The 121,896-nt window shown below is 36.7% G+C and overlaps 1 protein-coding gene and 1 pseudogene across 1 annotated transcript; both read right to left on the bottom strand.

Annotated features, from left to right (window-relative positions):
• Positions 1-2,668: 2,668 nt before the first annotated feature.
• On the bottom strand, positions 2,669-117,152 carry ZNF292 (zinc finger protein 292). Its single transcript, XM_058307128.2, has 9 exons — positions 116,841-117,152; positions 116,419-116,615; positions 47,087-47,241; positions 46,854-46,932; positions 44,432-44,567; positions 25,185-25,387; positions 20,161-20,297; positions 17,761-17,902; positions 2,669-12,204 (listed from the first exon to the last, which is right to left on the bottom strand). The coding sequence occupies exons 2-9, from the start codon at positions 116,584-116,586 to the stop codon at positions 5,053-5,055; spliced, it is 8,172 nt and encodes a 2,723-aa protein (XP_058163111.1). The 5' UTR covers positions 116,587-116,615; positions 116,841-117,152; the 3' UTR covers positions 2,669-5,052.
• LOC139440059 (survival motor neuron protein pseudogene) lies at positions 49,827-50,698 on the bottom strand (annotated as a pseudogene).
• Positions 117,153-121,896: the final 4,744 nt, after the last annotated feature.

The raw sequence follows: 121,896 nt of genomic DNA, 5'->3' as shown, positions 1-121,896 counted from the left end.
TCTCATTTAAGCTTGGGGAAGTTACAAGAGTAAAGAAATATTTCCAGGCAGTAGTGAAAGTCTAACTTGAGATTATAAACCTTCCCAATGGAATTATTTTCTTTCATTCACTTGCTCAAAAGAAAACTGGTCTGGAGATTTTTCCAGGAAAGCATGACAGAGAATATTGCAATGTAATACAACAATAGGATCTAGTTTTTAAACTAGACAAATGGGAACGTGGAGGAAGCTGATGAACAGTGAGCAAGTAGTAGTTTTAACTGATTAGTAGTTGTGATGAACTAGATTTCTTTAATGAGGATACCTTGAGCAGGTGAACTGGAAGTTTGTCATTGCAGAGGGGGAATCTGAATTCAAGATCTAGTGTACTTGGTTAAGGTGTAGGGATCTCATTTATGGAGGAACAGATCACTGAAATAAGCTCCTCTAATGAGCAAGGCCACTGGGAAACAGCTCATACCACTCTGGAGAGATACAGCATTTGAAGAGACAGCAAGTATCAACAAAAATAAAAATTAAAAATGCTGTTATACAGAAGCCTAATTTGTATATTATACAGAGGTCTGCAAATGTCTCTGGTGAGGTGATAGTTAAGCTGAATATTGATAGATAAGGATTTAGTCATATAAATAGTAGAGTAAGTGCTCCAGCAGAGAGGGGCGGTATGTGTAAAAGATTTGGGGAATCCTTAGGTATGTGTTTAAGGAAATGGAAACAGTGGGAAAATGGAAGTAGAGTGTTTGGAAAGGTTGGCAGGGGAGTAAGAACACTGAATTTTAATCAAAGCACCTTTAGCTGATATTCAGTAGATACTGAGTGTAGACTGAGTCAAACATTAACAACATCAAATGGAAAGGATGAATTAGCCAATCAGAATCATCATCAATTGTAACAGCTGATACAGCTTCATTGGTACATATCGCAGCTGAAGCTGAGAATACCATTTTAGATCAGTGTTTCCCAAAGTGTGTTCAGTAAGATATACCTAAGTAATAACATAAAAAAAGGAAAGATAAAATGTCTTCATGGTTAATTAAGCCTCAGTTAACAGTTTATGTGTTTCTTTACAATAGGATTCCTCAGTCTTTAATATGCTAACATGCACTGGATTCTTTAAAAGGGAGCTTTAATATACAGTTCAGGAAACTTTGATCGCAGAACTCAACTTTCACCCCAATGGTATCTCATTGCAGTACACATTTTGAAAAAGGTTCCCTTGACTACTCTACTTTTTAGGAGCTCTCATATGCATTAACACTATATTTATTTTTTGGCTCCCATTCTCTCTTGCCTGGACTATCTCAAGTCTCCCTGCTTCTAATTTCCAAGTCACCCAATCTATCCTCCACAAAGTGCCAATTTTCTTTCTAAAATTGCTAAGTGATCCATTTACATGCATTCTCTTTTTTTTTTTTTTTTTTTCCTTTTAACGGTATAGACTAAATTCTTAAATAAACGAGACAAGAACTTTCATGGTCTGGCCCATTTACTTCTTCAGCTTCTCCAACTCTCTATTTTACCACACAGACTACTTAGCAATAATGAAAATGCACCAGACTGCTTCATGCCTCCATGCCCAGAATTCCCTTTTACCCTCCAGCCATCTGATGGACACCCATTAACCTTTCAAGACTTCTCTTCTCTACAAAGACTCACAACTACCCTTTCTCTGAAATACAGAGCATTCTTTGATATTTCTAGCTGTAGTATCTATCAACTTTTATCTTAATACTTATAACAATAATATTTGTTTACCTGGTGATCAAATTTTGCCTTGTTAAAAATCTACTTCTATCTAGCCCTTTAAAATAACAATTTAACACTGCTGAAAATTTCCACAACTGTTATATTTCACTCAGGACAATAATGCATTCCCCCCTGCCCTGCTCTCTCACTGCTTCCCCATCATTTTCCTGCCTAGTTATTTTCTCCAAGTTGTCTGCTAAGTGGGCAGTTTTATTTGGCTTTTTAAAAAAATTAAGCAAAATATATGGATGGCACTATTACTTCATAAGTATCTGGACTGAAACATACAATCAAGAGAGATAAAACAATATAAAGTCATTAGTTAATTAGTAACACAAATGGATGTTTACTAATACTTAGTATTGGCATAGGAATCATTTTAGGAAAGTATCATCAACCCTATAGGCATCCAGGGCTCCACCCACCCCCCCCCTTTCTAAAAAATGGACTCAGAGAAGATTAAAGCCTTAATTAAACACATACACTATTTCTGTGTTTAGTTTTCACAAACGACATCCTTTTAATGTGAAACTGACATTCTGGCATTGCTTACATGCCCAGAAGAGTCAGATAATCAACAAGTTTATAATAACATTGTGCAAGAGTAATTAATAAAGTCTGAAGTTCGAAGAAAAGAAATCATGTTCCCCTATAACACAATGAAGAGATATTTGTTTCCATGTGTGATATTTAGAAGATAGTAAGCTTTAAAAATTAGAGAAAGGAAGGATTTAAAAATTAGAGAAAGGAATGTTTAAATAATGCATTTTGAATAACATGGTTCTAATATGTAATATTCAAATTCTTTTAGGTTTAGAAGAGGGAAAGATCTTTTTAATGATGAAATTTAGATAAATCTAAACTGTAGGAAGAAAAGATCTCAAGACAACAGATGGAGGAAAAGTATACCATGGAAAATATATACTTTGTGAAGATTCTTTTTTAATACTTAGGCATTACATTCCATATCAAATTTTACTAACATGCTGTTCTATAAACTTATATTAATTTTATACCATAATTTCATTTTTCTGTCTCATGCTGAAAAGCCTGCTCTGCCAAAATTACTTTTAGTATACAGTACTTGGAATAAAAAAATTTTTAACTCAAAATCTTCTGGTATGTAGGAGGAAAACAATTACTGAAATACTGAGTGGTCAATTTTCTTGAGCTAATGAGTAAAGGAAAAGCCCCAATACATTGGCATTTTCACTTAACAGAGGCTCATCACTACATTCATTAGGAATAAACCTATTTACTACTGCACTATATAGGACAGTTTTGCTAAATGCCTACTTTTATGGGCTAGGTCAAATTCTAAGAAAATTGTACAAAAACATTCAGTTGTTAACAAAAATTTAATATTAAAATTATTCAAAGTTATTTACGTTACTGTTAAGTTAGGAAAAAAAACAGGTATTAACCACCCATAAAAACAACTTTTATTTTAATAAATAACAGTGGGCTTATCAAAGGGTAGGAATTTTAATGTGTCAAGTTTTATGCATATTGGTAATAAACCTTAAGGAGGTGAAACCAACTATTCAATATAACCCATTAGGCCCTAAAAATAAAACTATAATACTTTAATAATAAAACTTAAAAAATATTTTCCAAAAGAAAATACACTCCTTGACCATGCTTATTTATTCAGAGTACCAGCGATTTCAGTTAATGTTAAGTGCTTCATTTTTCCTGCAAATCTGATGTTGCACAGGGAATATACACGTATTCATATCATCACAATATCTTCAATTTCTCAGGCTAATAATATTGTGAACACAACTATTTTATAACAAACACAAAGTCAAAAATCAATGCTACTATTTATGGCAAACAGAAACAAAAGTAAATATTGAAAGAATGTTTTCTTTTGCTTCCAGTACTGATTCTAGTTGGGACTTTAACTGAAGGTTAAAGAAGTTACTCTTCTAAAGTAACCTCTACCTCTGGCTGTGCATCCATAGTATAAATATGGTAAATAAAGCTAAATTAAAAGAGCTAACTATATACTGAATAACCAAAATAATTATAACAACTAATACTGCTCTTAAAGACCAATCTAATGAATAAAGTATCATTAGATATGGTGGGAAAATACAGACAAATCTGTACAATCTAACATCTATAAACAGTAAAATCAAAACATCCAACTTCCTTATAGAAAGTGTTTCATCTATGTAATTATAAATGTTAAGAACTCTTGCATTTTATAAACACAAGATGGGCTCACTTTGATGATACCAATTTTAAGATTTATAAAAATGTTTAAAAAAATTTTTCCACAAAAGTTTATACAGTTTAAAGCTATACACCAATCTATAAATTTCAGAAAATGGAAAAAACAAAACAAAACTTTTATAAGATCACATGTATAAAACAAGAAATGAAATGTGATTTTATTTAAGGCAATACTGGGCTACTTCACAAATCACCACCTCAAATATTTACACTGCTCCACACTACTATTTTCTATCACATTCACAAAGGATTTTTTTAATACCAAATGTTTAAAATTTTCAATGTAATAAATTCTTTATTCACATTTCCATAATATTTCATGGAATCATAATAACTATATCCAATTCGAAGAAATGAAAAAAAAAAAACTGCTAACGAAACTGTATGAATTCCACATGAAAACCATCCAAAAATCTTGGACGGTAAATTTACAAAGGAGAGCAATGTGTAAATGTAATGTGCCTACTCTGTGAAAAGTAATCTTGAGAACATCTTGTAAATAAATGCTTTAAGTAAAAATCAATGGACTATGGCAGAATTTCTACTTTTAGTCCAAAAAGTTCTTAATTCAACACAATAAAATAAGTTTTAAAAACTTGATCACTTAGTTAAAAATTAAAATTCAAATATAAACATATCATTTAATAGTTTAGACTTACAGACTGCTAGTGGCAGCAAATGATTTACAATAATAAATATATACAAAAAAAGGTATCTACAAAGAAAGAGTACTGTTATACATGAGCAGTGACCTGGTGAAACATCAATCACACAGATAATTCAGAATTTAGTTCATGGAAAGGGCAATTGTTGATAGAAATTTGAGGTTTAGCTCAACTATTTACAAAAACTGAAGTATTGATTCTGTTCCTCAAGTCCCATAGGGATAAAAACAAAAAGTGTACATGACAAACGCCATGTTTTTTTTTTTTTTTCCTTTTTTCTGGTCAATTCATGTCAACAAAAAAAAAAAAAGAAAAAGAAAAAAGTTCACAATTCTAGCATGCTTGATGGCTTCCTATTTAAAACAAATCTGTAAATGATATATTTATGGTACATTAGTAATCAGTACTGCCCTCTCCCTGTGGCTTTACCTATACTGATTTCTTTCATAACAGACACATCCAGATCATTTGAAAGTACTTCAAGTTTTTTCAGACTGACTGTAGGTTTCATTTCCTGTAGCTGCTTTAAGACAAGTTCAGTGCAATCTTTAAGAGTCTTGTCTAAAACAATTTTTACATTATCACTGCACTGAAGCTGTGATGGATTGGCAAACTGTATAAAGGTTTCACTTTCTTTACAAGAACATAAGTGATTTCCACTAGTTACACCAGTCTTATCAATATTTTTTCTTGAATTTGCATGGGATCCTTTTTTAGTTACACTATTTAGATGGTCTTTGTCAGTACTTTTCTTCTGCTTCACTGCAGACTCCTCAAGAAACTTGAGAAATGATACTTCAAATCCCATTGGTTTAAAAGAGCTCCAGTCAAAAGATGCAGGATGTTCCTCAGTGGTTTGAATTGCAACAGCAGTTTCTTCTTCTTTATGAATGTCACTTAATTCAACTGCCAATGCTGCTTCAGCTTTTTCAGTTTTCTTCTTCTTGTTTTGTGAGACATTTTTGTCTTTATTAACTCTCTTCAAATTACTTGATTTTTGTTTTTCTGACGGGGGGGGGTTATTTTCCTGAAAATCATTACTTATATTTGACGAGGTATTAGCTTGGATTTCCAAGTTTGTGCTGTCTTCATTTATTAGCTTTGTAATAAATAATTCTGTTAGCTCATCCATTTCATCCTTTTCATTTTTCTCAACTCCCTCCTGTGGAACTGTGGCTGTTCTTGAGTTGTCACTGCTCTCTAATACACATGTGTCAGACTCATTCACACCACTTTTTTCACCTTCTTGCTCAGGAGTTGTTTCCTTTACTTGTGAGTTGCAACACTGTTTAAAGACAATCAGAAGATTTCGGTGTTGTGATGTAAATGCCTTAGATAATTTATGGCACTTATAATGTCTAATTATATTGCTTTCACTTGTAACAACTGATGTACAACCCTTTATCATACATGGATACTGGGTTACAAATCTGCTCGTACACTCAGATAAGGCATCATTTCTAGCCTTAATTGAGTATACATGCTTTCCACGTTTCAGAGAGTAAGGCTTATTTTCTTCAATCTGCACAATCTTGGTGTTCTTATTTTCTGAATTGTTTTTTTTCTTTCGCTTGGTCTTAGGCATTTTGATTCCTTCCTTTCCAGATCTGCTATGTTTTGTCCCCCGATGTTTGGATTTTGTTTTTTCTTGGTTTGCCTTGCTTGATATATTTTCCTGACCAGGGGTTAGTCTTCTTGGCCGAATCAAGTGAGCTTTATGTTTGTCATTATGCTTATTAAAAATGTGTCGGAGGAGATTAGAACGAGTTGCATATATACGGTCGCAACCTTCACAATCACACTTGTATATACCATCTTCTTCTGCTTTACCTGCCTTTAACCCGATTCCATGGTCTGCCTCAAGATGAACAACATAGTTCAAATACGTAGTAAATGAAGATTTACACTCTAATTGATCACATGGAAATTTCCCAACATCAACAGAAGCAGTCATACTTTCAATTTCCTCAGGAGTCATTTCATGAAGTTTCATGTAGTGTTGTATTAGGCCAGTAATTGCTTGGAAAATTCTAGAACAATCACTCACCTGACATCGAAATTCTTTCACAGTTTGTTTAGTTTCAATTTCGTCACTTTCTTTACCAGCCTCACTTTCCTCTTCAATCTCTGCAGAAAATGCAGGTAGATCAGATTTGTGTACAGCCTGGTAATGAAGAATCAAGTTTTGCTGTATTGTAAAGGCGGCAAAGCAACCCTGGTGAACGCATCGATAAGGCCTGTAGGGACTGTATCTTGTTGGAAACTCAAGAGACTGGGAAACTGGCTTCTTGCGTTTTTTCTCCTCCTTTTCTTTTTTATACCTCCTAATTTTCCGTCCTTTGGTTGGTATATTTGTGAAAGTATTTGCATTACATTGCTCTGAAGTAACTGTAGTCACTTGTGAAGAACTTTCTATTTTTTCAGGGCTTTTTTTTTCTATAAGCTGTTTTTCTGGGTTCACCGCTACATTACTGACAGCATTTTCCTTCTTTGCTCCCAAGTCTAATGCAGGCTGGAATTCCCTTTTATTTTCCTCTGTCATAGCCAGCTGCTTTTTCACTTGTGTAATTCGTGGGGCTGATATATTTTCATTCTGAGATTTTCTTCCATAAGGCCTTTTTATTTTTAATTTTACCATTTCTTCTGTTGTAAAATGATGTACCAACTGACAGTGAGCCCGAAGATTGGAATTTCTTGTAAATGTTTTTGTACATGTAGGTACTACACATTTAAATGGTGCAAATTTCAACTGATTCTTCTTAATTTCAAGAATCATCTCTGGAGTGTACTGGTGAATTTTACCATAGTGCTTAAATAGTGCATCCTTTGTCATAGCACTGTAGTTACAGCCTTGGTTTTGACACACAAACGGTTTATTAACTTTGTCACTAAACTGAATGTTATTTACCATTTCAGAAATCGGCTGAACTGTGGCATTTGGAGTTGATTTAGTAGGAGTGGGAGTCAGTGTCACTGATGTATTTATTAGTACACACTGGGATGCTGGAGTGGATAGCTCATTTTCTAATTTTAATTTCTGTAAGCCTTCCAAAATTTCTTGTATTTGATCCTCCTTATGTAATACTTCAGATGGAGGGTTATTATTTTTTGTTGATATGACACCAATAAAAGAAGAAAACTGAGAAGAATCAGGTAATTTATTTTGTACAGTGTTTACTGAAGGAAGTTGAATGTTAAAATTTATTTGTGCATTCTGTGATGTTTCACCAACACCCTGAGATCCACTTTTTACCTCTAGTATTTGAGAATCCATAGCAGTTTTAATAATTTCAAGAGTCTTTTCAAAGTTTTGTATAACACTGTCTTCAGAAATCTGCAAATCAGAATTTATTGAAGTTGTGCACGAATTCAAAGCCATCATTTGGGAATCACCATTTTCAGTTTTTAATGTTAAAGGTGTTAGAACTGTATGGGAATCAAGATTGGTTTTGAAGTTTTCTTTTACATCGGTCATAAATAACTGATTGTCAACATTATTTAATTTCTGTGTTAGATTTTCTACCAAACCCTGAGGTTCACAATTTGGAATTATGTTAGAATGAAGGTTAGTAGTTGGTATATCAATATTCTTTGCTATAAGCCCTAATGCTGTTAAGTCACCTGTTACCAAGTTTTGGGGAGCATTAGGTGCAATCAGTGGAGGAGCAACTTTCTTTCTTCTCTTAGAAGCACTGTTTCCCTTTTTATTTAAATGACTGGACCTTGTGTTCTGAGGACCACTTATAACTGAAACACGTGAACTGTTACTGGTAAAATTTTGTGATGGTCCACCAGAATTAGGGAACGAACTGGAGCACAAACCGTTTTCAACAGTCTTTAGTATCAAGTCATTTGCTGGAAAGACAGGCAAACTGCTGCATTCATCAATGTTGGAGGAAGTTTTGGAGTTTGATGTCCTATTTTGGTTCGTCAGCAGGGTGCCTGGGTGGCAAGCAGTCTGCAAAAGGGGTGGCACAGCTGGATTTGGCATCACTGTTGCATTTATTTGCGCAGCATCTGAGACGCAACTTGATGAAATGACATGAGACAGCATTTCTGCACCCTCAAATGTACTGGGAATGCCAGCAGTTTCCAAAGCCTGTTTAATAATTTCACTTCCTTCTTGACTAACAGTGGCATTAAAGTTAGTCACACCAGTCCGAGGAAATGTATTTGCTAAAAATGTTGAACGATTTTCAGCAGCAAGAAGCTGCAGAAATGATGGATCTTTAAAACATGCTTCTGGATTGAAGGCAGACTGTTGTGGCTGCTGCAAATTTACTGCATTTGTGGAAAGTATCATGCTGGCAAGAAGAGAAGGCTGTCCATTATTCTGTAGAAGTTCTTGAGCAATTTCTGCTCCATCCAGTGGCTTACAGTAAGATCGCTTAGACAAGTGTCCACCCAGTGATCTGGGATTAGTAAAAGCCCTGTAACACCTGCTACAGATAAATTTCCCATCTCTAATAATTGCAGGCCATTTAGCTCTTTTGTTGTGCTTGGGTTTTCTTTCCTTTCCATTTGGCCCACGGCAACGATCTTTTTTAACTTTTTCAGATGCAGGCTGTTGGGCACCTGTGCTACTAAAGTCATTAGTAACATTCACTTGTGAAGAAAAAACTGCATTTTCACCATTACCCCCTTTTAGAAAGGAGGAATTAGCGTTTCCTTCAATCTGTGAGGAAAAATGATTTGTATTATTTTCCAGTTGGGAGAAAACAGAATTAGTTCCATTATCTGCTGGTGAAGGAAAGAGAGACAATGAACTATTTTCTGCAGGCAAAGGAAGGAATGGATCTGAGCCACTGTCAATATTCAAAGGTAAAACTGTTTTGGTTAGATCTTCCATTTGTGCTGGCAAGGCAGTATTAGACAAATTTTCCATTTGGGAACATAACACACTACCTTGTTCATTTTTATCCTGAGAAGGAATATTTGGACTTATGACACTTTCCATTGAGGGCAACAGTGGAGTTGCTACACTTGCTAAATGAGCTGGAAAAATGGGTGAGACATGTTGCAGCTGGGCTGAACAAGTAGGATTCCCACTGGCTTTGGTCTGTGGCGTAAAAAATGCATTATTAGAACTGCCCACCTGTGATGGCAAAAAATAAACAAATTTTCCATTATTTGGTGTATTTAAGTTGTTGGATTTCTGACCTTTTTTACTTTTCCGCTGCATTTTATATGCAGCATATTGGTCAGGGTGTGCTGTCTTCATGTGTTTTCCAATACTCTGTGAAGAGTTATAGGTTCGAGTACATCCCTCGACCTGGCAACTGAATTTCTGAACTGGAGCTTTTGGAGGCACTGGTGGAGTTCCTAAAGAACTACTTAAGCTGGGCTGTGGTGGAACAAATGTGATAGTTTCTAATGTCTTAAGAGGTAAATTATAAAGATTAGATGATGTTTTAACACTTCCTCCACATTCAAGTTTGGAAGTTGTTAAGTTGTTTTGAAATTCTGACTGATTTTGCACAGAAAAGGTCATCAGGTTGTTCACTTGTCTTTCTAAGTTTTCTGGGATAAGGTCATCTATTTTAAGGGTTTCTGAATTTACTAAAGAATTCTGAGTTATCTCAGCTTCATGAAAGCAATCCTGTTCTTTCCTCTCTGGGAAACCCGGAAGACACAAATCATTACAAGTATTTTCAACTGGTGTATGTAAGTTTGTGACCAGTGAGTCACCAGAGCCTTCCACAGTTGAGTTTTCTTGCTTTTCAAAGTTATCCTCAACCCCTTGATTGAGAGACACCTTAATGGATACAGCTACTTCACTGGCCTGAAGCAGAGGGGTAGTAGTAGGGATTTCCAAACCATTTGACAATGATCCATCAGCCTGTTTAAGCACAGAGACAGAAGTCTGGTCTTGTTCAGGCACAGGTGATTCTGCCTTGCTTTTATCCCAAGAATCACTTCTATCTGCTGGTAAGCAGTTTTCAATGTTATTTTCTGAAAGAAGCACCGATCTCTCTTTCTCAGCACTTCCTTCTGTGTTCTGATTCACTCTGAAAGGCTGAACAGAATCTACAGAAGAATTAAGTTGGTCTTGGGGAGGGAGCACTTTTTCAGGAGTACTATGATCATCCAGATGTTTTTCTAGCTCACTCTGAGAACGATAAACTTTACCACAACCAGTAAACTTACAAGTGTAGGTATTATAATGCTGTGCTTCATGATCATACAGTAAATAAGCTTCTGAAAAGATTCTGCCACACTTAGGAAACATACATTTTGCTCTAAAGATTTGATGTTCCTTTCTATGGGTTAAGAGCTCTGCATAACTGTTAAAACCAGCCTTACATTTCATCTGTATACAGATATATGGCTTACTGCCACAGTGCATTTGTAAGTGGTCATTGAGATGAGTAACACTTACAAAATGCCGTCTACAGTATTGGCAAATAACTTTTTTGCTTTGCATTTCAAGAAAGCGCTTGGCATCTTCATTATCCTTATGTCCCTTTACATGAGCAATTAAATTTTTAAAGTATTTAAAGCCCTTTTTACAAAAAGTTACAGGGCAATTAAATTCATTAACAGGTACTGGTTTCTGGATTGGGATCACTTCTGGCTCATAAGATTTATCTTTGTCATCATTTTCATCATCTGATCCATCATTGTCATTAAATACTATGAAATCTGTTGAATAGAGACTATTCTTTTTTATAGGCCGCTGTTCCTGCTTGGTCACAGCATTAGTCTTCTGATTCTCACTGGTAGTTGTGATCTTAGGAGGCCTTCCCAACCTTCTTAATGGTTTCATAGCTGCTAGTCTCTCTTTACTAGATTGTTTAACATGCAGTGTAACATGAGGGACAAAGGTTTCTTTAGAATTAAAGTTCTTTGCACATATGGGACAACTGTAAATTCCGTCCTTGTAATGTTTCTGAGCATGTCGTACTATTCTATGACCAAGGAATTCTTTGTCACACAGCACACAATACTGCATGTAGGCTTGCCAATTCCTAAATCTAGCAGATATAAATCCCCTCTCTCTTAATTGTTTTATCTCTCTCTTCTTCTGCTTCTCATCATGAATGTCTTTAAGGCGGCCAGAATTTGCACCAACTCCACCAGAAAATCCATTCACAGAAGTTTCTTTAATCTCTTCCTGATAGTCTGCTACTTTTTCATATACTTCACTATCATTTAGTTCATCTATTGAAGACACAATGGATGCTTCTTCTCCCATTAATGCAAGACATTGTCGTTTCAAAGTTTTCCAATCCCAGAATTCTGGATCAAAGGGCCATTGAGTTTTCAATACAAGTAAGAGCTCACAGCGTAAAGAATTTGGTATTGGAAGATTCTCTTCATCATATTTCTGGTCTGGCTGGTTATACAACATTTCCACAGCATAATATGCATCTACTGTAGGCTCAATAAGAAATTCACTCAGTTGACAAGCACGTTTAACTTCCAGATCATCAGGCAACAAACATGAAATGGTCTTGCAAATAGATATTTTCACTTCAGTATTTTCTGTAGATTCCAAGCGAAGAGCTTTTACACATAGTTCTATACAGGTGGCAAGTCCAGCCCCTTCAGTCTGTGAAAAACAAATAGGAAATGTTAACTTAATCTACATTAATCAACGCAGACTTGTAAATTCAGTGATTTTAAAACTGAGGTTTGCTCTTCTCAGATATTGCGATAGCAACATATGAGCAGATGCTCCTCCTAAAAGCACTGACTGGGGTGTAGAAAAGCATATGGATTGGAATTATAAGTTAAGAACTGGACATGAAATCATTTAATAGCTAGGCAAACTTACAAGTTACCTAACTTCTCTGACTTTCATATGCCAATTCTAATACAAGGGGTCAAAATAGCACTTAATACTTCACAAAATTGCTGGAAGCGTTAAGGAGATTATGTATCTAAAGTACCTGGTATGTTTTAGTGTAGTGTTCCAGTAGATAGTACATGATTGATAAAAGGTCATTCTAATTCTCATTTCTTAAGTATGTATTTACAATCCTGAAACAAAACCCTCTTGATCCAATTACAAAATCCCTGTATTTCCTGCCGTAATAGTAATGAAGAATTTCATTTCTAATAGAATAAAGTCTGAACCTTCTAGTGCTATAATAAAACAATGTCAAATCACCTACCTCATGGCTGGGCTGTCTCAAAAAAATAAGAACAGGAGGAGACAAAAGCTCAATGAACCTTTTTTTTCTTTTGAATTGACACCTTGAACTATTATGAGAGCAGTAACAAAAGCAAGAGTCACTTGAATGATATATGGAGGAAAAACATGAAGAAGGGCTTTAAAAGACTAAAAAAGGGAATATGAAAATTTAAGGAATAAGCCAGCCACAGAATGTGACTACATTCAGAACATATGTGATACAGGGTCAAAAGGCACGAAAGAAAAGAAGTAAAAAAGGTGACAGGGTGTGTACTTCCACAGGTGATGAGGAAAATAAAATATTTTAACAGAACAGAAGCTTAAATTCGTGGGCCAAAAAGAAAGTTAGGAAAGGAGGCTGGGATACTGAATTGGTCTTGATACTAGGAAAAGCAAGGGCACAAAGACAAGGAAGAAAACGGGCATGAAGAATAGCTATGAAAGGACCTAAAGTCGCAGGAAAGAACAACTGGGAAAGAGGTGGGACCAAATGGGTGTCTGTAATGTCTTTAAAGAACTTTCATATAAACTTGTTAACTATTTTATACTATTTTGGGACAGATCTGAGCTATAAAACTTTACAGTAAAACACTGCATCTGTTATATGAGAAAGGGGCTACCAATAATAGAGGGCAATCAGGCTCCTCCACTGTGTTTTAATATGAAGGAAGAAAAAGACATGTGGTTAGTGAAGCTGCAAACTAAAGACAAGAGGGCATGAGGAAGTCTTAGAGGAACCAAAGGTTATACCAACCATAAAGATGATCTGAAGTGATATGGAAGGCATAAAATGTCAGGAGGGCCAGTATATATGTAGAGGGTGAGAGTTTTGAAGAGATGTTATTATTTAGAAAATTTAGGGAATGGAGAAACATGAATTAAAGAAAGGATACAGGGAACAGAGGGTTCAGGATGAATGATATTTGCCTTGGTAAAGACAACTAAAACTATTTTCTATCAAGTGAAAGTTCAAAGATTTCTCCTGAAATGACAAAGCTAAACATTTTCCTCTTTGCTTAGAAAACACAACTAAAATTATTTAAAAGAGGAATTCAATTGATATTTCTATTGCATGTTTACTACTGGATTCAAGGCATCATTTCCACTTAAAAGGGACAGAGACTTTCAATAACTTTGTTTTGAAAACATCTTAATGTTGTAATTAAATGTGAAACCTTACCAAATAATGCCAACAAAAAAGAAACTATATCAAAATTTTAGTCTTCTGTGTTTTCATCCTTGTGTAATTGAAAATGAAGTTTATAGGCAATATTCAAATCACAAACTGGCTATATATATATATATATAGCAAACTTTTTAAAGCTAAGCTGTCTGAATTTATAATTTTCCATTATTATGTGATTAACCAAGTAATTAGCCGATAAAAACTATTTTGTTCATAATTTTAGTGAATAAAAGTACTGAAAGCACCAGCTTGAATTTAAGTCATAGGAGTTATATGAGTTAATTCATAGGAACAGAAAGCTAAGAGAGATGAATTCAGAGGAGGAATAGTGACTTGTCCTCCTTCCCTGCACTGGTAACAGCACCAGGCAAGTTTCTGAAAAAGGCAAGATTTGTCTTTGGTACCACATTTTCTGTTCCCCAACTCTGGCAACCCAGTGTCCTTGACCCAAAGCTACCTAGGGCTTTCAAACTAACAATAGTTACCCGCGTGGCATTCCATTCAGCCCTTCCCTACCCAACCACAGTTTTGTCCAGTTTTAAAAAATTTAAATGGCTCCCCATGTTTTCTGGAATTCAATATAAACTTCTTAGCCTGGAATAGGAAAGAGCATTCACAATGTGGTCTTTCCCTACGTTCTAGCCTCATCTTTTACCTCCCCTCCTCCCCGCCCCAAACCACCTATATTCAAAGGAAACCTATGGTTCTCCAAACATAACATTCTCTCATTTATCTCGATACCACTTTCTAGTCTTTTCTTTTTCTAGGAACATTCCCTCCCATCCCCTCCTGTTATCACTGTTTGAGTTTCAAAACAGACAAGTAGGTTAGATGGCCCACTTCTTTTATTCATTCAACACCTTCCTTATCCTAGGCACTGTGCTAGGCAATTCTCTCACAGGAGCCATGACATTCCATTATAATAGAAAGATCTATAGCATACCACAATTTCTTGTGTGACTTCTATCAATAGACTTAAATCCTTAAGGGCAGGTACATATTTTCTAACTTTTCAGGGGTCTAGTAAAGGGTGTATTTTTATTGTAAGAATAAAAAGATACCTTAAGCTACCTACTCCATTTCCTTTACTGATCTCAATTAGGGTGAAGGAAGAAAAAAATTATTTTGTATTAATGTGTGAGTGCTGGCTGATAAGACACCAATAATTTCAGGAGTTCAGGAAAAAAAGGAGGGCACTAGAGAACTGAAATCACTAAACTTCAGCATAAATTGCACTATCTGAAAAATACGGAGAGTTACACTAGAACCTAGGCAATAGGTTTAACTTTAAGGTCTTTTTCAGGCTCCAAACTAATAATCTATGGCACTATTTTGAAGATAAAACCTTCTCACAAAGTGGGGGGGGGGGGGGGGGGAGGAAAAAAAAATTCAAGCAATGGAAAATAAGATTTTTGGGGCAAAAAGCAATGACCATGTTACACACTGTCTTTGTTAAGAAGTCTGACCCGTGTGGAGCTGGCCCACGCGCAGTGCTGATGTGCACAAGGAGTGCGCCCCGTAAAGGAGAGCTGCCCAGTGCGAAAGAAAGTGTAGCCTGCCCAGGAATGGCGCCTCCCACACGGAGAGCTGACACAGCAAGATGACGTAACAAAAAGAGACACAAATTCCTGTGCCGCTGACAACAGCAGAGTGGACAAAAAGAACACGCAGCGAATGGACACAGAGAACAGACAACCAGGGTGGGCAAGGGAAGGGGAGAGAAATAAATAAAATAAATCTTTAAAAATAAAAAATTTAAAAAAATTAAGCTATTCATGCTTTTAATTGCTTTCTTCATATTTTACTTCTGAGCCAAAGACTCTAGAAGAGCATAACTCAATAGAACTGTGATGAGGGAAATCTTCTATATCTGTGCTTTGAAATATGATAGCTACTAGACACATGTAGTTATTGAGAACCTGAAATGTGGCTATCATGACTGGGAAAGAAATTTACATTTTTTTTTTCATTTTAATTAGCTTTAATAGCCACATGTGGCTAGTGGCTCCCATAATGGAAAGTACGCTCTAGTAATTATGATTCCTTATGAGTGAGGAGTAAGGGTAGTCATTCTTATCTAACCTCCTTGATTCATCTGATGAAGAAATGAAATTCAAAGTGGTTAAGGTCACCAAGTGGTCAACAGCAAAGCAAAGATTTGTACACAGGTCTGTTGGCTTCTAAGTCTAAGTTCCTTCTACTTTGCCATGTGGCCCTTTGAGTTAGATGTTAAGTAGTGGTACAACCTCTATTTAAAAATTGTACAGTAACTTCTGAAGAAACTTATTGTCCCTTCTCAGTTTTTTTTTTTTAAACTACAGTACCACAATATATAAATTGAAAAATCAGAATGAGTTAAGAATACTGACAGAGAAAAATCTGGAAGAAAAGTTTGTAAGACAGCAGGAGGATTTACTCCTATTCTTTATTTCTGAAAATGAGGAAAAATTATTTCATGAGAGAAAAATGAAGATAAATCTTTTAAATTTCTAAAATCTCCTAAGACTCTTTAAAATCTACTTGGTCATTTTGATAGCATCTTTTCTTTCTTCTCATGTTTTTAATTTCCTAAGTCTTTAAATGCATGTGTTTTATAGATGCATCCATAATTGTATTTAATAAAGTATTGGTTTATTAATCCTACTATTCTTCACTCATGTCCAATTGTTTCATATGTTTTACAAATCTTGATGAGCACACTAAGTCTTTAAATATATGTATCTTATAGTTTTTAATCTTTATATGTCTAATCATGATGGTGAACATACCCTGAACAGGACTTTACATATGAGAATCCTATATTGATCTGTGTATCTCCAAGGCAGTTCAAATTTGTTTCTGCCAGACATCCCAGGATTGCCAGTAGAGGACTCCACCATCACCTTTTTAAACACTACTTATTTGTCTTGGGATTCCTGGATTACGTAGGTAGGGGAGATTTGGACCCCTACCCTTAAGAACAGCAGACCTATGTTTACAACTTCTTCGAAGAAACATTTCCTGCCTCTGACCCAGATGGACATGCACAAGATTCTCTATCACCCATTTCCATTAGAGAGCAATTTTTCCCCCTATTCTACCTTTTCAATCAAATTATGATACTTCACAGGTTCTAACTTTATCAGGGAGGTGGGGGCTTGGTTCTAACTTTCTACCTCAAGATTTTATCTCCTATCCACGTATAGCTATCTGCTGTTCTTGTGTAGATATTAAACCTCAAACTCACTAGTCATTGCAAGAAGCAACATATCTTAATTCTGTCAGGTGAGGAGACACCCAACATCAGCTTAAGCTTTCAGCTCCAGGTTTTGTGGGTTCCTCTTCATTTGGGGTCCTAGAGATTTCCCTAATATTCTTGCAATCTTAGCTGCTATATGTTAAAAAGATGTTGTTATATCTATCAAATATTTCTGGACATTTTTTAGCACGAGTGTTTTTACTAATCTAAATCTGCCATACTGCTAGCAATGTAAAATATTATATACTCTTCTTACTTCCTAAATCCCTATGGAGCCAAAATCAAAGTATTATAACACCTAGATAAAAAAATAGAAGAGTGATAAAATATATTATGAATATTTTATTTTTCAGGCTAAGAGCAAATACCATCTATATGTAAGTTTCTCTGTATCAAATGTCTTACAGGGCTAATAAGTAAATCAATGTTCAAAACACTAAATGAAATAAAAATCACCGAAAAAGGTGCCAAAATAAATGTTAAAGCATTTTATTAAAAAATAAGTTATATCTTTTAAATTAAGAAGAAACACCTTGATTATTCTTACCTCTGAATTAATAACTTTAATCAAGAAGAAAATGTGATATACCGTCTTGGTTAACAAAGAAAGTTGACGACACCTTTCTAGATACACTTGTATAGATGGTTCTACCCTTTGTTGTAATTTACTCCAAAAGAGAGTGAGTTCCCTAAAAAAAAGTTTAAAATATAAGTTTGAACAGTAATGTAATAATCATGGACCACTACAGCCCGGTCATTACATCTGAATTTAAAACTGGTTTCAGATTCCATATTCACATGTGAAGTTAAGTTCAAAACCAAGAAAACAGTTCCTACTTTAAAAAAAATTAATAAAATCAGGATGTGACATCATTTTACTGATCAATATTTTCAATTTCAGACAGAGAAGCACTACTTTTTACTAGGAAAGTACCTGACATTAACCAAAGTATACAAATGGTAACTTTGAGTCACATCCAAACTTTATGTAATAAGAAAGCATGATAAATAAATGGCAAACAAATAAATAGATACATAAACCATCAATGCAGAATAATTTTTAAAAGCATTTCTCTTTTACCTTAACTTCTAACTTCTAACTAAAATCAACCAATAAAGTTATCAGATGGATGTTAAGACCTAATGATGACCCAGAACCCAAGGAAAGAAACTAATCTTTGCCACAATGATGAAATAAAAGAAATTTTGAAAATTAAAATATACAAATATAATAATATATTTTTCATAGAAAATCATTCTACTGAAGTGATAAATTTTCCTCCTTTAGACCTATTTGCCTTATTTCTTTTCTGTCCTCCTTGGTTAACTTCCAAAAATTTCTACGTCCTTTCTTCTACATTTTTCATGAAGTATTCTCCTCAATATAGGCCTCACCTACTAATTCCCCAGTTTTCAATCTTAGGAACTCTGACTCTGGCCTTTTTTCCACCCACTTAAATAACTTGCTCATTTACTGGATTTTAAACTATATTTTGAGGACTTTAAAATCCATCTCTCTAGTCTGACCACTTTCACCTCTCTTTTTCTAAGGCTTCTCCATTTTGAGGTCTTCTGAAATCTGAAACTTAATATATAAAAAATGAATAACATTCTTCCAATTTTACTATCTTTCTAATTTAATGCATCATTATTATGGATACTCTACATTTTTCCATCTTCAAGGCTACTGCCTCCTTTACATTTCTTTTATTTGGTCCCACAAGCACAGGAAGCCTTTATAACTTCCCAGCTGGATTATTTACTGGTTTCTAGCTGATTTTCTTTTCTCAACAGCATTGCCGTTCTCTTCCTGAACTTTGCCCTCACCAACTAGCCTTTAGTCCATTTTTAAGAGCTTACCTTACAGTATTTTTTAAATATAAACTTCTATTTTGTCCTCCTTCTACTCAAGGGCTTATCATAGACTGATTTTACTTATCATATAAAAGTCAAATTTTGGTGCCTTTTTCCCAATTTAAAACATTAATTTCTTAGTCATACTGATATTCTGCTACAGTATACCCCCAAAAAATGCTTGTCCTCCATAAATACACTTTATTGTATGTTACTTCAGAATTTTTCTACCTGTATTTAAATCAATCCTTTCTGTATTGTACATACAACTTTTCCTTCAAAACAAATATCAATGGCTCAGAAAATCTTTTAATTATGACCCTCAATATTCTTTGATTATATAACTATTTATCTTGCCTGTTATATACTAATTGGTAAATATTTTTAAATGTCAGACTGTTGCAAACTTTTTTGTGTGTGTGTTCCCAAGAAAACAACAAAACATTTCAGGGCTAATAATGTTGTTCACTGACAAGAAAATTAGCAGTTTCAGCTAATACTAATTTAAGTCAGCTGATCTTAAGTTCTTTTAATTAAATGAAGTAAAAATTTCATCAACTGTATACTCTCAAAGGGTTACATACATAACAAGCTCTGTCCACCTGGAAATTTCCCATACAAAGAAACTTGTATTGAAGAGGAGCACTGAAAAAGTTGGTGAAGTGGAAATATATTTTATAGGTGGAAAATGAACTATATTTCCATACATAGATAGCTACCAGTTAGTTCTGCTACTAAATGTGTATAATATACAGAGAGAAAAAATACACACATTCTATCAGGTTGCTTACATACCTGAAAAATCTACTGTGGCATATTTCTTTCATCTTTCAACATTTAAAAATTTCCTGACCAATAAATCATCATTATTGGGAGGCTAAAGAATCAAGTAGTTCCTAATACAAAAAGTTTTTAAAGTTATGATATAAACTATTTGATAATCAGTTTGCATAGAGTATGTAATATCTAAAAATAAGCTTTTTTGTCTTGCTAAGAATTTAGTGAAAGAGTTAAAACAATATGTTCCTAACCTATATAAATTCTCACAACCTTTCTTGTATAAACAAACTTTTCTTAAAGAAAATCAACTCACCAAGCACAATACATATCTCCTTGTTGTAGCTGACGTGATAAAAATGCAGTACATAATACAAGGGCACTTTTTTCGTCACCCTCAGATTCTAAGTTACAGATCATTTCTAGTGCATCTTTGCAATCAACTTCTGAAATCTAAAGAAAAAGAATATAAAAATGTGCAATAAAATGGTTTTACATTAGGATATATAGTAATATACTACACATTTTTTGTTAGGTGTTTACAGATCATTTCATCAGTAAAACTTCATTAACTCACACACTATTAATTCACAATTTGACATTATGGGGACAGAGACTGGGCTGCAGTTTAAAAAAAATTCTCTTCATAGTCAGTAAACATTAATGTACTAATTCTAGGAGAATAATAAGAAACACAGGAGAACTATTTTCAAGACCTTTAAAACCATTTCTTTATATTTAAGTAACTGATGCTAATTATAAGTAACCCCCACCCACTAAATCAGATAGACACAGAGAAGTCTCCTGATATAGACTAATAACTGTCTATTCAGCTGAGGAAAAAAACAGGATAATACAAAACATTTGAAGTAACTATACCACTTTAAATTACACTCACCTCGATTTCCTATAAATCTCCACTATTTTTCTTTTCATATAAATTTACCCCATCTCAAAGCTTGTCAAAAATCATGCATTCATAAGTATAACCTAGACAAAGGCAACTTGCTTCAATTACACATTCACATCTATTGCTTATTTTTATTTTAAAAATTAAAACTTACTATCTCATTCCATGATTTACCATATAAAACAAAGAGATATTGCTAAGGATTTCTACAAGGTACAAGGCATGGGATGGGATACTGACAAATAATATACAATCACAAATCACCAGTGTTCCACAGAATAAAAAGATGAATTCCAACATGGTACAGCTGACAGTTAGCAAAAAGAATTAGCAAAAGACACCAAACACAGACCATGTCTGTTAACACTCATGTACTGAAAGGAGATTATGCCCTCCCAATTGATTTTCTCTTTCTCCTCATCAAATTTTGAGTAAAGGAAAAGTGTGTGGTGTTGGTAAAATATGAAGTGTTTAGGTTTAGAAAAAAGATCTAAATGGGAGCTATGGAGGATCCTGAGATTGATCTTAGACAATGAGGATAAAGGTTGCATAGAGGGAGACTTAGGAGGAACACGTTATACATTAAATTGTTAGAAAACATGAAAACAAGAAAAGACTAAACTCTATGTGTTTAATAGCAATGGTTTCTTTAAAGATGTATGAAGTTAGTGCAAAGTTAAGAATGAAACCCAAGTCTGGTTTTCCCTGGTGCAGTGTTCTTCTATTACACCCCTCCGCCTGCCTGTTTTTTAACTTTAACCATAAGTGATCCCATTTAAACAAACAAATAAGGGCTGAGGCATATGTATTTACACAACAAATATTTTTTCAAATATCTACAATATGGTAAACACATTGTTGGGCACGTTATATTATTTAATCATAACTTTTCTACTAGATAGGTATTAACATTTATATATAATGAGTCTGGAGTCGAAGAAGTTACAAAATTTGTCCAAGTCACAACAGTTAATAAAAGTAGTGAAACCACAAATATAACCATGTTTAACTGACAAAGAACTATATTCTTTCCATTTTATCACAATATCTTTTATTAAAAGTTGTGTTAATTTAAAACAATTACCCTGGCACACCCATGCAGACAAATAGAATGTGAGCAAGTCAACCCATGAGAATTTTTTTTGTTCGTAAGATGTTAGTGGTAACAGTAATAACTGCTACACTTTACTTATTATGTGCTAACTTCTTCAGAAATAGCATCACTTATTCTTACAATAGTTTGCCTGGTAGATATACTTATTTCTTTTTAGAGATAAGGCTCAAAGAAGTTACTTTCTCAAAATAATATAATTAATTAGTAGCAGATTCAATATTTCAACCGTGGTCTAGCCTCAAAGTCAATGCTCTTTCCAGATTCCACATATACAAGCACACTGAAGCCCTATATTACTAAATATTGACTTTTACAAGTTTAGGTTTAACAAAAATCCTTATTTCTTGAAAGCCTGATTTATTTTAGGTCTGATAATTTTTGTTGTTTTCTACAATCTAAGCCATTCCTGTTGAATACTCATGTGGTTCAAAATATGCATGTTATATTTGAGGAAAGAAATTTACTTTCCCAATGACATTATTACCTTCATTAACTTACACTCTAAATATTTAAAAATATACATTTCTGTGCATGTATGATCACATATATATTTCTTCATATATATATATACACAATATACCAACGGAAATATTTGCTGTACTCGATAATACAGAAAATAGCATTTTATAGGCATACTGATGAAATATTGTCTACTGTGCATCTGATAGCCTTTATGCCCCTATATGCCACTAGATGGCCCTCTTCAAGCAATATGACACTAAAAGAGGATGGCAGGAATAAGGAAGCCAAATTTAAACTAAAGAATGGCTGAATTGAAAATGTGAAGAGTGAAATATAGGTCAACTGTAACTATCAATGAAGAAAATTATCTTAAACATCCAAGGCAGCATATCATAGGGATTACCAATATATATTACCTATATAGAGATTACCTATATAATACAGATATCTATTCTCAGTGCTAACAATGACCAGGCAGGTAAAGTAAGTGAATGAAGTGTGTCAGAGAGAGAGAGAGGGTATACCCTTTCCTAAAGGGTGCAATGTCTTTGGGCCATTGTTTTAAGGGGCAGGTGATCTATCTTCTCTTGGGACAGAAATAATAGACCTTGGTGATAGTCACTCTTAACTCACTCCATTTGAGACACTGAAGAACATATTCCTAATGTATTTCTAATAAAAACATAAGGGGAGCAGATGTAGCTCAAGTGGTTGAGTGCCTGCTTCCCATGTATGAGGTCCTGGATTCTCTCTCTGGTACCTCCTAAAAACAAAACAAACAAAAAAATCAGTTCTCTGGGGAGCGGATGTAACTCAGTGGCCAAGTGCTTGTTTCCCATGCATGAGGTCCTGAGTTAATCCCTGGTACCTAAAAGAGACTTTTAAAAAGGAAATATAGATTTACATATACCCGGCCCCTTTTGGTACTATATGATCTAGTATTGTTTTGGGGGCAGGGTATACAGAGACCTTAGTGAATACAGTTTAAGAATATGACAAGCTTTAAGGTTACCTGCTTAACATGAGGAGGAAAAAAGAATCATTTCATATGACACCAGAAGTACCCAAGGCCTCACAGATAATTTTCCAGAGGATCTCCCAGAGCAGGATGGATAGCTGCTACTCAACTCCTGATAACTAAATCAAGAGGGAATTTGGGCACAGTATTGTAAGATCTTCTGATATTGAAGAAAGCTAAAAATACAGACCCTTACTGGACTTTTACTCAAGACTACAAATTCATAGTCTCTAACTTCAAAGACTTCAGCAATTCTGTGTTTAAATAACCAGTTACCTAATACAAGGTAAAGTTTCTTTAGGGTAGGGCCTATGCTTTGCTCATTTTTAAATCCCAAGTGCTTAGATGGCACACATCATTCGCATAATAAAAATTCACTGAAGGGAGAAAGGATGGACAGACAGACGTACTTAGGGGCAGGAAGTGAATGTCAAAAAACTCTGTTGAAGCTGAAAAGTGTCTAAGATGTAGCAGCACAGTAAGTTAAATTTCAAAGGCTATCAAGAACTTCTATATATTTTCCAATTAACTTGTCTACACAGTTATTTTTAATGAATAAGAAAACCTAAAAAAAAAAAAAGAAGGAAACTGCTTCAATCTTCTATTTTGCTCTGGTATAGTTATTAAAAGCAATTACTTGTGGTAAAAGAGAAACAGTAAAGAAAAAGATCTGTGTGTTCAAACTAATGGTATAATGCCCATGGCTCTGTTCCATCCAGCCTAAATATTGCTTCACATCACCTCTTCCAGTATCCTCAATTTCCTCACCATAACTACCAGGCTGATTTCTATTCTTGGTTCAAGCTTACTATCTGCCTCCTCACTTCTTTTCTGAAGAAAACTCACACAATGACCATTATATATACAACCTCCAACTTCTTATGGACATCCAGTTTTCTGTCTAAGGCTATCCTTCTCCTGGACTGATTACAACCCCATTTTATCTACTCAGGGTTTATCCACTGCTAATTGTCCTCACTGTCTTGTTTATCAGCCTTTCCCCTAATATCCTCTAATATTGTTAAGTTTGCCCTATAATACCTTGTTACCCTCTCTCTCTCCATTGCTCTGGAGTCAAAGGGTAGTTATATTAGAGACGCAAGACACCTGTACACATTAAGCATGCACAGAACACTGTTCTATGTATTACAGTTTTATCTAAATTCTTTAAATGCATCTCTCCCCTATTTCTTAATGAAAAACGTATAATTTTCCTATCCTGTCTCCAACTTGATTTGGGAATTATGAGTCCTCTGAAATGCAAAATTCCTATTTTGATCATGATTACACTCTCAGAATTTTAGTCATAAAAACACATACAACTATGCATACCAAACTGTATGCCAAATTAGAAATAAAAAAACAGAATCACGTGTCTCACAGAGAAAATGAAGTTTTACATTAAACATGCAAGCAGAAAATATTTAATCTTTTAAAAATATATATAACTGAGAAAACCTTTCCAGAGAAAGAAATATAAATTCTATTTTAAAAAGATCTGCAAAGTATCTTGAAGTCTGGTAAAAATAAGTGAAGCTAAGGCCCAAGTGTTGACAAATATAAATATCCTAAACTGTTAAGCCATCACTCTTTTCCACAATTTAGCCAAAACATTTACAAGAGCTACATTACTGAAAATTGAAGAAAGGTGAAGTCAGTTCTGAAAGCTGCTTAGAACCAAGTTACCACTCACTACCCAAGAACATATCAAAATTTAAAAATTGACAACAATGTTCCCTCTATCTAACAGAAAGGGAAATCAAAGATTTTCTAATCTAATTAAAATTAATTTCTCTACTTTAAAATGTAATTTCTAACAAAAGAAAATGTACTCACCTCTTCCATTAACTTTTCATTTGGTGATGACGTACAAAGACAGACAAGGTAAGTTTGCTTAAAACTACCTTTTGTACCAATCTCTGGATGGTCAGAACACAGCTTTGCTAGAGCAGTTGCTTGACTTAACTGATTTGTTTTGATTAGATGTTTAATTCTCATATCCAACAAGATGGGACCCTCAAAAGCTAAAAATTCATTCACTTTAAAAAACAAGACATAATAGATTATTAACATTTGGTAATAATTCATTTGCAATAAAATGCTTATTAAGAATATTTTTTAAAAATGTAACAGGAAATAAAACTTTGTTTTCTGGTGCAATTTTCCTATTGACAGTAAGGCTATCAAAAAGAATGCTGGAAAAAAACAAAGAATGCTTGACCTTATAAAATTATAAAGCAAGAGATTATACAGCTAACTTTTTAAAAGTGCATTAAATATGTTTGTCCTTAGAGTACCATTTAGAATAAGGTGAATTAACTTCAATTAATAAAATAATTCTGCATTGAATTCTAACAGTCATTGTTATTAAATTTATACTAAATTATTTTCCCACAGCAGTTATTCTAGAATACCAGGGGTTAGCATCACTAGAAATTTGTGATGCTAGGGCATTATGCACATATAAGGGCAACTACAACAGATGTCTGAATATTACAGAATACAATACTCAACCCATATTTTCTTTTCAATATTGATGACGTATTTTTTCCCTTATAGGTATTTTACAATGAATTAACATAGCTACAGAAAGGAGAACATCTGCTGAAGGATAAGTCTCATAAAACCTCTGTGGGCTTATACTGTTATTTTTAAAACACCAATAAATAAACCTCAACATTTATTTGAGACCAATTTATACATAACTTTCTACTCTACTCAATTTCTTGGATTTCCAGTGCTTGTTTGGGCATCTACAATAAGAATTTTTTTGGGGGGACGGAAGAGAATTTAAATTTTAACCAGGGTAAATTTAAATATTTCTTTAAGTTTTTTTCTTACCAGGATGAAAATCATGTTTAAAACTTTATTTGGTGATAGTTAGCCTAAAACCTTTGGGAAGTTTATAGTAATAAAATTTAATTGTCCTATAAATAAAAACATATTTTCTCTACTTTAAAACAGACTGGAAGAATATCTAGTAAGTAATTTGCACATTAGAAGATGGAAAATCAGAGGTATTCTTCCCTTCTTTAAAAATACTTTGCTCCCCTCCCTCTTTGTACTTTTTTCCACCCACAATCAAACTGTACTTCATTCCACTGTGAAAAGATTCTTGTATAAGGTATTGTGATCATGGCTCCTCAGTATCAAAACCATATTAGATAAGCAATAGAACACAGAGATCCCAATTTCATCCTCTTCCTGAAGTCTAGACCTTTCTGTGGGCTACCCCCTATTCTTTTCATTATAATAAGCCAAGAAGTATAAAGACTGAACATAAATAAATAAAATTAGTATAAGTTTCTGGAGTCTCTACATGTTCTACTGAGATAAAGGGCATTACGCTTCTTTTTTAAAATGTAACAATCTTATTAGGACTAGATTGCAAATATCTTTTCACAGTTCAGGTCACTGCCAAACAAACTCTGGGGATTTTAAATGAAAGCTTTAAGGAAAACAAAGTTAAAATAAAGCTATTCTAGCTACAAATAAGTCATTAAGAAAAAACAACAAAACATCTTTAGTTTCCAATTACATTTCTCTCAAAAGGAAACTCTAAAGGGGCACAAAATCTGGGAATTATTTCAAACACTCCATGAACACTCATATAATCAAGAGATTCAGAAAGAGCTAATAAAAAATAATTTAAGGATGACAAGTATCTAACAGAACTGATGGCAATCTTGACAGGTCAAGTTCAATAGTCCCTAAAATCTTAAATAACAGGCATGTGAACTAGAATGACAGATTATGCAAAGTAATTTCTGTGCTAAACCACTGGTATAAGAGAATATATATTAATATCATAAATTTATAAGGCAGCTTTTTAAAAAAAAATGAGGTAGGAAACCTTCCTATACTGGGTGCAATACTGATTTCAAAGAAATATAGAATATTAGAGTAGAAGGTACCTTGTACACCATTTAGTCCAAACCCATCATTTGGTAGATGAGTAAACTGAGGCTCACAGAAGACAAATGATTTACTGGGGTCAAAACGTTAGTTAATGACAGAATCAGGATGAGAATAATGGGGTCTTCTGACTTCTTGCTTTATGCAGTTGTGGTACGATAAGAAAAAAAATTCTTCTGACTACTTCTAATTATAATGGTGCTTTATACACTAAGGACTACGTAGTAGTAGTAGCTTTTAAAGGAAAATAATTACTTATTGTGCAGTTTATGATTCAAATGAATCAAAGGTAAATTATAATCAATTAAAAAACTACTGAGAGCTCTCTTCTCATTCTCCCTGCCCCCCCCCTTTCCCCATTTCTCCTTCACTGCTTCCTCCTTGCCCTCCCCACCCCCCCACCCCCATATCTTTCTCTACTCTTCAATTCAGGATATGTTTTGCTTTATACAGGCATACCATAGCAAGACAGACTACCTGGTTAGTGCTTGCCAAGCAGCTAGTTGCATCAAATTTTATCCCCTAACTTGCTTTTCCCACTCCCACAACTAGTCCACAAAAATATAAAATATTTTGATTTTTACTAGTGGGTAGCCCTTTTGTCTATTTTCTATTTATGGACTTAAATAGCACAGCGGCTTTTACTACATTTAAGCCTATCAAAGTTGGATGACATAAAAAAGCAATGTAAATCAATGGTATTCAGCCAATTAAATTAAGAAATAGAAATAGCATTCTTCCTATTTTCTTAATATTAAAAATGAAAATATTAATTCCTCCTTTAAAGATATCTAAACTTTAAATACATTATAATATAAAACTTGGATTTCTGTAATAAAAAAATCATTACACAAATATTTGCTGAACATGTAATATGCACCAAGACTTATTTATACTAGGTCCTGGATTTCCCCCAAACGGGTCAACTTACTTAATGGGTGCATAACTTACACCCACATTCACACATGATTTCCAGAGTAGTATATCCAATCAGCTGTTTTACAAGTATCTCAAACTCAGCACATAAAAATCTCTACACCGTAATGTGTGTTATATCTATCCATTCAGTTGTGCTCAAGCCAGGCACCTAAGAGCTGAACTTAAAAACCTTCTCCTGCCTCCTCATCAATATATACGATCCACTATCTACCTCTGTCACTTCTAAATATTGATCAATTCCGTTCAGGTTTCCCCATCTCTACTGTCACAATTGGCCCTGCCCAAATTAATAATCTCTGTATCAAACCACCTTGCACCAGGCTTCTAGCCTTTTTCGTGCACTCTTAAATCCTATATCACATTCTTCAACATGAGCTAGGGTGCATTTTTAAAAAAGCAGACTCTTGATTATCCTTGTTAAAAACTCTTCAGTTCTTCCCCTTGCCTTCTCCAAAGTTCTCATCATGGCATACATATCTGCATCACTTACTCCTTTTAAAAAATACAACTTGTATTATAACTGAGTACTGTTAGTCCAAAAAATTCAAATTCAGAAATTAAATTTAAAAAACAAATGAAACAGAAAAGACTTCAAGCTCTAGATCACCGGGACTATACTGGCTGTATATTATAAATACCTGAAACTTTAAAAAAAAAAGTACTATTGGGGAGTGGGTATAGCTCAGCTGACTGAGTGCCTGCTTCCAATGTATGAGGTCCCCGGTTCAACCCCCTGGTGTCTCCTTAAAAAAAAAAAAAAAGGGAAAGAGAAGAAGAAGAAAAAGAAAGTACCCTTACCTGGAAGTGACACCCAGAGATTCTAATTTAACTGGTCTGAAACAGGACCCAGCACTGGTCTATCTAAAAACTACCTACATTATTTTAAGCTCAGTCAATGCTGAGAACCATAACTCTTGGTATTTCCAAATTACCTATTAGGGGCAGACTTAGTCTAGTCTTCATCCTACCTCTTATCCTTTTCTGAAGGAAAACGATAGATGTTTACAAGTAATAGATTTTTCATTTAAAGGTTTCAGAATTTCTTAAATTATGTTGGTTGCTTTTCCTCGAGTCCAATGGTAAAACTTTAGGGTCATAACTGACTTTTACACGACTGATATAACATAGACTTATTCAAGATTATAAAAATATTCCATGTCATAGATGAACTAGTCTATACCTATGCCAATATTTTTATATGAAATAAAATTTATTAGTAAGACATGTAATTAAATTCTTGCAGATTTACCCATATAACATTATTTTAAATATGCCCTTAAAATATAAATAACCGTACTTTTCTAGGATGTTTCAAGAGTTCATGAGTGTTTTTTAAAAATAAAAATAATTTTTAATAAAAAAATTGGGGGTCATTATATTTATATTTAATTGTAAAATAAATTATATGAGTTAGTATATAATTATATAAATTAAATTAATATATAGTGTTAATTTTTAAAATATCATGAGCCTGAAATAGGAATGTGAATACCTTTTTACATTTATTGTAGTAAAGATCAGAGTATTTCTATGCATAATCACTACTCCACAAAGATCTAAGAGGTGCACAGAGGTAAAAGTCACCTTAATTTGGTAGGTATCTTTAAAAATAAAATTTAAAGAGTTCCATTTTTTTTTTGTCAATTAAGGACAAATGGGAGAGACATTTTGCTTTGTTTAGACAAAGTGAAGAACAAAACAAAACAAAACATAAAGACTTCTGGGAAGATAGCATCAGAGTAAGCAGGCAGGGATCAAATCATTCACTAAAACAATGGAGAAATGGCAAAAAGCCATTTAACTGAATATTAATGAAATGAATTCCCCAATCAAAAGACAAGACTGAAAGGATGGATAAAAAAATGTGAGCCATCTATATGCTATCTACAAGAGACTCAGTCTCTGACATAAGGACACAACCAGGGTGCAAGTGAAAGGTTGGAAAAAGATATTCTATGCAAACAGTAACCAAAAGATCTAGAGTAGTGATACTGATGCTGAACAAAATTATTTTAAATGCAAAACTGTTATAAGGGATGAAGAACATCATTATATATTAATAAAAGGGGCAATTCAGCAAGAAGAATTAACTGTAATAAATATTTATGCACCTAATCCGGGCGCCCAATATACATGAGGCACACACAGGCAAAACTGGGGGGAGAAATAGATGCCTCTACATCAGTAACTGGAGACTGCAATATACCATTTTCAGTATTGGACAGAACATCTGGGCAGAGGAGAAAGAAACAAAGAGCCTGAATAATATGATAAATGAACTAGACCTAACAGACATTTATAGAGCATTACACCTCAAAACATCAGTTATATATAGTCTTTCCAAGTGCTCATGGATCATTCTACAGGATCAAAGCACTTTCTCTGATCATAATGGAATGAAGCTAGAAATCAACAACAGGAAGAAAAGGGAAAAATTCACAAATATATGGAGATTAAACAATGCACTCATAAATAATCAGTGGGTCAAAGAAGAGATTACAAGACCAATCAGTAAATATTTTTAGATGAATGAAAATGAGAACACAACATATCAAAACCTATGGGAGTTTGAAAACTATAGTTTCAGAATCTGTACATCAGTTTCAGGAAATATGATATGAATAAGTTAAAAGATTATTGCTGTGGAAGGGAAAAGGTTTCATGGTGGATCTGGGGAAATACTGTATATTGTATATATGAATTTCGGTGATCTAAGACTCTTCTGAAGCTGACATTATGTTGGGATTCACTTTACGGGAAGTTTTGGATCACAGAGTGGTTCAACAATGGCAGCGGAGGAATACTTATATGGGATGTTATTGACAGGATATATATGGTTGACAGGGAGTTATACAGGGCATATGCCCAGGGTATATGGTAATGTCTATATATACTCATAGTGGAAACAATTAAAAACAACAGCTGGGGGGGTACTGGGCTCCTGGCCGGGGGGTCACTGTTGTGGGCCCTGGGAGAGCAGCGGCAATCCTCCAGGTGCAACGGCAAGAACCAGGAAGGAAGGAGGGCCCAACAGTGGGCTCTTGATACTAATGGCTACACTTTTGAGCCTATACACCTGCAATAAGAACAAGGCCTAGAGTAGCATTGTGCCTGGGGGTTTCCTCCTGACAGCCTTCATGTTACTCAAATGTGGCCACTCTCACAGCCAAACTCAGCGTGTAGATGCGATGCATTCCCCCCAGCGTGGGACACGACACCCGGGGATAAGCCTCCCTGGCACCGAGGGATCACTACCACATACCAGCTGAAGAAGCAACTAGAAAATGATCTTGAATTAAAGATTCAATGCGGAACAGCAGAATATACCTGTCTACATATAATAACATGACTTCGGGAAGCTGTTTGACCTAATGTAAGGGGGAAATGGAAAGGAGAAATGAGATTATAAGGCTGTGAGCCTCTAAAAAAGAGTCTGGAGGTTGTCAGAAGGAATATCCCTATGTACAACTGAACAGAGTCTAAGAGACAGATAAGGTAGATACAACCCCAGGTATTGGTTCTTTTGAGGGATAAAGAGACCCACGGGTTCTATGGTCATGGCAGAAGGGGTTCACTGACATGACAGATGGCCCTTCTTTGGAGCTGGTGTTTCTGCGTGATGGAATTGGACTCAGAGGGGATCTCTTTTCACAAGAATTGCATGCTACTTTATTGGAATTGTAGTTGGTGCTGGGTTTAAGATATATGTAGGGGATTTGAATCTCTGGACTGATAATATGACACCCAGGCCCAGAGCCTCAACAGACTTCAGCTCCTACACTTTGATTTATTGGACTTACTCCACTCAGCTAACATGGAGTTGAAGAAGGTCAACCACCACAACATGGAGCCTAGAGTGTCTACAACTGGAAGCGGGAGGAGTGCATCCAGTACCCATGTGGAATCTAAGCCCTCACTTGACATAGGTATGCAATGGACACAACCAATCCAATGTCCACAGAGAAAATGTGGAATGGCTGTGGGAACGGTAGCCATGGGGGCTGCTGGGTGTGGGGAACGGGAGGAAGAGATGAGATGTGGAGGCGTTTTTGGGGACGTGGAGTTGTCCTGGATAGTGCTTCACGGACAATTACGGGACACTGTAGATCCCCCCAGGGCCCATTGGATGGAACGTGAGAGAGTCTGGGCTATGATGTGGACCATTGACTATGGGGTGCAGTGATGCTCAGAGATGAACTTACCAGGTGCAATGGATGTGTCATGATGATGGGAGAGAGTGTTGCTGTGGGGGGAGTGGGGGGCAGGGGCGGTGGGGTTGAATGGGACCTCATATTTTTTTTAATGTAATTTCAAAAAAAAAAAATAATTAATTTAAAAAAAAGGTCACACAGCAAAAAAAAAAAAACACCTATGGGATACAGCAAAAGCAGTGCTGAGAGGGAAATTTATAGCCCTCAGTGCTTATATTGAAAAAGAAAGAGCTACTATTGAAGTCCTAACTGCACACCTGGAGGAACTAGAAAAAGAACAGCAAACTACTCCCAAACCAAGCTGAAGGAAAGAAATAGTAAACATCAGAGCAGAAATAAAGGAAATGAAGAACAAAAAAAACAATAAAGAAAATCAACAGGGAAGCAGATTTGGCTCAATGGATAGAGCGTTCGCCTGCATATCACACGGGAGGTCCAGGGTTCAAACCCAAGGCCTCCTGACCTGTGTGGTGAACTGGCCCACGTGCCATGTCATGCAGGGGTGTCCCCCACCTAAGGGAACCCCATATGCAAGGAGTGCGCCCTGTAAGGAGAGCCGACCAGCATGAAAAAAGTGCAGCCTGCCCAGGAGTGGCGCTGCACACACGGAGAGTTGACGCAGCAAGATGACACAACAAAAAGAGACACAGATTCCTGGTGCCGCTGACAAGAATACAAGCGGACACAGAAGAACACACAGGGAATGGACATAGAGAGCAGACAACTGGGGGGTGGGATGGGGAACGGGAGAGAAATAAAAAAAAAAATAAAGAAAATCAACAGAACCAAAAGTAGGTTTTTCAAGATAATCAACAAAATCAGCAAACCCTTAGCTAGACAAAGAAAAAGAGAAGATAAAAAAAAAATGAAAAGACCCCAAAGAAATAAGATGATACTATGAACTGTACGCCAAAAACCTAGACAATATAGCCAAAACAGACAAATTCTTAGAAACACACTAATAATCTACACTGACCTTAAAAGAAATAGAACTCAACAAACCAATCATGAGTAAAGAGACTGAAACAATCATCAAAAACCTTCCCAAAACGAAAAGCCCAGGAACAGATGGCTTCACAGGTGAATTCTAGCAATCCTTCAAAGACCATCTAATAACAGTCTTGTGCAAAATATTCCAAAAAATTGAACAGAAAAGAATGTTACTACACTCATTCTATAAAGCCAACATCACCCCAATACCAAAACCAATATAGCTATTATGAAAAAAGAAAATTACAGGCATGAATCTCTAATGAATACAGTTGCAAAAATTCTCAACAAAATACTTGCAAACTGAAACCAAAAGCACATTACAAGAACTATACACCTCGATCAGGTGGGTTTTATAGTATCTCAGGTATGCAACAGTAGTTCAACACAAGAAAATCAATTAGTGTAATGAATCATATTAATAAATTAAAGAAAAATTATGATATTCTTGATTGATGTAGAAAAGGCTTTTAACAAAATACAACATCTTTTCTTGATTAAAACACTCAATAACAATGGAAGGAAGCTTTCTTAACAAGGTATAGTGCATATACAAAAAACTCACAGGTAGCATTGTACTCAACAGTGAAAGACTGAAAACTTTCCCACTGAGATCAAGAATAAGACAAGGATGCCCACTGTCACCACTGTTATTCAATATTGTGCTAGATGTTCTAGCTAGAGCAATTAGGTAATATAAAGAAATAAAAGGTACCAAAATTGGAAAAGAAGAAATAAAACTTTTGTTATATGCTGATACTATGATCTTCTATATAGAAAATCCTGAAAAATCCACAACAAAGCTATTAGAACTAACAGATGAGTTCAGCAAAGTGGGATAGAAAATTAATATGCAAAAATCAGTAGTGTTTCTATACAATACCAATGAGCAAGCTGAAGAGAAAATCAGAAAAAAAATTCCATTTATAAAAGCAACTAAAAGAACCAAATATTTAGGCATAAACTTAACCAAGGACATAAAGGACCTGTATTGTGAAAATTATAATACATTGCTAAAAGAAACAAACAAACAAAAAGACATAAATAAATGGAAGGGAATTCTATGTTCATGGACTGGAAGACTAAATATCATTAAGATGTCAATTTTACCCAAACTGATTTACAGATTCATCGCAATCTCACTGAATAGTACAATAAATAGCCTTTTTTTGCAGAAATGGAGAAGCCAATTATCAAATTTATTTGGTAGGGCAAGGGGCCCTGAATAGCCAAAAAATGTCTTATGAAAGAAGAACATAGTTGGAGGACTCACTTTCTGACTCAAAGTTGGAGGACTCACTTCCTGACTTAAAAGCACATGACTTAGCTACAATGGCAAAAAAAAACACCAAAAAACAAAAACAGCAACAACAACAAAAAAACTGTGTGGTACCTGTACAAAGCGAGACAGGATGATCAATGGAACCAAACTGAGAACTCAGAAATAGACCCTCACCTACAGTCAAGTGATTTTCACATGGCTGTCAAACCCACTCAGCTGGACCAGAACAGTCTATTCAACAAATGGTGCTGGGAGAATTGGAGAGCTATATCCAAAAGAAAGAGGACCCCATTTCATGTCTTACACAAAAACTAACTCAAAATGCATCAAGACCCTAAATACAGAAGCGACAACCATAAAACTCCTAGAAGATAATGTAGGGAAAAAAATCACTATCTTGTGGTAAGCAACAGTTTCTTAAACCTTATACTCAAAGCACAAGCAATGAGAGAAAAAACAGATAAAAGGGACCTTATCAAAATCAAATACTTATGATCTTCAAAAGACTTTGTCAAGAAAGTAAAAAGGCAGCCAACTCAATGGGAAAAAATATTTGGAAGCCACATATTCAATAAGGGTTTAATTTCCATGTTAAATCCTTTTAACATTGGTTTAGGGATCACACAACTCAGTGATAAAAAGATAACCAACCCAATTTAAAAATGGGCAAAAGACCTGAACAGACATTTCTCCAAAAAGGTAATACAAATGGCCAAAAGATACATGAAAAAAAGCTCAACATCACTAGCTAGTAGGGAAATGTAGTTCAAAACTATGATATCATTTCACACCTTATAGAATGGCCATTATTAAAAAAATAAAGCAGAAAAATACAAGTGCTACAAAGGACATGGAGAAAAAGGAACACTCCTTCACTGATAGTGGGAATGTAAAATGGTGCAGCTTCTGTGGGAGACAGTTTGACAGTACCTTAAGAAGCTGAATATAGAACTGCCATATGATCCAGCAATACTATTACTAGGATTATATTCAGAAGAACTGAAAGCAAGGATGTGAACTGACATTTGCATGCCAATGTTCACAGAGGCATTATTCACAATTGCTAAAATATGGAACCAGCCCAAGTGTCCATCAACGGCTGAATGGATAAACAAAATGTGGTATTTACATACAATGGAAGACTATTCAGATGCAAGAAGAATAAAATCTGGATGCCTATGACAACATGGATGAACCTAGAGGATATTATGTTGAGTGAAAGAAGCCAAACACAAATGGACAAATACTGTATGGTCTCACTAATATGAATTGAGTACCATGAGTAAACTCACAGAGGTAAATTCTATAGTATAAGTTACTAGGAAATAGAATGTTGTCTGAGCCTTATCAATAAGGCTAACTGTAAAAGTGTGGAAATGAATAGAGTTGATAGTAACACATTATAAAGTATAATTAACACTGCTGATTTATATATGCGATTGTGGCTAAAAGGGGTAATCTGTGAATGTAAATGTCAACTGAAAGGAAACTAGAGAATAATCTAGGCAATGTATAATAGTGATTTCGGTGATGGATAAAGACTGCAGTTAATAGTATAAATATAAGAATGCTCTTCTTATGGACAATAACATTAATGTATTCTGCAGCAATGGCAAGAAGATACTATTTAAATTCTAAGGGACAAGAATGAGGTAGGTATAAAGGGGCACGGGAATGTTTTAAAAATTTTTTAAAAGGGCATGGGATTTTTTCCTTTTGGAGTAACGGAAATGTTCTAAAATTGAGGTGATGAGAGCACAACTGATGAAAATGAGAGGCACTTCATTGTACACTTTGAAGGGACTGTACAAAGCATGACACTGTATAACACAGGGAATCCAGTGGTAGAAGATGGACTGTGGTCAAAAGGACCAATATGTAAATGATAATAAATACCTAATATTAATACTAATGTAGGGTGTGACTAATCAGGTAAATTTACACCAATTGTAAGATATGGGCTACAGTTAGTAATATTTTGATGATGCAATTTAATAATTTGGATCAAATGTTTCACAACGCAAGGTGGTGGTGGTGGAGTGATGTATGATGAGTGGATGTTTGTTTTACAGATTCACAACTTTTACTACACACTTACTGTTTACGTGTGTTCATGTATGAATGATATACTTCAATAAAATTTTATTTTAAAAAATAAGGAAAACCAGAGAAAAATAAGGTTACAAAAATGATTTTTAACAGTACCAAATAAAGTCTATGAGTTCTTTTTAGGGGTATTTTATAAGAAATGTCACAATATAAAGAAATTGTTGTAGAGTATGTTGAGTCTCAGTTCCAGAACCCGTTTTCGGCATTCCAGGTTATACACACAAAAAGAAATATATACCAAAAGTATCAGTGAGTGAAAGAACAGAAGATTCACTATCCCAAAGCAAATGCATTCATATGTAATCAGATACCCTATTTATCTGGTCAGAATGTTCACTTGCTCTCTCCTCCCATCCCTTCTCCCTTTAAAATATTAATCTTATGTATGTTAATATCTAGTAAACTGGAAAACAGTTTCCTCATGTTCACTTCAAAATGCCAAGTTTATTACTGAAATAAAGATTTCTTTCCCCCAAAATTCTGAAGAACTTCAAAGTCCCATGGAAAACCTTAAGCTTTAGAAATTTTCTTTGAAAACCAAGGTATCCTAAAAATGAAAAACAACTGGAGGGCCTACGATTCAAGAAAAGGACTGATAAGCAGATAAAAATCTAATTCACTGAACTGTATATTTTATCAATATGGAAGCAGAGGGGAAAATAACTAAAGAACTCAGTGTGACAGAAAAGGGAGTGCTCTCAAAATTTAGATTTAAAAATGAGATACGAAAGAAGGAAAAGCAGGTCATGGCCAAGAATATACCATGAGGGTAGCAGATGTAGCTCAAGCGAATGGGCTCCAGTCTACCATATGGGAGGTCCTGGGTTTGATTCCTGGGGCATCCTGGTGAAGGTGAGCTGGCCTGCACAAAGAACTGGCCCATGCGGAAAGCTGGCCTGTTCAGCAAGCTGATGCAACAAGGTGATGTAACAACAACAAAAAAGAGACACAGAGGAAAGTCTATGAGAGACACAACAAAAACCAGGGAGCTGAGGTGGCTCAAGCAATTGAGTGCCTCTGTCCTACATCATAAGGTCCCAGGATCAGTTCCTGGTGCCTCCTAAAAGAGAAGATGAGAAGAGAAGAGAAGACAAGCAGACACAGGAGTGCAAAGCAAATGGACAAAGAGAGCAGACAACAAATGCGGGGGGGGGGGGGGGGGGGGCGGGGGGAGGGAGTAGGAAAAAAAATAAAGCAGAGAATACACCCTGAGAATCAGAGATCTGATACTAACCTATGCAAAATGTTAAGGAAGGAGAAAGATGACCCTGAACTTACGAAAAATGCTAAGGACAATCAAATTGGGATGGGGGGTACCTTCTTAGGAAAGGTTTGCTCCTAGGGCTTTGATATTATATTATTTCTGAATGACAGAGACAAGGGGAATTCTTCTATTCCTTTGATAGTTTTACTTTAGAGTGAAAAAGACAGAATGAAAAATGGAATAAATGAAAATACAGGAAAACATAAGTTCAAAATGGAGATAGAAAAATAGATGTAATTAATGCTGTATGAGATTCGTATATAAAAAGATGCCGCGTAATTGTTCAGAAAAAGAAACTGTGGTATTAAAAACCATGGCAGGTTTATTAAAAATAAATTAGGTTACATTTTTCACAAAATGGATCAAAGACACAAGTGTAAAATGCAAAACTATAAAACTTCTAGAAGATAACAAAGGAGAAAAATCTAGAGGCGCTTGGGTATGATTATGAGTTTTTAGATACACCACCAAAAGCATGATCCATTAAAGAAAAAAGGGGTAAGTTGACTTCATTAAACAGAAAAGTTCTGCTCTGTGAAAAACATTTTAAGAAAATGAAAAGACTAATCACAGAGTAAAAGAACATTATTTACAAAACACATATCTGATAAAGGATGTGTAACCAAAATTTACAAACAACTCTTAAAACTCAACAATAAGTAAACAAATGAACCAATTAAAAACTGGGCAAAATGTCTAAACAGATACCTCAAGAAAAGATATATACAAATGGCAAATATGCATATAAATAGATGCTCAATACTACCTATCATTTTGGAAATGCAAAGTAAAACAATAAGGTATCATTACTCAACTATTAGAGCGGCTAAAAGTCCCAATTATTCATTGCAGATAAAAACGCAAAACTGTACAACCACTTTGGAAAACAAAGTTTCGTAGCTTCTTACAAAGCTAAACAGTCTTATCATATGATCCAGTAATCACACTTCTAGGTATTTACGGAACTCTTTTGAAAAGTTTTGTCCATTCAAAAATCAACCAAGCTATCATTCAATAAAAACAAACTGCAGGGGAAGTAGATTTGGCTCAAGTCCGCCTACCACATGGGAGATCCAGGGTTTAAACCCAGGGCCTCCTGACCTGTGTGATGAGCTGGCCCACGTGCAGTGCTGATGTGTGCAAGGAGTGCTCTGCCACACAGGGGTGCCCCCATGTAGGGGAAACCCACGCGCAAGGAGTATGCCTCATAAGGAGAGCCACCCAGCGCGAAAAAAAGTGCAGCCTGCCCAGGAGTAGCACTGCACTCACAGAGAGCTGATGCAGCAAGACGACACAACAAAAAGAGACACAGATTCCTGGTGCCGCTGACAAGAATACAAGCAGACACAGAAGAACACACAGCAAATGGACACAGAGCAGACAACTGGGGGTGGGGAGGTATGGACGGGGAAGGGGAGAGAAATAAAAAATAAATCTTTAAAACAAAAAAAAAAAACCACACAAAAAACTACAGTACATCCACACAATGGAATACTACTTGATAAAAAGGAATGAGCTATCAAGCCACACAAAGACATGGATAAATATTAAATGCATATTGCTAAGTGAAAGAAGCCACTATGAAAAGACTACTGTATGATTCTAATTATATGACATTCTGGAAACCATAGAGATGACAAACAGGATCAGTAGTTGTCAGGAGTTCCAGGGAGGTTTAAACAGGTGAAGGCACAGACAATTTTTTTTTTCAAGAGCAGTGAAACTGTTCTATATACTACTGCAATTGTGGGTAAATGGCACTATGCATTTGTCAAAAGCCACAGAACTTAACAGCACAAAGAAGAAACCTTAATACGTGTATATTTTTAAAAATCACTTAGGAAGTTGGGAGAGACCAGTATGAAATGCTAAATTTGACAAAAGAAACTAATGGTATTATAAATGTAAGAAAGAACCTCACTGAAGCGGGTAGAGAATAAAGTGCTGCCCAGAAAAACTTTGGAAGTCTAAGAATAACACAAAATAAATTGTACATAACCAATGTACTCTGATAAAAAGTCTCCACTGGGGTATGGGTTAGCAATTCAGGAGTCAAGTGAAAATGCTCTCAATGGCCAAAGCTAGAATTTCAGCAACAAGTTAAATAAGTATTGGATTACTCAAAGAATAACATAAATATACCAGTGAGTCCATATTGACAGAAATAAACATTTGAATAAATAAATGGGGAGAATAGACCAATCTCCCCTATAATAGGATTCCAAAATATTATCAGGATACTCAGTTCTCAAGGAGTAATTCCCTACTCCTTAAGTGTGGGATGTGCATAGGGACTTCTTTCCAGAGTATACCATGGAAAGGGGGGACAAAGAGTAACTGACACACCTGACACAAAACCACCTTGGCCAGGTGATCAACATAGCATCAACAATGATAAGTCATGTTGATATCCATCCTACATACCCTTAATACTTATGGTCTTTATTCCCAAACACCATAACCCCAGCCTACTCATGAGAAAATCATCAAACAAATCCCAAATGAGGGACATACTACAAAATACCTGACCAGTACTCCTCAAAACTGTCAAGGCCATCAAAAACAAGGAAAGTCTGAAAAACTGCCAAAGCCAAGAGGAGCCTAACAAGCCATGACAACTAAAAGTAATGTGGTATCCTGGATGGGACCCTGGGAACAGAAAAAGGACATTATACGTAAAAACTAAGGAAATGTGAATAAAGTATGGACTTCAGTTAATAAAGTATCAATATGGTTCATTAATTGTGCTAACTGTACCATTCTAATTTAATATATGAATAATAGGGAAAACCTGATGTGGAATATACAGGAACTCACTGTACTAATTCACAATTTTACTACAGATCTAAAACTATTATAAAATTTTTTAAAAATTTAAAAACAATAAATTAGGTCAGCTAACCTCAATATTGAACAGCCTTATTTAACAGAATGCTCGCAAAATACTATTTAGGGTCTTTCATTACCTCCTTATAGACAAAAAAAGAGAACCAAGGGCCAAACACAAGGACAGACAGGTTTTTGTGATAAAAGAACCCTAAGCAAAGGGTGTTGATTAAAGGGCTGAAAACAAGCAAAAGGATTTCTATAAGTATCCCAGGGGCTCGTTTTATGGATATGCCCTTTTAATGGTTATTATCAAGGACCTCGATGCCAGTAGTAGATGCAAATAAAATCGGCTAAAATAGGAAACTGGGAAGCACATAAACACTGAATAACAAAACCAGGATTCAAAAGGATCTTGACATGCTGGGAACACAGAATGGATCTAACACAAAATGAAATTTAACAGGAAAAAAAATAAACTTGTGTGCCTAAAAAAAGTATAAAAATGTAGATAGGGGAAGACATAATTTAAGCAGAGCATGTATTTTAAAAATACAACAAAACTTTGTGATTTTAGTAACCTCACTGAATATTGAGAATGATATGGCTACCCAAAAAGGTAATTACATCTTAGGTCACATTAACTTAAATATAAATCGTTAGGATTAGAAGGTGAGCATTCCACTAACCTCAAAGCTACTCAAATCAAATTTGGGGTACAGATTCAGTTCTGTGAGTTATACACTAAAGGGAAGAGCAATATAAAATGCACCTAAAGATCAGAAATTATGATTGTGTTTTTAAAATCACGCCGCACTAGGAAGCTTTTTAGCCTGTACAAGAAGAGAAAACTAAATATGGACATTTTGGTTATCTTTATAAATCTCAATGGCTATCCAATGAATGAGGAATTCATATTTTGGTACAGCTTTAGGGGTAGCACTGGATCCAAAAGATGGAACCTACAAGAACATAATTTTTACAATGAAGATTTTCTAATAGTCTAAGAATGTACTGGATTACCCAGCTACCATTCTCTAGAATTGTTCAAGCAAGGGCTGACTTTATTTATGAGTCATGTTATTGAGGAAGTTAAACATTAGGTAACTGAAATAAATGGCCATTAAGTGCCCTTCCAATCCCAAGATGATGACTAAATAAAAGGCACATTATGTGAGTATCCCTTTGATATCCAAAAGCCTTCTAATTTCTCATAATGGTTTAGTTATTAGGGCTACTCGTTCTAGCATACACAATCTGTAATGTGCAACCAGCATCCTTAGTTTTGAGTCCCACCACCCTCACTCCCCAAATCAAAGAGAATATTTTGATCCTAGCTGGGTTTTAGTAGGTCCAAAATCATTTGATTTAAAAAAAAAAACTAAAACAATTCAGGATTAAATGGATAATCCACTGTTTAACTATACAAAGCCTTCAAAAGGTTCACTATAAATAGCTAATAAGCACAGCCTATAAAGGTGTACCCAGTGTTCTCTGAGCTCTTACTCTTCAAACTTGCTGCAGTCTAGATTAAGTTAAATAAGGGGTTGGATAAAGGATGTAAGAGCTAAAAGTTTCCCATCCTTGCATCATCAAATTTGAAAATCTATGCAAATCAGCATGTATGTGCAAAAAATTAATCCCTTCAACTTTGTTAAAAGAGGAAATATAGTTCTGATTTATGTATATGATACATAAAACAACTCTGAACAAAAGCAGTCTTAGTAACAGAACCAGCTAATGATTGTGCCTGCAAAATCTCAACCATACAACATCTCCCTGGATGCTTTATGAACTATATTAAAGTCTGGGTACCTATAATCCATTTGCCATTATAGCAACTACTCCAGATTGCACAATCCTAATTATTCCAACACTCTGTCAGGTGAAAACCAAGAACTAAAGAAGCACACATCAATGGGCAGAAGACATATGTTAACAGATACAATGTCAGGCACATTCAAACAAGTGAGGGAACTGACCACTTGGCTCCTAAAATAAAGTTCAAATTTCTGCTGAGGTAAAGATTTCTTTTTCCGCTTTAGCATACTGTGTGAGTTTGGCAACGAGCTATTTAGAAATTGACAATGGAAAAAAGAAGTTAATCTTTTATTCAAGCTAGGTGCAGCAGGACATAATGTAAAAAGGAGAGAGGTTAAATGTGACTGTAATTTCTGGCTCTGCCTCTCACCACTGGCAATGACATTTGAAGAAGACAACTAATCTTTCTGAACCTTGGTTCAGAAAACTGAGCCAATACAGATGCCACCTTTTTTCACAAGATCATTATGAGGAAATAAATGAAACCATGCATCTAAAGGCACTTTTCAAACCACTATGAACTCAACATAATTTTATATTAATAATACATTATATCTAATACTTCCAAAGTCTGAGATTAGAAAGTAAAACATATTGGGGTTAATATATTAGGAATAAAACTAATACACCAAAGGCAAAAAATAGAAAAGATTCTCAACTTTTAAATTTTATTATTTTAAATAATGAGAACCTCCTTTCCACTTCTCCACAGTTTTGAGAACACTGTAGCTAATCTGTGGCTACACAAAAAAGCAAGGGCATTAAAAGTAAACATTGTGAAAATTAAGGAGCAGATAACAGCTAGTCTGGTAGGAGGAACCAGCTTGAAGTTTGGAAATTGGCTGGGTAGCCATTCAGTAAATATCAAAGTGCCAGAGGATTTCATAAGTAAAAAGCTTAAATCTCCCTTCTCAAGGCCTTATAATTTGCTATCACATAGCAAAATACCTAGAATTTCCCACTAATCAATAAGAAATATCAATAAAAGATGGAAGATGCTTATACTGGTAAATAAATGTATGCTTTTGCCATTGGACAAGTTACAAAATAATTTATTTACTTCTCCAATTGTAAAACACTTTGGGAAAGGTTAGGGTGATATCTGGGCATTTTCCTAATCTCAAGAAAAGTACTTAGAAGAAAACAACCGTACTTTTCTTAGTGGTAAATTAATTTTTGAATTTTGAACATTAAGTGCTGTACATACTAGCAATAGCCATGTACTTCCATTGGATAGAAGCAATTTGAGTGTAACCGGAATCTTTACTGCCCAAGCTCATATACTAGCAACAAAGTACAGCAAAAATAAGCCTGGGCAATAAACTTGTTAGGAAAGAGCACTAATTTTAGAGAAAGAAGACTTAAGTGTTCTAACACATTGATTTCTTATTCTTTTTTGAAGAAAACCATTTAAGTACCCTATTTCTGTCTTTCCATCTGTCAAATAAGTTAGCTATCAAATATGGGCTAGATTACCACCTGCGAGGGGTGCTGCAGAAGGAAATTCTCTGTTGAAAAGACAATGGGAATTTTAGTTTCCTGTATTCTATAATCTTATGAATACATCTTCCCCCAAAAGGTGAAGGGCCTCAAGCACCAAAGATGAAATTTAATTAAATTGTCCTTCTTCAGGTATCTTGAGACAAATTACATCAAAACAACTTTTAAGTAATTATTTTCTTTAGTTTAATGATTTTTATTTTCTCTCTCTGGTTAACAAATTTACCTTTATCCTTATCCAATGGTTCCTGGGAAAGAACAGTGCACAGTACCGGGTTTTTCCACACCCCAGTCTCTTGAGCTAGAGTAGCTAAAAAATGCAATTCACAGCTGCCATTCTCCATCAGCTTTTCATGAGCTACCTATAAATATTAAATAAACAATCAAAGAATTACAACAGAATTTCAAAAGCAAGCTTATCAGTCTTTAAATATAATACTAAACATTAAAAATAATAACTTTTATCTTAAAAACTTCAAGTCACATTAGAAAATGTTGAATTCCCTTTCAATTTTAAAGATGAATCTAAAGGGTAAGAAACAAATTAACTACAAACCTTAAATATAATGTGTCTGTAGAAATAAGTTCATATTTGAATTTTTTTTTCAAAATCTAAACCAAAAGCAAAGTTATTTCTCAAGGAAATTATCAGAACAGCCAGAAGCATAAAAAATCTTACACATTTTATATCCTCTGAGTTGGCAAAAAAAATTTCCCCAAAACTCTCCACCACTAATAATATACAGCTATACATCAAGGATTAAGTGATAAAACACAAATATTCCAATAAAAGGGAATTTTGAAAAGAAAATACATGCTTTTTCATTTATTTATTGCATGTCTTTGGCAATTTCATATTAAAGCTGATACTGAATCTTGCTTACTGTTTATAAGTATTCATACAACCAGTAAATTCTTCAGGTCACAAAAGACCCATAGTTTATATTCAATTCAGAAAGTATTTATTGAAAATTCCCATGGGTAAAGCACTGGTGAAGGTGGAAACTAGTCCTTGCCTTTATGGAGCTTATCCTCTAATGGAGTAAAGAAATATTTAAACATTTATTTAAATGTAAGAAAAATGAAACAAATGTTGTTAAACAGGTATGGGGGGAAAAAAACCCCGAGGTTGTTCTGAAAAGAGAGCAAATGCCATGAAAACTCTTGATGGTAAAAGCTATATGTGTATGTGTGGGTTTTTTGGGGGGGGGGGGGCCAGAAGGGGGAAAATCTATTCCTAAATTCATAAAAATCTTCCTATTACCACAAAGTTCAAGTTCTTTACAGAATTTTCTTTGAGCAGTAGCTAATACCTTACAGGAATTTAGAGAGTTATTTTCTTCTCAATAACCTATATGAAAAAGTATCAACTAGTGCTTCTGTTTCGAAAAGGAAACTTTAAAATTTAATCACATCTTGACAAAATCAGTAGCATACTATATATTATAACGAGTATTATATTTGTGTTTAAACAGTTTATTTAATTAACTCTGAGGACACCAAATAATGAAATTTTCTGAAATATTTACCTAAAAATAAACACTTGCTGGAAAAAACCTAAGACAGAAGTTACTATACATTGAAGTAGAAACTGCACGTTCAAAAAATTAGTTGCAATGTGACAAACAGGACAAGACAGCTTCATTTCAACAAATAGTTGTTAAGCATCTATTCAGTATAACGTACTATGTGGTATTTAATAAGGTATCGAATCCTACCATCAAGGGACTTGTATTTGACGTAGATTTTAATGTTTACTGTTAAAATAGGAAAGTTTATTTCTTTGCCGAACCACTGCCTGTGAAATGCTCACGAAATTTGAGACTAACTCTCCATAATTATCTCCCACAGAAAAATGTAAGGTCAAAAGGTATTTTTAAGAACTCAGGGTAGAGAAACAGAGAGAAAACTGTATCTTTTGAAACTAGTTAGCATGAACATCCTCTCAAACTAAGCAATTACTCAAAATTTACTTAAAGTTATAATACATCCAGCATAATTTAGTGTTTTTGAAACTGAACTAAATATTCCTGAAAATACCCCAAAATAACTAAGTGCTAAATTGTGTAAAACTGTATATAAGTAGAATAACAGAACCTAAATAAAAAAGACAAAGCTTGTGTTTTCAAATACAAGAGAAAACATATGTCATTTTGAGTAAAGAACCTTGGTCTAAATAACTACTCTGATTTTAGCTGCATAAAAGTCTGGCAGACAAATATTTTAAGAGTATGAGCCTCAGTTTCCTCACCTTTAAAATGGGGAAAATAAATCTACCACCACTAAGTTTTCATAAGGATTAAATATGTTAAATTCTTATAAAGCACATTGCATTATCAGCAATTAAAGTGTTTCTAAAACGAAATGAGGGCATTTTCTTTTGTATTCCCTTACCGCTTTGGCAAACCTCTAATTACTTGATCTTAAAGAATAGTGAAATACTCAACCAATCTATCCAATCTATCTAAATGGTATGTTCATTTAGCAAATATTTATTAAGCATCAACTTATTCAAGACACTGTAAGAGTGACACGTTAATGTCTACCATTATTTAAATATTTTAAAGTTTAACCAAATGATTGTTTAAGAATAAGGAAAACAGACTTAAGATACACCTACAGTGAATCTAACATGTAAATATTCTCACCTGCACCAATGTCTGAAATTGTTTCCACTGTTTATCTGATAACTCAACACGCAGACATAGTAAAAGCTCAACACAGCTTCTAAAAAATAAATCGTAAGGATACAAAAAATTATTAAAGTTCAAAGTAAAATAAAACCAATAATTATAATGTCTTGAGTAAATTCTCATAACTAATCTATATAAAATTAAATTTTCTTAAGACCTGAGATTAAAAGTTTCAAAGGTCTACTCACAATGCCAAGCGTTCCAGAACCAATGCTACATTTTCACATTCAGAGGTAAGATAGGGTCGTGCTTTAACATAACTTTGGATAGCCACTGTGTATACCTCCAATAAAGGTAAGGGATCTTCTGAAGTTTTCCATTTCTCTGCATATTCAAGGAGTGTCTGTTAAGAAAAATAATAAAAAGTATTCAATATAAATCAAAGTATACACTGAGAGAAATTTTGAAAAATAACTGTTTTGATTCATGAAAGAAAAAGTAGCTAATGCTGATTAAAACATTAAAAGAAAAAAGTCATAGCTATATTTCTAGTAGTTCTCAGTAGGAGAAAAATTTGGTTCTAATTCATCCAGCCAAAGCATATATTCTTCAAGGCTGGTTTCAAATAGTACAAGCATTAATTAATGGCTCTCTTCACTAATCAAAATGCCACCTCTCACCTAATCATTTCTAAGATTTAAAAGTTATTTTAAGACACCAGGGCAAGTAATACTTGCCCATGCATGCACTACAGAATTTCAAAGAACACTTATATTTTCTATTTTTCATATAAGGTACAGAAAATTCAACACCTCATCACAAATGGTCAGAATCTGCAAATAATTTTCAGTCAATAAAAAAATAGTACATAGACTATGTACTATGTTTTAAAGTTTTATCATAAACACTCCCCCACCTCTCAATGAAGTAAATATTTCAAATTCACTATCAGAATCATTAAAAAAAAATAAAACAAAAACCCCCACAATTTTAAAAACCAACACTTTATCCAATAGAATGAAGAGATGGAAATAACTGGTAGCAGCAGTTATACGGACATCTATGGTAGACTCTATAGATATAAAAATCTTATAATTAAAACCTATCTAAAAGTTTCTATGGTTATATTAAATGAAGTAGAATTCCAATGAAATGTTTTTATAATAAAGAAAACTATCATAATTGACTTTCTTCACACTTTGAGGTCTAAGAGTAATATCACATTTGGAAATTCAGGTGTTCTGCCCCAGCAAAGAAGAAAAACGCTCTATGAGGGCTGGTATCCCAGACATATAGAAGTAGCTTCAAAACAATGTGTTGGAAGGAAAAGTGAAGAGCAGGAGGGAGGAAGGAGGGAATTATAATCAAATACTCAAAATACTATCCTGCATGCTCTACTGACCTCTAACTAGCAGAAGTAATTAAGTGATTAAAGAGAATAAGGAAGGAAGAATTGAAAAGATAATCTAGTTAATTAAAGGACAACATAATAGTAACTCATCACTTTCTGAGGAGTCATGAAGATTGGAGGTGGCAGGGGAAAGGACATTCACCCTAAATCTAAAACCAATAGTAGAAAATCACAGGTAAAAGTTGAAGCAGAAAAGCTTTAAAAAAAAAAAGAATCCAGAAAAATAATATCCAAATCTTTCCCAGATGAGCTCTGAAACCAATCTATTTTTTTTAATTAGTTAAAAAGAGTAGACATTTTTAGTGTACTTTCCAAACATAGAAAGAATAGAAAAAAAAACAGTACAGTGAACACAGATTCAATAAACGTTTTGCTGTATATGCTTTACAGACACACACACATCTACATTTTACTGAAGTATTTTAAATTATATTAGAGACGTTATAGCATTTCACTCCTAAATAGTGAAATGTAAATTTTTAAGACATTTTCCTATAAACTACAATACTTTTTATCATAGTTCATAAAATTACAATTATCTCATTTATAATTCAGTTCACATTCAAATTTCCTCAGTGTCCCGTCTTTTACAGCTGGTTTTTCAAACCTGAGTTCAATCCAAGATACCACATTCATTTAGCTGTTATGTCTTTTAAGTCTCTTTTAATCTAAAACAGTTACCTACTCTATCTCCTTTTTTCTTTTATAGCTGATTTTATTAAGAAACGAGGCCAGGGAAGTAGATGTGGCTCAAGCAGTGAAGCACCTGCTTTTCACCTATGAGGTCCCTGGTTCAATCCCCGGCCCCGGCACCTCAAGAAGGAAGAAAGAAAGAAAGAAAAGAAAGAAAAGAAAGAAAAGAAAGAAAAGAAAGAAAAGAAAGAAAAGAAAGAAAAGAAAGAAAAGAAAGAAAAGAAAGAAAAGAAAGAAAAGAAAGAAAGAAAGAAAGAAAGAAAGAAAGAAAGAAAGAAAGAAAGAAAGAAAGAAAGAAAGAAAGAAAGAAAGAAAGAAAGAAAGGGAGGGAGGGAGGGAGGGGAGGAAGGGAGGGAGGGAGGGAAGAAGGGAGGAAGGAAGGAAGGAAGGAAGGAAAAGAAATGATGCCAGTTGTTTTCTACAACACTTCACATTCTGGCTGTCTCATCATTTCTTTTGTGGTGTCATTTAACTTGTTCCTTTATCCCCTGTAATTCTGGAGAATGGGAAATTAGATCTAAATGCTCGATTAAATTCTGGGTAACCTTTTTTGACCACAGCACTTCACAGGTAAAACAGTGTACTTTATAATGTATCACAAATCAGAAAACTTGTCTGTTTATCTGACTAAAAGTGATGCAAAGTTTCATCGCTGATTCTAGGGATCTCTTTATTGTAGAGATAAGCTTTCTCCACACAACCAGTCAGCAAGTATGTGGTAAGATGATACTTTGGCACCATGAGAAAAATCTAGTGGGGATGGGGATCAACCTTTTATTAAGTTTTGGTACCAAATGTTTTTAATAGTTTATTAACTTTAACATTTCAATTTTAAACATTTTTTTTCTGCAAACCACAAAATATGTACAAAAGTTGAGATTCACTTATAAAGTGATGGCAGACTTATTCCTAATTGAAATGCGAGCACCTTCCTTCTGATAACAGCCAGTATGATAGCCACTCATGTACTAAGAGATTAACATGCTTCCCAAAGCACCATCAAAAGAATCTGGACATATGGAAGTTAGAGGGGGAATTATCCAGAAGGAAGTGGAGGCAACAAGCATGATAGGAAGGGGTTTGGGGTATGTACCACTGAATTTTAGGCGTGACTTTCCTGGTGCCAGTCCTGATCCTGGCATGGGGGATGGTGGAGGCAGAAAAGAGTTCCATGGAGTCTCCTTCCAGGAGACTTGGAGGAGTTCTCACTTTCATCTGTTGAAAGTTGACTCTCATTTTCATTCTCCTGGGTATTTTGTTCTACATTATTAATGCCTTCAGAGGCTGGGAGAAGTAAATCAAGACAGATTTTGCTCCTCTCTATTTTCATACTCAGTGTAAACCACAATGCAGGTATCTCTCAAAACCAATGGAAGCAATGGTAGCTGGGTAAAAGCATCTTCTGACCAAATGGCAGAATATCTGTCACCAAATGTCCACTGTTTCAATGGAGTTGTGATAGGGTTTTTTTTTGGCTTTTATTCTTCTTAACAGGTTTTCTTTTAGGTATGCCTTTTGGCTTGTTTGAAGCTTCAGAAATGTCACCATTCTTCAGAGCATGCTTAAATGAAGCCACAGCTTTATCATGGGCTTTTATCAATGCTGTTATCACCCCAAATGTCAGAATCATCACTCTGCCCTGTGCCCTGCTGGAATACTCCTGACCAGGGATAATACCGCATGAGGTTATGACCGCAATCTACTCTTGATCCACATTTTCATAACACTTTACCATCCAATACCTCACTGGCCCAATATATTCAAGACATTCTGGTGCAGAATAGACACTATAAGGAAGCGGACTTGGCCCAATGGATAGGGCATCCTCCTACCACATGGGAGGTCCGTGGTTCAAACCCCAGACCTCCTTGGCCTGTGTGGAGCTGGCCCATGTGCGCAAGGAATGCCCTATGCCACGCATAGGGGAGCCCCATGCGCAAGGACTGCGCCCCGTAAGGAAAGCCGCCTAGCGCGAAAAAAAGTGCAGCCTGCCCAAGAATGGCACCGCACACACGGGGAGCTGACACAATAAGATGATGCAACAAAAAGAAACACAGATTCTTGGTGCTGCTGATAAGGATAGAAGCAGTCACAGAAGAACACACAGCGAATGGACACAGAGAGCAGACAACTGGGGGGGTATAAATAAAAAATAAATCTTTAAAAAAAAAAAGAAAAGAATGGACAATATAACTCCATGTGAATTTCAATTCCCAGGTATCCAAGGGCTTTAGAATCTTTCTGAACTTTAATTAAGGGTAGGTTGGGAGGCTCTGAGAAGGGCAACTCTTTCTGTACAAAGGTACCCTCTTAGAATTCTCTTAGGAGGTGCAGGACTGTTAAATGTAATTATGGCGAAGTGGCTGTGGCTCAATCAGTTGGGCTCCCGTCTACCATATGGGAGGCCCTGGCTTCATGTCCCGGGGCCTCCTTGTTTAGGCAGGCTCACCTGCACACTGTGGAGCGTTGCCTGGCCCACAGGCACTAGGGAGGGCTGACTCAGCAAGGTGATGCAAAAACAACAAAAAGGGAGACACAAAACACAAAAGAGCGCTCAGCAAATGGATACAGAGAACAGACAGCAAGTAGCAAGGGGGAGGGGAAATAAAATAAATAAATACAGAAACAGAAGAACGCACAGTGAATGGACACAGAGAGCAGACAGCATGCAAAAAGCCACAAAGAGGGGGTAAAAAAATATAATTATGAGTGAATGAGACCATATTTGATCAATATGGAAAATGAATTGAGGCTGCTTACCCTATAGCAAAGATGATTCAGGCTTCACTGTGACAGAGAAATTAATGCCTCATATCTGCCTAATCAGGGTCACTATTTTACCTATATATAATTCCAGCCCGGAGACTTACTTTTGCAGGAAAGTTAACTTTCTTCTAAATATCCTCAAAAAGTTACTTGTATTTCTCATGAATCTGAAATGGATTTGACCTGCTAGATAATTCAGAGGACAGATGACAGAGAGCTATGAATAGCTGAAAGATGAAGACATTTTCTTGCATGATGATTTTGATTAGAGCAATTTTCAAAGTGCTTGAGCTGGGATTAATTCCTGGCTGAACCAACATGAACTAGAAAAGACTACCCAAGAAAATACGGACTTCAATGATGTAACCACATTCAGTTAAAGGAACGACAATTTCATTATCAGTCTTTCAAACTTGTGCCATTGATAGTCATATAGGACTATAAAACAAAACCTATCATCTAAGTGGAAAAAATCTGCATTCTGGGGCCCTTTTGGGATTATCCCTCAAAAAATTATGGAATGAGACAGTTTAAGCTCAGACTGCACTTTTCCCTGTCGTCCACAAATAAACACTATGCTGGAGTTAAACGTGTTAGCCTGGCTACTAAGACAGGATGATAAATGTGGGCTAACTCTGTTCTTGGGAGTGCCTGGAAATAAACTCATCCCCCAGCAAACAGTATCCTGTTGCCACATTCATTCTCCTTTTTGTCCCAAACAGATGTAAACATTCACTGGAGACTGCTTGTCCAAGTATGGCATCTGGCGCACTTCTGCTGCCATACTGTTTCCAGCAGGGAGGGAACAGAGTCCTTGGCCTACAACACAGAAGAGAGGTATACCTGTAGACCATCTTCCTGTGGTGGCTGCAGGGCCAGAGTCAGCTACAGAGCAAGATCCGCTGGACATGGAAGACAGACATCCATTAGTGAAGCTGACCTTGATTTGTTGTGAGTAAACATTGTTCTGTCCAGTGCCTATGTAAATCATATCTTTCCTGGAATCTCTAAAACATGTATCAGAGTGGGCTGAAATTTCTTTGCTATCCTCCATGCAGTAGGACTCTTTCCCTGGAGGTGGTAATCGGTGTCATTCCTCCAAAAAAACCTGTAAGCATTATGCTCTATGTCTAAAAATTTAAAATATTGGCACAGCTGGCATTGTTTTCTTTTGTAATGTTATGATGGCAATGTAAGGATTTCAGAATTAACACCAACTCTGCAAATAATTCTTACATTAGTTAGCATTTGTCTATCTAAACAAAGTAAATAATATTTTACTTCTTCTAGGAAAACAAATGTAGATGTATAGAGTTTCATACCTGGCAAATGCTCCCAATCAAACATGGATTGGGTTGAAAGGTTTCCCCTATAAATCCTCTGGCAGTAATGAATCAATTTTCATAATAGTTTTTAACTTCTGCTGGAAAGAGGCAAGAAAATACAGTGATATGCCGAAAGTTTTGATATTGTAAGCTTCTTCCAATTCCTGAACGCTAAAAAAAATTCCCTTAAGAATGTTATATAGGGAACAGATGTAGCTCAAGTGGTTGAATGCCTACTTCCCATGTACAAGGTGCCGGGTTCAATCCCCACCCAGTACCTCCTAAAAAAATCCCCACCCAGTACCTAATGAAAAAACCAACTCTCATTGGGGAGTGGATGTAGCTCAGTGGTTGAGTGTCTGCTTTCTATGTATGAGATCCTGAGTTCAATTCCTGGTACAAGAAAGAAAGGGGAAAAGGAAAAAAGGAAGAAAGGAAGAAAGGAAAGAAAGAAAGGAAGAAAGGAAGAAAGGAAGAAAGGAAGAAAGGAAGAAAGGAAGAAAGGAAGAAAGAAAGGAAGAAAGGAAGAAAGAAAGAAAGAAAGAAAGAGCAAATAAATATATAATGTACATATGTCTACATTTTGCCCAAACCCTACAATTTTTGATATGTCCAGCTCAGCAAACATTACTACTATGTTACTTCTTTCCTTTACACAGTTGAGTTCTAGTAGTCCTCAGATGCAGAAGTTTTTAAATGTAACTCTAAACTGGAAAATGAAGTCATTTGGGTCAAACAGTCTGAATTGATAAGAAAACTGTTGAGAAATCATGGAATGTTAGAACCAGAAAGCAACTTTTAAAAATTATCTTCTTGGGAAGTGGATGTGGCTCAAGTGATTGAGTTCCTGTCTACTATGTGGAAGGTCCCGGTTTGGTTCCCAGTGCCTCCTGGAGAAATAGGGCAAGACAGCAAGCCCGCGCCACATGCAGGTACAGCAAAATGGCGCAAAAAGGAGAGACATAACAAAGCGGGGAGCTGAGGTGGCTCAAGCACATAGAAGGTCCCAGGTTCATTTCATGGTGACTCCTAAAGAGAAGATAAGCAGACACAGCAAATGGACAGAGAGAGCAGACAGCGAATGCAAACAACACGGGGCATGAGGGAATTAATAAAATGAACCTTTTTAATAAAAAATAATCTTCATCTCATTTTATAGATGAGGAAAGAGGGAGAGAAGGCAGATTCTGGTGACAAGGAAAACATTTAAGTGGCCATTGTAATAGATTGTAATAGACTGGGAATACTATTACTGGGGAGATAGTGGAAGAAAATGGTGATGGCTGAATATGAGATGGTGTGTAAAAGAAAACTGACAGGCTTATCATTGATTAGATGTAGAACAGAATAAAAAGTTGGGTTAAAAAGTAAACATCCATAATCTGTATAAAGCTACAAAAGGTGATATTCATAGCAAGTTAAATATATTTGCAGCAGAGCTTCCTGTATTTCTCAAGGTAGTAAAGATCAGTAGAACCACTGTGAAATGGGGAGCACTCCCAACATAATTGGTTAATAAATTATGCTTTCTTCAATTAAAAAGGGTTACTTCATCCCAGGGTCCACAGGATGGAGGAATAGAGTATGGATTAGAGTGGACTTACTGATATTCTACTATGACACTATTGTGATTAGTAATGGAAGAAACTGTAGCGTTGATGTGGAGAAAGTGGCCATGGTAATTGCTGAGGGTAGGGAGAGGGAAGAAGAGATATGATATGGGGGCATTTTCAGGTTTTGGAGTTGTCCTGGGTGGTACTGCAGGGACAGATGCTGGATATTGTATGTCCTGCCATGGCCCACTGGGTAGACTGGGGGAGAGTGTAAACTACAATGTAAACCATTATCCATGTGGTGCAACAGTGCTCCAGAATGTATTCCCAAATGCAATGTATGTCCCACGATGATGAAAGAGTTGTTGATGTGGGAGGAGTGGGGTGAGGAGGGTGGGGGGCATATGAGGACCCCATATTTTTTAAATATAACATTAAAAAAAGAGAGAGAGAGAGATAAAGGGGCAAAAAAAAAAAAAATCAACAGAAATGGGAAGCGGCTGTGGCTCAACTGTTGGAGCATCCGTCTACCATATGGAAGGTCCAGGGTTTGATCCCCAGGGCCTCCTGACCTGTGTGATAAGCTGGCCCATGCGCAGTGCTGCCATGCACAAGGAGTGCCATGCCATGCAGGGGTGCCCCATGCACAAAGTGTGCACCCTGCAAGGAGAGCCAACCTCCTTGAAAAAAGCGCAGGTTGCCCAGGAGTGGTGCCACACATACAGAGCTGATGCAGCAAGACGAGGCAACAAAAAAGAGAAGCAGTTTCCTAGTGCTGCCTGATAATGCAAGCAGATGCAGAAGAACACACAGTGAATGGACACATATAAGCAGACAATGGGAGGTGGGGAAGGAAGTGGAGAGATATAAATCTTTTAAATAATAATAATAAAATAAAAAGGGTTACTTATTTATATCTACTTCCTTAATCTTTCAAGGACTTTCAGGCTGGAATCCGAAAATAATTAAACATGCCATTATAGAGAATCAGAAGAGACGTTAAAGATCATTTAATTCTGTTTTACAGATTAGTCATTAAAGGATGCAGTAATATGCCGAATATTAATAAAGTGGTATTAGGAAAGCCAGGCAGCCTCTTTGTGCAACATTCTGTCTACCACAAACAAATACATATATTAACTAGTAATTTATTAACAATTCTACTAGGTAAAATATAGTAATATGTATATGCTGTAGCTCAACAAACTGAGGGATAAAACAGTAAAGAAACTGGTCCAAGATCAAAACACTAGTAAGAGGCAGGGAAGGGATTCAAACCCTACCAATCTGACTGCAAAGTTTGTGTGTGTGTTTTTTTAAATTTTTAATTAGAGAAGCTGTAGGTTTACAGAAAAATCATATAAAAAATACATTTCCATATAACCAACAGCCCCCCCACACGCACACATTATCAGTGCCCTACATTAGTACGGTACATTTGTTGTAACTGATAAAATTAATTAATTATAGGCCATAATTTTATATCAACACATCTATTAATTAATTAATACATATATTAATTATGTTAATACATATACATAATATTAATTATAGGCCATAATTTATAGGAAGGTGCATTTTTTCCCTATATATAACCCTATATAACAATTTGCATTAGTGTGGAACATTTATTACAACTCATAAATGACATTTTTACAACTGTACTATTAATCATAGTCCACTATTTACATTAGGGTTCACTGTGCTGAATAGAAAGTTTTATCTTTTAAATTTTATCCTAGTAACATACACATGACCCAAAATTTCCCCTTTTAATCACATTCACATAAAATTCAGCAATGCTAATTACACACAGTGATGTGCCATCATCACCATCATTCATTTCTAAATCTTTACAATCAACCTAAAAAGAAATTTTGTACAAATTAAACATTAACTCCTCATTCCCTACCCTCAATCCAGCCCCAAGTACCTATATTCTAGATTCTAAATCTGAGTTTGCTTACCCTAATTATTTCATCAGTGAAATCACAGAATATTTGTCGTTCTGTGTCTCAACATATTTCACTCAACTTAATGTCATCAAGGTTCATCCATGTTATCACATAAACCAAAACTTTATTTCTTTTTAATGCTCAATAATATTCTATTGTATGTATATACACTTTTCTTATTCATTCATCAGCTGGTAGACACTTGGGTTGCTTTCATGTTTTGGCAATTATGATTAATGCTATGGACACTGGTGAGCAAACATCTCTTCAAGTCCCTGCATTCAATTCTTTTGGGTATATACTTGGTAGTGGGATCATCTGGTCATACAGTAATTCTATACGTAGCTTTCTGAAGAATCACCAAACTATCTTCCACAGTGGCTATACCATTTTACATTCCCACTAACAGTGAATGAGTGCTCCTTTTTCTCCGTGTCCTCACCAACACTTGTAATTTCCAGTTTATATAATAGTAGCCATTCTAGTGGGTGTGAAATGGTACCTCATTGTGATTTTGATTTGCATATCTCCAACAGCTAATGATGTTGCGCATGTTTTCATGTGCTTTTTAAGCCATTTCTATCTCCTCTTTGGAGAACTGTCTATTCAAGTCTTTTGACAAATTTTAAAAATTGTGTTGTCTTTTTGTTGTTGAGTTGTAGAATGACTTTATATATTGTGGATATTAAACCATCATCAGATATGTGGTTTCCAAATATTTTCTCCCATTAAATAGACTGTCTTTTCACCTTTGTGATAAATTCCTTTGATGCAAAAAAGTTCCGAATTTTGACAAGGTCCCATTTATCTATTTTTTCTTTTGTTGATAGGGCCCTAAGTGTAAAGTCTGAGAAACCTATGCCTAACACAAGATCCTAAAGATGCTTCCCTATTATTTTCCTCTAGGTGTTTTATAGTCCTACTTCTTGTATTTAGGTCTTGTGGTCCATTTTGAGTTAATTTCTGTATATGGACATAGGGTACTTCATTTTTTTTTTTTTTTATGGTTTAACTTTTATTCCTTCATTCTTTTGTATATGATCTCAGCACCATTTGTTGAAGAGACTCCTGGATCCAATTGAGTAAACTGGTAAGTCTGATCAAAAATCAATTGGCCACAGTTGTGAGTCCATTTCTGAACTCTCAATTCAATTCCATTGGTCTATATATCTATCTTTGTGCCAAAACCATGTTGTTGTGACTACTGTAGCTTTATAATAAGTTTTAAATTCAGGAAATGTGAGTCCTCCAACAACTTCTTTTTCAAGATGGTTTTGGTTATTCAGGACTCCTTACCCTTCCAAATAAATCTGATAACTGACTTTTCCATTTCTGCAAAGTAGGCTGCTGAATTTTGATTGGGATTGTGTTGAATCTGTAAATCATTTTGGGTCTGCTGAGAACTTCTGTTTTTTTCTAAAGCCAGTGTAGGTTTTTCATGTGTTTGTAGGAATTCGTCCATTTCATCTAGGTTATATAATTTGTTGGCATAATGTTCATAGGAGTCTCTTAGCCTTTTTATTTCTGTGGAGTCACTAGCAATAGCCTCCTCTCATTTCTGACTGTCATTCTAGCTAACAGTTTGCCAATTTTATTGCTCTTCTCAAAGAAACAACTTTTGGTTTTGTTAATATGCTTTTTTTTTTTTGCATTTCATTATTTACTTAGATGTTTAAGCTCATGCACTAGGTTTTTACAAACTCAGAAATACTGAGAAATTATTTCTCCCACAGAACTATAATCACATTCCCAGACAGTATAAATATATGGTTGAACTAACATTAATACACATCACCAGTTAATCAATTACATAATAAAACAAATTACAAAGTATCCAAACATTAAGTTACATAGCTCAAAAGGCGTAAAAAGTATTAGGTCTGCTGAATTCATTAGCAGCAATAAGTTTTTTTCCAAGAATAGGGAAGAAGGGAAAAAAGAATCACACTTCAAAAAAAAATAAGAGGGAAGTGGCTGTGGCTCAAGCAATTGAACTCCCATTTACCATATGGAGGACCTGGGGACCTCCTGATAAAAAAAGAAAAAAAGGCATCCCAGACCTGCACAGGGCGGAAAGGCGCAGGTCCCAGCATATTAAAGCAACGCAGCAAAAAAAGATGGTGACGCAACTTTCAGTAAACAACTTCCGATATGGAAAAAATTATAAGAGTTTCAGAAATTTTATGATTAAGAATTATTGTAGCCACCCTAACAAACCACCTCTACCTTTTAAGCAACAGTTTATAAAAAGATATAATAGCACTCTCCCATTGGTCAGGCCATCCCAGTTAAGTTGTACGCAAAGTGAAAATATTAAATTAACTGTAAGGCTTTTTTGTTTGGAGACATTAAAGACATGTGCTTCTGCACAATGCAGATTTTCAAAATGTAGATTTTCTCTAAAGTCACAAAATGAGATTTATAGACAGGCAAATTATCACCATAAGACTGAGTAAAAATCCTAACAAAATTCAATGGTTGCACAAACCTAATGTATTCTGGTACAACCGTCAGTGATATAAACATAAAGTGAACAGGCAAATAACCACAAAGACCCTACTTCCAATGCCTGAAATGACAGATGGAATAAACCACATAAGGTCTAGAGTGTTCATAGTTCCTGGGATTTTAAGCTCTGTATGATACTAAAAATAGGCAAGTATTGTGCTGGGTATTTTGGCACCTAATCTCTCAAAATTTCTTAAATATTGATAAAATTCTGGCACGGCAATAGATTTAAAGAAGACTTATAACTTAATACTGCATGACTTCAGGAAAGGTCAACTGTTATAAATGATAAGCACACTTTAAATGCTGACCAGCAATAATCTTTTGCTGTGTCCAAATAGGATGACTACAACACACAGAGGTTGCAATTCTGTCATACTTGTAGTACGGTAAAACTGCTTTTCAATACTCCTATGGAAGTTTCATTAGACTTATTCACTAACATGTTGGTTAACATGTACAACAAATTAAGTCCTCTCCCGTTTCACTTCCAAGGCAATAGCATCAGGCACATCAATTTTATTGAATGCAACCTGTGACCAGCCATATTTTAGGATGACACTTCTCCAAATACAAAAGTTGCTGTTAAAAATTCCACATCACTTTTGTCTTAGGAACTGTACTGCATCTTCATATTTCATTCCACCTTCAATCAATGTTAGGGCAACAAACAGTGGAGCTTTCCCAAGATGTGCAACCAATGAACAGCAATGCAGTAACCAGGTTCTTCACAAATTAAACAACCATCTACAGTCTGGTTGGATGGTGGTGTACCATCATCAAAAGGCCAACCAAGAACTTGGATGCCTTCTCTTTTTTTTTAAGATTATTTCTCTCCTCTTCTCCCCCCCCCCCCCCCACGCCCCCCAGCTGTCTGTTCTTTGTGTCCATCCGCTGTGTGTTCTTCTGTGTCCGCTTGTATTCTTGTCAGCGGCACCGGGAAACTGTCTTTTTGTTGCGTCATCTTGCTGCATCAAAGGCGCCACTCCTGGGCAGGCTGCCCTTTTTTCACACTGGGCGGCTCTCCTTACGGGGCGCACTCCTTGCGCGTGGGGCTCCCCTACTCGGGAGACAGCCCTGCGTGGCATGGCACTCCTTGTGCGCCTTAGCACTGCGTGTGGGCCAGCTCATCACACAGATCAGGAGGCCCTGGGTTTGAATCCTGGACCTCCCATGTGGTAGGCGGACGCTCTATCCATTGAGCCAAATCCACTTCCCGTGGATGCCTTCTTTCTCCACAAGAGCTGTGCTGGAATTGTTTCACATAATCTTACTATTACAGTAACTCCATACTTATTAATTTAGTTAAAAAACACTCAATAGGGTTATAAAAATATTTAAAAAATGAATACAGAAATGATGTAAAGTAACTGAAGTCTACTTCAACATACTTCACTTGATATTCTCATTGCTCTGAATATGAAGTTCAGAGTAATGGGAAATTAAATGAACCTCCTAACAAAAAGCAGTGATTCTTAAATCCAGTAATACTGAGGCACCATAAAGAAGTGCACTGTGGTTTACCCCATTCAGGTCAGAACTCTTGTAAAATGCACTGCGGATTTAAATTCAACACTTCTGTCTTCAGATTAACCACTCTTATGGGAGTTCCTTGGTGGATTAGTAATGAGTTTCTACAGTTCACTTTTCTGCATAGAGGCCATGCTGTACCTGACAGTAATCTCCACTGCCCTTCAGAAACTCCATAAACATGTGACCAAGGGCACCAAAGAAAGCAATATGCTCACTCACCTTGATCCCAAGGTGCAGAGAAACAGGCGGGCAATGGCTGCAAAGCAGGGAGTCGCCGTCATCTTCATGGGGCAGCGGCAGTGGCACCAGGGTCTACTATGCAGTAAGCAGCCCTGAGGAGAACATATTGCCATGCCTGTTTGCAGTTTTTATTCTCTATTTCTTTCATTTCTGCTCCAATCCGCATTTTTTTTTAACTTCTCCTTGCTTTTTGTTTAGTTTGATGTTCTTTTTCTAGTTCCTCCAGTTAAGCACATAGGTCTTTGATTTTAGCTCTTCTTTTTCAATGTAAGCATTTAGGATATAAATTTCCTCTCAGCACTGCCTTCACTGCATAAATTTCCTTATGTTGTGTTCTCACTTTCATTCATCTCAAGATATTTGTCAATTTCCTTGTAAATTCTTTCTTTGATCCACTGATTGTTTAAGACTGTGTTATTCGACTTTTGAAAATTTGTGGATTTTCCAGTTTTCTGTCTGTTATTGATTTCCAGTTTCATTCCATTAGGTCAGAGAAGATGCTTTGTATAATTTCAATATTTTTAAAATTTACTAAGGCTTGTTTTGTGGCCCAATATGTGATCTATCCTGGAGAACAACCCATGTGCCCTTGAGAAGAATGTATATTCTCCTGTTTTGGGGTGTAATGTTCTGTATATGTCTGTTGGTCTGGTTCATTTATATTTTTCAAGCTTTTTATTTCTTTATTCATCTTCTATCACTTGATTAGAGTGGTATATTGAATTCTCCAGCTATTATTGTACAGAGGTCTATTTCTCCATCCAGTTTCACCAGTGTTTGCCTCCTGTACTTTGGGGCAGCATGATTAGGAGCATAAATATTTATGATAGTTATTTCTTCTTGATAGATTCCCTCCTTTATTAATATTTAGTGTCCTTCTTTGTCTCTAATAACAGTTTTATATTTAGTATTTATATTTTGTTTGATATTAGTGTAACTACCCCAGTTCTTTTTTGGTTATTATTTGCATGGAATATCTTTTTCCAACCGTTCACTTTTTTTTTTTTGGTCACTTTCAATATATTTGTGTCTTTGGGTCTAAGGTGAGTCTCTTGTAAACAACACATAGTTGGATCATGCTTTCTTATCCATTCTGCCCATCTGCATCTGCATCTTTTGACTGCAGAATTTAATCCATTAACATCCAGTGTTATTACTGTAAAGGCAGTACTTACTTCAACCATTTCATCATTTGGTTTTTATGTCATACCCTTTTTTTTGCTCTCTGTGTCCATTCATTGAGTTCTTCTGTGTCTGCTTGTCTTCTCTTTAGGGGGCACCAGGAACTGATCCTGGGACTTTCTGGAGCGGGAGAGTAGTGCTCAATCTCTTGCGCCACCTCAGCAACCTGGTCCACTGCATCTCTTATTGTCTCTCCTCTGTGTCTCTTTTTGTTGCGTTATCTTGCTGCGCCAGCCCTCTGCTCCGGCCAGCTTGCCTTCACCAGGAGGCCACAGGAATCGAACCCTAGACCTCCCATATGGTAGGTGGGAGCCCAGTTGCTTGAGCCACATCTGCTTCCCTTGTTTTTTTTGTTTTGTTTTTTTTGTTTTGTTTTTAGGAGGTACTGGGAACCGAAGCCTGGACCTCCCATGTGGAAAGCAGGCACTCAACTGCTTGAGCCACATCTGCTCCTACCCATCATACCTTTTTGCCTCTTTTCCTTTATTCCTTTTTTGTATAGTTGATCTTTTATGATGTACATGACTGATCCTTTCTCGTTTCTCTTTATTTTTTACTTTCTTTGTGGTTATTTTGGAATTGTATTACATGACCTATATCTATAACCCACTAATTTGAAAAGATACCAACTTAGCTTCAATAGTATATACATTCTCTGCTCCCATATCCCTGCTTCTCCTCTTTATACTGTTTCTGTCCATCATTACCTCTTTATAATTTATGTGTCCATTATCAGGAAACATGACTTTTTCTTGTACAATTGTATTCTCTTATCATAATTAGAGAGCTGTACATTGAGGGTACAATACTATTGGGTTTTGCATTTACTCTTTCTGTTACCTTTAATGAATGTTTCCAGTTATTCACACCACTCCAAGCCACTAGCCAATGCTTTCCTTTTCCTTTTAACCTGCAGAACTCCCTCAGTAATCCTTGTAGGGCAGATTTCTTGTTGACAAACTCTGTTTCTATTTATCCATTACTATTTAAAAATATCCCTCATTTTTGAAGGACAGTTTTACTGGATAGAGAATTCTGGGCTAGCAGTCATTTTCTTCCAGTACCTTAAATTTTTCATACCATTGCCTTCTCTCCTCCATTATTTCTGATGATAAATTGAGTCTTATTGAGGCTCCCTCCCGTGTATGGGACAAATTGCTTTTGTTTTGATGCTTTCAGAATTCTCTCTTTATCTTTGGCATTTGACATTCTGATTAGTATGTATCTTGCAGTAGGTCTATTAGGGTTTATTCGGTTTAGAGTGCATTGAGATTCTTAGACACATATATTTTATTTTTCATAAAGGCTGGGGAATTTCCAGCCATTATGTCCTCAAATATTATTTCTGAGCCTGTTCCTCTCTTTTCTTCTGCAGCACTCATGATGTGTATGTTTGTACATTCCATGCTATCACTCAAATCTCTGAGATTATGCTCATTTTTTTTTTTTCTTCTCTTCTTTTATCTATCTGTTCTTCTGACTATATGACTGCCCTGACTTCTGGTTCATTATTCTTCCTTCTGCCATTCATATTTAAAGTTGTATGCCTCTACCATTTTTAATCTGTTATTGTGTCTTTCCTCCCCATAATTTTTATGTTTCCTTTTAAACTTTCAAATACTTCTTTATGCTCACCCATTGTCTTTTTCTTATTGTATTTTTTTTTAAAGATACATAGATCACAAAAAATGTTACATTAAAAAAATATAAGAGATTCTCATATACCGCACACCCACATCTTTGTGGCACATTCACTGCATTTGGTGAATACATTTTGGAGAACTGCTGCACCGCATGGATAACAGCTTACATTGTAGTTTACACTCTCCCCCAGTAGATTCAGTGGGTTATGGCAGGATATATAATGTCCAGCATCTGTCCCTGCAATATCATTTAAGACAATTCCAAGTCCCAAAGATGCCCCCACATCACATCTTTTCTTCCCTCTCCCTGCCCTCAGCAACTACCGTGGTCACTTTCTCCATATCAATGCTTAATTGATGAAGCAGTCTTCTTAATATCCTTTTCTTTATCTCCTTGAATTGATTTAGGAGATTTGTTTGAACTACTCTGAAATTTGTTCCAAATTCTGTCTCTCCTGTGAAGTTTTAATTTGTTCCCTTGACTGAGCCCTATCTACCTGTTTCTTAGTATGGCTTGTAATTTTCTGCTGATGTCTGGGTGTCTGATTATTTTGATGTGTTAACTCTGAAGGTCAGTTTCTCTTGTCTAGGGCTTTATTGTTAATTGGTTTTGCATTAAGGCTCTTTTTTGAGGCTTGGGCCAACTTATTATGGATCTTTAGAGTAGCCCATGTTTAACTATACAGATTTTCTCAGCTCTTTCACCTGATTCTTGTCCCAGATACGCATTACAATTTTTAAGACTGCACTTTTTGTGCACGGTTTCACATCCAGACGAAAGCTTCCTTTCCTCTGTTAGTTCTTTGATATCTGTTCTGTTTATATGCAAAATATTCTCCTCAGCTGCTATGATTTGCTCAAACTCTCTCCCTTACTCAGTGTTCCCCTTTTCCTTAAACTTTTCAGTTCTGGAAACCATCTCGTCTTTCAGACATACACACAATATTTTTGTGTCATACAGACGGCACACACAATATTTTTCCTTCTGTGAAGCTTTTCTGCCTCCGATTTCTTCCCTATTATGGTATCCCAACCTGGGTATCCAGATGGGATCAACTCAAAAAGATCTGTTTTGTGTTTAGGTGGTCCAGGCATAGAGACTGGACTGAGTGTGTACCTCTTGCTAACAGTTCTGCCATAATCTAGATCTTTTTCTCCCCCTGGGTACCTTTTTGTATGCAGTGCTCCTCAGCTGCCATGTGCTCTGTCCTGGGTCTCTGTGGACTCAGGTCCCTGTGCCAGGATATGCATAGGATTCTAATTCATTGCTGTGAGTGCCTCTATGGTCTATTTCCATGACATGAGGTACCTGGGCCACTGTGCTGCCTCTATGCAGCCCCCAAGCTGCATGGGACAGAAGTGATTGGGAAGGATCTGGATTGGTGGGTCTGGAATGTTAATCTACCTGATCATGGAGATTGCCTTTTTCTTTCATTCAGCATTTGTGGAGTCCTTCTTCAGTCTCGATCATCACCAAGTTTCAAACAAGGGGGGTCTGTCCTTTTATTAGCTGATTCTGGGCACAGACTTTTCCAGGGGATGTCCTATGCCACCATGTTGATAATATTACATTTGATCCACAGCCATATTCACAAATGTGAAGGCTCATGTAAAAGAGGAGTTAGTCTCATTCCCTTTGGTCTCATAGAAACCAAGTTCACTAGGTTAAAGTTTGAAAGAGACACATTTCTGCTTCCTATAATAAGGCAAAATCACGAGGCAAATAGAATTAGCCGAAAATAGAACAAGGTGGCATCCAGAGCCAGGAGGGGACCTATCACTGACGTTACCTAAGTAGGAAAAACATGACTCTGAGTTGCAGGTGCTACAGAAGTCATATTTGAGAGACACATTCCATCATACCTGAAGAAACTACACTAATGTGTGTAGGAGGTGTTTCTAAATGGTGGCTCACAAATATGTTTTGAATGGTATGAATAGATTGCCTTGAAATAGTTTAATTAGTTTCTAATATTTAAAAATATGAAGGTCAGATTTCTGTATTAGGAAGGAAGGAAAGAAGAGGGAAGAAAGAGAAAATTTGGCAATCTTGACCCATCTTCTAACATGACATCAACTGGCTTAGAGCTGATGACTCAAGTTTCCCTACTGAGAACAAGCCCTTCTCCATGCCTCAATGGCTGCCTAAAAGGGACCTACTGGACCTCTCCAGTTATTTGTATCATAGCCTCTGCTCTACAGTGTGTATTATGGGGCAAACCAGGGATAGGACAAAGAAATATAAGCAAAAGAAATATTAACGGATCATGCTCTAAACAGGAATCTCTAATACTGTTTCTCAACTTCTTTTTCATTACTGCCCCCCACAGAAGTCTTGTGACTTTTTTCCCAATTGTCCCTCCCCAATGAAATTTTCATACCACATACACACACACACAAAACAAACACTATAAATATGTGTTTATGGGCCACAAATCATTGCAATATCTAACAGTTTTTTTGTTCCTTAAGAACCATGCTCTAACAGTTTGGCTCTAAAGCTGATTTCTCATTATCTAAATCAGTAAAAACTAGAACATATATACCCTGGGGGAAAAGAGCATAGATTAACTTCCACCAGCTTCCTTTAGTTCCCCCAAGGATTAATGGGAAAGAAAACAAAGAAAGAATAACACCACAGGGTTTTTAATTTAATGAGCATTGGGATTAAATTACATATTTGTCTTATGTAAAGATAAAGTTGGTGGAGTGCTGGATATGTTTATACTGGCATACTCTGGTTCTAATTTATAACTAGGATTCTCTGGAGCAAAGGTTCTCAAGTGTTCTGATCTCATGACCCCTTACCCTCTTAAAAATTACTGAGGACCCCAAAGAGCTTTAGTTTATATGCGTTATAAATATTGGCATTTACCCTATTAGAAATTCAAACTGAACTGTTCTAAAATGAGAATAATAAAAAGTGGGGCTATAAACCAGATGTGTTCAAAGTCTATTTAGGCAGTTAATCTTCCCTGATTTCCTCCCCACTCTCCAATGTGGGTGACCTGAGCTAGGTGATTGCTACATTGCCAGCAGAAGTTCATTCTTTACAGAAAGTTAAACAAAAGGTTTCTGGACACAGTTGAGGGGAGATACCTTACTTTTAACAAGGCATCAAGTCAACTGTACACACAGACTATAGTTAGCTCTTTTCTCAAATCATCTTCTCCTATTAATTGCCAATCACCTAAGAGTTCTTCGGTGAGCCATTCTCTGGAAACTCAGGAGAAAAGACTCAAAGATTCTGAAAGCAGGCTTCCCCCAATGAAAGAGACCAGCTAGAAGCCCCTGACAGTGAAGACTACAACAAAACCCACTCATGGGCTTGGAGCTCTCAATCACTATTTCAGCAATATACCCTCAAATTAGACAGTCAAGGATCACGAGTTATTTGACCAAAGCATGTAAAACATCAGGGTGATCAAAAGAACAAAGGAACTTGAAGTGAGCAGACTATGTAAGGAGAAGACAAAATTTTAAGAACTACTGTTAATCTTTGAGAGGTGAGAGAATATATTACACCTATGAACAAGGGGACCATGTCATGAAAGACTGTTTAGAGGAAAAAAGACAATGAAAATTTAAAATATAGCAGAAATGAAACAAGCTGGAAGATTAACTGAGAAATCCCCCTAGATAGTAGAGAAAAAGGGATAGAAAACGGCCCCACCCTCCCGAAAAATGGAATTGAACCAGAGTTCCATAATCAATAATAAGTATCCCAGGAAGTCAGAACAGAGAAACGGAAGGCAAGAAATCAAAGAATTAATTCAAGTTAATTTCCTAGAATCTAAAGACATGAGTTTCAAGAATTAAAAGGACCACTGACTACCCAGCACAATGACTAAAATTAACCTATACCAAGGCACTTCATAAAATTTCAGAGTTCAAGGACAAAATAAGGACATAGAAAGTTTCAGAGGGGAGAAAATGGTAGGCTTCTCAACAGTCACACTGGAACCAAAGGAAACATATTAAAAACTGAGGGGAGGGGAAACGGACTTGGCCCAGTGGTTAGGGCGTCCGTCTACCACATGGGAGGTCCGCAGTTCAAACCCTGGGCCTCCTTGACCCCTGTGGAGCTGGCCCATGCGCAGTGCTGATGCGCGCAAGGAGTGCTGCGCCACGAAGGGGTGTCCCCCGCGTAGGGGAGCCCCACGTGCAAGGAGTGCGCCCGGTAAGGAGAGCCGCCCAGCGCGAAAAGAAAGAGCAGCCTGCCCAGGAATGGCGCCGCCTACACTTCCCATGCCGCTGACGACAACAGAAGCGGACAAAGAAACAAGACACAGCAAATAGACACAGAGAACAGACAACAGGGAACAGACAACAGGGGGAGGGGGGGGAATTAAATAAATAAATAAATCTTAAAAAAAAAAAAACCGAGAGGGGATGAAACAGATGTGGCTCAAACAGTTGAGCACCCACCTCCCACATGAGAATACCCAAGTTCAGTTCCTGGTGCCTCCCGAAAAAAACAAAAAAACAAACAACAAGCAAAACAAATGAAAAGGGAAGTGGACTTGGCCCAGTGGTTAGGGCGTCTGTCTACCACACAGGAGGTCCGTGGTTCAAACCCCGGGCCTTCTTGACCCGTGTGGAGCTGGCCCACGTGCAGTGCTGATGCACGCAAGGAGTTCCATGCCACACAGGGGTGTCCCGCGTAGGAGAGCCCCACGCCAGGGAGTGCGCCCCGTAAGGAGAGCCGCCCAGTGCGAAAGAAAGTTCAGCCTGCCCAGGGATGGCGCCGCACACATGGAGAGCTGACACAACAAGAGGACGCAAAAAAAAAAAAAACACAGATTCCCGTGCCGCTGACAACAGAAGTGGACAAAGAAGGGGAGAGAAATAAATAAAAGAAATCTTTAAAAAACAGAAACAAAAACAAATGAAAAAACCAACTCAGGGAAACCAATGTGGTCAGTGGTTGAGTGCTAGCTTCCCACACACAAGATCCAAGTTCAATCCCCAGTACCTGGGGAAAAAAAGGGGGGGTGGGTGGTTATTTCTACCAAACCAAAATATCTTAAGTATGAAGAGAGAAAAGTAATTTTCAGACATGAAAGTTCTCAAAAATGTCACCTTCTACGCACCTTTTGCTCAAGATGCTACTGAGGGAGTAGTTTCACCAAAATGAGAGCATAAACCAGGAAAGGAGTGAAAAACATCTATCCAAGAAAAGTATATCTAAATTGAGGGAGACAGTGAAGAAGGATGTGTAATGGGTCTGAAGAATAACTACAGCATGCCAGATGGCTCTAGGATAAATTTCCTCAAAATGTAATTGAAGTACACCTGATGTGCTTGCATACAACTGGGGGAAAGTTTGGATTGAATTAATGATACATAAAAAATTAAACTAAAGAATAAATAATTTATCTCTAGAGAAACCTGTACTCAACAATTGGAGAATAAACATTCTTTAAAAAAAAAAAAAATCACTGGGGAGTGGATGTAGCTCAGTGGTTGAGTGCTTGCTTCCCATGAATGAGTTCCTGGATTCAATCCCTGGTACCTCCTTTAAAAAAGAAATCACAAAAACTAGGCCACAATGACAGTCACAAGAAATAAATTAATATCATACATTTCAAACATTCTTTGAAGACAATGCAATAAACTTAATCTTGAAAGGAAAACTACAGGGGAGCAGGTATGGCTATGTGGTCAAGTGCCTGCTTTGCATGTACAAGGTCCCAGGCTCAATCTCTTCTGAAAAGAAAAAGAAAAAGAAAACTACACACTTGGAAAATTTTAAATGTACTTCTATGTGTCTTGGGTGAAAAAAAAAAGATCAAACTAGAAATTAGAGAATAAACTGACCTAAACTACAGCAAAAGTATAAATATATAAAAGTTTATACAGTGCAGCTAAAGCAATCTTAGGAAAATTTACAGATGGAAATGTTTATCTTGTCAGTTCTGCAATAATAGTTCCTTCGAAAACACAAATTTGTTCCAATGTAACTGGTATATTAGAGAATAATTTGTGTAAAACACAAATTTCCCTTTTGCTTATGCAGTTTTTTCAGTGAGAAACATTAGGTGAATGCAGAAAACTGCATCCAGTTGAACTGAGCACACAGGAACACATGAAATGTATATGCACACAAACATATACCAATTACCTCAGCTCACTATGTTTGGTATGAGTTATATTCATCCACATATGACGTTACAATTTTCTGTACAATTTCAGAGAACCTCTTTCCGTTATCTCACAATAATTCACAAAACTGCAACTCTTTCAACACCCACTTCTACAAGCAAACATCAGATCTTCTCAAGATAAAATGCCACATTTATTGCTGTACTTATGTATTTCCTAACCACTTGACAGTATAAAACTGAGCTATCATTTTTATTAGGTTATCTTTGTGTGTATGTGTATGTCTGATGAGGTTTTTGAATGTTGTGCCTCTAATCTCTTGTCCCATAAGCCCTCTGGTTCTCTGGTGCATTTTGCAAAGCAAGGTGAATTTTAGGTATGCATATGTCATGATAAAGCAGAACTGACTGTATTAGGAGGGAACATTTCCCAATTCATTTTTTGCTGTTACTATAAATTCGAATGCAAAAATGTCACATGCAATATGAGAAAGGAAAACCACAGATCATTCTCACTTATGAAGAGATTTTTAAAATTCTAAATAAAATATTACCAAACCAAATCCTGCAATAAACTTTATATATTTTTAAAATATTTTGAAACAATCACAAAGTTACAAAAAAGTTAGATATACATCACAGAGAAAAATTTTCCTGAATCATTTAGGAGTTAGTTGCCAACCTGGTGTCCACTACCCCCAAATATATTAGTGTTTATTTCCTACAAACGAGGACACTCTCCTCTTAACCAGAGTGCAGCCATCAGGATCAGGAAATAAACACTGATATGTTACTCCCATTTAATTTTCAGGCACTATTCAAGTTTGCCAATTATCCCATTGATGTAATTTATAAAAAAGGATACAGTTCAGAATCACATATTGCATTTAGTTGTCATGTCCTATATGAGACTAAAAGGCTTACTTAAGACCCTGATACTTTTCAAAATTACAAGCCAGTTATTTTGTAGAATGTCCCTCAATTTGGGTTTGTTTGGCATTTCTCATAATTACTTCACGCATTCTGTACTTATACCACATGACACCACAGAACTGACAGTGATTTCTTATTGCATCCTCCAAGAGGTACACATTTAAATTGGTCCCATTATGGATGATGATCATTCTGATTAAGTGATTAAGATAGTACCTGCCTTCTCACTCCACATAGGCTCTGACTCACCATGTTGGAACTGGCCACCTGCCCAGGTAGTTCCCCCCGCCTCATCCTGCTTTGCCTCTGACATCCTATGGCGGCTGCCCCTCTGCAGAGATGTCCCATTGTTCTGGCTATGACTCCCCATGCTATGCTTTCCCCTCCACCTCTACCCCCTCATGGATGTCCTACTCATCTGACTATGGTTCTGACTCTTCCATCGCCAAGCTGCTCCTCTTTGGGGATACCTTGCTCACCAAATTGGACTCTAAAACTCTACTTTGGGCCACTGTAGAACCCCTCCCTCTACTGTAAGTACCTATCCCACTCCATCCTTACTGGCTTTAAGACAGAATTATTCAGGAAGGGAAGAGGACTGGCTGCAATATATTTTTTAAATGCATTTGGGGCACAGCAGGATTTATACTTTAAACTTGAGGATATTTAAAATTAGAAGTATCTATTAAAAATCTATTAATATAATGATTATCTCAATAGATGCAAAAAAAGGTAGAGAAGAAAAATTCAACCAATTCAAAGCAAATCCAACCCATTCAAGAAAAATCAAAACCTTTTTACAACAAGGAATAGAAGCAAAGTTCCTTAACTTGATTGAGAATGCTGGTAGAAACCCACAGCAACCTTCATATGTTTGAAGTATTTTCTTTTAAAGTCAGAAACAAAACAAAATGCCTGCTGTTACTGTTTCTTTTCAATATATAAGGTCAATCAGTGCAATTAGAAAAAAAATTAAAGTATTAAGGATTAGAAGGGGAAAATAAAAATGCCATTATTGAGAACAATGTATACATAGGTGGATATGATATCAAATGCAAAATCAATTTTTTATTTTTTTGCAATATGCAAAAATCAATAGTCTTCCTGAGTTGAAAGCAATTAGAAAGCGTAATTGTTAGAATAATACCATTCTCAGTAACAAAACCCACAAGGTACCTAGGAATAAATGTAACAAAATATTTACAAGATCTTTTCAGAAAAAATTATAAAACATCATTTAAAGGCACAAATGGCTCAAATTTAATCTAAAACTCTGAAGCAATGCCAATGAAATTCCCCATAGGGTTTTACACAGAACTTGACAAGTTGACTCTAAACTTTACAACAGAAGTCCAACCAATTTTGAAGGAAAAATGTAGAAGTACTTGCCCTAACCAGATAGTAAGACTTACCATAAAGCTACAGAAATTAAAGCAGTGTGATACTGGAATAGGCGTAAGTAATAGAAGAAAACAGAAAGGGCTTTATAACAGATCTATGTATATATAGGTGTTTGGTATATACAAATGTGCCATTAGAAATCAGTGAAGTAAGTAGAGACTCTCAAATAGTGCTGAAACATCCAGCTATGCAGAAAAAAATTAGAACTATTGCCAGCACACAAAAAAATCAATTAATAAACACCTAACTGTTGCAAGCAATACTTTAAAACTTCAAGAAAACATAGGAGAGAATCTCAAATCCTTGGGGCAAAGAGTTCTTAAAACAAGCTTCAAAACACACAACCATAAGGAAAACAATAATAAATGTAGCTACATTAGAATTAAAAACTTCTGTTAACCAAAACCTACACAAAATTAAATGAAAAAAAGAGTTCCGGAGAAAAGGCATAGATGTAGGTAAGCACTGCTCAGCTCTTACACACACACACACACACACACACACACACACACACACACACACACACACACACACACCAAAGAAGGGAAAAAATCCTACCCCAGTGATATATTTTGGGAATCTACAAAACTGGAGGCCGAAGGGCATTGTTGTGGAGGGAGCCGCGCAGAGATAAAGAACCCAAGGGAAAAACCAAGAGTTGCTTATCCCCGTGGCTGGAAGTGGCAGGTGGGTAAGCCCCTCAAGGCAAATAGCCTCCCCATGGAATCTCTGGCTTTCACCAGGTAGCTGAGTAGGAGAGTACATTCTCTGGGAGGAAGAGGGGTCTGGAAAACGGTGGAGAGTGGCTTCCTTTCTGTGAATTTGGCCACCTGAGCCCCCTTTGAATCTTGGGGAGGATACTAGCCAGCACTAAGATGGCCCTGGGGAGTGGGGAGGGGGAAATCTGCTCAGGCAGGCTGTCATACCCAGCTGCCCTGGGAGAGAATAACTTGGTCAGGGAGGGGATCAAGACAGGCACCTAACTAGCCCAGTCCCTGAAAACTGTTATTAGACTGATAAGCTTTCAAAAGCCTATTTAGTTTAAAGAGCTGCTGTAGTACACTGGGGGGGGGATTTCTGTCAGGCATGTAGAAGGTTGCTGGTTTGAGTCTCAGTACCTCCTAAGAGAAGGGATCCAGGGAACTTATAGACTGAGTTTCTACTGTTTTGTTTTGTGGATTTTTTTTTCTTTCTTTTTCATTTTATTTGCTAAAACTGGATACATCACCTGTGCAGAGCAGACGATGTTTAACAGGGTAGGGTGATTAACGAGCACAGCGGCCTAAGAAGGTCTCTAGGGGCCTAAGAGGGAAGGCTGTTTTTCCTGAGTTGTTCCTTCTTTGTTGTTTTGTTTCTTGTTTGTTTTCTCTTTCCATGCCCTCCTCCCTTTCTTAACTTATTTTTTCAACCTACATTGTTTCTCTTCTTCCCCTCATTTTTCTGTCTTCTGTCTTTTGCTTTTTTTTCTTTGTTGCTCTTCTTCCATTACACCACTTCTTGTCTGGTCTTCATTTTTTCTTTTTCTCTCAATTTTTTTTCTTTCCTTCTATTCTCTTCTCATCCTCCCAGCCTTTTAATTCATTCTATTCTTTCTATTTTGTTTCTTTTTAAATTGTTTTCTTTTCCACCTCTCTTTATTCTTATTCCTTTGTATTTTTTTTTATGAATTTTTACTCATATTACTTAGTTTCCTAGCTCTAGCACAGTTCCTCTTCTACATTTTTTTGTATTATTATTACCATTATTCTTTTTCCCTTCTTATCTCTTTCCTTTTCTCTGGTCCTATTTTTTTTCTCCCAAAGGAACACAGACAACTGCAAGGTTATAGAATAAGAGAAACCAAGTATCAAAAATTAACCTTACCACACACAAGAAACAACAAAATAAAACCCTACAGTAGAAAGAGGGGCTAATCAACCAAATAAGCCCATCAGGATAAAATGATGCCTAGATGCCAATAAAAAATTAAAAGCCATACTAAGAAACAGATACGGCCCATTCGAATGCACAAATAAATTAAAATAAAAGCTATAGACTGGGAAGATATACTTACAACCTATATTCCCAATGAATACATATTAACATATTTATAATGTAAAACTCGTAATAGGACAATAAAACACATCAGTGAAAGAAAATAATCAAATAGAAAAATGGACGAAGGATAGAAACAATTAGCTAATTACCTAAATAAAACTCTGTTACCAACTACAATTCCAGGCTGACTATGGGGCAAACGGTTTCCCTGACAGGAATTGGAAAAAGCAATTATCCTCAACTACTAAGCTTGACAGAAGTCTGACCTCAAAGAACCAATATTTAGCTGTATTACTTTCAACTCTCAAGTCTGCCTCAGCATCCAAAGTTTGAACTTGCCTATTATTATTTTCTTCTTTGGGTGCTACCTTTAAATCTCATTGTCAAACACTGAGAATTCAGGGAAGTTTCTCTTACTTGTGATTATTATTTAATAATCTTTACTTGCTTATCATTCTGGTCCATATACTTGCTTCTTCACACTTTTTATTGCCCTTATCATGTGGTCTACTGCAGTAGTTATTTCAGTATCAAGTTGGCATTTTCAATGAAAATCAATTATGAATGTGACATATGATTCCCAGTAATAATTCACACCCCCATAACCGCACAGGGCTTCTGATGGCTTTGAATTCCTAAATAACACTGTTTTGTTTCCTAGGCTGCTCAAGCAAATACCATGAAATGGATCAGGTTAAACAATGGGAATTTATTTGCTTGCAGTTTTGAGGCTAAAATAAAGTCCAAACAAAGGTGTCATCAAGGTGATACTTTCTTCCTGAAGACTGGCATACTAGGGGTTCGCTGCTGGCAACCCTCGGTCCTTAGCTTGTCACATGGCAAGGCACATGGTGGCATCTCCTTACCCCTTCCATTCTCTTCTAGATTCCACTAAATTTCAGCTACAGCTTCTGTGGCTTACTCTCTGCCTGTCTGATTTCTACTTATCTTATAAAGGACTCCAGCAATAGGATTAAGACCCATCCTGAGGTTAGCCACACCTTCTTAGCTAATCTCATCAAAAGATCCTACTTACAATGGATCCACACTCACAGGAATGGATTAATTTAAGAATATGTTTTTCTGGGTGTACACACAACTTCAAATCACCACAAATGCCCAATATGGATGCCATACACAGTACTCTCCAGAATTTCTCAGACTATAAGGTCTACTTTCTTTGCAGCATTTTGGTGGAATGAACCAACCGTAACTCCCAAATCTCCTATTCCCTATAACGACATGGTGTGGTCCATTAATTTCTCTTGTTTCTTACAGAATAGTACATCCTTTGACATAAGCAAGGCCTACAGAAATAAACAGATGCAGTTCTTGGTGTTGAAGGCCTCAATCTGATTAATCTGAGCACATCAGACACTTAACATGCTCTCAATGCCACAAGTAACTCTAATTTTTTAAGAAGTTTGATGTTAATAGAAATAGAAATTAAAAAGATTTATATTTAAAGTCAGTCACATAACCTAGGGGAGTGTTTTTATATTTCCTCCTTTGAATTAATTCTTCTAATACTATATAACTGTTTTTCCATTTAGAACACTCAAAAAATCCACAGTTATCTGTGACTTCACACTTACATTCAAAAAACCATAACAGCACATCTGGTTGACTTGTACCTTTACATCATGACTCCAATAGTCCAAGCAGTAATAACGGAGAGAAACACTTGGTTCAAGTTTAAAGTGATGATTTTACTTCAACATACAGCTACATACCACACTGGAGAGCCATAGCCCTAAAAAGTAAATCTTCCCAGAATGTAACTCTAGTATCTTCAGGGACCCACAAATCCAATATTTCTAAAGACCTAGGTGGCACAGTGGAAGGGGGCTCACATGACGCAGACTGGTGGGAAAATCCCATGTCCAACTGCATTCCCAGATGAAGTGACTTCTAGAGATGGTCACAAGGGTAGTGTCAACAGTTGCACTCTACTAGCCTGAGGTTAGTTTTTGGTGTGTGTGGTTTTTTTTTTTTTGGGGGGGGGGGGGCGGGGGACACGGAGCAAATATGTTCCTGGCTGAGATTCTACACAGCTCCACAGAGACCACAGACCCAGGCTAGTCACACACTCCTGGCAGATCCCGAGCCTGCATGCATGCATATAGGAGACTCTAAAGGGCCCAACAAAAAATAAAGACTTAAGAGACTTGAAAATGGCCTAAACACTGAATGGTCTCCCTTGCTCACATACAAATTCAATAGCAGTGAACAGAAGAAGCTTTAGTGGTTTGAGACGTTGAGCATAATGTCTGAATAATCATCAGCTGACAACAATGCTATATATACAAAGAGAAAAACCCTAAGAACCCTTGGCTTACATCCCTGGCTTAAAACTGAAAACAAGAATTTTTAAAAAGTTGAACAGAGATATCAGAGGCAGCACACTATAAGGAACACAGATTTAGCTCAGGCAAGTTAATATACAAAAATTGGAAACAAACCACAACAACAATAAAATTAGGGTGAAAATATCAAAATCTTGAGTTGTTACAAAATATTAGCTAAAATGTTCAGTTTTCACCATATGTCAAGAAACTGGAAAACATAACCCATATTCAAGAAAAACAGCAGACAAAAGAAAAAGATGATGAATTTACTGAAGAACTCAAAGAAATTATTATTATATTAATATTATAAAGACGCTAGAAGAACTAAATGAAACCATGATTGAAGAATTAAAGGAAATTATGACAGTAATCAACAAGTACATATTCTCAATAAGAACAAAGAATTTATAAAAAGAATCAAATGGAAATTCTGGAGTTGAAAAACATAGTAATTAAAATGAAAATTTCATTAGAGGGGTTCAAAAGCAGAGTTGACGTGGCAAAAACAGTGAGCTTGCAGATAGACCAATTAAAATATCCCACTATGAAGAAGAGGGAAAAAAATGAAAAAGATGAAGAAAGTCTCAGAGACCTGTGGAACAACATACCTACATATGTTTAAAAGAATTCCAGAAGTGGAGGAAAGAATAAGGAAGGAACAGAAAAAATATCTTAAGAAATAATGAGGAAAAACTTCCTAAATTTAATTGAAAACATTAATCTTCATATCCAAGAAGGATAAATACAAAGAGATCATTATCTAGGTTCATCATAATCAACTTGTTGACAGGCTAAGACAAAAAATAAATCTTAAAAGCAAGAGGAAAATAAACCTAATCAAGTACAGGGGATCATCAATAGATTAACAGCTGACTTTTCATCTAGAAAAAAATGGAGACTACAAAGTAGTCAAACGACACATTCAAAGTGTTGAAAGAAAAAACTGTCAACCAAGATTCTATGTCAAGCAAAACTATCCTTCAAAAAACCCTTCACACTGAAAAGAAATGACACTGGATAATAATTCAAATCCACAGGAAGAAATGAAAAGCACCAGATATGTTAAACATGTAGGTTAATATTAATACATATGACTCTATAGTTTATCATGTCTCTTCTTTAAAAGACATAAGACTAAATAAAGCAAGAATTAGTATAGTATGAAACAATATATAAGACATTAATAGGACTAAGGAGGGAGGAAGGAAATGGAGCCATGTTGGAGTAAAATTTCTTTGCCAGAATTATCATTAAATCCAAAGCACTCTGTGAAAGGTTAATCCCTAGAGCAATCACTAAGAAAACAAAATAAAAATTTAGAGAAATTAAAATGGTACACATACAATATATATAATATTAAAGAACGCCATCTAGGGGGATCAGAAGAATAAAAAGGGAGACAGGAGAAAACAAATAGCAAAACAGCAAATGTAAATCCAATCTTATCAATCATTACATTAAATGTGAATGGTCTGATCACCCAATAAAAAGGCAGAGATTTTAAGACTAGATTAGGGAAGCGGATGTGGCTCAGGCAATTGGGCTGCCAGGAGGTCCAGGGTTCAATGTCCAGGGCCTCCTGCTGAAGGCAAGGTGGCCCATGTGGCAAGTTGGCCCACACGGAGTGCTAGCCTGCTCGGAATGCTGGCCTGTGCAGAGTACTGCCCTGCATAGAAGTCCTGCCCCATGAGGGAGTGCTGGCCCATGCGGATAGCTGGCAAAGCAAGATGACACAACAAAAAGAGACACAGAGGACAGATAATGAGAGATGAAGGAGACTAGGGAACTGAGGTGGTGCACGAGAATGATCACCCCTCTCCCTCTCTGGAAGGTCCCAGGATTGGTTCCCAGAGTCGCCTAATGAGAATACAAGCAGACACAGAAGAACACACAGCAAATGGACGGAGAGAGCAGACAATAAAGGGAGGGGGGAGAAATTTTAAAAAAAAACAAACTTAAAAAAAGACTAGATTTTTAAAAGAGGACAAAATCTTCCTAAATGCTGTCCATAAAACACACCCTTTAGATTCAAAGACATAATATACAAATGGGAAAAGACAGACCATTCAAATAGGAACCGTAAGAGAACTAGAGCAACTCTATTAACATCAGTCAAAACAGAGTTTAACAGGTTATACACTACGACCAAGCAGGATTTATACCAGGAATATAAGGTTAGTTTCACATTCAAATATTTAAAAATAGTGTAGTAAACTATATATAACAGAATAAAGGACAAAAAGTCACATGATCATCAACAGTTGGAGAAAATGCATTTTAAAAGATATCATGCCCACTGATAATGCAAACTGTCAAAACAGACTAGGAATAGAAGTAACTTCCTCAACCTCCTGAAAGACATCTATGAAAAACCCACGGTTAACATTATACTTAATGGAGAAAAGACAATGTTTTCCCCCTAATATTGAAAACAAGTCAAGGATATCTGCTTTTGCCTCTTCTATTTAATATGTTATTGGATTACTAAATAGAATGCAAAAAGGCAATAAAAGAAATTAAAGCTATTCAGAAAGAAGCCAAACCATGTATTTGCAGATGACAGGACGCTAAATGTAGAAAATCCCAAGGAAAACATAAAAACCCTACTAGAACTAATGAGTTTAGCAAGACTGTACAATACAAGAACAGTATACAAAAATCAATTTAGGCTTATAGATCAACGGAACAGAATTTGGAGTCCAAAAATAAATACTTTCATTAATAATTAGGTAATTTTTTGACAAAGGTATCAAGACAATTCAATGAGGAAAGACTAGTTTTTCCAGCAAATGTGGTGAGATAATTGATATCCACATGCATAAAATGAACTGAGACCCGTACCTTTCATCATATACAAAAATCAATTTGAAATGAACCAGAGACTTAAACGAAGAACTAAACCTATAAAATTTCTAGAAGAAACATAGGAGAAAACCTTTAGTGAAAGAGCTCTTACACACGACACCAAAAGCAGACTCTATAAAAAGAAACCAATTTATAAACTGGTAGTCAAAACAAAACAAAACAAAAAACTTTTGTGCTTCAAAAAACTATTAAGAAAATAAAAAGAGAAGTCAAAGGCTGGGAGAAAATTTTTACAGTATGATATACCTGATAAAAGACTTGCATCCAGAATATAAAAAGAGCTATTACAACTCTATAACAACAACAACAACAACAACAGAACTGCAATTTTTGGAAAAAATGGGTCAAAGATCTAAATGGACATTTCATCAAAGAAGGTAACAAATGGGTAACAAGCACATGAGAAGATGCTAAATATAATTAGCCATTAAGGAACTTCAAATTAAACCACAATAAGATATGACTACAATTAAAGTAGAAGAGCTATAATTAAGAAGACAGATAACATCAACTATTGGAGAGAATACAGAACTGGAACCCTCATGCACTGCTACTGGGAATATAAAATGGGACAGTCACTCTGGAAAAATAGTCTGGCATAGTTTCTTTTAAAATTAAACATAAACTTAACTATCCAACCCAGCAATTCAACTCTTAGCTATATACTCAAAAGAAAGGTAAACATTTCAACAAGAAAAATACATGTAAATGTTCATAGCAAAAATTTTCATAAAAGCCAAAAATAGAGAACAATGAAAATGTCCATCAAATGGTGGTAAATGGATTTTTAAAAATGTAATATATCCATATGGTAGAATATTATTCAACAATAAAAAAGGAATGAAATACTTAATCATTTTATCCCATTTAGTGAGAATATTCACATATTCCACTGTGTGTTTATGAAATACAATCCAAAGCTCCAAAAAGGATATTGTGTAATGTGTAGTATATGCACTATATTACTTTTCTGAAATTGGAAAAAGTATGAATTCTGAATCACACATGGCCTCAACAGTTTCAGATGAGGACTGTGGAATTCAAAGAAAATAAATTTCATGGGAAGCGGATTTGGCTCAATGGATAGAGCCTCCACCTACCACAGGGGAGGTCCAGGGTTCAAACCCAAGGCCTCCTGACCTGTGTGATGAGCTGGCCCACGTGCAGTGCTGATGCACACAAGGAGTGCTGTACCACACAGGGGTGTCCCCTGCATAGGGGAGGCCATGCTCAAGAAGTGCGCCCCATAAGGAGAGCCACCCAGCATGAAAAAAGTACAGCTTGCCCAGGAGTGGCACTGCACACACGGAGAGCTAACGCAGCAAGATGACGCAACAAAGAGACAGATTCCTGATGCCACTGTAAAGAATACAAGTGGACACAGTAGAACACACAGTGAATGGACACAGAGAGCAGATAACTGGGGGAGGGATGGGCAGGAAAGGGAAGAGAAATAAAAAATAAATCTTTAAAAATAAATAAATAACTTTCCTAAACTTAACCTATCACATTTTAAGTACCTTTTATCTTACAATAACAATACTTTACAATAACAAAGATACTTTATATCTTACAATATTAAACATCATCCATTTCTGAACTACAAATTAGTTCATTTCACCATTTTTGAATGACATAATTAAACATATATTAGTGAGCCGGTTATATTAGGATTTAAATTTTAAACAGATTATTGCCATTTAAGACAGAGGTCCCTAGCAGTCTGACTTTTCTTTCTGATTTAACTCAGCAAACTTATAGGATCAGTTTGAAACTAGTAAAAAAGAAAATACCAATCAATGGTACTTTACATAGAGAAACCTGCTTAAAACAATAATGACTCAAATCATATTACCTTTTGTTCAGGAAACATTACACTACAATTCAGAAGTATCTGTTATAAAGGTACTTAAAATCTGCATGTAACAGATATTATCTGAAAGCCACTTTAAGTGTATTATATTATCCAAATCACCCCAAGGCAAAGGTGGAAAATATTTACTTTTGCAAGTTAGAAATCAATAAGTGGCTTTCAAATGAACTTGATACCTCTTAGATTATATACTGAGCTAATTCGATCTTAATTTAATGCTTAAAAAAAGGATAAATGCTAAAAAATCCCATATCCAAAAACTGTACTTAGCTTTCAAAGATATTTATGCCATCATCTGATTTATCACAGGTAATTTAAATACTAAAATGTTTTCAAATAAAAATGGTATTCCATAAATGCAGCTAGTTCAGTTCACAAATACTTTTCCTTAAAACAACTATATTTCAGTATGCAGCAGAAGTGCTTTATACATACTTCCCATTTTGACACACAAAATAACTCAAGGGTCAAGATTTAATAAAAAGAACTCATCAAGGATATTCTTAAGTGAAATAATTTCTTTTAACACAGCAGGTGAGTTGCAATAAATACAAAGTCTACAAAATTAGTTTAGTGTCATTGCCTTGATTTGTGTTAGGACACCAGCAATTTTACTCACCACAGCACTATCAGCAGAAATGTCAACAATGAAAGAGACAAATGTCTTGATATAAAAATAATTTTGACCTTATGGGCCCTCATGAAAACTGCTACTTTAGATAGATTCTGAAAAACGGTATGTAAGTTTTCCATTATAATAGTATTTGTATCTGGTTCTCCTTGCATTTCTAATAGGTATTACTTTCTACCTTGGGCTACACTTTGGTGCATGTTACAGCATTGTCATTAATTGAGACATTTAGCATTTCGTAACATCCTGGTCCTGCTGATCAGTACTTAAATGCTAAATTCCTCCTTACTTGTCCATTTTACTGCCAGTCCTTTCTTTCATTTTGCATTTACCTGGTAGTTCTCTGCCCATTTCTCTATTTACAGAACATGTTAGTTAAGAGCACAGACTATGAAGCCAAAATGCCAGGACCAGAACCCCAGTTCTGCCACCTACTGAGCTAAATAGTCTCTCTAATAATATAAAATGGACCCACACCCCCCCCAAAAAAAGTCTCTATGCCTCAGTTTCCTTTTCTTTATACAAGTGTTAACAAGAGCATCTACTTCAAACTGTTGATGTAAGATTTAAGTAAAAAAAAAAAACAACAAAATTCTTAATGGTGCTTGCTGCATAGTAAGAATGGCTAGCTCAGTTTTCACATTACTTTTTCTCTGCTACTCACACTGCTAATTCTATTACCCTTAAACATTTTCACTAGTTTAAGTGAGAGAAAAGCCCTTGTATATAACAATTTTAAACTCTTTAAGAGTGAACTGAGGGGAGCGAACTTGGCTTAACGGATAGAGCCTCTGCCTACGACATGGGAGGTCTGCGGTTCAAAACCAGGACCTCCTTGACCCATGTGGAGCCGGCCCACATGCAGTGCTGATGCGCACAAGGAGTGCCATGCCACACAGGCATGTCCCCCGTGTAGGGGAGCCCCACGAACAAGGAGTGCGCCCTGTAAGGGGAGCCGCCCAGCGCGAAAGAAAGTGTAGCCTGCCCAGGAGTGGCGCTGCACACACAGAGAGCTGACGCAACAAAAAGAGACAGAGATTCCCGGTGCAGCTGACAAGAACACAAGTGGACACAGAAGAACACACAGCGAATGGACACAGAGAGCAGACAACTGAGGGGGGGAGGGGAGAGAAATAAATAAATCTTTAAAAAAAAAAAAAAAGACTGAACTGAGACCATTCATCTTTAGTGTAATGACTAGTAGTCTATGGTATTCTTTCCATGTTTATCATTTATTTATTTAGGATTATTTCTCCCTTTTCCTTTTTCCCTATTTGTGCTACCAAGTTACTTTTTATTCTGTTTTCCATCCTTGCAATTTAATGGCTCTAAATTTTTCATTCTGATAATGGATACTGTCCTTTTTCAGACATGATATGAATAAGTTTTCCATACTGAGTTTCCCATGCTCTAATTACCCCTATTTATCTTTCCTACCCCTCACAGAAGAGATCTTTACCTTCTAGAATTTAGATTACTTATATTTCCTCATTTCCCTAATCAGGACTTTGGAATGTATTCTGTTCCTCCTTTATTTCTTCACAACTCCTAGATTTTGCTGAGATAAATGAGTATTTAAAATATCCCTCATTTTTAATGCCTTCTATTTCAAGAGTTCTTATACAGCAGTCAGAGAAGGCATTCTCGGTAGCATCTATTCCTTATCCATTAAGATTCCTGGGAATTAGCCACTGAAATAAAAATATCAATAAATAAAGATTTATGATACAATGATCTGTATTACATTGTTCATGCTGTTGCCAAGAACTGGCAACACAGTAAATGCTCACTAGAAGAGAACTGATGGATAAACTCTGATACAGCTACCCTGTGGAATATTACACACGCAATTGGGAAAATTCACAAAAGCCATTGTTAAGTGCAAAAAATAGGTATAATTCTATTTTTTTAAAACCGGAACTGAAAAAGGCAGCTTCTTATGTCTGTGTCTATGTGTATGTTTTTCTATGTATGGATGTTACACAGGATTATAAGAGCATAGAAAAAATTATGGAAAGGCACAAATCTAAGTTAATAGAAGTTTCCTAGATGGGTTGAAGTATATGGTGGACTGATCATGGTAAACATGTAAAATGTTTTTTGTGTACAAAATCACATAATGCACATTGGAATTTATAACAACATGCAGGAAAGCACAGACACTGGTAGACAGTGGAATTGTCATTGATTTTTTTTTTCAGAAAAGGCTAATTTCATTTTGGCAAAACAAAACTAATTGAAAAAAAAAAACCTTAACTCTAAAAAGTGCAGCTAGATATACACTTAATTTTCTAAGTCACAGAATCATTGCATTAGACCTGGAAAGACTATTGAGATCTTACTGAGCATCCTCATATATGAAAAGTTTTTATGTTAAATTCACTCACAAATATATGAGAAGAAATCATAGCTCATCACTGTGATAAATTACACTCCCAAACTATGTTGCACATATTTTCTTCTGTTTTCCTGCTTGTTTTTTAATGATCTTTTCCATCATAAAGAGGTTCTAAATGCTTTTGTAGTCAAATCTACCAGTGTTTCCTTTATGGTTTCTATTAATAACTTTTGTGTTTTGCTTTTTAGAAGGCTTTCTTCATCCTGAGATTATAAAAATAATCCTCTATTTTTCCTCTAATTTTTTTTTCATATTCAGATCTCTAAACTATCTGAAATATATTTTTTAGTACAATGTGAGATAGGGTTCGCCAAAGAATACTGCAAAATGCAGAGGTTCTACAATTGACTTAAAAACTCAACAGAAAAGGAAGAGGCTAAAAAAGATAAATCCCACAAAGGAAGCAAAGCATGTGTATATGCAAAAGAAATTCTCAAACCTCCCTGGTAATCAGGAACATAAAGATTAAAAGCAAGTAGAAGATATCTTTTCACCCTGAAAAATGGCAAAAATGATAAAACTTTAAAAACAGTGCTACACAATGTTTATCTATATAGACTTCTGGAGGTCAACTGGGCAATACCAACATTTTACATGGGTATATCTTTCTGAACCAAAAAGTCTGGTTCCAGAAATCAGTCCTCACCAAATACCACTACATATGCACAAAGATACTGATATTAGGGTATTTTGGCACTACTTGTAAACCAAAATATTGAAATAATCTCAGTGTTACTAATAGATTAGGAAACAAATTAGGGTATGACCATACTGTAGACTATTGCATTTAAAAAGAACCAAGTAGTTTTGAATATACTAACTTGGAATGATGACCAGGATATATTATTAGGTGAAAACAATGCATGGCATAGAACAATACGTATTATATGATTCCACTATTTAAGTATAAATACATAAATATAAATGAGTTACATTTATATGAATGCATTGAAAAATGTCTAGAAGAGACACAGTTTTGTAACTAGCTAACTTTGGAATAAAGAGTGGAACAGGACGGGGAGAATATATCTTTGTATTGCTTGAATTTTTAAAAACAAGACGGTTTTTTATAATTTAATAAAATGATTTTTTTAAAAAGAGATTATTTATACTATGTATTGGAGAGTTTAAAAACATTAATCATAGAAAGGCATTATATATTTATCTGACTTAAAGAGTGCTACTTACCCCTATCTCGGAAACTGTGTTAGATCTGACTTTCAAAGTACGCTAATGATTAAATTACATCTCCATGGAAACAAGTGATGCCGCCCTACCTTATGACCTCATTGGCTCCTAGTAAATAAAACTCTAAAGGAATTATATTATATACTAGAGTCTAATTTCTAGAAATGTATTTTATATCTCAAAAAAAAAATTTAAAATTGATCAAAAGTAAAACAAAGATATACTTCAAAGATGTTTATTTCTTAGCTATTAATTTAGGGTATAGTTTTAAAACACTAAAACAAAGATGTAAATGCCCCTTTGGAGTAATTTTTCTGCAGTCTTTTTAAAAATACATATTCACTATTTGACCTAAGAACTCGTAAATTTCCTCATAAATTTTCCTGTAGAAAGTAAGCATGGGCATTCTTCATTACTCCAAGTGCTTGAAACACTGATCTTTTAGGATCTCTTGACAGTGTTCACTTCCAAGCCAACATTCACCAATGTCTCCAACAGCACTTGAATGAAGAATGCTGAGCGTAGGGCATAAACAAAATAGTTTGATTTTGTTAATTACAGTTAGCAAGGGTATAAAGGTAGCGGGACTGTTCATAGGTAACACTTAACTTTCCATTTTTAAAATTATTTTTTTCATATCAAAAGACTTATTGTGTTTAAAAAATAAATAAAATCTATAATGAGGGGAATATGTCAAATGGGCACAAGTATCAAATGAATAAGATTCCAATGGCAAAAGCTGGAACAATTTGCGCAACAAAGTAATGCAGCACTGGGTTATAAGCCAAAGTATAAACTAATTTTCCCCGTAAGTCCATACTGATATAAATAAATGTTTGAATACATAAATGGGAGAACAGACAAATCTCTCATATAAAAGAATTCCAAATAATTTACCAAGATATTCAGTTCTCAATGGAAATGGAGGGAGGGAGAGGAGAGTAACATTTCAGTGGAGACACCTGAGAAATACTACCTTGGCCCGATGATCAAAGTTTACATTAACAGTTGGTAAGTCATGTTGATAACAAGTACCCTTGATATGATGTGATAAGAATGGCACTTCACCACTGTGGAACCCCATAGCCCCAGCCTAATCTTGAGAAAAACATAGGCAAATCCTAAGTGAGGGACATTTTACAAAATACCTGAGCAGTACTCCTCAAAACTGACAAGGTCATCAAAAACAAGGAAAATTTTAAATGTCAGTCAAGAGGAACCTAAAGAGACATGATGACTAAATGTAAGGTGGTATCCTAGATGAGATATTGGAACAGAAAAATAACATCAGGTAAAAACTAAGGAAATCTGAATAAAGTATGGATTTCAGTTAATAAAAAGTATCAATATTGACTGTGTGACAAATATACCATACCAATATAAGATGGGAATAACAAGAACTGCAAGAACTGATTGTGGGGTATTTAGGCACTTCCTATACAATCTTTGTAATATTTTGTAACTCTAAAACTCTACTAATAAGGATTTAAAAAATAATAATTTTAAAAAATTCTTTATTTTCAAACTTGATATGGCCATTTTTACCTGAAAGACATCAGTTGAAGTAAACTGTCTAAAATAATCAAAAGATTAATACAGTTGGCTAGGGATTGATCTATATTTGAAAATATTTTATATAATGCAAAAAATGAATTATTGGCATTCTAAGAACGAATTTCAACATAAGTATATTTTTAAAACTTTAAACAATGCATCTAGCTTTTACATTAACATGGCAGCAAGCTATTGTTATTGGATTTGCCCTCCTTCCTCTGAAATACTCTTAAACTCACCCTTGGATATAAAAAACATTGAAATAGCTCTGAAAAATTATAATACTGGTGAAGAACTCAGGATAAATTACACAAAGCATAAGAGAAAGACAGGTCAGGAAGACAGAGATTTTTACCTATCTGCCAACTGGGTTTCTTTGCCTCAAAAACCTCTCTATTCTAGAGAAGATGCAAAGCAGCCTGCAGTGTCCTCCCTTTCTTTACCAAACTGGCTTTATTAGACAGCCAAAGGGGCGCTGATGCAAAACACCAGAAATTGGATGGTTTTTATAAAGGGCATTTATTTGGGGTAGGAACTTACAAATACTAAGCCATTAAAGCATAAGTTACTTCCCTCACCAAAGTCTTTTTTTTTTTTTTAAAGATTTATTTTTTATTTATTTCTCTCCCCCCACCCTGTTATTTGCTCTCTGTGTCCATTTGCTGTGTGTTCTTCTGTGTCCGCTTGGGCAGCACTGGGAATCTGTGTCTCTTTTTGTTGCATCATCTTGCTGTGCCAGCTCTCCGTGTGTACAGTGCCACACCTGGGCAGGCTGCCCTTTCTTCAACCAGGGCGGCTCTCCTTACGGGGTGCACTCCATGCACGTGGGCTCCCCTACGCAGGGGACACCCCTGCGTGGCAGGACACTTCTTGCGTGCAGCAGCACTGCAAGTGGGCCAGCTCACAACATGGGTCAGGAGGCCATGAGTTCGAACCCTGGACCGCCCATATGGCAGGCAGGCACTCCAGCGCTTGAGCCAAATCCGTTTCCCGATCACCGAAGTCTATTGTCACACGCTGGAGCAAGATGCCAACGCCCGTGTGGGTTCAGGCTTCCTGGTTTCCTACAATACCAAGGTTTTTCTCTGGGTTGGAGGTTCCTTTCTTCCTGGGGCTGGCTTCTCTTTCCTCTGTGAGGTTACTTCACAGGGCTCCCGCTTAAGTCTTCAGTATCAAACTCCAACATCAGAAACCCTCAACTCTGTTCTTTGCCTTTTATCAATGTCCTAATCATAACTCAATCATACCTAGGTACAGATCAGATTACAAACATAATCCAATATCTATTTTTGGAATTCATCAGTAATATCAAACTGCTACACTGGCCATTCCTATACAGCTCTTATCACAAGTATTCGGGGAAACTACAATTCCTGAGATACAAGTAACAGAGAGAAGCGTACAAGGGAAGAATATTAGTAAAGAATCAAATCTCATTCTGGGGGAGGAGTTGTTTTTCATGTAGTGCTTCTGGCAAACTACAGAATGCTCAAAATATCCAGGAATAAATTCCCTATACATGTTTTGTTTGGCTCACACCATGTTTTGGGTCTTCACCCACCCCCCAGATATTTTAAATTAATTTCCAGTATTTCAAAATTGGGACATTATGCACAAAAGTATGGATTTCTAGCTTTCCTTGAAAAAATCAGGAGGATCTGGCAAGATTGGGCCAGCACTGTCACATGGAAGTAACAGGGATGTAGCTAGCAGCTGGTCAATCCGGGTGGGAGCCCTCTGTCCTTTCCCTCCACAAGTTATTCATTTACTTTATGTGACTGGGCTCTGTAGGTATCTCATGTTGCAAATGCTGGTATAGTCAAACAGCAAAGGAGTGAAAGCAGCTCTTAATCCAGGAGCACTCAACTATATTAAATAATCAATAACTATCAAACATTTGTCTACAAAGTAGGTTAATCCATCTAAGATCTGACTGTTGATATGTATAATTTCAAGCTTTCAAGAAACTGAGTCCAAGAGTAGAACAACAACTGTAAAGAAATGCCTGATTCAGCAGCGGCAGGGTGGTTTGTTTCTTTGGAGATACTCCAAATTTCCTATATTTTCACATTTTTACTATCTGCTTGAAATGTTATTTAAGTCATATACATTTATACATAAGCATAAATCGGATTATTTACCTTCACAATTAGGTTTGAATGAAGCTGTAAAGTAGGGGTCACAGGAAATATGAGAACTCTGGGTATTTGGGAAAGAGGGCTCCAGAAAAGAGAGGGAATGAAAATGAAGTGATTAAGACACACACACCACCAAAAAAATCATTCAAAACCACTATTATTTCTAAATTGGACAATGAGCTGACCTAACTCTCTGAAAAAAAAAACAAAAACGATAGGAAACCATTCGGTCCCGCACGGCATTCTGCTCCCAGAATACAAAGTAATACCACAGTACACAAATATACCTTGTGTGTGTGTGTGGAGGGGGGGGTGGAAACAACGACGGGACTTCTGTAATTAGCCTGGGAATTTTATCTCCATTAACAACAGAGAAAAGTATGCTTTACTTAAAATTATTAGAGCCATACTGTGTCAACTGAAGGGGTCTTTTTAAACAATAACTTCTTAAGATTTAACATGCTTAAGGCAGTTCCATCCATCTACCCCAAGGATCTAAGCACCCCTCTCAATCAGAAGTAGAGTAGGCAACATCATACCCAAATTCACAAACTTGAGGAATGAACAAACGGAAGGGGAGAATGCACCTGTGGACTAAAGTAGACTTATTATTATTCTAGTAATGGAAGAACTTGTAACTCTGATATAGTCAGTGGTTACCAGAGATTCAGAGGGGTGGGAGAGGGAAGACTATGTGTAACATGGGGTATTTTGGGGACACTGGAATTGTACTGCATGACACTGCAATTGATGGACACAACCCATTAAACATTTTGTCAAAACTTATAAAATTGTGTGGTGCAAAGTGTAAACCATAGTGCAAACTTTAGACCATGGTTAGTAGCAATGCTTCAATATGTGTTTATCAACTGTAACAAATGTGCCACACTAATGAAAAGATGTTAATGGGGAAAAGTGTGGGAAGGGTAGAGAGTGGGGATTTATGGGAGTTCCCTATAATTTCGGTGCAACATTTGTGTAATCTAAAGCTTCTTTAAAAAATAAATAAAATATATAACACACTTGACTTTCATGTTACATTTTCCTGCATAGGCCAGCCTTAAGGGCCAATTATGAACTTAAAGAAAAAAGGTCAGGGGAAGCGGATGTGGCTTAAGCAACTGAGCTTTTGCCTACCACATGAGAGCTGGCATGACAGGTAGGTGCAACAAGCTGATGCAAAAACATGATGCAAACAAGGGGACACAAAAAGGAAAGACAATGAGAGACAATAAAGCAGAGAGCCGGGGTGGCTAGAACAACTGAGTGCCTCTCTCCCATGTGAGAGGTCCCAGGTTCAGTTCCCAGTGCCTCCTAAAGAGAAGACGAGCAGACACAGATCGAGGACAGCAAATAGATACAGAGAGGAGGCAAAAACCAAAAGGAGGACAGGAGTGGGGTGGGGAATAAAATAAAATAAATTTTTAAAATAAGAAACTTGGTATATGTTAGCAATATATATGTTATTTTCTTCCTTGTTACTTCTACTAGTAAAAAGAACTCTATTTTCCTTTAAGATGATTAGATTCAGCTCTCTGAAACTACAGTCTTTCTCTAGGATATTCATCCCTTACTGAATCTCAAGTTCAATTAAAGATCTGAATAAAGAACCATTCTTTCAATTGAACAGGAAATAAAAGTGTATTTGAATCTTTATTGAAAAGCACTTTTTTTTTCTTTTCAAAAATGCTCAATGCATACATAGCTAACTGTAACCTAAGCTTAGAAAAACAACAGGCTTCTTCACAGAAAATGTAATTTGGTTTTAAAATTTTACTTAAAATACTAATTCCATTGGGAAGACCATCATCTACAGAGCAAGGGCCATCAGTTTCATTTTCAATAATTTCTTAGCCCAAAGTTGTCATAAATAGTGAACTTAAGCACTAGAACCAGGAGGTAGGAAACCCCTTCACAATTCTGATGTCCTACTCCATTTTCAAAAAATAATTTATCTAATACAATATACAGAATTATTTTTGTATTGGTTTAAAGGCTACTGGACATGGAAAATTTAAACAAATTTTACTACAGAATCGATAAACTAATGGTTAATTTCTTCCCTCCTTCAATTTCTGAATATGTCTCTGACATTCAAATAATATTATCATCCATTTTAAACACATACCAGTTTCATATAAAAAAGCTAGAACTAGGGTGCACAAAGCCAGAACTGCAAGCCAGAAAGTTAGTAGTCACTGAATTGGGGAAGAAAAAAAACCAAAAACCCTGGGAATGAAAACAGTGATAACAAAATGCTTTAGTCAACTGTATAGAAGTAACTGCATTTGGTAAACGTCATTAAAGATATTAGAAGAATCTCAACATACCAGCAAGACTAGAGATTTAAAATAACCACAAGACTACTGAAATATGAAAATAATAACCACACTTAGATGTCTACAAACAAACTGCTTAGTAAGTTAACACTATTAATAAATTAGTCACAGTAGCACTTCCAGAATTTTATATTAATTTCTCAACATTTCTGTTATATCTCCCTCTGGAGTGCTTTTCTTTTAACCCAACCTCCTATTTGTGGAAAAAAATTTTAAAGATAATTCACATTACTGTCATTTGTAAGTTTTTCTCAAAAGTAATTGAATGGAATTTTCTGAGTCACCAAATACATTAATAGAATTGAAAAGTTTTAATTGTATGTTTCCAGATCATTTAAATTAAGGTAAAAATAGATATGTAACTATGAAAACATACAAAATTATTCTATCCCTTCATCTCAACCATTTCTTGGCCATAGACTTTTGAGGACCGCTCCTGAATAGTAACAATCCCACACTAGAGAAGGTGTTCTTGATCAGGGGTCCACGGACTCCCAAGAGGTCTGTGGAAAGATTTCAGGGGAGTCTGTGAGCTTGAATTGAAAAAAAAACTTATTATCTTTATTTTCTCTAACCTCTAACTGAAATCCAGCATTTCCTTCATTTATGAATATATACAATAAATAATTTACAGTAGTATTCATTTCACCTGACAGGGAAAGAAGCCCTGCACTAGAGTGAATAACTGCATTTAAAACCATGGTATTTTATTTTTTTAATACCATACTTAGTATCCATGGATTAACAGATAACCCAAAAATGCCATGTATTTGGGGGAGTGGGGTGTGGAAAGCATTGGTACTCACCTAGTTTTTATGCAAAAGGATAGTATGCAACTTTTTAACTCAAGGTATCAGTTATGGACCAATCAAGAAACTAGAGATCTATACAGTAGGTTGCACTAGGAAAGTTTCACATAAAGATTAATACTTATAAACATGTAAAGAGAACTCTAAAGAATACTCTAGGGTTGTGTCAAAGTACCCAAGGAAGGAACAAACTTGGAAGAGGGACCCCTCATCAAGAGTAGAATTCAAACCTTTTTGGTGAAGGTGTGGTTGCAACCCATCTGATGGTGAATTTCAATGAGTTGCCTAAGCCTAAAAGGCCAGTGTCTAGCAAAGGGGGTTGGGGGATTGGGAGCCTGAATGCCAGTAGTGCAGGCATTGGGAGGGCCATGGGAAACAACTCTCTGTTGTGCAGGAAGGCACGGGGTGGGGTGAGGATGGGAGACTAGGGTGTTAGGAGCTCACTCTACAGCAGGGAAGCACAAAGTTTGGAGCGAGGTGTACAGGTCAGGTGAAGGAGTCACTGGTTTGAGGCCAACGTTATGAGCTCACCAAAGGTCTGGGAGCTCTGGGCACATGACTGGGGTAGAGTACCAGGGGATGCCCCATAACTGTGCTGCTAGTAACCACGTGGTAAAGTAGGAGCATAAACAACATCAGAACTTTCCTTCCTTGTGCAATCTCCCTAGGCACCCTCTTTTGACAAGGCTTAACAGCATACTCACTCCTAAGGAGAAATGTTTAAAGGGTCAAACTCCAATATGGCAGTGCAAGCAATAAAGATTAATTTAGAGCCAAGTGAGACCAAGTATCTAGTAACTAGAACATCAAAACTCAGGGATTTTTCATAGGATAAAGCATGACCGAAACAATGAAGTAGAAATACACATTACATATGACAAAGTATGGAAAAAATCTGATTGACTCATTGCTGTCACTTCTCCAGTACACTATGGAAATGGGGCAGATAAACCAGAGTTATTTAATAATGTATCTCAGAAACCTCAGCTCCTCCAAATACTATAAACTATTATCTCCAGAGAGTGTACACTGAAGAACAGTAAGGGGAAAGAGTGCCTATTTCTATGAAATGCATCAAAAAAATAAAATTATTATTTAATAAACAGATTCTATAAAAGCTGATATATTAAATGTGTATATGTATGTATTCACATGCACATACATGTTTTATAAATAGACATAGCTACATTGGGAATTCATATTCAAATACTGGTAGTGTATTCAATTAAAAAAAATTTAGGGGCCACTGTTCTAAACATTGACCATACTTTTCCTCATGAATTTAGGTATTTTGCACTATATAAAAAGGCCAAACACGTAACAAATTCAAACTTGCTTTTTCTAAATCCAAGAAAATAAAGAATTGGCCTTAGTTATATTTGGAGATTATAAACCAATTTATTCAACAAGTTGCTTTCCCTAGTTCATAAATATGTATTATTTACCTTTAAAAGACTCATAATTACTCAACTTCAAAACTAATAAAATCCCCACTACAGCTATTCAAAGAACTCTAATTAACACATTCTAAAATAAGGCTTTATTCAAACTCCACAACAGTTAAATGGCTACATTTATTTACTTATTTTTGCATTCCTGAAGTTTACTTTCAAAATGATCCAAGTTTACTGTTGTAAATTCTCTTCGTACGCTAAAGCAAATGCCAACAATAAATGTCTATACTACCACCACCACAACCACCATGCCCTGACCAAAAAAGAGAAAAAAATTTTTTTAAGTTTTACCTAATTTTGGTTTGACTTTTACAAATTAAATCCCAGTTACTTGACTTAGGCAAATTATTTTATTTCTCTGTGCTTTAGGAGCCTCATAAAAGTAGTAGAATTTAGCATTATCTGAAGATAATTCTACTTACTCCAGAGGGAGGGTGAAGATTAAATGATTTAACATCTATCTAGCCTTGCTTTCCTCCCCAGTGCACAAGTATGTGTGCTCTCTCCCTTCCTCTCTCTCTCTCTCACACACTCACACACAAACACACATAGAAACTTAACAGTTCCTGGTACATAATAAGCATTTAATAAATGTAAGCTATAAAAGGACTGCTACTTACTATACATACTCTTTGCTTCACAAGAATTCTAAGTACTTGATCAAATTGAACCCTTGCCCTGAAAAGGGTTGAATATCCAATGTCAGAACTGAGATGAAATAAGAATGGTCAAAACAAATCTAATTTCAGCAGGTAATGGCCTCTCAAAGGCACAAAACTCATCTAAGGTTACAATGAAATAAAAAATATGGCTGCCAATACAGGCTGGGGCACTGGGAACCAGGTCATGAAAGTCCATGAATGTAAGGGTAGTGAACCTGAATTTTATCTTTCATGGTAATTTCCTAAAGGGCTTACTAATATGATGAATGCTGTGCTGATGCCTCATTTAATCTTCAAATCCCTATGAAACAGATACTTTTATCCTGACTTAAAGAAACTGAACCTTCTTTGCCAAGAGCTAATAAATAGTAAAGTCAGGATATGAATTCATAGTGCTTAAACTAGCATGTGAACTCTTCAACACTCTGCTGCCTTTTAAAATCTTTAAGGAAAAAATGCATTATCTGTACTTTGAAGAGATAATTGATAACTCCAATGACAGTATGAAAGATAGATTGGCAGGGAAAAAGCAAATGGAGGACTGAAAAGCCACTTCAAGGAAAAAATACCTTTGTTGAAATTTCCTTTTGTCAGAAAATAAGTGTCCAGTATTGACATATCAGATCTAAGCAGAAAAGGATATAGGAGACAGCACAGAAATAAAATTGGTGGCACTTGGCAACTATGTGTGGAGATGAGAGGAGGAGTTAAAAATTAATCTAGTTGCAAAATCTGAGTTCATGGTGGTGGGGGATTGGGGAAGGAGTTGAGGAGGGGGAGTGGTCACCAATATCAACAAGCTTTCTTTTGGTGGGGTGGGCAGAATGGATTAGTTCAATTCCAGGAATGTTTAATTAGTGGTATCTACTGAATATCCATGAGGAAGAATTCCACAGGTGGTTGGAAATGAGAGCCAGGAGTTAAGAAGAGTGATGAGGTCTAAAAAACTGGACACCTGAAAATCCTATCCACAGTGAGTGATAGGAGATGCTGTCAAAGTGGATGACTGCTGAAGAATACTACATAAAGCACTGATTATCAAATAAGATACCATGAGCCACTTTCTGAAGAGAGTTCTCTCAGGAGTGATGCTGAGGTGGGGAAAACAGTTGAGAGACACTAATAAAGAGTGAAAGGAAGAAGAGAACATTGAGAGAATGCCACATAAATGGATAGGTGAAGACTCACTGAAAAAGACAAATGAACAATCACAAAAGTAGGAAAACCAGAAGTATGTGAATATATTGAAAGAAGATGAACATAGACAGGGGTCACTTCAAAATGCCAGTGGGAGGACTGTGGGAAGATGGCAACAGGGTAATAGGCAGAACTGAATGCTCTCACAAAAACAATGAAAAAAAGAGTCAAAAGCTGTCTAAGGAACCTGCTTTAGGGGTCAGCTGACCAGGACAGTGCTACACAACTCCAAGAAAGCTGTCTAAGGAACCTGCTTTAGGGGTCAGCTGACCAGGACAGTGCTACACAACTCCAAGGAGGGTGAGGGAACAGAGAAACAAAGAAGCCAAACCAATAAATGTGAATTACCAAGCCCATGTGGCAATCAGGAAGGGCCCCCCTCCCACCCCCAAGATATTAAGTTGGGGTAAAACCTCTGGCTAACTGCAGCCAACTGAGCAAGGAATAGATATCTTCCTCCCTGTGTCAGCTGTTTAAAGGGAAATGGAGAGTAGGGGGGCTTTTCTTCAGTGAATTCAGCCAAGAGAGCTTGCTTTGACTCTCTGCTCCAGAGATTCAACACAGGAACACAGGAAAGTCCAGAATGAAACACCTCCATGGAAAGGTGTGCTGACAAGCACCATCTGCTGGCTGGTCTACAAATTGCATGGATAAAAACTGTTCATGATACTCTCTATCTTACCCCTGGGAGAAAATCTGCACCCTATTAGTGAGTCCCTGGCCCAACACTGATAACTTAAGCCAGGCAATTTTAAACACTTAGAATAAGTTGAGGGAAGCAGACTTGGCCCAGTGGTTAGGGCGTCCATCTACCACATGGGAGGCCCGTGGTTCAAACCCCGGGACTCCATGACCTGTGTGGAGCTGGCCCACGTGCAGTGCTGATGTGCGCAGAGTGCCGTGCCGTGCCATGCAGGGGTGTCCCCATGTAAGGGAGCCCCACGCACAAGGAGAGCCACCCAGCACGAAAGAAAGTGCAGCCTGCCCAAGAATGGTGCCGCACACACAGAGAGCTGACACAACAAGATGACGCAACAAAAAGAAACACAGATTCCCAGTGCCGCTGACAACAACAGAAGTGGACAAAGAAGAACATGCAGCAATAGACACAGAGAGCAGACAACTGGGGGGGGGAGGGGAGAGAAATAAAACAAACAAACAAAAAAATAAGTTGAACCAAATATCAAAAAAAGCTGTGGGGGGGAAACAATATGCAAGAGAAAAAATTGGTTATTAGAGTAAATTCACCAATTCAGATGACTAGACATCAGCAAAAAATTACAAGCCATACCAGGAAACAGGAAGAGATGGAACAGTCAAATGAACTAACCAAATATCCTGAAGAGATACAGGATTTAAGACAATCAGTGATAATTACACAACTCTCCTAAATCACTTCAAAGAATTTAAAGAAAAATATGACTAAAGAAAGAGAAGACATTAAGATGACATGGGGTGAGCATAAAGAATAATTTGAAAGCCTGCAAAGAAAATTAAAAGATCTTATTGGAATGAAAGACACAGTGGATGAGATTAAAAATACACTAGAGTCACATAAGCACAGATTTGAATTACTTGAAGACAGAACAAGTGATTTTGGAAACAGAATATCTGAACTGGAAAAGAAAGGAAACAGAAAGAGTAAAGAATGGAAAAAATGGAAGGATCTCAGGAATTTGAATGACTGAAAAATGCACAAACATTTGCATTATTGGTTTCCCAGAAGGAAAAGAGAATGGAAAAGGTGCAGAAAGAATATGTGAGAAATCTGGAGATGCGTTTAGAAATGAATCTTATTATAAAGGGTAAACTAAAGGAAAAGAAGGCAGACAAGAGAACAATATGACAACAGAGAGCCAAAGGACAAAAGGGATGAAGTAATGCCTTTACAGTAGTAACACTGAATATTAATGGACTGAACTCCCCAATCAAAAAACATAGACTGACTGGATTAAAAAAACATGAGTAATCTATAGTGGTCTCCAAGAGACCCACCTCAGATGTAAGGACACAACCAGGTGAAAAATGAAAGGTTGGAAAAAGGTTTTCCCTGAAAATAGAAACTGAAAAAGGGCTGGAGTAGCAATACTAGTATTGGACAAAATAGATTTCAAATGCAAAACTGTTATAAGGGATGAAGAAGGTCATTGTATATTAGTAAAATGGGCAATTCAACAAGAAGAAATAATGATACTAAATATTTATTGCACCTAACTTGAGTGATCCAAGATAGATGAGGCACACACTGGCAAAGCTGAAGGGAGAAATAGAAGCTCTACACTAATAGCTGGGAGACTTCAAGACACCACTCTCAGTACTGGCTAGAACATCTGGATAGAGGATAAATAAAGAACCAGAGAACCTGAATAATATGATAAATGAACTAAACCAAACAACCATCTAGAGCACTGGACCCCAAAACAGCAGGATACACATTCTTTTCAAGTGCTCATGAATCCTTCTCCAAGATAGACTATATCTTGAGTCACAAGACAAGTCTCAATAAATTCTAAAAGGGTGAAATTATAAACACTTTCTCTCATCATAACAGAATGAAGCTGGAAGTCAATAATGGATGGAAAAAGGGAAAATTCATAAATATATGGAGATTAAACAACACATAATCAGTGGGTCAAAGAAGAAACTGCAAGAGAATTCAGCAAATATCTTGAGATGAATGAAAATGAAAACACAACGTACCAAAATCTATGGGATACTGCAAAGGCAGTGCTGAAATGGAAATTTACAGCCTTCAACGCTTATATTGAAAAAGAAAAAACTACAAATGAAGTCCTAACTGCACATCTGGAGGAACTAGAAAAAGAACAGCAAACTAATTCCAAATCAAGCTGAAGGAAAGAAATACTAAAGAGCAGAAATAAATGAAATCGAGAACAAAGTAACAACAGAGAGGGAGGCGGGTTTGGCTTGAGCAGTTGGGCGCCTGCCTACTACATGGGGGGGGGGTCCCTGGTTCAGTTCCTGGTGCCTCCTAAGGAGGACAATCAAGACAGCGAGATGGGAAGCAGTTGTGGCTCAAGCAACTGGGCTCCCGTCTACCATACAGGAGGTCCAGAGATTGATACCCAGGGCCTCCTGGTGAAGGAAGGCTGGCCTGTGTGGTGAGCTGGCAGTGCAGAGTGTTGGCCCATGCAGGAGTGCTGCCCCGCGCATGAGTGCTGGCCTACACAAGGGTGCTGACCTGTGCAGGAATGCTGGCCCATGCAGGAGTGCTGGCCCACACAGAGAGCTGACGCAGCAAGATGATGCAACAAAGACAGATGCAGAGGAGAGACAATAAGAGACACAGCAGACCAGGGAGCTGAAGTGGCTCAAGAGAATGACCGCCTTTCTCCCACTCTGGAAAGTCCAGGATTGGTTCCAGGAGCCACCTAATGAGAATACAAGCAGATAGAGAGAGCAGACAATGGAGGGAGGGAGAATAATAAACAAATGTTTTTTAAAAATTTAAAAAAGACAGCGAGCTGATGCGACAGGCTTGTGTGATGGGCTGGCATGGTGGGATCATGCAACAAAATGACGAAATGAGGGGATGTAATGAGGAAGCACAATGAGAGACACAACAGGCAGAGAGCAGAGTTACTCTTCAACGTGGGAGGTCCCGGGTTTGGTTCCTGGTGTCTCCTAAAAAGACGACGAGCAGACACAGAGAGCAGACAACAAACAAATGCAGAGATCAGACAGTGAGCACAGTGAGTTGGGGAGAAGGGGGAACAACAAAAAAATTAATCTTAAAAAAAAAAAAAAAAGAAAGAAACAAGAGAATCAACAAAACCAAAAGTTGGTTCTTTGGGATCAACAAAATTGACAAATCTTAGCTACACTGACAAAGAAAAAAAGGAGAGGACACAAATAAATGAAATCAGAAATGAGAGGGGGAACATTATCCCTAAACCTGCTGAAATAAATGAGACCATAAAAGGATACTGTGAACAACTGCATGACAGAAAAACTAGACAATGTAGAGGAGATGGACAAATTCCTAAAAAAACACACAAACCTCCTACACTGACCTTAGAAGGAATACAAGACCACAACAAATCACAAGTGAAGAGATTGAAAGTCATCAAAAACCTCCCAAAGGGAAGTGGACTTGGCCCAGTGGTTAGGGCATCCGTCTACCACATGGGAGGTCCGCGGTTCAAACCCTGGGCCTCCTTGACCCGTGTGGAGCTGGCCCATGTGCAGAGCTAATGCGCGCAAGGAGTGCCCTGCCACGCAGGGGTGTCCCCCGTGTAGGGGAGCCCCACGCGCAAGAAGTGCACCCCGTAAGGAGAGCCACCCAGCGCGAAAGAAAGGTCAGCCTGCCCAGGAATGGCACCGCACACACGGAGAGTGGACACAACAAGATGACGTAACGAAAAGAAACACAGATTCCCGTGCCGCTGACAACAGAAGCGGACAAAGAATATGCGGCAAATAGACACAGAGAACAGACAACTGGGACGGGGAGGGGGAGACGGAGAGAAATAAATAAATAAATCTTGAAAAAAAAAAACCTCCCAAAGATGAAAAGCTCAGGACCAGATCGCTTCACAGGTGAATTTTACCAATTATTCAAAGACAATCTAAGACTAACCTTGCTCAAGCTCTTCCAAAAAATTGAACAGGAAAGAATGCTACTAAACTCATTCTATGAAGGCAACATCACCCTAATACCAAAACCAGATAAAGATACTACAAAAAAAGAAAATTACAGACCAATATCTCTAATGAATACAAATGTAAGAATCCTCAACATAATACTTGCAAAGAGAATCCAAAAACATTAAAAGAATTATAAACCATCATCAAGTGGATTTTACCCCAAGTATGCAAGGGACATTCAATACAAGAAAATCAATTAGTGTAATAAACCATATTGATAAATTGAAGAAAAATCACATGATCCTCTCAGTTGAAAAGGTATTTGACAAAATAATCTTATGCAGAAGAAATGAAGTCATAAAGCATATGACAATATGGATGAACCTGGAGGACATTACATTGAATGAAGCAAGCCAGTCACAAAAGGACCAATACTATATGACTGCACTATTATGAACTAAATATACTTTGTAAACTCATGAAGTTAATAATTAGAATATAGGTCACCAGAAAATAGAAGAAAGGTAGAGAATGGAAACCTGAGGGTTAATTAGTAAAAAGAGTGTTTGTAAATCTTTGGAAAAGAATAGAAATGGTTAAAGTATATCATGGTGTTTGTAACTAGCAGTACTACTGTATGGGTATGACAGTGATTGAAAGGCAAAGTCTTAGGTCCTGTATATTACTAGAAGGAAAGCTAACATAGGACTCTATAAGATAGTAAAAATCTCATGTAAAAAAAGAATATGAGTGATACTGCATATATAAGACAGTTTTTACAAAATATACTAGAAAGAAGGAAAAAGAATAGCAGCTATGTATGGCAGGGGAAGCACAGAGATTGAGAGGTGATGCGTTTCAGTTGGTCACTATTTATTATTATTATTATGGGAATAATGAAAGTGCTCTAAAAATTACTGATGTGATGAATGTACAAATATGGGATTACACCGAATACCACTGATTGGACAGATTTATGCTTTACGATTGATTTGGTAAGGGAAAAAAAAAGCCAATGGGCTAAGCAAGCAGTCACTGTTCATCCCCTTTTGCAATGCATGAGTGACTTCTCCAAGAAAATCCAAAAATCCTCAGTTTTACATGAAAGCTTTATGGTTTTTGAAATGTTCACAATTAAATCCTCTTAAAAACAAGGTATAGGCACACAAAGTAGTCTTTGGGCTACTAGATTGTTACTTGGGTCTACAGTTAATAAAGTACAACATATATGCCAAGTAAGTGACCTTTAAAGAAACATGTTCTTTACTGTGGTGAGAAGCAGAATCCAAACTGCTATGGAAGATAAAGAAATGAAGGCAAGTAATATGGGACCTTTCTAAGAATCCTGACTAAAAAAGAAACAAAACAACAAAACAACAACAAACAAAACAAAAAAGGAGTCAAAGGAAGGGAAAAATTTTGAAGACATAACTAAGTGAAAGGATTAGAAAGACATGTTTGGGATAAAGGATTGGAGTGATGAAAAGAAAAATGATGAAACATAAGAAAGTGGGAAGATTCTCTGAGAGGGGAGGGATCAATCACATTGATAAAAAGACCCAGTTTGAAAAGGGAACAGACACTTCTTCCTTGGAAATCGAGAGAGAAAATGTGAGATGATGAAGGGTTGAGAAGGTGTACAAGATGGCCTAAGTCTTCTCAATAAATTTTCAGGAACAATTAAATATTAGTGGGAAACGGACTTTGGCCCAGTGGTTAGGGCGTCCGTCTACCATATGGGAGGTCCGCGGTTCAAACCCCGGGCCTCCTTGACCCGTGTGGAGCTGGCCATGTGCAGCGCTGATGCGCGCAAGGAGTGCCGTGCCACGCAAGGGTGTCCCCCGCGTGGGGGAGCCCCACGCGCAAGGAGTTCGCCCGTGAGGAGATTCACCCAGCGTGAAAAGAAAGAGCAGCCTGCCCAGGAATGACGCCGCCCACACTTCCCGTGCCGCTGACGACAACAGAAGCGGACAAAGAAACAAGACGCAGCAAAAAGACACCAAGAACAGACAACCAGGGGAGGGGGGGAATTAAATAAATAAATAAATAAATAAAAATAAATATTAGTAATGAGTATATTCATGGCACTGTTTATGCATAAGGTTCAATATAAGTTTATATTTACTGCTCTTGTGATAAAGTACAATCATTGCATTCACATTATCTACACACTAGTATTTCCATAGATAAAATATATATTAAATCTTACCTACCAAAAATGATTTTATTCAATATGCCTTAGTATGAAGAACAAGAAAGAGAAGCACAATCAGAAGTCATTAAAAATTAAATTAAAAACATGAAAGTCTTCTCAGATGGCTTTATTATGTTCCTAAGACAAAAACATTCATTATTTTTGGGAGTACAGAGAAGGAAGGAAGGGATGAGAAAAATTGAGAAAAAATACCTGTTTTAGAAGAAAATAATATCAGAAGAGACCTAAGCTTGAACTCTCTTCACAAACTCTGGCAATGGTGCTATTATAATCTATATTAGTACTTGTCAAACTGTTCTACAGAGGTAACACTTTAAAGCAGCTCGGCTTTTCTCTGTTTTATATATCAAGGTATCAGAAAAGATGGAGGAAAAAAGGGAGTTCCACTACATTTCTTTTTTAAAGTGTGAAAATCAGTATCTAGATGACAAGATACTAAACAGTATTTTATTAATACTAAAATTAATGTACTTTTAAGAAGCAAAATTTTCAATCTAGTCATCTTAAATTAGTAATAGCTAAAATTTATTGAAAACTTCCAGCATTACATGCAAAGCACTAAAAAAAAATTGTCTTAAAAATCACAACATCTGTAAAACACTATTATTAGGCTGCCACACACACACCCTCTCCCCATTTGTGTCCTATATATGAGGACACAAAGAAACCAAACAAGCCTGCAAACCCATGGGAAGTGACAGAGCCAAAATTAAAATCATAGTAAAATCTATACTTTCAGTTATTTCACACTAGTTAATGTCTTGTTCCCAGTCTTTCAAATTCTAGGTTCAAAAATGTGGACAAAGAAAGTTTCAAATGTAAAGCCAATAATCTTCAGGCATTCATATATAGCAATTCATTTTCCTCTCAAGAACAAATGCATCTTTTATAAATTATTATAAAGTCTAATCCTGCCTTATCTAAAATACAGCTTCAAACAAGATGATAAATTAGCAATTTAACATTATTTTTCAATGTTATACTAGATAATAGAAAACTTGAAAAATAATGGAATTATTAACGTTTAAATGATGCTAGGTCACTATTATATGAGATCTCAAAGATCTTTGCAAAGAAAACTTAAGTGTAAATGAAAATATTACTTTAAATTAGAATAGTCATTTTAAATAACCATGGCTTTGATCAATTTCCCCTTTAACAACAACCACAAAAAGGTCTTATCCATCTTAAGGATAAAGAAACAAGGGTTTTAAGTGGAATGCAAGGTCACAATAAACAATGATGCATAAATTAGAACCACTGCCCTGAAAAATCTCAAGACTTTAATTCACAATATCGAATGTGCTGTCAATCAAAGTATAGATGAAATAAAGAATCTAAGGTGATAATGTCGTGCTAATTTTCCTCCAGTAAAACAAGCTATATAAAAGGTTACTTTGAAGGGGAACAAAAATCCCAGACCACAAATGTTGTCATTCAAGAAGGGTTAATACTCCAAGGTCTTTTGGTGTATTCCTTAGGCATATAACTTCTCCTTAGGCAGCATTTGTAACATCAGGTTGCCTTTCCAGAAATATTTTATAAACAGGTTACAACATTGAATACACTAAGTCTGACTCATTTCTTGCCATCATACTTAACTTTGCATACTAAGGCCAATTCTTGATTTACTAAAGAATTGGGTTATCAGAAAATGTTAAATTTTATTAAGCATTCATTCTGGAAGACTGGGGTATGTGGTTAAATGGCTAACACTAAACAGTGCTTTAAAAATATATGTCTAAAAAATTTTTCATGTCAAACAGCTGGTATCTTTATTGATAACTGGTATAAAAGGTGATGTTATTTTTGAGCCTCATAATTCCTAGATACAGGTATATTTAGAAAGAGAATATCTAAATTTACAAGAATTGATCATTGATTCAGTCCCTAGCCCAATCAGTTTTACAGATATATCAAAAAGCTGTTTTACATCAAAATTTAAATTGTGTTCTACAGTGATTTTGATTTACCAAAGTTAATTGACGCAGATATTTGTGATATTGAAAGAAAATGATTTATAGTAACTAGGGATGATTTTGCTGCTTCTTTTAGATAAGCCATTATCAAAACCAGCCACTTAGAATTTTTATTTACTGAAAATAAATAGCTGACATTCCACATTTTTCTTTACAATCATTTTTGGAAAAAAATATGCTTTCTTGATCTTTCCTTATTTTTTTAAAAAATATGATAGGAAATCTTAGTCAACATGAAAAACTCTAAAAGCATTAATAGTCTTGTCAATTTATATTCTGGGGGGAAAGCAAACTTTTATTTTTAATTTCCTAAACAAAATTTTCAGTTGATTGCTATTTCAAAAGAATAAAACGTGAGGTTTAATAAAATATTTATTAAAAGATGGATACTTCAGTAGTTTGTATCTGGTGACTTTGCTTGACATAACTGATCCATATTTGTTTAACTATTTTAAACCTATGTCAGGGAAATTTTTTTTACACATTTTCCCTGCCTAAAATAAAATTTTGCATATTACATAAAATAATATGAATAAATTGAACAAATTGACCAAGAAGTTCATCATCAGCATGAAGAAACTGTACAGGAAACATTTGTGAAAGCTTGTGTCTTAACTACTGCTTTAATAAATGAAGAATTGACACTTGTATGTAAAATTAAATGTTGGCAAGAAATGAGTCAGACTTAGTATGTTAAATATTACAACCTATTTATAAAAAACAAGTATTATATAGTAATGATGGGGTCCTAGGAGGCAATTTGGATAAGCTGATGTGTTTAAACAGACTAAATGGTTCTTGAATCCTGTGCTCTCACAGGTCTTTGGATTAAACAATGTATTGTTGGTAAAGCTTCTAACAGGGCCTGTTTTGAACATTGTATTCCTCTTTAGTCTGCCTGGTCTTGTCTCTAAATTGAAGCTTCACCCCATTTGTAAACTGTGGAAATTATGTAACTAAATTTCTTACAATTGTATACAAAGTAACCAGGGATTTTAGACAATAATCAGTGAGCGCAAAAGAGGGAGAAATAATACAAAAGCTTTAAGAGCCATTTTCATTCTGCCTTTATAGCTAAAGAAAAGACCACACTCTAGATAATCATATTTGCTTTAATTCTGCCAGTTGAGCAGAATATTTCTATATTAAGGATTTTAGAACTAAATGCTAACTTTCGTCTATGTGAAAAAAGAGTCTGATTAGTGATTTTTTTTATTAGAGCAGTTGTAGAGTTTATAGAAAAATCATGCCAAAAAAATACATTGTTCCCATATACCCGTCCTCTCACATAGTTTTCCCTGTTATGAGCATTTAGCATTAGTGTGGTACCCTTATGAAACAATGTTATTATAATCATATTATTAACTACTGCTCATAGTTTACATTAGGGTTCATTCTGTGTTACACAGGTCTATGGTTCTGTTTTTCTGTTGTCATTTTTTCATTCTGGTAACATATAAAAACCTAAAATTTCTCATTTTATTCACTTTGAAATATACAATTCAGCAATGTTAATTACATTCAAATTTTTGTGCCTCCATCACCACCACCCATTGTCAAAACTTTTCCATCACCCTAAACAAACTCCTTCCCAATTAAACATTAACTCCTCATTTCCCACCCTTGCCCAGCACCTGGTAAACCTGCATTCTGGTATCATACTTTGTGAATTTCCATATTCTACTTATTTCACATAAGTGAAATTATACAATATTTGTCCTTTTGTGTTTGGCTTATTTCACCCAACATGATGTCTTTAAGGGTCATCCATGTTGTAACAAGCATCAGAACTTCATTCTTTCTTACAGGGCCAAGCAATACTCCATTGTGAGTATGTACCACATTTTGTTTATCCATTCATCTGTTGATGGACACTAGGGCTACAGTCACCTTTTGGTAATTTTGAATAATGAATATTTGTTAGAGTTCCTGTTTTCAATTCTTTGGTGTATACACCTAAAAGCGGGATTGCTGGGTAATGTGATCATTCTATACTCAACTTTCTAAGGACTGCCAAACCGTCTTCCACAGTGGCTGCACCCTTTTACATTCCCACCAATAATATATGAGGGTTCCTATTTCTCCACATCCTCTCCAACACTTGCTTTCCATTTTTGTTTTTAATAGCAGCCAATATAGTGTGTGTCAAATGGTACCTCACTGTGATTTTGATTAGTGATTTAAATTTTACTGGTCAAATACACCTTTTATCTGAATCAACTAAGATTTCTTATTCAGCCTTTGTTCAAGATACTTTTTTAACTGCATAAAGAACAGCAAAACATGTCTGACAAATATGTTTCTCCCTAATGTTATAATCTTATAAGTATTACAGAAAAACTAAATGTACCAACCTCCCAGCAAGGCTGTCATTAAAACAAGATTTGAGAGTAGTTTTACTTTAAGTGAAGAACTTGTACTGAGGGAAAAAACTCAAAGATTTCAGGGATGCTGTCATAAAGTAAACCTTTGAAAAATTTCCATTGAATTAACAGTTAATTTTGCCTGTGTAAATAATACCGTGTCTAACACAAACATCAAATAACTGTTAATGGAATAAATAATGTATGTTGATTTTCCCTGCCTTTTCAATCCATTTCAAAGCTAAAGCAGAAGGAGGGGGAAAAAAAGATATGAAGATATGACCAGTATTATCAGTAGTATAACCTATTTTAGGAAGAAGGAGAAGCAGGGAGCAAAGTATACTGAATTTGGACCTGGACTCAAACCACATACTAACTCTGAGAACTCAGGCAAATCAAAATTCGAAGTGTTAGTATTTGAGGAAAAAACTCAAACAAATATCGAAAACTTATTACACGCAAGGAATTATAGGGATCCCAAAATCTACCTGAGGACACAGAGTATAAAGAGATTCAAGTTAAAACTACAGAGGCATCAGACAATATAGATATAAGGCAACAGATGCACATGGTGACCTAACATAACATAGGTGAATGACAGAACTGAGAATTACCTCTACAGGCATACGGATAATAAAGACAGTGTTCTTGGTAAGTATGAGATCATGCTGGACTTTAAGGTACAAGTCGAATTGCAGAGAATTACTCGAGGGCTGTATCACTTGGTTACAGTGTCTTCCCAGTGCCAGACACTGCTATGTGCTTTCCATCACTCTCTCAACCACCCTGTACTAAGCATTATCATCCCCTCTCCTCCAGTTTTATTTCTTCAAAGAAGGCATGACTTAGAGAGCTAAGTATCATGCCTAGATTATAGGGAAGCTCATGTCTGAACTCAAAGCTATTTGACTTTCCACTATTATAACACTGCTTCTCTAAGCAAAGTTGCAAAGCTAGTAAAATGAGTAGATGAATAGCTATACTTGTGAAGAATGAATGGACCAATTTGGATGGAGCAAAAAGTTCCTGTAAGGGAACAGTGAAAGACAAGGCTGACAAAAGTAAACAAGGAATAGAGGGAGAGCAATGGGATCAAGCTTAAATTAGAATGTTATCCTATGCACCAGTATTCCTCAAACTGGACATAATGTTGGGTTTCTTACATTCCCTATAAGAAATATTTTAAAATTAATTTTGAAGCTTCTCCTAAATAAATTATAAGAATGTTCTGGTCTAAAGGCCACCTTACAACTCAAGGACTGTCTTGTCTGCCTTTGTACTTACTACTGAATTGGAGCTCAATGTTCCCTTCAAGCAGTGTTTTTCAAACTGTTGTTATTAGTGTGTCATAAAAACAAGACCAACTTTTTAAAATAAATAAAAAGAGAATGCATCTCACAAAGTAAGGTAAGTTCTGTGACTTCAGTTTCAGTGTGACAATTCAGTAGCAAAGTAAAAAAAGTTACATTTTACTATGAGCTAAGATTTAAAAAAAAACAGGGAACTCTTAACTGCAATCTACAGATTCACTCTCATGGGTTTCTGAAAATTCTTAAATTTGAGAAACACTGTTACAAGCAATGTACCACCACTGCTTAGCCATACAAGTAAAAGCTAAACTAAACTTAAAGAACAGATGAACTTATATCAAACGGATAAAACAAAATATAAAGAAATATTTTAAATAGACTATTCAAACACTGGGGGAGAAGAATATGATCAAAGCACGACTTCGGGGAATTTTACAAATTGAAAGCAAGGTTAAAATCAAGTTCACCAGTTAAGAGAAAAGAATCCCTAAGATTAGGACAAGAACTCTGATGCTATTATTAGGCTGTACAGGTAGACAATAAAAAAAAAAAGCAAATTCAAACTAAATTTAGGTACTAGAGTAAGGATCATTCCAGATTTTCCAAAGTCACAATGATGGTGGCAGATTTCCTTTCTTCCGTTTAGAGATTGATACTAGAAACCAGGAATGGAAATGCCTTTTGTCAACCTAAATTAAGAAAAGGGAGATGTGCTTGGATTACAGAAGATGGGTGATAAGAAAAGAAATGTAGAGAAGAGAATTTTAAAGCTGACCCATAAAAGTGCACAGAATTGAATGGGGAATAAAAGGAAATGGAATGTGTGGTCAGTTGTTATATAAAAGGCCTTTAAAGAATCATGCCTCTCTGTACTCACACCTTTGTGTGGTCCCCTACCCACAGTAAGGCTGGGCTTAACCATCTTGCTGTAGCTGATGGAACATCAGTAAACCTAACACTGGCAGAGGTTTGAAAAACATCTGTGCAATAGAACTTGCACTCTCTTGCTCCACTGTGAAGAAATCAAGGCTAGCTTACTAGAGGATATGAAGCCATATGGAGCAGAGATATGCCAACCCAACTAAGTACCCTAGACCAACCTGCCAGAAAACCACCAGACATATGAGTGAGACCATTCAGGACCATTCAGCCCCAGAAAACCTGCCACCTGCCTGCAGAACACATAGTAGACCCATTGTGAGCAACATTAAAAATGGTTGTTCTAAATATAAGGGGGAATGCAACTGTGGACAAAATAAAAATATTAATATTGTAGTAATGGAAGAGCATGTAACATTTGTATAAAGATAGTGGTTACCAGAGATTCTGAAGGGAGGGGGAGGAAATAATCGATGGAACATAGGGCATTTTTTAAGGCAGTGGAATTAAGTGTAAACCATAATGTAAACTAGAGACCTTGGTTAGGAGAAATGCTTTAATATTTATGCATCAATTGCAACAAATGTACCATACAACTAAGATGTTATTAATAGGGGAAGATGTGGGAGAGGGGTACACGGGAATCCCTTGTAATTTCAATGCAACTTTTTTGTAATCTCTTTAAAAACAAAGTTTATTATATACATACATATATATATATTTTTTGTATGTATTATATACATACATACATACATACATACATATATATATATATATATTTTTTTTTTTAGGTACCGGGGCCAGGGATTGAATGAACCCAGGACCTTATATGTGGGAAGCTGGCACTCAAACACTGAGTCACATCAATTCCCCTGAGTTGGTTCCCTCATCCATTTGCCTGTTGTTTGTTTTGGTCCCTGAGAAGCACCAGGGACCCTGAACCCAGGACTCCCCCATGTGGGAAGCAGGAGCTCAATTGCTGGAGCCACATCCACTCCCCAAGTTTATTATATTTGAAAAATGGTTGTTCTTTTTAAAGTCACTAAGTTTTCAGACAGTTTGATACACAGCAAAACTGACACAGTTTAACTGACACAGGATATTTTAAGAAAAACCAAGGTAACTCAACTATACATAATCTACACTTTCAAGAACAAATTAAAACTTCTTGTTTTGGCATCCTAAACTCATAGACTAGTTCCAATCTACCTTTTCTAATCCACTTTTCTCCAAGATGCCGAAACACTCTACTCACTATTCCCTAAACAGCTTGAACAGTTGTTCCCATTCCTCTGAGTTTTCATTCCCATCTTTCATACTTCTCTTCATCCAGATCCTCTCTCCAAAACCATAGACCCTTCCCTGCTCAATTTTTAGCTAAATTAAGTAATTTCAAATGTTACTACTCTTAATTCATACTTCGCTTACTGTATTTATCACTAGGCACTTTACTATCTAATACAGTTGCTTAACCATTTATACACGCACCAGATTTTATAAGCTCTGAGAGCAGAGTCACTCCCTAGGTCTCCATAGCTCTCTTAGTGCTCCCACAGAAGAGGAATTGAAATATTTGATTTAAATAAATTAAGAAAAGACATACTAACTGAATTTTAACATGCTGTCTTGGCTAAGTATATGTACATAGAGACGATTAACTTAAAAAAAATAATAAAGGGGCGAAAAGTAACATTTTTTCTTCTGAATTATACTCTGCATTCCTCGATGCCAAAAGAAAATCAGTGAATCAAAAGGCTTGCTGGGAAAACAACAGTTACAAGTTGCATAGGCAATGTGACAAACATTGCCTGGCAAACTTTTCATTTTGTAAATATAAACTACTAAAATTTCAATAATTCAAGATATGTTAAACGACCTACAAACTATATCTGTGGCAACTGGGAAAAATAACTATCACCTTTCATAGAATCTCAAGGAAAATAAGTACAGTGGCAGTTTCACAGTAATAATAGATATTTTTAAAATTCTTGGTTTTGTAAGTTAGTCATATAAAATATTATGAAGGGCATACTTCCCTTCCTTTTTTTTCTATTTTTTTTTGACAAAGCTGGGCAAAGTTTCCTCCTTTGCTAAAACTGGTATAAGTATATTCTAGAAAGTGAAATTAATATATCCATCATGCAAAAATACTAATTATGAACATCTGAAAAAATTATTTCCCATGAGCATTATCTAAACTTTTAAATTTTAAATGACTTATTACTCCCTCAATACCTAAAGTAATTATCACTGATTAACAAGCAAGCCATCTTACCTCATGATTTGAAGAAATGTCTACAATCAACTTAAGATAGCTTCTAATAGTCAAAAGAAAAAAGCCTAATTTTTTTTAAGAAAAATACTAAGCATCCTCAAAGCTTTTAGCCACTACAATTAAACTATAGACACTGTAGCTAAACTAAATATGGAGATAAAGAACAAAAGAACCAACTTGCATCAAAACGATGAAACAGAAATATACAAAGAAATATTTTAATACACCATTCAAATACTCAGTAACTCTCTTCATTTGACAGTCATTTCTTATAGCAATAAGACACTCACAATGGTTACTTAAGTTAGGTACTAAGGTCTAGCTCAAATTCTATCTCCTCACAAATGCTTTCCTGAAGTGCTTACTACCTATTTTGAACCTTTTATTGAAATTAATAGCCATAAAATTAATATATTCTCCTAAATATTCAATAATTAACTGATTAATTAGGCACCCGCACAGACTGAAATTATTATATGGCTATAAAACAGAAAGTTATAGATTTATATGTGCAGCTATGAAATATCAAAGATACATTTTTAGGTGAAAAGAGCAAGACATAGTGTACAGTATGCTTTCAAAAAAGAACAAACTATATTTCTGGAAAGATGAACAAAAACTATTAGATGATTTCCTTTGTGGAAGGTGACAGGAGGTCCAGAATAGGAAGGAAATCAACTTTTCTTTGCATGCCTTTCTCAGTGTTTGAATTTTGTAACCATTTCAATTTGCTACATTTTCAATGAAAATTTTTAAAAAAATAAAACAAATTTGTTAGTAATTACTATCTTTAGGCAGCTCTTCAATTGTTATCTAGAAGTGATATATTTAAATCTTACCCCATTAGTTATGTCCTACCAGAGTTTTACTATATCCCCTTTAGCATCAAAACCTGGTCTTTGCATATAAACACTTTAAAAGTACACAATTTCAATCACATTAAAAGGTCAAACCTCTGTTTTAATTAGGACAATTAAGTATGCTTAATTTGCTATTCTCTTTAACCTAGTAAAAATGAATTGTGGAGAGCAGATGTAGCTCAAGTGACTGAGCACAGTTTCCAATGTATGAGGTCTCAGGTTCAATTCCCGGTAACTCCTATAAACAAAATGAAAAAACCAACTCTCTCTGGGAGGCAGATATAGCTCAGTAGTTGACTGCCTGCTTCCTATGTATGAGGTGCTGGGTTCAAATCCCAGTACCTCCCAACAACAACAACAAAAGTGAATTTTTAAAGTAATTACTAAAGAAGTAGAAATATTCTTTACCTCTCATGCTCAGTTTCAATTATACTTAAATATGGTTTAAGATCATTTACTGGATCTGTTCCAGATTACTACATTCCTGGAGTTTAGATAACTTAAGATGAAGAGAGCATAATGAATAAAAATATAACCTTCTGAATATATTTTTTCTTTTCGTTCAATGCTTCTCATTAAGAGTACGATAGGTTATTTATGCAGAGAGACAAATTTCCATAGTGTGGGACTGTCCTGATCACTTCAGAAAATTTAGCATCCTTGGCTCATGGGCACTAAATCCCCAGTCACTTCAACAACCAAAACACTGATCCCACTTATTTCCAAATTCCCTCAAAGAGAAAACTGAGAGATCAAAAGTCTATGCCCAGTTGAGCAGCACTGCTTATATGTAACTAAGGCATAAAATATATATATTTCCACAGTTGCAATTCAATTCTGTAAGACAGTTGTCAGCTACCAGAAGATAAATGACCAATAACAGTCATAACTCATGCATAATCAACCAGCCATCCGGCCCAGTATATAATGCTGTCAGCACATATCACACCCCAACAAATTATTCTTCACCTATCTTAACTGCTTAATTTTTAAAGAGGATGGCTATTTTAAAATGCTTTTAGAACTCCTTTGTTAGGATCCTTCAGTGTTTAAACTCACAAATAACCTTCTATTATACTGCACTTGTCCCAGAGGAAAAAAATATATAAATCATTGTTTACTACAATTATTTGTCTACCTTTCCTCAGAGAGTGCATGCTCCCTGAAGCCAGGGACCATGATCATGGCTGCCAGGCCCATAAAATGTATTCAATAAAAATGGTGAATGAGTGATAAACTGAATGAATGAATCCAGCACAATAACTAGGCCAGGAAGTTACAAACATGATCAATTTTTACATATAGTAATGATCCTGAAACAAATAAATGAAATAAATTATTTCTGGTTATATTATAATCTGATTCTAAGATGTTAAGAAAATTAATGGTAAGCATCAATTACATTACCCAGCTTAAAGCTAACTTTTGAAAGATATAAATACACGATTTATGACAGGCACTCTCATTTCTCCATCCTCTATTCCTTGCCCTCCTCCACTTACGCTTAAAGCAAATGTTCACTTAAAGAAACAAAGAAGGGTATGATTCCAGGAAACAACCCAACATAAAGGGTAAAACAATACTGTTAATAAGAGAAACTAGTTTAATGTTTTTCATTTTAGGTACGTCTCAGAACTCAAAAAATCTGTTACTATCCAACCTCATTCAAAATTAAAGATAATACATAAACTAAGGACTATAAACAACTTCTACTTTTGTGGGTTCCACTACATTCTCCAGAGCTTCACCTTATGTTGAGGTAAAATTTCAGAATAACTCATTGATATTTTCATAAATGCAACAATGAGGATTATATAAGCACTGAGTATCAACACTTACAATAAAAAATATATTTAATTCTAAAGCCCAATAACTCTGTTTGTTCATTGTTGCCTTCTTGAATGTGAATACCCCAGGGTTACAGGAAAAGCTTATATAGAAAAAGTGTTAGATATCAAGGCATAATTTTCAGCTTCTCTATTTCTAGCACTGTATTTATATTGTTCCAATGAATCCCATAATTGTAAACATCAACTTTGCTCAGCCTCTTATCAAAGTGCTAGGTAATAATGGCTAGGATACAATTTTAAGAAAACAATTATGTTTCAAGTTACCTTTCATTTGACAGGATCATTAAAACAAAAAGGTTACTTTTTTTCTTTTTGAAACAATCTAGAAAATGTTCTAGAGGAAAGCAAACATCAGCTATACTTTGTACCTATTCAAAAATGGGAGATCACTTTTCAGCGCATTTAAATTATTGTGGGATTGTAGGATATTGTTTTTGAAATCCACAAGCAGCATTTGTTTCACAACGGTTTGATGGTTTATGTCAGTAGCAACAGTCAAAAACAATTATGTGTGGTAAAAAAACTAATCACTTAATAAAAGTAATACAGGAAATTTACTTTTTAAAAAGGAAATTACTTCCATGTTGACAGAAAAGTATGCTGCTTCATCCATTAAAAAAATATTTTAAGTGGTAACTTTATGTCACTGCCCCCCCCCCAAAAAAAAGGCTGGCTTGCACGAGATTTCTTTTTCCTAGAATTATTACTCCTGCTTATAAATATTGCTAGCCAAGAGAATTTACAGTAATTAGTCAAACACATGACTGGACACATTAGGTGAAAAATAGCTTTCAGCAAAATTAGACTAAGTAGTATTTTTCACTTTTTAAAAAAGCTGACTTTTTAAATGAAAGACTTCCTATCCTCAGTATGTTACTGAAATAAGTTTTTATGGAATAAATCTTTATAAACAAAAAAAAATGAGTGGGAACTTCCAAGGTACTGAAATTGGCAAATTTCAACAATTCTTTAAATGCAGGATTGCAAAGAATGACAATCTCTAATTTTTGCCACAGGTATTTATCAGACCTATGTTACCTTAAATGGGGAACTTTTACACTGCACAGACTCCTAAACAAGTCACAAGTTGATCTCACAAAGTTTTGTTGTTGTTGTTTTAAAGATAATGAACCACCACCAAATAATTCGTGACAAAATTATATACAATGGAGACTTTTGTAAGTGATCAAGTATCCCTAATCTTATAAAGGAAAAATCTCAGAACTGGGAGGCTAAACATAAGTGAAAATAAAATCTACACTGAAACACTAAAATGTTCATCATTGTAAGACATTAAGTTCATCGTCTTTGCAAGAACAAATTCCCTATAACGATACATTCACAAGTTAGCTCTTAATATGACTGGTATGAATTGTTTTGTTGTTGTTGTTGTTTTTCCTTCACAAAATAAGACGACACTCTTATCAGCAGCACTTTGAAATTTCAAACGTAACTAGGTTAGGAATAAGTCTAAATGTAGACCCAAACCCCCAATTTCTATCAGAGAAGCAGACAGGGTTATTAACGTTCGCAGTCCTAGTTAGAAAGCAGTTACTGGAAAGCAGTGTCCTTGGGCAAGAAAAGGATGGAAAGGTCGGAAACTGACCAGAGCACAGGTCAACCTGAATCTTAGTCGTCACAACTTCACCTGGAGGCCAAACAGAGAAGCCTCCCAGAAATCGAGGCGAGAGGAAGGCAGAGGACGAGGAAAACGTATTCCTCAAAGGGGAAAGCAAATAGCGGACTCTGGATAAACCGCCCTAAAGGGACATTCGACCCTAGGATACAAGAACAGTGACAGCTCCCCTCCGCCGACAAGAGCAATCTTTACCAAGCAGTGAACCAAGCATGCAAAGGCAGGAAAGGACACCCCCGCACTCCCCCCCACCCCGCACCCCAACGTCTCGCCCAGCTAGAGGGGGTCGGCGGGGCTGCTCCTCCGAACATCAACAAAGGCCCCTTCAGTCCTAAGGCGAAACTCGAATAACAAAGGCCCGGAGACAGCGAGGACGGGGCCAGGGGCGGGACGCAGGAAAGCCAGGGGAGGCAAAGGAATCAAACCAGGGAGGGCGGAGGGCCGTCGGAGTGGGAAACAGGCAGAGGCAGGGGGCGCGGTAATCCCCGGCGCACAATAAGATGAGAAGGAAGAGGACTTGGCCTCCATTCCGCACCTTAACCTCTCCCAGCATCGGAGACGGCTCCGGTCCTAGCCACCTCTCTCTTCTCAGCCGCGGGGACCGCGCAGTCCCGAGTTCAGGGAAGGAAAGGGGAGGGGGGATTTTCCGCCCAGACCACAACTCCCTTCCCCCAGCCGGGAGCCGCAAACAATCGCCACAACGGCAGCCACACAAAGGCGCCTTCCTCGTTCTCCCCGCTCCGGCACGGGCGGCGGCGCCGACGATGCGAAGACTGAGACGACCACCGCTCGACCGCCTGGCGCTCGCTCGCCCTCTTCCCCCTCAAGCTGGGGAAAAGGGGGAGGGGACCGGAGGCGCCCTCACCTGGCACAGCTGCTGACAGTACTCCGTGGCCGCTTCCACGGCCGGTACCCGGCTCTCCCTCAGCTGTCGCTCCAGCTCCTGGAGCCGCTCGCCCAGTCGCTGCAGTTCAGCGACGCAGCCGCCTCCGCCGCGGCTCAACCGCTCTTGCTCGGCCTCCTCGTCCGCCATCTTCACACCCCGCTCCGTCGCGTACGCACCTGGGTCACGTGATAACACAATGCCACGTTCGGTGGGGTCACGTGCCGGGCGCGCTCGCACGCCGCCGAGCACGTACAAAGGGCCCAGTGGGGAGGATGGAGAGGAGGGGAGAGGACGGGGCTCTGGTGGTGGTGGCGCGCGCGAAAGCGAACTCGAGGGAGGGGAAGGGAAGGGGGGAGGAGAAGGGCGGGGTTGGGGCGGTGCGGGAACCGCGGTTTACTTACCCGGAGCTCGAAGTGGGCGGGAAATGGGCAGCAAGCGGCCGAGAGGGGCGGGGCCGTCGAGGCCTGCTCTCAGTCACGTGGGCGCCCGATGGGGTAAAGCCAGGGGAGGGGCTGCTCTCTGGAGCTTCCCGAGCCCGGCTTGGGTTTCCCCAGTCCCTGAAGTCTTTCACGGGTATATGCCCCAGTTCCCCAAGAGAACAGGAGAGAGAGAGAGCTCTCGGTGACCTGGGGCAGTGACTGCATTTGGCGTCGGCTCCTAGGCAGGCCAGAGGCAGGAGAAGAGGGAGACGGTAAAACCCAGCCCTGGACCGCAAGCTCGAGAGCCAAAAACGGTTCTATGAACTGTCAAAATTGTCTCTGACTTCTCACCAGGCGGGGGAGAGAGATGTAGTGAGATAACACATCTTTTCTCACTAGGCCCTCCACTATAACCCCTAGAAGGCCTCTCCCCCTGGAAACGCAATCTCTAGAGGGTGGAAGCAACAAAGAAAAATAACAACTGGGTCAAAAGAGAAGGTTCATATCCTCAGTCTGTGAACGGAGCAAACTCTACTTAAGAAATACGTAGTTTAAGAATTCAAACACACTATGAAACAATGTTGTGACCAGATGATTTTTAAACCATGAAAAACATTTGTAGAATAAGGAGAGCTAACTAATCTGTTTCTCCAAGATTTAAAGACTATCTCCTACACACTACAGAAATCACCACCACAGAAAAAGAGGCTCTATATGAAAGCTCTTGAAAAGAAAGTAGCACAAGAAAAAACAGCAATAAAGACTCCATTAAAAATCACAATGGAGGAAAGGAATTTGATTCTAAAATATAAACAAGTTTGATGAGAGCAATTGCATCAGCATTTTTTCCTGGTGCTACAAATGCAGGTGGTATTCTGAAACATTTTATTTACATCCTGGAAGGAATGACTACTTTGCCCTTGCACAAACGAGTAGAAGAGGTACTATTAAAATCCAAGTGCTAATCATAAAGTTCAGAATAAAACTAATATTTTGTCAGTTGTAGAGAATTAGACAATAAAAAGGCTTGTCTTTCTTACAATGGAAGGGACTACAGAAATTCAGAAGTGATATTGATGAGGCACTTCGTTTTTTCATAATCGTTTGAAGAAAAGTATATTTTTCTAATATAGGCATCTAAAATAAAAAATTCTCATGTGTGCAGCAGCATCTTCTAGAGATTTCTAGTGTTAATAGAAAGTGTCCTAGATAGTATGTTGTCCGGAATGAATGTAGTGATGTTTTTAAAGTGCCACTGTATAAAATGAGTGGGTACAACTGAACCCATTATGAAAAGATGTATTGACTAAAATATTAGAATGACACAACAATGCAGGATTTAATATTAGAATGGCATTCAATTAAAATACTAGAATGACATAACAATGCAGGATTTTCTAATGTTTACCCACAGAAGAGACTGGGGAGTACATTCAAAGGCTAGGGAGAGAGGATTTAATAATAGCACTGAATGCTGAAAGATCAACAATGCAGGTAATGAGTTTTAAATATTTTCAGACCACTTTCCCAAGTGCTGTATTTTAGATATCAAACCAAATTACTCCAATTTATCTTATCTTAGGATCCTGTTCAATGAAAACTGAGAAATATTAAATTAGCCAAATATGTCAGTAAATCCAAGTACAGAAAAAGGATAGGTTAGCTAAGCTCATTTTCATTTCAGTTCTGTTGGCCTACACCACACCTAATCTATAGAAAGGAATTAAAAAGAGGGGAAGAGAAAGAAAAAGAAATAGACTTACACGTGGATTTTTAAAAAATAGCTTAAGAATGTAGGTCACATACACCCCCATAATACCATGATAACCTTTAAACTAAGGAGACTTGATTAACAAAATGATTCTGAACACTGTTTCTATCTGGTAAGTGTTCCTCACCATGGAAGGCCACATCCTTCATTTTTATTTTGTATCATTGAACCTTACCTCCCTATCCCCCCATTCCTTTTTTCTTACATACATACAGAAATGTTTAGAGCCTACTGGAAATATAAGAACTGAAAAGGTCAGGGCATGGAGAAATTATTCAATAATCATTTATTCAGTACTTAACAGGAAGAACCGTGTGGTTTAGGGAAATCAGTGGTGAATAAAAACTATCCCTGTCTTGGGAAAGGTTAGTATTGTGGAAGAGTGACATGCAATTGCAATACATACAATATGACAACTGCTATATTATGGAAATGCCTGTAGACTCAACTCAGAACGTCAAACTAGTCTGACCAATGGGCTTACTAGAATGTCCACTGAATATATATAGAAGTTCAGGTTTTTATTTTAAAATTAAATGAGAAGGGATGGAAATATTACCTTTGACAGATCGACTTAGTCTTGAAAAGATTTAATACTGCATTTGATCATCTCAGAAATCTCATTCTTATCTATCAAGTACACAAGACTTATGGTACCGAAGACCATTTATTCTTAAACCACCAATCTATCACAGTCTCTCTCTCTCTCTCTCCCTCTCTCTCTCTCCCCCCTACTTACTGAGACGCTCCTGGGGGAATTTGGGAGCCGGTTCCACTGAAATGACAAGAAAAAACCTCTGGGTCAAGAGACTGCGTCTCTGGGGGAACACAATACCTGCGTCGCAAATATCAGTTCCCATTTTGGACACCGCGCAACTGTTATAGACGTAGTATAATCACATGGACCTTCACTTTCAAAAGACTTGATTTCAGAGTAAATCTGGAAGACAGAAATAGACCCTACCCCCACTCCCCGCGAACAATAAAGCTGGGGAGACACTGGGGAGGAGGGGACAGATGTGTCTGCATCCCGGCCGCGCGTGTCTGCTTCGGGAGCGCTGCTGGCTGCCCTGGTGCGCACCACGCCGATGCTCCCTTTTTCCATAATTCTTGAAATAGTAGGGCCTGGCGGCAGGCAGGGCGCTAAATTGTGCCTGCTCAAAGCAGGCGGCGCAAAGCCGGGGGCCGCGCTAGGGATCCAGCGAGCCTGGCGTTTGCCGACGACAGAGAAACTCAAGACTGAAGCCAGGCAGGTCCTTCCGACCCCAGGCCCAGGGAAACCCCGGAGCTCAGGCCTCACCCCTCTCCAGCGGCAAGAAAGCGCGAGGTCGGGAAGTGGCGGAGAGGGCGCGCCGCCCTGGGGACGCTGTTTTTCCATGTCCCTTCTCTCCCAGCCTGCTCCCGGGGACGCAGGGGGTCCTCTGGCGGGGTGCTGGGCAGGCACCAGACCGCTCGGCTCGGCTAACGTCTGCGCGTCCCCACCCCGCCGAGGCCAGACGCTGGTCCCTGGGCCCGGGCCCGGCGCTCGCTCGCCCCGCAGGCGCCCGGGCGCTCGCGTCCTCCTGCCCGCGGCCGCCGCGACCCGCGCGCGAGCGAAGCCGGCGCCCCGCGGCCGCTGCCCGGGCTTCTGCCTCAGCGGCTTTCCCACCCGGCGCCGCGGATCAAGACCGCAGAGCGGCTGTGGCTCCGGGCCTGGACAGAGACGGCCGGGGCCTCCAGCCGAAAGATGCTGAAGCCTCTGCCGGGAGCGGCGGGGCGCGCGGCCTCCGGAAACCGACCGGGCAGGGATGCGGGAGTAGGTCCTGCGGAGGCCGCGACGCGGGCCCAGCTGCCTGGTTTCAAGCAGGCTCAACATGCTTCCCTCCAAAGCTGGGCGGCCGGGTCTCAGCCACGCAGCCTCTTGGCTCTCAGAGGTGGGGGCGGGAGTCTGTCTGGGGTCCGGTCCAGTAGAAGTCCCCGGAGAGTCTGGGACCCAGTTCAAGGCAGCATGGGTTGAAACTCTATTGGAATCGGTTAAAAACACAACACGCTTTTCCAAGGAAGACATATTTCTTGAAAGGATCAGCAAAGTGAGTCAAGTAAAATGTTGAATAGATAAGGCAGGTGCTGTGCCACCTATTGAAATGATTCCGAAAGAACTGGACACATTGAACCCACATTCTAAGAGGATTCATTTTAGTCCTTGAGCTCTTTCCAGAAAGAAGATAGCATATATACAGTTAAATAAACAGATAGCTTAATAAGGAGAGATATTTTTATTGCCCATTTGGATTATAGACAATATTTTCTCTCCATATAAGGAAAAATCAAATGCAAATGAGGAAGTAATAGCATTTTTAAAAAGATTTCTTGTCAATTTATTCCCCCCCCCCCCCCCCCCCCGTCTGTTCTCTGTGTCCACTTGCTTGGTGCCCTTCCCTGTCAGCTCCCGTTGTTGTCAGCCGCTCGGGAATCTGTGTATCCCTCCCTTGCGTTATCTTGTTGTGTCAGCTCTCCGTCTGTGCTGCGCCATTCCTGGGCAGGCTGAACCTTCTTTCCGGCTGGGCGGCTCTCCCTATGGGGTGCACTCCTTGCACGTGGGGCTCCCCTACGTAGGGGAAACCCCTGCGTGGGGACACCCCTGCGGGGCACAGCTCTCCTTGCGCGCATCAGCACTGTGCATGGGCCAGCTCCACACTGGTCAAGGAGGCCCGGGGTTTGAACCGCGGACCTCCCCTGTGGTAGATGGATGCCCCATCCACTGGGCCAAGTCCGCTTCCCGAAGTAATAGCATTTTAAGGAAATGCATGAAATAGATTTGATTATCCAAACTTCTAAGTCAGCCAAGATGAAAATAATTAAATGAAGCAAATTAAATATTTTAAGGAATAAATGTGATATATACTGCTTCTGTTGAGAATCCTTGGGTTTGCTCAGCATCTATTCAAAGAAGTAGAAAGAGAAATATAAGAAAATGTCTTTCTTATGTGTCCAAGTTTTAATCATTCCAATCTCATTTATCTCACTGGAAGTATGGTTATTAAAAATCAGAGAGCATCACTTTTAGTAGCATTTGGTTTTTTAAAATGGGACTGCCAAGGTGTGATGAACTTGGAAATGTACAGGCCCCTCTTCACATTTTAGGACTTCTTAAAAATTGCTGCCCTCTATGATTTCTATGAACATATTCTTCAACGTAACAATTAGAATTCAATTAGTATCATTTCAAGTACTTAGTATTCTATTCATACAGTTGGCAATGACCATTCCCACCAAGAACTTACCCTC

Source organism: Dasypus novemcinctus, chromosome 11 (genome assembly GCF_030445035.2).
Source record: "Dasypus novemcinctus isolate mDasNov1 chromosome 11, mDasNov1.1.hap2, whole genome shotgun sequence".
Classification (NCBI taxonomy): domain Eukaryota; kingdom Metazoa; phylum Chordata; class Mammalia; order Cingulata; family Dasypodidae; genus Dasypus; species Dasypus novemcinctus.
Note: the sequence above shows the minus strand (reverse complement) of the source record. Positions and strands in the feature narration are given on the sequence as shown.

Bases quoted from the DNA above. Each gene is read 5' to 3' on its own strand.
- ZNF292 (XM_058307128.2), bottom strand. From the start codon at position 116,586: ATGGCGGACGAGGAGGCCGAGCAAGAGCGGTTGAGCCGCGGCGGAGGC. The intron at 46,933-47,086 runs GTGAGTAGACCT...TTTATTTTTTAG, and splicing joins GTTCTGGAACGCTTGGCATT to AAGCTGTGTTGAGCTTTTAC. The intron at 12,205-17,760 runs GTAAGAATAATC...TGTTTTTCACAG, and splicing joins TTAAAGTTATTAATTCAGAG to ACTGAAGGGGCTGGACTTGC.